The 141,676-nt window shown below is 41.5% G+C and overlaps 3 protein-coding genes across 3 annotated transcripts; 2 read left to right on the forward strand and 1 right to left on the reverse strand.

Moving 5' to 3' along the window:
- The first annotated feature begins 50,608 nt into the window (after positions 1–50,608).
- On the forward strand, positions 50,609–90,689 carry si:ch211-183d21.1. The gene is made up of 12 exons (XM_021316830.2): positions 50,609–50,794; positions 53,044–53,896; positions 58,254–58,434; positions 67,164–67,303; positions 72,586–73,151; positions 75,605–75,878; positions 75,976–76,171; positions 77,075–77,259; positions 79,890–79,985; positions 81,471–81,635; positions 85,284–85,377; positions 87,780–90,689. The coding sequence occupies exons 2-12, from the start codon at positions 53,086–53,088 to the stop codon at positions 87,841–87,843; spliced, it is 2,772 nt and encodes a 923-aa protein (XP_021172505.2). The 5' UTR covers positions 50,609–50,794; positions 53,044–53,085; the 3' UTR covers positions 87,844–90,689.
- A 5,148-nt stretch (positions 90,690–95,837) lies between these two features.
- On the forward strand, positions 95,838–132,123 carry nlrc3 (NLR family, CARD domain containing 3). Its single transcript, XM_036132087.1, has 19 exons — positions 95,838–96,057; positions 101,977–102,124; positions 107,637–107,900; positions 108,094–109,840; positions 109,923–110,009; positions 110,116–110,199; positions 111,430–111,513; positions 111,608–111,691; positions 111,818–111,901; positions 112,027–112,110; positions 112,204–112,287; positions 112,384–112,467; positions 122,678–122,761; positions 124,368–124,451; positions 124,678–124,761; positions 129,227–129,310; positions 130,660–130,743; positions 131,343–131,426; positions 131,505–132,123. Exons 2-19 carry the CDS (start codon positions 102,001–102,003, stop codon positions 131,593–131,595), a joined length of 3,405 nt encoding a protein of 1,134 aa, XP_035987980.1. The 5' UTR covers positions 95,838–96,057; positions 101,977–102,000; the 3' UTR covers positions 131,596–132,123.
- On the reverse strand, positions 113,029–120,858 carry LOC118560727. Its single transcript, XM_036132086.1, has 2 exons — positions 116,622–120,858; positions 113,029–113,588 (listed from the first exon to the last, which is right to left on the reverse strand). The coding sequence occupies exons 1-2, from the start codon at positions 120,177–120,179 to the stop codon at positions 113,490–113,492; spliced, it is 3,657 nt and encodes a 1,218-aa protein (XP_035987979.1). The 5' UTR covers positions 120,180–120,858; the 3' UTR covers positions 113,029–113,489.
- Positions 132,124–141,676: the final 9,553 nt, after the last annotated feature.

The raw sequence follows: 141,676 nt of genomic DNA on the forward strand, positions 1-141,676 counted from the left end.
CTACTTTTTGATTCCAGTTGTTGGAACGTGACAAAAACGTCCTGATTCTCTGTGAGTCTGGACTTTCTTCTTAAATAAAAAGGTCTGGGCTAAAATCTCCAACAATCATGTTGGAGAATCAGTTCTGGACTGAACCAAGCAGTACGGTGTTTTATGAAATGTTTATTTCAGGATCGGGAGAGATCGGCAAACACAAATAAGGACTCAAACACTGTTTCTGTTAGAATATAAGGCCCACATTTATTATTCCCCACAGAACACAGCAACACAAAACAGCAAGCACTTCGCACACAAAAAGTAGCAAGCACTTAAAGCCTGGCAAGCTTTCAAACAGGCGTGTTGTTCCATCTCTTACCATGGTTAGGACTGGGAAGTCGGTCAGTCCGGTTAGAGAGCAATCCACACGGCCGGGCGTCCACACAACCCACGACTGATTTCAACGACTTAGGGCGGTCCCCTCCTTTTTATACCAATAAACAAAGTATCAGATGGGAGCGAGAGTGGCCACTTCTCCCTCCCATCTGAGCTGTTCGTCCCGTTTCCAAAACAAAACTGTTCCCAGCATCTCAGCAGTGTGTGAAGCAAAATAATATTGCAAACTCAGATAATAGCGCAAATATAAGCAAAATAAGGAATACAGAATCAGTCTTTCCCACAACACATTGTCATAGGTTCCCACCACAAGTTAAAACAAGTTATAACAAAATAACACATGTGGTTCTTAGTTTTATGTGAGCAACATAACAGACACGAGCATATATGTTGCTCTTAGTTTAAAACTAACCAGTTTTTCCAAAAATACATCGTCAAAGAACAAAAATAATTATTTAATATATCATAAGGTTTGGGCCATAAATACAAAAGAGCACGTTTGGTACAAAAATATTACCAAAATACCTAAATTCCCTCAGTGAACCAGGGCAGCGGCAGCATCATGCTCTGGGTTTGCTTTTATTCAGGTGTCTGCAGAAAGTTGAAAAGGGGGATTTTTAAATATTTTACATTACAGTGAGTCCAAAAATACACCCCTATCAAAAAAAAAAGTGTGATCTCAGCCAGGATCCAGAACTAAATTCAGCAGAAAGTCTGTGGTGAAGACATGTCCCCGCGGTCGGGACGATCTGGAGGACGCCTGCGAGGCAGAGCGGGACTCAGACAGACTCCTGTTACCAGGTTATTTCGGTTTTCCAATAGTTTTTCCTTCTAACGGGTTTGTTTGTTTTCCAGTTGAAGACGGAAATCACATTTTAGGAGAAAAACTGTTGAAATGGTTTATTTTAACAGGGGTCTGTCCACTTGTCAGAACCACCTAATTAATGCTCTCTTGAATAACAGCGGCTGATTTTCTTCATAAATGCCCCATAATTAGTTCTATATGCTGCTGACATTGATTACGGGTCAATTAAATCATGTTTGACTTCTGCTGTTATTCAGTAAAAGTGCAGTTTTGCAAAAGAGTTCAGCAGCAATATTTCCTTTGACAAGTTTAGTAAAAACTTTCCGTGAAATATAAGATTTTTCCCTTTCTGATTGTGTTTTTTTTTTTATTCTGATATAATTAACTTCTTGGCATCTGTGTTTAATTTGCTGTCTGCAGGTTTTTCTTTCTACAGTGTTTTGAAGGTTTTATTAGGGACCTGCAGCCCTGCGGCGTCACGTGTCACTTCTCAGATGGTTCTTTTTGTATTTTCTTATATTTTGGGTGTCTGTATGTGTGAGACATTCTCAGCACTACAAGTACAGCTAAAACAATCAGAATTTCTTGTTGAATTTCTAGATCTTTGTCACTCATTTGAGAGAAACTAAGAAAACTACATAGATTTATTGCACATATAGAGAAATATCACAAACCTTTATATATTCTAATTTTAATAGTTATGGCTTAAATATAATGAAAATTGAGTCTCTGGGAAAATTGGGATATTGTTAAACACTGTATTCTCAGAAAGTTGAATAGAAGGAGAAAAGTGCATCAGAGTTTTAAAAAGGAAGAGAGAATCTATGAAGAATTGTCCTGAGGAAGATGAGAGACACCAGAACCAACGGTCGAGATGACCCAAAGAACGCCATCAAAGCAACCTGGACTTCCTGAACACCTCAGCAGAACCACAGGCTGAATTCTATGGGGTAAGATAACTGTCAATAAAAACAAATGCGTGGGCATCTGAATTTCTAAATGTAACTCAATAAATGTGAATAAATTTAAGATTTGTATTTATTCATTGTTGTCAAATCATACATCAGATGTTTCACGTTTAGAAGTTAGGAATACAAATAACAGTGTTACAACTTTGCAACAGTGCAAGTGCCAATCATAAATGTACGAGTACAAACCTACAACCTTGTACTCGTATGTATTGTTGCACAGTTGTGATTTGAATTCATAACTTCTAAATTTGCATTCTCACAGAAGAAACACCTGATGAAACTTAAATCTATTCAAATTTATTGTTAAATTCAGACACTTAAGCAAATGTTCGTATTGACAGTTATCTGACAGTTATCATAGATTGCGTCCTTACTGCACTGCATAGATGCAGGAATTCACCAAAAAGGAGCCCAGACCCCGTACTGAGAGCGTAGAAATTAACACAACTTTTCAGAATCCCGACAAGCCAGCTTAACATGTCCTTTTTGTTATTCTGATGTTTTAAGACACTGAATTTTGGGTTTTCCTTCTCCGTAGCCAGAATCATCAGAATTATAAAACAGGGGTTGAATTATTTCTCTCTTTGTGTGATGAATTTATAAAACAGATGAGTTTCACCTGAGCAACAAATAAAATTGTTGTTCCTTTATGTTGCCGAAGCATCAGTGGCGATGAACAATTCATTTTTATTTATATAGCGCCGATTCATGAAACATGTCATCTGAAGGTTCTTTCCAAAGTCAGACTCCATCAGATCCTCCAGGTTGGTGAGAAAGTTTCCTCTCTAAGGAAACCCAGCAGGTTGCATCAAGTCTCTCCAAGCAGCATTCACTCCTCCTGAAAGAGCGTAGAGCCACAGTGGACAGTCGTCTGCATTGTTGATGGCTTTGCAGCAATCCCTCATACTGAGCATGCATGAAGCGACAGTGGAGAGGAAAACTCCCCTTTAACAGGGAGGAGAACCTCCAGCAGAACCAGAACCAGGCTCAGTGTGAACGCTCATCTGCCTCCACCCACTGGGGCTTAGAGAAGACAGAGCAGAGACACAGAAAGCACAGAAGCTCACATTGACCCAGGAGTACTTTCTATGTTAGATGGTAATAGAGGATGATCTGCCTCCCCTGATGATGTCACAGCTAACAGAACCCCAGACCAGGTGTACCTAGAATCAAAGGTCAGCAACCTTTACAACCCGAAGAGCTTTGCTTTGGTCAAGCTAAACATGTTCTGTTTAGAGCCACAACAACAACATGGTTCCTTGAAACAAAGTGGCTTGTTTTTACATTACCCACTGTAAGAAATGTGTTTAGATTTTTAAATTAAAATAATTAAAAGTTGCTGGTTTAACGCCGCAGGTTGTGCACAGAAGAGCAGAACGTGGCGAGTTTCTCCCAGACTTAGCCGAACGGAGCAGAGGCGGTGAAGGACTCGGACTCGGATGCGTCTGGAAATAAAGATGAGGTGAAAACATTCAGACGTTCGTCGGTACGTGCTTGGTGTAGAGACCCAGGCTCTGCTCCCCGCCATGAATGAAATGAGGAACCACAGCCTCCATTGTCACCTCTTCTTCTGTGAAACGGAGAGAAAGTTTCTCGGTGGCGGCGGCGGCGGCACACGGCGCCGGCTTGTGTCGTCGCAGTGATTAAAAACAAGCTCCGTGCCGTCTGAAGAGCTTGTTTTTGCATCTGGTGTAAACACGCACGCTCCTGTTGCCAGGGTAATCTCAATTAAACAGCATGGCTGGTGACAGGATATGACTGGATGCGTGATGTTTGTCGTTAAAAGATGGCTGAGCGGAGAAAGACGCTTTCAGGAAGCGAGCACGAGGCCTGCTGGGAGAGCTTCCACTCGCTGTCAAAGATGATGCATCATGAAAAAAGATGAGATGCTCTGGAAACCCAGCAGCTCAGAGGAGTCTGTTCATGTGGCTAAATGTGCCAATCTGAGCGCTTTGTGTTTGTAACGGCAGAGGAAATGAAGTGACGACTTATTTTTTTGTCAAAGATGCACAGAAAACAAGAATATTTCGCTCATTTGATTGTATTAAAACCTAAAATACAGACGGGTGCATTATTCATGTGTGTGAGCAGAATTCAGCTCGGCGCAGTTCCTCAGTTTCTAAGCATTACCAAAGCAAACCGACACTCCGCTGGTTTTCCTTTTATACCATAGGTGGACTGATGAGGACTGACGCATTTCACTTTGATTAGGACAAAGAGCATTTATTATTTATGCCGCAGCAGAAAGGAGGTCTTTGTTCAAAACAATCTCAAAGAAACTTATTTTCAAAGCAAGAAGGCATCTAGTTAATTAGTGCACCTCGTCTGACGGGCTGCGAAGAAGCAGAAGGAGGAAAACTTTCACCGGCGTGAAGCTTTGCCGTTAATTAGGCAGATGCAAACGATGGGTCAAATATGAAGAAGTAATATTAATACATTTTCAGATGATTTGAAGCCTGATTGTTTTTAGAATTTGGATGTTTGCAGTACAGATTTGCTTTTTTTTGTCTAAATGTTTCCGATCATCAAGCTACATTCTATATCAGACAAAGACAAAGATGCTTTCAGTTAAACATTTTATTTATGGAGGGAAAAAGCAACAAAAACTAAGCTGACTCAGGTGTAATCTGAGTAAAAAGTGTAATCAGGAGAGATGAAGAACAGCCGAGACCAACTGTAGCAGATGAGCTGAGGGGAGGAGAGCGATGAACGGGAACTGAAGGGAAACATGGAAGGAATCTAAATGTGCACAGAAGGAAATTCACTCACTAATCCTCAAAAGTATGAACTAAAACAGGAGCAACTAGGAAATATTAACAGGAAACATCAGAAACACACAAAAAACAGAAATGGCCACAGAGAACTGACGTAAGGCGAGAGGTAAATGCCACAAGGAAATGCTGGAAACACGCACCAGTGCAAATCAGTGGAATCCCTTCTCATCTTGGGAAACAAAATTATTTTCCTGAAACACCAAGAAGTTTCTGTAAGCAGGTTCTTAACAGCAGGAGGAGAAAAAGAATCATTTTAACTGATCTGCAGGGTGGTGGCCTCTCTACAGAACCATGGAGCACGGCGAGATGTTCCATCCCATCGCATCGGTGCAGACGACTTATTTACACGACAGCAGGACCAATCAGGTCTTGCTTGGAAAATTGTCCTGAAAGCTTTCATGCCACTTCCCAATTTTCTCAGCGCTCACTTTGTCATAACAGCGGGTTTATTGATGCAATTATCTCAGCGTGACGTTCATTTCCTGAAGCTTTTTTTGATGTAAAAGTGGAGCTGATGGCATCTAAAAGGAGCTGTGTTGTTGGGGAGGGAGGGATGGGTGGATTGTTCATGATGCAGAAGAACCTGCAGGAGAACAGCGTCTTCCTCACCGGCTTCATAGTTTGATCCGTTCGCAGTGCGGCTCGGTTCTGTTGTTCTCCCTGTGAAGGAGTTTGCATGTTGGGGCGGTGCTGTGAAATACATTCATCTCCTTTTGCTTTTTTTGTCACACCTAAATGCTTCAGATCATCAAACCTGGTTTTAAAACCAGTAAAAGATCATATGAATAAATTCAAAGTGCATTTTTTTCAATGATTTCATTTATTAAAGGACCAACTTGGACCAGACAGGTTCTACCTCCCTTGGTTGACGAGTCCTTTACCTCCATGTGGAGGACTTTTAATTTAAGGTCACACCCCTGCAGCTGAGTCAGGTTTATATCTGGACTTTGACTAGGCCACTGCAAACATTTCTTTTTTAAAGCCACTTAAAGGTGCATTCACTGTTTGATTTTTCTGTTCCAAGGTTACTTAAGGTTATGACTTTCTCCTTCAGGATTTTCTGCTAGCTAGCAGGTTCTGATTCTGAAAGGCAGTCAGATTTAAAGGCGCACATATTGTCAGGTGTTGTTAATGGACCATAGTGCAGGTGATTTATTGATAAATAGATGATTGATTTTACAGATCAGGAACACAATTGTGCGAAGACCAGAACGGGGTGTAGCATAACGGAGGACCTGTGGCTAAAGTGGCTCACAGGTGGAGCAATTAGCTCAAGTGAATGTCGTAGAGGTAATTAGGCTGAGGGAGAGACGTCATATTCAGACGTGTCATATTCAGTAAAATGGATCCTCTTCATCAGACTGTCATACAACAACAGGGTTTCTTCAGTCAGAGGCTTCGTCACATTCATTCATTCATAAATACTTTTATTTATCCCAAAGGCAAATTAAATATTTCATTAATTAAATGATTCACTGCAATGCTGACCAAAGCCATTAGCGTCTACAACTCGAGTTAGAACTTTTATTTTCTCTCCATAGAGTACTTTTAAATTTGAGGTAAATTAAAGTGAGCTGAGGCAGTGAGGCCGGCCAAACTTTAGATGATGATCTAAGACCTCCTGGGTGACTTTGATGGATGTCAGTGGATTTGTCTGTGATCTGTTCTGAAACGGCTTCAGATCGGCGCCTGAAGCGTTCCTGTTTAAGATCTTTTAACCTACTTCGTGTCGTCATATGGGTTCCAGGCAGTAATCGGGTCTAATTGCTACTGAAACCTGGCAAAACAAGATCAATAACCATCAATTCATGATTTAACAAGAAGAGAAATACGTTTCCTCACGGGGTCAAGGTGGTTTGGACTTTAAATTTGTTTGTTGACCTGAAACTTTAAAAGAAAAAAAAGAACAAACAACTACGAGTTAATCTCCTTTGTGATAAAGTCCCGTCTGCGTCGTACTCTGCGTTATATCATATTCTGCCGGAGTTTTTCCTTTCCACCTATTGATTGCGTAAGTTCTGCCAGTTACATGAGAGAAGGTTTGGAAGAAGATGCAACTCCACCTACTGCAATCTGTTTAGAGCCGGCTGCACATTCAGAGCCAGAAAAGCCCAACCAGAGAACAGAGAACACAATAAGAATAAAACACACAGCAGCTTCTGTTTAAAGTTAACGTTGGCATCGGACGATTCAGTCACAATATTCCGGCTTTAAGCTCGTTACGCAACACACTCCGGGTTCTGCTCCATCAGATTTCTCAAAGCGTGAGCGTTTTCTAAAAGCCGGCATGCAGCCCGGCGCGGAATCGCAGGCGACAGCAAAGAGTTTAAATTTTAATCATTCTTAAAGCACTTTGGCCTGTTTGCGTGCTCCCCTTTGAGCCTCGCCGCCGCTCCCTCTGCATCCAAACAGGCGGAAGAAAGCAGCTTTTGGCTTCGGGAGCGTGCCGGACCGTAAGGGTTGCTGGTTTGAATCCCTGTAGGACAGACGGAGGAGTCCAGACGGGGGTGAACGAGGTGGCCGCGTGGATCTGCAGCTGGGGTTGCCTGGCAGCAAACCGCCGGCTTCCTCTCCCTTTCTGGAAGAGGCCGACGTGATGAAGGCAATCAGAAGTATTGTCTGCTCTGAGCAGGCTCATTTCTGCCCTGCACAGATTTATTCCACTGACTGCTGTGATAATAACGCTGAGAGCACGGCAGCGCTGACAGCGCACGGCCGATAACTCTCATCATAATTACAGTGCAGCTTTTCACTCTGATAGCATCGCTGAGGACTTTATCAACATTTGTCCTCTAATTGCTACCCTCCCCTCATCCACTCAGAAGGATCCGTGTTTCATACGTGCACCTGGCGGCTGCCAATGAAGACCAGCACGCTAAAAAAAACATTATGTCAGCGTGTCACATTACATATATGTGCTGTGCCTCGCAAAAGTAATCACACCCCTTGAATTGTTGCGTTTTTTGTCACATGATATTAGTATTTTATGGACCAAACTGACCCAAAAAGGTGAAAAGCTGTAAAGTTGGACCATCGGATGACACCTTTGCTCTGGGGGTCTTTGGCTCCTCACAAACACTATCGAGCATTTTTCTCATAGATAAACCTCACAGACACAAGTTCACTCTCTCAAACACCTACAGGTGGATCCAGGTACTTAGAGACTCACTTTTATACAGAAAACCCCTGTTATTATCTTCTGTCATTTTCTACATGTCGTATTAATTAATACTGTATATTCTTCAGTGATGGTATCAAGGTGTTGGTTGGTTGTACCTGTAACACTTTGTCAGCTGGTTCTGCTTTTCTTTTTATATCTCTTTGCAGGTGTAGAAGCAGACTCCTCTATTTTTCACCTTTTCTCCTTTTTAATATTTTGTCTCATCTGTTTCTCTCCTTTTTTCCTCTTCTACCTGTTTCTGTGTCCATTGATCATGAAATATTCCCAGCATAAAATTTAATAAAGCTTCCTGCAGATATAAATCAAGCGGAGCTCTATGGTGAAAGCAGCAAGGCTCCACTGGTGAAAGTAAAATCTGTTGGGCTCTTTTTGGCATTAAAAGGACACACACACACAGAAATAGATTCAAAAAGTCACTAAAGGCTAGAAAGCTGGGGGAGGCTGGAACGCTTGCTGGTAGAAACAAAGACGAACTGTGATGGAAGGAAGGGAACAGATTGATTAAATCCACACAGGAGGAGATTATGAGCAGACATGTTCATTCAGGCTACCTACAGGGAAATCAAAGCTGCCACGTCACACTAACAGGTTTTCCTCCAGGATTGTGCTGATTCAGCTCAATCCGTCCTCCCATCAGCTCCGACCTGCTTCTCTGTCCCACAGCATGACGCTGCCACCACCATGTTTCACACCAAGGACTTGGTGTGGCTTTTTTGTACAAGTGCCCTTTTGCATTTAGGCTACAAAGTTTAAATTTGCTCTTAACTGACCGGAGCCTTCCACCTGAGCCCATTGATCTCTGCAGCTCCTCCAGAGCCACCATGGTCCTCCTGCTTCTCTCCTGGTCCAGCCTGTCAGTCCAGGTGGACGTCCATGTCCTGGTAGGTCTGCAGGTGGTCCATCCTCTCTCCAGGTCCACATGATAATCAGAACTCTGGGAGGTTCTGTAGAACCTGATCTGCTGTAAACTGGACCAGAACTTCCTCCCTGACCCGTCTGCTGGGTTCTTGGTCTCTGTGACTCTCTAACAAACCTTTGAGGCCTGAAACAGAACAGCTGCATTCACACTCAGGTGGACTGTAGTTAACCAGTAGGTGTGTTTTTGAGGAAAATGGGTGCTCTAGATTTTATTTAGGTGCTTTAATTTAGAAAAGTTTATCCATCTTCATAGCTTTGTACTGCTTCATGTTGGTCAGTCACATAAAATCCAGTAACGTTGACGTCTGAGTTTCTAACATGATAAGAAGTAAAGGGGGGGTCCTTTTTGCATGTAAACTGTTCATTCTTGTGTTTTTCTTTTTTCACACGGGTAAATAAATGGTTCCCTAAGAACCTGCTGATGCCACAGGAGAACAGCAAAGCTGCAGGATCACATTAGCATTCTCCGCTCCCCCGTCTTCACAAATGTTTTCTTATCTTCTTTCTTCCCGTGCACGGCGCTTTTAATCCCAGCTGTCAATCTAAAGTTACACAAAGCGTTGTGAGTCGTGTGTGGCGAGCGGCGTGCGTGCTCAAACCCTTTGTCGTTTGCCGCCTCACTGATTAGCCCAGGACAGTTCAGAAAATCTGATAATTGTGTTTTCATGCTGTCTTCATGAGCGTCCTCAGGCTGATGCTGGAGCCCTGCTGCGCCTTTCTGCCAGCACCCCGTCCTCATTATCGGCTAAAATCATTGTGACAGCACTTACACCGAGCAAAATCACACCGAGCGCAACGTGATTTTGATTAAATGTTGCAAATATTCCAGACAGAACTTCCTTTAATGGTTCAGGTAGATGTGCACAAAGGCTTGTTAGGTCTTATTTAGTTCAGGTCAAATAAATCACGTTTATATAACAACAATTCACAACAAATTCAGTCTCAAGGCAGATAAACATCCAATAAATATGCAGCAATATGGTCTGTTTTAGTCCAATTACATATTCAAAGTCAGTTACATGCGATCCTCTAATAATCAAATGTTGCAGTCATGTACAGTTGATTATTTAAATTGGTAAAAATGTTTGCTATATAAGGAAATCCAGCAGATTGCTTTGAGTCACGGCCTGTGCAGCAATCCCTCAGGAGAAGCAATCCTGCAGTGCCGCTAAAAAAGTGCCAGTACTCCCCTTAATGTCACATAAATATGGGACAAAACCATGGTTAGTAGTTTTATGTGTCGATATATGAATCAATAGTTTTTCTGCACAGAAATGAAAAAGAACAAAAGAACAAAGCCAGCAAAAAAAAAAAAAAAATCCACGTGAGGCAAATTCAAATTGTCATGAAGCCACTTTTACTAACTTATAATATAAAATAATGAGATTTTTCAAAGCAAAAAGAAGTGATAGGATTTCAAGAATCTTAATACTATTACGGTTTTTGTCTGTAAAATATTTTTTTTTCTCAGTAGTAGGCCTGACGTCAGCAAACCCATGCCAGCTACGCGCCGTACGCTGGGTTAAAGTCCCGGTATGCCGTGGGGGAAAATTTAATCTAATTTAATTTAAATTAAATTTGCACACCAGTGCGTACCGGCCCAGTTGGGCCCCCGACCCGGAACTGGTTGGCTCCTGTCGCTTTGTTGGGCTCTGCTGGGCATCTCTCCCTCTTGACCCAGAGATGATAATGTAAGATAAGCTTTATTGATCTCACATTGGAGAAATTCACATGTCACATCGGCTCAGTAATCAGTAGTCATAGGAAAGAGGAGTCAAGTAGGACGAGGTGCATCAAATATATACACAGTGTGTCCTCGTTATACCATGGATCAAAAGGAGTAGGTAAGAAAAAAAGGAAAAAAAAGAAAAATACAAAAAGAAATAAGGCAGAGGATGTCTTCTGTACATTCACTGTGACTTATACGTGTGTGTATTGACATATATTCAGGTGTAGTAGCAGCAGAAGTCCCTTCTTTCAGGATTATTGCGATGTAGCCTACCATCGCTTCCTTGGTTCTTCCGAGTTACAGCTGCCACATTGGGTTTAGTGCTAAACGTGAGCACCAACAAAAGCTCCTCACTTTGCATCAAAGTCCTCACTTTACTAGTAAAATGGGCAGAAAATGCTCTCACTCAGTACAAACACACACACATAAAGTGTCCTGCCAACTTTTGCTGCTGGATCCAGTCTGAGTTTACTAAAGTCATTCATGCAACCAGGAAACCGTCTAGAGTTATGTTGCCTGAAATACTGCAAATGTCAATCTGTCCCCTCTCCCACTGCCATCTCTTCATCTGTCTCCTACTGCCATCTCTCTCTTCATGTTCTGATCCTCCCCCCTCCTTCATAATCACAAGTCTCCTGCCTCCAAGATCCCCCCCCCCCCCCAATGATTCTCTCCTGAGGGCTTCACTACCTACTCACATGAACGCATCTGCGTCAGACTTCCCAAGCATCGACGTCAGACCTACTTCAGGATCCCGTGCGGTGGGGTGGGGTGGGGGGGGGGCTCTGAGTTTTTAGGGGGGAAAGTAGCAAAGGAAATTACTGCCAGGAAAAATAAAGGGAAAGTGGGAAAAGGAAATAAGGGCAGAGAGTTTTTCTTAGTTCAGATGGAGATTGCGTCATTAAATTTAGGGATTTATGTTCTGTTCTGTTCTTGGTATCCAACACAGAGAACCTGCAAACACCCATTTTAATAGTCTTTTTATTTTTACACAGCGTTACATTTCTAAAGAATATGGTTCATTTTGACTGCTGACATACATCGACAACACGAACATCTCTTTGGCTCTCTGTTCAAGTCATGACTCCAGCTGCACCAAAGCCAGGACCGAAACAGTTAAAGCTCACTTCCATGTTGCTTTATCGATTAGTAAATCTCTATTTAACTTGAATATTTAATTTTTGTCTGAATATGCTGTATTATGAATAATTGCAAAAAAAAAAAAGGTCTTTTCTTCTTTAAATTTGCTTGTTATTCATTACTAATCTAGTATAACTCTGTCTATGTGATTTTTGCCACCGTCACACCCCAATTTCTCCAATGTGGGACAATGAAGGTATTCCTTATTTTATCTTATCACCAACTTTGGGGGGTGTTCACAGTCCAGGAGAGGTCGGAGGACCCAGGAACCTGATGCTGTCCATGCCTCCAGAGAGGAGGTGTTTAGTCCTCCAGGACCTCCTGTAGTATATTATTACCAATGGAATAAGAGTTTTGCACTTAAAATGAGAGCAAATCATCTCCATTTTATTTCAAGTGCAGAATATCTAATTAAAAATACTAAAAATACTCGTTCAATTGGCGAATGGTCTTAGTTAGCTGTTCAAATGAAGGAAAAATATACTCATTTCAAGAAAATTTTACTTACTTTAAGTTCCCTTTCTGCAGTGCATATGTAAAGATTACTTTTTAATTTTGTAATTTATGTTTACTGCTCATAAAAATCTCAACAGTGGGTGAGGAACAGAAGGAGCCCATCAGATCTACGGCTAATTCAGCTAATCGAGCTGGTTTACTGACATATGGCTGTTTGAATTCGGCAAACTTACATAAAAACTTTCACGTGTTTCTTTTCAGAATGTCTTCAGAGAAATGACGATAATCATGAGTAATTAAGATGACCCTGTTTTTAACACTGTATTACAATAAATATGTCTAACAACTGAACTCTTTGCTTAAACTTAGGCTGTTTGTTCACTAATATTCTCTGAATTTAAATTAAGCTACACACAGGTGGTGGGCTATATTTACTGAGTATGTGACTTGTGGGGCATTTAGTTGGCTTTAAGTTGGGTTGGGTTTCGTTTAGGTGTTATGAGATTCATAAAAAAATATATAAAAAGATCTATAAAACATTGTGTAAACCACGCATCCTTTCCTTTCCACTTTGTGTTGATCCATCGCATGAAATCCCCATAAAACACATTGAAGTCTTTGATAGAAACCTGACAAAGAGGTAAAATTAAAGAAGTAGGAACACCAACATCGGCTGACTAACGGATATTATCGTTTCTCGTTGCATATTCTGACATGTGTTACGCTGAAATAGCTAAAGGCCAAGTACGTTGCTCCAGACGCCGTATGCATGACCGCCTGCCTCACGCAATAAACCCAAATTAAATTGCCTGCCAGATATTACACAATTCCTAGAGGTTGATGACATTAGGACGACATCCCATAAGCAGCGTTGTTGCTGAGGGCGAGCTGAATGACGCGCTGTAATTATGGCTGCGGGACTTACCTCTCATTAATTGCCTCTGTCTTATCTTGAAAGGAAAACAGCAACTCTGCATGAAGAAAGCAGAGGAGACACCGCCTCTGAACGGCGAGCTAATTCAATGTGTCACGGAGGAAAAAAAAAAGGACCTGAAGCTGCGTATTATTAAACCCAAACACGTCCAGTCATTAAACCGGACGTAAATTGAGCTCTTGTGGGCCTTTCACATGCACGATACTGAAGCCTGTCGCTGGGTTTGTGTAAGGCAGAGATGCTGGATCCCTCGCATTCGCAGCCCACTGGGGCCGTTACATCAAGACCAGCGTCAGAGAAGCCCCAGCCTGCCAATAATGGATTTCCTCCTCTAAATCCCCCGTCTATTAAAAGAAAACCTAAAATACTCCGCATTCACTCGCCAGGATGTAAAAACAGGGCCTCGGTAATTCATTTAAGCTCTTATGTCTCTAGGAAGGACTCAGAAAGGAGAGCATCCATCCTGTCCGTCTTACACTGCAAAAAGGGAACTAAAAATAAGTAAAAAATTTCTTGAAATGAGTGTATTTTACCTTGATTTGAGCAGGTAGATAAGACTATTTGCCAATAGAATGAGATTTTTGCACTTAAAACAGGAACAATTCATCTCTAAAATAACATAATTAGACATCCTGCACTTGAAATAAGACAATGGAGATGAATTGTTCCTATTTTAAGTGCAAAAATCTTATTCCATTGGCAAATAGTCTTATTTACCTGCTCTAATCAAGGAAAATTACAATGATTTCAAGAATATTTCACTTACTTTTAGTTCTGTTTTTGCAGTGTAGTTACATAAAACCTCTGAACAATGCGCTGTTTCTTCTGTTTTTCTCTCGGTGTGTTTGGATCCAGGCCCTGTTGGGCTATATGTTCTGCTTCCTGTGTTTTCCCTCGCTGCAGCCTGTGCTTTCTGTCATGCCTGTAACGAAAACGCCGCGACTCGCACAAACAGCCATCTGTCATGAGCAGACTCCTTGGCGTGGAGTCCGATGAGCCGCTATAAATACGAGCGGGACACGCGTGGTGGAAACGTCTGCAGAGTTGTAAACAGGGACGACGCGGCTGAACGGGGGGAACGTCAATATTGACGGCACATTTTAGTCGGTATGCAAATACGGCGCAGGGAAAGTCAAATTAATTAACTTCAGTGGCTGAGCGGGGTGATTATGGAGACATAATCCTCCTGACGGCGGGTTACCAATAATGAATTCTGCTTTGCTGTTAAACTTTAAGCATCCTCGTCCAGCATGCGCACACAGCTCCGGACTGCGCATCAGGTCCTCAGCTGCACTTCAGGGTGCAGGACAGCAGATTTCCCAGGTGTGCCGAGGCCAGGTGTGCCTTTCAGCGGCCCTCTCCATCTTCCCCGGTCCTGTCTGACCCAGTTTCATCAGAACATTAAGGCAACAAAACAGATGTGAACCAGAGTGGATAGATCGGCAATGAGGTAATGGTTCCCCGGAGCTTTACCGATAAACACGCCATGACTGCAGCTCTGTTGTACGTCGTTTAGAAGTGAACTACCGAGAATGAACTGATTAACATCTGATTGTGACAGAGATTTGCTGATATTTCATTCATACCATGAATGATATTTTATTTAATTCAGCCTTCGTTTCTGTTTTCTGTGCGTTTTGATTTATTCTCTTTGCCAAGTTTTAGTCTCTTCCCTCCTGGATGGAGCTCAGTTCTTAGCTCGGTTCCTTTCTGTGTTAATTATTCGCTTTGCCTCAGTTTCGCAGCTCTCATTCCTCCACATCCCCTCTGATCGGCTCACCTGCTCCCCCCCTCATTTTCCACTCCTGCCTCATAATGTCAGCATTGTTCATTGCTGGACTCTTTTCGATGTCCTGTTCTATTTTTGCCTGTCATGCAAGCCCTTATTTATTTATGTTTTCATCAAAATTCTTCACTTCAACTCTCAGCGGTTGTTGCTAATGCTACACAATCTATATTTCACATTAGCCCGTGATGGGATGATACGGTGTGGAAGCATTCGTCTCACCTTGAATGTGCACAAAACAAAGGAGATGATTTTTGGTTTCAGGAGAAACAGGATTAGCTCAAACCCAATTTCCATCATGGGAGAAGAAGTGGAGGTGGTTGAGGAATATAAATACCTCCATGTTTATCTGGACAACAGACTGGACTGGAGACGCAACAGTGAGGCCGTCTACAAGAGAGGACAGAGCAGACTGGACCTTTTTTTTTTTTTTTTTTTAATCATATTTTTATTGTTGTTAAAACAAATGTACAATGCCATTCAGATTATAGTGTTTAGCAGTTGTTACAATTCCTTTGGCCATGTACAATATAACAAGAACCACACAGCATTTCAACATTTTTGTACTTTTGTAAACCCCATCCAACCCCAACTATCCCTGTGCCGGCAAAAAAAAAAAAAATAAAAAATACGGAAATTAAATTAATAAAAATTAAAAATTGGAAGAAAAAAAGAAGAAATTATTATCCCAAAATAAAAACTCTTTACATTGAGACTTGTTTGCTAGTTAGAAGGGAGAGTTGCAAGTTTGTCAAAATAACCCAGTAAAGGGTCCCATATTTTATAAAACTTTTTGGTCGTTCCTTTAAGAAAGTATTTCACTTTTTAAATTTTTAGGGACATCATCATATCGGAAAGCCAGATTGATGCCTTAGGTGGAAATTGGGATTTCCATTCTAGAAGTATTCTCCTTTGAGCGATCAGAGTTGCAAAACCGGTAACATTTTTGTTGCTAGAAATCTCAGCATCAACCCCAAAAATAGCCTTTAAAGGACTTGGTTTTAGATGTAGGCCAAATGCAACATTCAAAATTTTAATCTGAATCACATTAAGACGTACACAAGAAGTAGTCCCATTCACAAGGTTAAGAGATCTAATCCACATCTCTTCTGAAATGACTGTCCCTAATTCTTCTTCCCATTTTGTCTTGATGTTGTCTGTTGATAAGCTACTAAATGACATAATTGAGTTATATAAATTAGAGATTTGGCCCTTTAAAGTTATGGAGGTCTTTAGTATAACATCCAATTTTGAATCCCCAGGTAATTAAGGAAACGATGGGTTATACATTTGAATAAAGTGGCGAATCTGAAGACATCGGAAAAAACTGGATTTAAGAATAGAGTGTTTGTCGGCCAGATCTGTAAAAGTAGAAAATATATTATCTATAAAAAAAAAAATCCCTGCATGTGGTAAGACCCCTAGTGTCCCATTGTGTAAAGGTAACATCAAGATTGGCAGCTGGGAAAAGGTGGTTATTGCATATAGGACTTAGCATAGAGAGGTCAGACAATTTAAATGATTGCCTAAACTGTATCCAAATTCTTAACGTTGAACGCACTACAGGACTTTTTGAGGAAGCTTAGATCCTTCAAGCTGCTGCAGATCTTCTATAAGTCTGGTTTGATGAGAGCGTCGTCTCCTCTGCCCGCATCAGAGCCAGGTACCTAAAAAGGCTCAACAAGCCGATAAAGAAGGCCGGTTCTGTTCTGGGGACGACTGGAACCTCTGGAGACGACCATGCAAAGAAGGATTTTGCATAAAATCAAGAAAATTATGAACAATCCTGAACATCCTCACTGGAAAACAGTCTCTTCAGTCAAAGGCTTCTTCAGATTGGCTGTAAAACGCTACAGGAGAGTTTTCCTGCCCACAGCCATCACCATCTATAATAACTCATTGACAAAGTGAGTTACAACAACAATAATAATTTTCCTTTTGGGATAAATAAAGTATTTTTTTAAAGAATTGAATTGTATTGAACTGAATGAAAGGCAAAAACAAATGAATGAACATGTCGTAGTTTTTGCTGTGAGGGTGAACTGAGTTCACATTATTTAGCGGGTGACCTGCACTTTTCACTAAAACTATGGAAACCTGTGTTTGGGTGACGGCTGCCAGGTTTTAACAACGCTTCCTGGCAGTAAAACTCATAATATATTTGCAAGAGCAGTGCAGCTGAACATCATTTGAATAAAAGTCATAGGAGATAAGATAAGAAGACATTTCTTAATTATTCCACAACTTGGAAATTCAGGCATGCCGGTGGCAAAGACACAGACAGAGTTAGACACAGTTAATAGTAGGGGGAATAAAACAACTTATCTAATCTAAAGTTAGTTCTAAAGCAGCAAAGAATGAGCTTATCAAAAAGGCCAAACTAAAAGTAAAAATAAATACCAGAGTAAGTGCTGCACAATTATTGAAAATAAAAAAAAGATCAAATATTCAGGTTAAACAGAGGAAAAACAGCCGCCTTTAAGGATGTGAGAAAAACACAATATGCATAACAGTACAGCAGCATCTCAGAGTAGCTAAGGCGTGTGTAAGTGTACCTTAGCATGTGGGAGAAATGATTCATGATTGTTAGAAATATGTGAATGTAATCATTTTCTTTTTTATTTAGTTACAGGCATTTAGTCTGTTTTAAAGAGCTGGCTTACAGGAATGTTCTTTTATTTTAACTTCACACAGAGAGAACAGATGCTCCTCCCAGACGAGGAATGTCTTGCTGTAAATGTTAATCCTAAACGTCTCTGTATGCCAAACCCCGTGTTGTAAACCCCCCTTATCCCTTATTTTGTGTTTTAACCCCCATGTTGTGAACTCCTGAATCCCCCCCCCCCCTTTAATGTCCGACAATAAAGGAGAAAGACAAAGGTAGCTCGAGTGCAGATGGGCCAAGACTGAGATGGAACAGGTCACTTCTGGCTCCTCTGCCCTCTTTCTGTGGGAGGAGTCTAAACTTGTGTTTGTGTTGGTTTTCATTCCAGGATAATACCTTTTTTTTTATCATAACCCTATCAATGATCGGATCAGAACCCATGCAACCATCAGCATGATGTACACAGTTGTTGATTCTGTTGTGAGCAGCAGAGATTATAAAGTCTAACAGCAGCAGGGAGGAAGGATCTGCAGAAGCGCTCCTTAGAGCATCTGGGATGCAGCGGTCCGTTACTGAAAGAGTTCTGCAGCTCTGCAGCAGCTCCATGCATGGAGGAGGAGACATTGTCCATCATCGATGTGATTGTCCTTACTGTCCTTCTGTCTCCCACCTCCTGCACTGGTTCCAGGGGACATCTGAGGACAGAGCTGGCTCTCCTGATGAGCTCATCCAGCTGCTTCCTCTCAGCTACAGATCAGCTGCTGCAACAAACCATAGAAGAAGGCTGATGCCACCACTGAGCTGTATAATACACTGGAGCGCTGATTTTGCCGAAAAACTGAAGTCACTGGTCGCCATCTTGCTCCTCCCTACTCTCACAGAATCCCACAGGATTTGGTTGCAACAACAAGCAGTTTTCTGGCTGTGTGAAAACGTTTCACGGGTAATTCTACAGTCAGTGGATGTACTAACACTATCAACTACTAGGAAATTAGGTGCTGAAATATTTTACATGTTATTCATATTAAATATATATATATATATAAGTATGTGTATATATATGTATGTATATGTATACATATATGTACATATATGTTTTTGTAAATATATATTTATAAATGTTACATATATATATTTAAATAAAAAAAGCAAAATATTTCAGCACATGACTTTCTCAGTACTTAATAGTTTTAGAACATAACATAAAAGTATATGGCATTTAACATTTTAAAAGTCTTAAGCCCCCCTGAACATGAGAAAATCCTCGTTATTCGATGCTGTAGCACACATATTTCCTAGTTACTGGAGGAAAATAGGGAGTACCAATATGGCGGCTGGTGGCTTCAAAGCGACTCGTTCTAACAGCGGCTATTAGCACTCCAGTGGATTATATAGCTCAGTGGGTGCCACCACAGAGTTAAAGAAGGTCTTCAGGAGCGCCCCCTGCAGTCCAGAAGACCTCAGCCTCCTCAGCAGGTAGAGTCTGCTCTGACCCTTCCTGTCTAGAGCATCATTATTATGATTCCAGTCCAGTTTATGGTTCAGGAGAACATCCAGGTACTGAGGAGAGTCATCTATCTCCACCTGGATGTTCTCCTGGTCAGTGAGGAGGGTTTGTGTCTGTGACCGTCCACCACCAGCTTCTGTGCTGCTCCTGTGCTGCAGGTCAGCTTGTCAGAACCACATCCCCGGGTCCTCACATACTAGATATTATAAGGCTTAGTATGATTCATTCCAGTGAGTAAATATTAAACACCAGTCAGTTTGGACACGTCTTCTCATTTCATGTTCCGTCTTCTTTTATCTTTTATTTTATTTTTCTGGGAACTTCAACAAGGCTTGTTGGAAAACTATCATGAAGCTCATGGAGAGAAGCCCAAAAGTGTGGAAAGCAGTCAAAATGTAAAAGATGTTACTTCAAAATTTTTAGTTTACCACATAATTCTTTATACTTTTGCACCCTGGTTTAATGTCTCCACTAAGTATCTAGAATGTAGAAAGTAATAAAAAACAAGCCATTGAATGACAAATATGTGCCCAACCTTTGGACTTGTAGTGAATAGAGAAAAAAAACTAAAGTGGGCCCAAGACAGAACCTTGGGGTCTCCCACTTCCTGTATGAAATCAGTTGAATCTGACATGATGCGGTTCAGAAGGACGCTGAAGCTTCTGTTTGCGAGGTGAGATCCAAACACCCCTGAAACACTTCCAGAAACCTCTACTATGACTATGTAACCCAAGGTAAAACCTGCCTTTCTATGCATCAGTGACTTTATATCTCTAGTAATTCCCAGTCACATGCTCTGGCTAAGCTAATGGCATTGCATGAAGGTAAATACAAGCCCAATCAGATGTGAAGGGGCAAAGCAAGCGCCAGAGCTGCTTCAGGTTTGTGCCTCCACATAACTATTTGGTTTTTACCCTTTCATCTCCATATGTTGTGCTTCAAAGCTCCTTTTTGCAAATATTGTTTAGATACCAGCTGTTGATGAGCTTAGAGCCACGCAGACAGAACTGTGAAAGGAATTGGTGAGTAGTGAATGAAATGTATGTTGATGGTATGTTGTTGGCAGCTAATGCTAACATGGCTCAATGTATTTCTCCTCATAACAAGCTGAATGTTAAAATCTAATACTTGTATTTGCTTTACAGCAGACTATTCGGTCTAGGCTGTGTAGTGTTTGGTATCTTGATCTGTTTATACTTCAAAAAGTATATGAAAGTTTTATAATTGTACCTTTCTGATTGTAAATTCTGTAGGTGTTTATCTGCTTAGTTATATTATGATTTATTTATTTATTTATTTACACAAGAAATGATTGTAAAACCTCTAGTTGATATTTAAGGAAGCTAACTAGTCCTGTTTTTCTAACACAGGCCAGGTGACCCTCTTCTGGGTTAAAAGGATGGAGAGCTGCTGAAAATTAAAGAAGAAGCTGCGAAACCTTTTTCTCCCCTCCATGCTCATTACCCTGATTCACACAAACAAACCCTACATTGCTTCTCAGTTATGGACAATTGGAAAACCTTCAACTAAAATGGGCAATATAATGATGGACGGTACTATTGTGTGTTGCAGTTGAGAATGATGCTGATTGGCGGCATCTATCTGACACTATGGCTGCAGCCTTGTACGTATTTGGGGTTAGGGTGTTTATTTTGTTTATTAGTGAACTGACTGGTTTCATATCTAGCCTTGATAATATTTAGCATAGAAACTTGCTATTTCATTGATGTGAGTGTTACACCCACTGAGCTATATAATACACTGGAGTGCTAATCACCGTCTGTTTGAATGAGTCGCTTTGAAGCCACCAGCCGCCATATTGGTACTCCCTATTTCCCCCCAGTGACTAGGGAATATGTGCGCTACAGCATCGAATAACGAGGATTTTCTCATGTTCAGGGGGGGCTTAAAACTTTTAAAATGTCAAATGCCATATACTTTTATTGTTATGTTCTAAAACTATCAAGTACTGAGAAAGTCATGTGCTGAAATATTTTACATTTTATTCATTTAAATATATATGTTTAACAGTTATATAAATAACAATATACAAAAACATATATTTACATATGTGTATACATATATATATATATATACATATATACATATACTTATATATACATATATATATATTTAATATGAATAACATGTAAAATATTTCAGCACCTAATTTCCTAGTAGTTGATAGTGTTAGTACATCCACTGACTGTAGAATTACCTGTGAAACGTTTTCACTCAGCCAGAAAACTGCTTGTTGTTGCAACCAAATCCTGTGGGATTCTGTGAGAGTAGGGAGTAGCAAGATGGCGGCCAGTGACTTCAGTTTTTCGGCAAAATCAGCACTCCAGTGTATTATATAGATCAGTGGTTACACCACGTCTGTTGGTTAGGATACGGAGATCGTCTGTGTCAAATGTTGCTGGAAGGTCTAACAAGACTCAGACGTCCTACATTAGAAGTTAGGATGTGTGACTCCCGGCTTGTTTGGATGGACACCAGGGAATGGAGAAACTCTACAAAAACAAGCTGAAATTCTGAATAAAGCCAAAGATGAATTCGAAAAGCAGAATGGTAGATGGAGAGGCGGCTCAAATCATGGGAATTGGACCGGAGATGAGAACACGCATTCAGGCCTTTCAGAGCAGAGGAGCTTGGGAAGATGCTGCTGCGTCGTGTCAGACACGCGTCACTTAATGACTCTTTTTACCGACAAAGCAGAGAAGACCCGACACTGAAATTGTAGCGACGGTAGTTCCTAAAAAAGAATCTCGCTGCATCACGCTAATGTGCTACTGAGGAACATTACGTTTCATTGGTTGACCCTGCCTTTTGGATCTGATTGGACTTCACACCTCATTTTATCAGCCAAGACATAATGCCTGATATTTTCATCATAGTCCTCGTCAGAGACGGGGTTCACAAATCTCGGCGCAACCAGGCCCGTATTAAGACAATGTGGTGCCCCTGGGCACTATACCTCAAAGCCCCCCCCCCCCCCCTTACCCGTGCTGTCCTCCGGTCAAAAACATCAGACATAATCAAGGGGATTTCTGTAATGTAATTTACTATTTACTAACTTACACAACTACATGTAGGCATATGAGCAGTGAGCAATATTCAAATATCTCATTTTAAAATGTTGAAATCAAAAAGCACAGCTTTTGATGTCTGTTCATTTTGGATTAATTTTCTGTAGTGTTAAAAAAGACGATACATTTGCACGTACTTGTGGACCAGCTCAACTATGACAGATTGGGGAGGGGGAGTGTTAGATCATGTAGCCTAATCTTGATTTATTTATCATTTATTATTATTGTGACATCAGTGTTCACAAAACGAATAATGCATGGTCTTTCAACAATTTCAAGTAAATAATATAACAATTTATGAAAAATATATTTTTAAAGCATGTGTCATGTGGTGCCCCCCCCCATGGTTGGTGCCCCTGGGCACTGGCCCTTATGGATAATCCGGCCCTGGGCGCAACCCTTTCTGTTACTCCAGGTTGCCACTCTAAAACCGGTGGTTAGAAATTAATATAAATGGATTCAGATTTGTCCTTTTTTATTTCATTTTTACCTCCTTCAGATGGTCATTTATAAGCTGGGTTAAGGCTGCTACTGTCACCGCTGTTCTCCTCATCGCTGCCTATCGCATCTCTGCAAAGATCCACACGATGCCCTGCCTGCTGCAGCTACACGCCGAAGCCTCGCTGCCTTGATTGAAGCAAACCAACAGGACAGTTTCATCTCCAGAGAGTCACATATTTATTTCTAACAAATCTAGACCCATAAGAAGCAAAAGTGCAGACACATTCCCCCCCAAAACACAGACAAGCCATGCCCTGAGTGTAAATATCACTGCTGGTCTGATGTTTAAAGGGCATATTTGTCAAAGAATGGACGCCGTTCCTCGCTCTAAAGCGCTCCAGCGGAGAACAAGCCGACATCCGTGTAACTGGCTGCCTTTGCTCTGCTGGGACGGCTGCCGTTTTAGCAGACCTGTAAATAAATAATTGGCAGCGTCACGCAAGCAGAGCGTGTGAAGATGTCCTGGGATGATTTTAATCAAACATGAACAGTGTGAACAGGGAAGACAGCCTTTTTAATGCATGGTGGTGAAATTAGCATGAACGGCTCCTGCATGAACCTAAAATCAGTTAAAAAAAATGCAACCAAGGAGGCAAACTTTTACATCTGGAAGTAAATTGTGAAGCGAGCGTTGAGAGCGAGTCTTCCTCGAGTAGACCCATCTTCATTTCTCCAAACAAGGCACTCGGAGCATCCTTCGGCGTGATTAAACCCGGCACGACTCATTGAGCGCCGCTGATTGAATGTACGCTCCGACACTCGTGAGGCCGTGACCTTACAGAATGGGAACACGTCAGGGCTCAGCGCTCAGGAAAATCAGCGTTCAGTACTTTCAGAACCCGCTGTGATCATTTTCAGAAACAGCCGGCGGCCCAATCCCGGCTGCAGCTGGGAACGATTTCCCTGAGTGGCGGTGACCAATCAGCATTCCTGTCACCGGAGCGGCGGAGCTGGACTTAGCAGCTGACTCGTTTCTGCTGACGGCCCGCAGCTGAAGGAATGCAGGCCAGGTTTCCATGCAGAAACAGAAACTTCTGCAGCTGTGGATGACAGAAGATGCTGAAAAGGAATCCCAGCATTGCAGTCTGTCAGCAATTTTAAAGCCTTAACCACTACCTTTGATGTCATTTATTAAGAATTAACGTAATAAAATAAACCATCACAAAGTAGCACGTAGATGTGAGGTGGAAGAAAAAGCATTATGCATGGTTTTTGATGCGTGTCGCATGCATGTGCATTAAGCCCCCTTTGCTTTGACACCACTAAATAAAATCCAGTCTGGTCATCTGGGTTCAGAAGCTGCATACTTGCTAACACTAATCAGTTAGTGAGCGATTTAATTACAGCGTAACTGCAGCTGTTCTGTTTCTGGCATCTGGGCTTAGGCTACTGGAGGATATCAGGGTCTATTTTTCTCACTCTATAGAGTTCTACTGTTCTCCAGTTTTGCATTGCTTGTCGTCATTTCTGCTTATAACTTTTTGTTCTCTCTCTTTTTTTCTTCATAGAAGGTACACCTGGTCTGGCGTTCTGTTATCTGAAACATCATCAGGGGAGGCAGATCATCCACTATTACCATCTACCATAGAAAGTACTCCTGGGTCAATGTGAGCTTCTGAGCTTTCTGTGTCTCTGCTCTGTCTTCTCTAAGCCCCAGTGGGTGGAGGCAGATGAGCGTTCACACTGAGCCTGGTTCTGGTTCTGCTGGAGGTTCTCCTCCCTGTTAAAGGGGAGTTTTCCTCTCCACTGTCGCTTCATGCATGCTCAGTATGAGGGATTGCTGCAAAGCCATCAACAATGCAGACGACTGTCCACTGTGGCTCTACGCTCTTTCAGGAGGAGTGAATGCTGCTTGGAGAGACTTGATGCAACCTGCTGGGTTTCCTTAGAGAGGAAACTTTCTCACCAACCTGGAGGATCTGATGGAGTCTGACTTTGGAAAGAGCCTTGAGATGATGTGTATCATGAATTGGCGCTATATAAATGAAATTGAATTAAATTGAATTGAATTGAATAATAGCACCAAACCTGTTTGCTTCCGTGCCAAAATGCTTCATGAGGCAGACGATCATCTTGAACGCACACACGGTGCCGGCAGCATCATGCTGTGGAGAGTCGATGGAAAGCTGGATGCAGCAGAAAGGAGCTGAAAGCGTGACTACACATTTTGTAAAAACTTTTTATTCTCACGCCTTGTTTCAGCTCCCAGACGGACACAAGAAACAAGGCTCTATTATGTATTTGTGCAGTCGGTGGATATTTGAGTACTGTCGCGAAGGTCGTCGTATTGTGTTTTAAGCATAATTAAAGCGGGCAGACAGAGAAGGCTCCATGACATTTGACGAAAATACTACAAAGAAAATGTATTCAAATGAGGACTGGGCACGAGTGTGTTTGCCTCATTTATGCACGGAGCACCGCTCTCCAGAGCAACATGGAGGGATCAGGTTGCACTTTCAAGTACGGTGGCATGTCACTGCGACTGCCTCGATCTGCCTGGATGAGAAGGATAACGACTGCGGAGAGAAACAAAGAGACAAGGCGTGGAGGGAGCGTCGCTGAATGGGAGTCGACGTTTCACTGTGAATAATCCACGGGGCGAGTCGACCAGCTCGCCTTCAGCTCGGAACAAAAGCACAAAAGGTTCCCCGCAAAGACGCTTGTCTTCATTTGTTCCTCCAGAGGATGTCGTCATTAAGCAGTCAGAAATAACTCAAATGGCACTGAGAGAAAACATGCCTCTGGGAGAAAGAAGGCATTTTTTAGGGCTAATTGTGGTACCTTCTCATACATACTGTATCAGCATGCACTCTGGATACTTTGTGCCACTCTGGCTGGGCAGCTGGGGGAAGTGAAGGGTGATTAAAAGGAAAGAACCAGAACCCAGCACTGCTTTTACAGGCAGCGAGGACGCAAACGCCCAAATCTAGAGTTAAAATGAATACCTTACACTGTTTGTGGTATTAAATCCTTTGTCAGTTCTTCCTCCCTTTTCATTATGGGTAAAAAAAAACAGCAATAAATGTTAATGAAGCCAGAGAAGTTGTTGCTCTGAACGATTTTGGAAAATAATCTAATTGCGATTCCTTTTTCTTAATATTGCGATTTAATGCAATTTTTTTCCCCCAGTTTAATTTATCATGTCTTTTTAAACATATACAAACAACAAATCAATTTTTTTCCTTCCTGTGCAGATTAGTTGCTAAAAGACTCGCAGCATCTAAACTCAGAGCAGAAATTATTGCGTTCTGCCTACGATATATTTCAACCAAAATTGCAATTTTGACTTTTCTCCACATTAACAACAAGCAACAAAAATGGCCTCTAAATAAAGATGTTTGTAAACAAGGACTATTTAAAACAAGAACTTTTAATGTTTCTATTAATCAGAATACTGTTCAAGAGAACAGCTTTTAATTTAATTAGACATCAATCCTTGTTGAACATAAAGTGCAACCAACAAGCAAGTCTATGTATTAAACTGATTGACCTGTACTTAACGCTATGTATGATTATATAAACTCTAAAACAAGTAATAAAATTAGATTATCTCACTGCTGCAACTGTCTTCCCTTCCATGTGGAGGCAAACCCACTTTAAACATTTTACCAACACCTAATGGACGTGTCTAATTCCCTGATTGTTACATAGCCAAAAATTGCAGACTCTGCGATTTGGAAATTGCGTTTTTTTAAATTGCGATTATATTGAAAATGCGATTAATTGTTCAGCCCTACGGCCTATAATTCCATCTTTAATTATGACGACACGTTCAGGCGGCTGTGCAAAGCCCAGCAGCGCGGGACGGGAAAACAATTCCTGGAAGATGGAGAAATATGACAACAACACCTTCTGCACATCACTCCATCCTAACTCACTTTAACCCGATACGACAGAACCTTTTTCAGCTTAACGACCCGAAGTGAACCCGTGCAGCCACTGTTGGTTTTACATTTAGGAGCAGCACGGTTTGCAGAGTCGCGCCGCTGAACATCATCATCCTCATCCCTACTCCTCACACACATCCTTGGCGAGACGTGATTATGCCAGGACTTTATTTTCATGACCCAATTATCATCCCCACAGCTGGCGTGTATTTGTCCCGGGCGAGATGCACGATGATCACTCTCTCTGCATGAACACAAAAAGGACCCAGGAACATGAGTCATGCATGGCATGTCCAACATGATCTTTATCATCAGGCTCCCCCAAACTACACGTCTCATTTCAATGACCAGCCTTGGCGTCACCTCGGCTGTATGCTTCTTTTCTTCTTTCTTAATTAAGTTATATGTCTTTTATCAATAATCTTATTGACCTGGAGAAATTATCTCATATAAATTATGTAAGAGAGCTAAAGAGCAGATGTCTTTTTGAGTTTCTCTGCTAGTTTCTTCACATGGATTTAGAGGCAAAGAGTCTGCATAAAAAACGCTCACGCTCTGTAATAAGGTCCATATTTCATTAAATCTCTGCGCCACAAACAAACAAAAAGACTCCGCTGTCGACCTTTCCGCTATTTTTCCAAAGTGGTAATTATTAAAGTCAATTTACTGACTCCGAAGCTGTCCTAAAACAGAAATTCAATTCTGATAATTTGGATTTTCCTCCAAGAGAAAGATCTACCCCATTCTCACAGCAACCACACGAGAAAACTCCAGCCAGACCCTGGAGGTGGCTCTGGATGTTGTTTGTGTGCATAAAGTTCCTCACAAAGTGGTGCATCACTGTTTTTATGCCTTTAACTTAATTTTTATCATTAGCCACATTCACCAAATGTTCCTCCTGCTTCTTTGCCAACAACAACGAGCTGCAGGAGGGCGGCGTTATTTTCTCATGTCCAACAAGCTCAGTGAGCGTCCTCAGAATAACGTTCTGACAACTTCATTAATGTAATGCGGTAAAATCCTCATAACTAAAACAGTTATTCGTTATATGTTTAAAAAATGTGGATTTTAACTTCCATTCATTGTCATTAAGATTTTACGGAGCCCGTCTGGTGACATGGACAGAATTTTTTTTTTTCACGATGTTAAGTCGTGGCCACGCGTTGATAATGCGTGGGAACGAGTCGTGGCCACAAGTTATTTGTGAAGGAGCTCCTTTATGGTGGTGTAGCATACACAATGGCGGTTCTAGACCAAATTTACCAGTGGGACCAGTGTTTTTTCACAGCGGCACAGAACAAAAAAATTAAAAAACAATAAAATGGCAATATTTAACTGTGTAATAATATTAAGTGAGCCACTTGTGGCTCTGGAACTGCAGGTTTTAGACCCCTGATCTAGCAGTTGAAAACTTTGCCCCCCGCTCAATACGGCTAAAGCGAAACGTGAAACATCTTAAGTCTTAAATTCTAAGTAAAGTAAAGTAAAGTAAAGTAAAGCTGTATTGGTAAAAAAAAATATTGATCAAAGTGACCAATCAGTTATGGTTTCTTTGCCATTGCAAATAATTATGAGAAGTTTATTTAACATCATGCTTTTAGTACAGGGGCCATAACAGGGGCCAGGGCCATTTCTACAGGGGCATTGGCCCCTGTTGGCCCCTGTCTAGAACCGCCCCTGAGCATACATTCAAGAAACATGGAGAACATAGACTTGAGGTCCTTTTATTTCAACCTTGCTATGAACTATAATGACATCCTGCGATCTCTTGCAATTAAACACCAAGTGGTAATGAGTAGAGCTCTCAACTTTCACACACTGACCGCGTGACGCGCATTTCACTGACTTCACCTGCTCACGCGCAGCAGAGCTCAGCCTAAACCCGCCTTCTGCGGAGCTGTTTCAGCTTCTTTCACAGCTTCTGGCCATCAGTAATTATTCCTGCTGCAGTTCATGTTAACAGAGAAGCAGGAAGAGCGATCAGAGTTTTGACAGTAAGCCGGTACCGTCCGGTACTGCGTACACAGGAGGCAACGGGGAGAGCGGCTGAGGAATCCTTCATTCAGAACCAGTCATGGCTGCACGCTGGATCAGAAAACAGTTCTGCTAACCAGATTTAAAAAGCATCTTATTCTGTTTACAAGTTTCGTTCTAATAAACAGCCGTGCTGCCTTGTGCTTGAATTTAGGTGCGCACATTTAAGGGTCATTTTAAGGAACTTGTAAGAGCTTCAGCTGAAATGACGACATGGAAGAAGTCTAAGCCCCAGTGGGTTGAGGCAGATGAGTGTTCACACTGAGCCTGGTTCTGGTTCTGCTGGAGGTTCTCCTCCCTGTTAAAGGGGAGTTTTCCTCTCCACTGTCGCTTCATGCATGCTCAGTATGAGGGATTGCTGCAAAGCCATCAACAATGCAGACGACTGTCCACTGTGGCTCTACGCTCTTTCAGGAGGAGTGAATGCTGCTTGGAGAGACTTGATGCAACCTGCTGGGTTTCCTTAGAGAGGAAACTTTCTCACCAACCTGGAGGATCTGATGGAGTCTGACTTTGGAAAGAGCCTTGATGAGATGACGTGTGTTATGAATTGGCGCTGTATAAATAACACATTAAAACTTCTAACAAATCCACAGCTTCTGCTTTTGCATAAACTACCAACAGTTTCCACGCGTTCAGAAAGTTCTGTGCCTCGTTATCAACATACCGGTAAATGTGAAAAAGTTGAGCTCTGATTCGGATGAAAGACCTGACCGGATTTTAGCAAAGTCACTCATAATTCAGGTTCACCTCGGTGCTACTTTTCTTTCTTTTCTTTTTTTTTTTTTTGCCCCACTTTTCCTTTTCACTCGGTGGATATTTTAGTCTGGATGAAAAGTAGGCCGTGATCTTCCCACGAGGAGCCTGTACATGCAGACAGGAAGGAGATTTATTACCCAGACCGCCCCGCGGGGAACACTGTCCCCTGCCCTGTCTAGGCAGAATCGATGAAGCTCCGAGGGAAGCGGGGGAGAGGGGAAGCAAGATGAAGATGAAAGCTAATGGCTATTTCGAATCAAAGAGAACTCCAGAGAGGGAGAGCGTCTTCTGAGCGAGATGCAGAGAAAGGGAAAAGAGCCGCATTAGGAACAGAGTTTCAGATCTTTAAAGAAGTAATCTCAGACGTTCTGAAGCTTCTTCCGCTTTTCTCAGGCTCTGCACCCAGAGTTTAGGATGGTTTCAGACAGAGCGTTAGAATAATAGAATATGATGCTGGATGAAATTAAAAAGAAGTTTTCATAGATGGTAGATGTGTTTTTAGTCCAGAAGCTCATGCACTGACATTTTAGCTTTTTTCTTACATTTAATTGAACTGATCAGAACATTATTTTGACATAGTTGTAGCATTAATACTGAAATATAACTCTTTTCTTTTTTTTTCTTGAGCAAGAATAGAACACATTTTTCACAAGGAAAGCAGAAATCTAACTTTGGAACAAAGTTAAACTTTTCTCCCACCTACTTCTGCCCTCCATCCTCCCACACAAATGGACGTGGATAAGGTCCTGGGTTTGAATCCTGGGGGTCTGCATGTTCTCCCGGTGCATGGATGGATTCTCTCTGGGTACTCTGGCTTCTTCCCACAGTCTAAAAACATGACTGTTAGGTTAATTGTGCTCTCTTAATTGGCAAACCTGCCATAGGCACCGGTTTTGCTATTTTTGTCTTTTCTGATCCTGGAAAACAAATAAGTACACAAAACTTTTTCACTTCTGACCCATATAATTATACTATACGAATGTGTTTGTACAAACAGCTGGAGACATGTACACTCATCAGCTACTTTATTAGCCCTTTAATCCTAATTAATTGGTCCAAAAAGGTGTTAAAAACTTAATATTTTTTGCCAATGCTGACCCGACCATCTGAATGCTGAAACCGAGCTTCATCGGATCAGGCCAGGCTTTACCAGTTTTCTGTTAACTGTAGCCTCAGTATTAAACATTCAGTTTAGCTGCACTTACAGCAGAAATGGCTCTTAGAATTTAAAGCATTGCAGATCTCTGGGTTAGAAACATTAACATTATGTATGCATGCAACTTTAACTCATGCCACATGCTTTTAATAGGACTTTATGTACAATGCGTATATTGGAATGAGGGGTGTAAAATGTACAGTTTGCCACTGTGTAATGACAGAGTACGCAGGTTATGTTTGCTGTTTTTTTCATGCTTAATGATCAGTGGGCCGAGGCAGATGTTCGTTCACACTGAGCCTGGCTCTGCTGGAAGTTTCCTCTCCACTGTCGCTACATGCATGCTCGCTATGAGGGATTGCTGCAAAGACAACAACTTGATGCAATCTGCTGGCTTTCCTTAGAAAATGTTAAATCTGATTTGATAGAATTGACTTTATAAATGGCCTTGAACACTGCAAAAAGGGAACTCAAAGCAAGTAACATTTTCTTGAAATTAGTATATTTTTACTTAATTTGAGCAGCTAAATAAGACTATTTGCCAATGGAATGAGTATTTCTTACCTGTAAAATAAGATAATTAGATATCATGCACTTGAAATAAGATGATGGAGATGAATTGTTCTTATTTTAAGTGCAAAAATCTTATTCCATTGGCAAATAGTCTCATTTAGTTGCTCAAATCAAGGAAAAATACAAAACCTTCAAGAAAAAGTTTCTTACTTTGAGTTCTCTTTTTGCAGTGAAATGACATCTGTTGTGAACTGCCGGTAATATAAACTGACTAACATTCAGATAAATATTGTAGTAGTGAAGTTTATGAGGTGTATATATCGTGTCTCTGAGTTGGACACACATGCCAAAGATTTCCTTGCCACATGTAGAAAATTCCATGGCAGCCTGATTCAGCTGCAGATTACATTACGCATTCCAGTTTTAGGTGCAGAGAAAGGCAATGCTGGCATGTTATTAACATAAAGTACATAATCTTTGTAAGCTATTTTATACTCAGCATGAAAAGGAATAAAAAAAAAAAACGAAAAGCAATAAAAGCAATGAGATATTTTCCTGCAGGTTGGACAACTGGATCACAGCTTTGGCATGCGATTTCCCGTTCCATGTTTTCCATTTATAGCCACAGCTGGGGGTGCATTTTTAGCAAAGATAACTCCCACCTGCTTATGCAGGAGACTCTCCTCTGTGCACCCAAGATGATGCATTTCATGCTGTGCTAATGGCATGAAATGGTTCGGACTTCCTGCCATGTAATGTGCACAGCTGAGACGCTGTGAAATTGTTCACAGTAAACTGACATTTCCTGTTTGATTTTATGGGAAAGCAGGCTGAGTAAAGCAGGAATGTTGTAAACTGTGAATTTATATTTTTATTATTTGTATCTATGTCGGTGGGTCGTTTGAGAGTAAGCTGAGAAAGGGACTGAAAACATATGTGTTAGCTTTTATTTATCTCTCTTAAACGCATTAATTTAACATACTGAGTGAATATGTACACATTATTACATTGTGTTCACACTGGAAATGACGCTTAAATGTGCTGCCTTGAATTTCTGAGCTATAAACGAACCAAATATCAGTGAAACTGTTAGGAATCACTGGTTGCTGGTGGCAACAGTTGTCTGGTGATCAGAGGTGGGTAGTAACTAGTTACATTTACTCAGTTACATTTACTTGAATAACATTTTGAGCAAAATATACTTTTAGGAGTAGTTTTACTGCACTGTACTTTTTACTTTTACTTCAGTCATATTATTACTCAGGTATCGCTGCTTTTACTGGAGTAAAACCTCTGGCTAATCTACCTACTGTGAGTAACTTCATGAATAAAGAACAAACAAGTTAACCAAAAATGCACCAGAGAGACAAAAACCTGGACTTTATGTTAAAGTGAGACTTCTTATTTATACACAAGCTTTATTATTTTAATGTTATTTTCTATCTGCTGAGATTATTGAGACGTTTGGAGGTCAGATGGACGTACAGTAAACAGTAGATATTGTTACTGGAAGGACTTTACTCTGTTCTAACTATACTGTATATACATTAACTGCTGTAAGTGTTACTTTCAAGTTTAATGTTGAAAAAAACATTTTGAAAATTGTTTGTTGTCTTTAAAATGGCAGAATTTGCACATCATCTCATATTTTCATCTGTCTGATTACATTATTTTTAAATATTAAATCATCAGCTGTTATGATAAGTTACTTAGTACTTGAGTAGCCTTCTTACTGGATCCTTATTTACTCAAGTAATTTCTTGGATGACAACTTTTTACTTTTGTAAAAATATGTTGAAGTAGTGCTACTCTTACTTGAGTAAAGTTTCTGGCAACTCTTCCACCTCTGCTGGTGTTCAACATCTATTCAGTCCTAAGTGGAGCTGTAACGGTACAGAGAATTTAGGATTCTGTATCCAGGTTTTAAAGAACTTCAATAAAGAAAAAAAAGAAAAAAAAAAGAAAAATATTAGATTTTTTTTATTTCAGTCAGCAATAAACAATGAAACCTTTTTAATTTCTGATAGTAATTTGATTTAATTTGCTTTTAAATAATTAAAAACTTAAAGTTCATAACTGCCTGGAGATTTGATTTGACTTTTTTTCAATCATTAAATGACAATAAGCAGGCCTAGCTGATGCCTTTATATATAGTAGATTATACTACAATATAATATTCTTAAAGGAGACTGCACCTGTATATGAGAATAAAACATCTTTAAATCAAACTGAAGTTATTTTTGATATTTCGACATCCTAGTTTACCAGCTTCCGCCTCCTCCCCTTCACAAAGTTCTCCTTCTCGCTGAGCATTTCCAACCCTCTCCCGCTGTGCAGTGGAAAAAGCTCCTCATTTTGGCTTCAGAAACATCACATCTGTTAACTCACACAGATGGACAAGATACAGTTTCAACCAAATATTTCCAGACGCTCCAGATCACATGTGTCAAACTCAAGGCCTGCAGGCCGAATCTGGCCCGTCAAGGCAATTTATCCGGTCCTCAAGCCCCAAAAAAGACATATCCTGTCGTAAAGTAGAGGCATATATCACTTTATAATTATATAAAGTGGCTAAAACTGTGCCTCCTGTAGTGAATGTTGATTTTTTTTTAATGTGGTAGTAACAGCATCCTGCCACTAGGTGTCCCACAACACATTAAAACAACCCAGAAATGTACAAAAAGAGAAGAAGTGATGCAGAATGACGAGTTTAAAGTGTAACTCACCCCAATATTAACTTTTTGTGCAGATAAACTGTATAAACTGGGCCTAAGGTGCTACTTTTATGTTACTGTGAATTTTTTATATTTCTATGTGAACTGAGCTGAAATTATCAAAATGAAAAGTATCATCTGTACAGGAGCAATCGGCCCTTTTAGTGACTCCCTGGTGCCAAAGTGGCCCCATGTAGAAATTAATTTGACACCCCTGCTCTAGAAGAGGACATTGTTGTCCTCAGTGTCTGACGTTAAAGTAGACTGAGATTTAAAGTGTTTTAAGTCAGATTTACAAGAATTATTTGTAAATGTACTCAAAACTGTGCACACATTATCTCAGTATTTGGTAGAATTACCTTTTAAACTGTGAGACTTCAGTCAAATACCTTGGGTTTTCTTTCCACAAGCTTTCCAACAGTAGTTTACTGGAGTTTTAGCCCATTAATCCTGACAGAACCGCTGTAACTGGGTCAGGTTTCTGGGCCACCTTTTCAGCTCTGCTCACAAATGACCGCTGAGATCTGGGCTTTGTGACGGCTGCTCCAAAACATCGACTTTGTCCTTGGAGTCACTAATCTGGTAAGACAAGGCAAGTTTATTTATAAAGCACTTTTCAGTAATAAAACAATTCACAGTGCAGAATTGGTGCTATGCTGAGGGACACTGTCCATTTGGAAGACACACCTTTTCAAAGCTTTAGCTTCCTGACCGATGCCATGACTCAACAATTATCACATTTTCTCCCTTACTAGTGCAGCAAAGGCCCCTAACATGATGCTGCCACCACCGTGCTTCGAAGTAATCATGGGATTCTCAGGGTTTCAAGCGTCCCCCTTTTTTTTTAATTAAAATGTAATGTGAAGTTTAATTGGGTGTCTGTTGTTGTAATTGCTTTAATTGGCTGTAGAATTCCTCCTTAGAATGAAATAATAGCTTCTTATATAAGTGTATAAGTCACTATAATTATGTTGCCATTGACTGCCATCACGTCATCACATTGTAGCTGTATATAAAAGATTATGCAGCCCTGCCGCTCCAAAAGCTCTTTGGTTATTCTCCTCCCAGGATGCAGAATAACCCGCCTGTGTGTTTGATCATTTGTCCCTGATGATATGTCAACAGATTTAAAATAAAAGCCTTGCATGGTTGCAAACAGAACAGAGTTCCTTGTGTCAGACTGACTTTATTGACATAACTGAAAGCTTTTTGAATCTGCTCAGGACTCTCTGTCTGCTGTTGTAATCGCTGATAGACTGATCGCTGATCCAAGGGGGAAAAAAGGGGTTTTGCAAATTTTTTATTAAAAGATGGTCATCCAGTTTGCAAATATTTTTTTAATAATTTAATTTGACAATAGTAAACTTTACTCTTTTTGGTCTAGCAATATAACAACAGTATTTGGGTCGGTTGTTCTTTGAAAATATTTGGTGTAATTGGCCAATTTTAAGAATTGAATTCAAAGCGGAATTTAATGCACCAAAGTCTGCATTTGAGTAATTAAATATAAGTGGATAGACGTTACTATGAAATTAAAGAGAATGTCAAAAGATGAATGTTTTGTGTTGAAGTTAACATTTACAATTGTAGGTTTTAAACATTTCTTTAATAATTGTTCCCTAATTATAAACTAAAATCTAATCGTTCAAATCTTTCTTGAAATGCAGTTTTATTTTATTTTTTTTTGGGGGGGGGGGGGGGGGGGCACCCAGAATCAGTACAGGGGTCACAAATGGCCCCCAGGCCACACTTTGGACATGCCTGTCTAACACTCTCATCACTGACTTTATGCAGGGCAGATGTTTGTGCTGGATTATATTTAGGGGTATCAGAGCAGACGGGAGCTGAATTTTAATAATTTAATTCAAAGCAGATTTTAATGCACCAAAGTCTGCATTTGAGTGATTAAATATAATTGGATAGACGTTACTATGAAATTAAAGAGAATGTCAAAAGTGTTATTAAAAGATGAATATTTTGTGTTGAACTTAACATTTTCAGTTGTAAGATTTAAAAAATGTCTGTAATAAATAAAAACTAAAATCTTCCATCTGCATCAGAGGGAAGTGGACCAAATCTTTCTTAAAATGCAGTTTCCAGAGTTTGGGCTGAACTTTGGACACGTCTGGTTTAGAAGATAGACGTCCAGCTCTCAGACCTTGTTCCAGCCCAGCCACTGTCTGCTGGTGTCCAGGAACCCAGACGTGGTTCTCCTTCAGAACCAGAACTTTGTCTGGTTCTGACCGACGTCGTCCAGGTCAACTTGCTGAGCTTCTATTTACGTCGGTCCAGCACCATCTGGGGAACGTTGTCCTCCCGACGGCCGCCACACGTTTGTGTACATCCGCCACGTATGTAGGTCAGGCACGCCACCATCACCGGTTGCCATGGGAACTGGGCCACACAGGCTCATTCTCCTCCCGGGCCGAGCTCGCCGCTCTCTCGCACCTCACGGCGGCTGGCCGTTTCAGATTAGATCTGGCAGATCATGTGAGGATGGACACGCCGGCGGAGGCTCCGGCACGTGAGGCCGCCCGGCGTTCTGCTGAAGCTCCACTTTAGATCAATAATCCGGCTCACATCTGGAGCGGGCAGCTGCTGCCACCATTAGCCCAGATGTGGCGAAGGAAGCTAAAGGCTTATCCCGCCGTCTGACCCGGGACATCTGATCAGATGAAGGGATTCTCCGCACCTGTCCCCCATTCAAGATGTGCAGCGTGCATGGTGATTGGATGTAATGAGATGGAGACGCATGTGAAATCCTGATGAGACTGCCTCCTTTTTTTTAGGGGGGGGGGTGTAGAAAGCTTCCTCTGTGCCTGAAGGAGCCAGAGGAAGGAAGGAATAGAGAGCAGAGGAGAGAAAGCAGACTTTCTCACACGATTCATCAATGTCAAACCCTCCCCTCCGTCCTCCTGGCGAGCTCATACATGTGCATGTGTGCGGTTAAGCATTGCCACGCATAGGTGGAAGTAGTTTGTCACGCCATCACATGACCCCCCCCCCCCCTCCCTCCGTGATGAATCGCTGCCCTTTCTGTTCATGTCACTAATTGTCTTGCAGCCTCTGAGAGCCGCAGCGTACCAGCGTTCTCCAACGACGCGGCCTCCGCCTGCATCCATCCCGCCGGCCCATGGATGTGTACACAGGCCTCCTTTGTCCTCACTGCGTCCCAGATTTTACGTCTGCCCGGCCTAATGAGGTGAAAAATTAGCTCGGGGCCCACCAGGGAAGCTTTTAGGGTCAGTAGCATGCAAAGCTATTTATTGTGTGACACAGCTGCAGATTAGATGCTCTGAATTATTCCACAGGACCAAAGCACAGAGTCTGAAAACTGATGTTAAGCTGGAGATGGTCACCTATGTGAGGACATGTCCCCGAAGCGCTGGTCCTGCTTACTTAATTTGTTTCATGTGAGCTTGAATTTATTTGGTGGGTTTCTCTTCTTTGCTCTACTTTTCATTCTTAGCATCTGTTTAATTTCTTGTGTCCTCGGTTCATTTCTCTCGTGTTTTAGCTTCAGTCTTTAAGAATTTGAAGCTCCTTGCAAGAGTGTTTATTTTCCAAAAAAACCCTTTGACATTTCATCAACTTACAGGTTCTTCAGAGAACATCCAGGATCATTGGGACCAGAGAACCCACCAGACGGGTCAGGGAGGAGGTTCTGGTCCAGTTTACAGCAGGGTCAGGTTCTACAGAACCTCCCAGAGTTCTGATCATCATGTGGACCTGGAGAGAGGATGGACCACCTGCAGACCTACCAGGACATGGACGTCCACCTGGACTGACAGGCTGGACCAGGAGAGCATTGATCAGAGAAGCAGGAGGACCATGGTGGCTCTGGAGGAGCTGCAGAGATCCACAGCTCAGGAGGGAAAATCTGTTAACAAACTAAAGAGAAATCTGGCCTTTATCGGAGAACGGCAAAAACAGAAACAGTGAGAGCCATAAGTTTTTTTATGGAGTCAACAAGAAGGTTCTCTGGTCAGACCAGACCAACATTGATGTTTTAGCATATTTTAAAATACCTTGTGTAGCTAAAACACATAGTTCTGTGCAGTGCATCAAACTGAACCCACCTTCTCGACTGTGAAGCACGGTGGTGGCAGCATCATGCTGTGGGAGGATGGATGGAGCTGAATCAGGAGAATCCTGGAGGAGAAACTGTTAGAGGCTGCAGGAGAACCTGAGACTGAGGTGGAGGTTCTCCTTCCAGCAGGAGAACCAGCCTGAACATGCAGCCTGAGATATTATGGGATGGATCAGATCAGAGTAGATCCATGTGTTAGAATGGCCTAGTCAAAGTTCAGAACCACATCCAATATGGCAAATCTTGGAAATGGAAGTAGACACACTCTCCATCAAAGCTGAAAGCCATCTTTCAGAGAAGAATGGGCAAATATTTCCACTTCAAGACACACAAAGCTGGTAGAGACTTTCCTCAAAGACGCTCAGCAATAATTACAGCAGAATAAGAGCATAGAATCAAGGGAACTAATAAAAATGCACGCCACATGGTTTTATTTGCACAAGATGTTCTCCACTATCCTTATCTTGACTCCAGCTTACCATGTCACCACTTGTTTTCTCTTTCTCATTAATTCCCCTCTATTCACTTCACTAATTAGCCCTTCTAGTAATTATATACTCTTTGATTACTTCCTTGTTATTCAGCTGATGTCCTGTTAACTCTTGAGGGCGTCAGTCTAGTTTTCCATCCACGGTCCGTTTAGTGTTTGGGCTCCAACATTTCCCTCCCTGGCTGCTTCTTTACTTCGCCTTCAATAAGTGGTCTGCTCCAGTCGTCTGCGTGTTTCCTGCCTCTTAGTCCTGCGTTTGAGGCCTTATTTGCATTTCAGACATAAAAGAGAAAAAATGGTTGGTGGCAGTCCTCCAGCTCACGCTCCTGAGCACATGTTCTGTTCGGGCCAAGCTACAGCAAACCTTGCAGCTTCGCTCGTTTTGGAGACAGCTCACATTGTTGTCAGATTATTGAGGGATAAGATGCATAATTATGTAATGTGGAGCAGCAGAAAAGTCTATAAGGTTAATGTGAATTAGTGGAGAACTGATGAAGCAGAGGAGAGAAAAGGAGTGGGAAGCAAAATGTTGTGCAGTTACACACTGTTTAAAGTTATTTAATGTTTAATAAATAGCTCCCTGTCTGTTAGGTATTGTCTGGTGAATATCAGCTCAAACAGCTGATATCAGAACAATAGTCGAAAGGAATGATTCGAGCACTGGTGATCTTTTAACACCAAACTGCACATATAGAATACATGAGTGACAACTTCTCTTCAAGTTCAAGAATTTACAAACAGAAATAAAATTAACATCCAGAGTGTAACGTTCTGGTGTGGTTTAGGTTATTTTTTCAGTTAGCCAACTTTTCTGTCTAAGGATTTATTTCTGTTTGTATTGTTTTGGATTTGTGCTTAGTCTGTTTTAAGTTATCTGGTCTTTGTTATTATTTTATGTCAGCTCGTGTTCGCTAGTCTTTGTCTTGCTTTCTTCTTCTTCTTCTTTTCCTTTTATTGGCGGATTGCAAACAACTTATAGGTGCATACCGCCACCTACTGTACATGAGTGTGTAGCTCTATGGTTCCACCTACTATATTCTATTTCTGTCTTGCTTTCTATCCTAGGTTTATTCTTTATTAGTCTGTATGTTCCCTTAATTGCTTTCATCTGTTTTGGTTAATTGGTCCCGCCCTGCTCACCTGTTCCGTCCTCTTTTTTAAGCCTACCTTAGTTGTTTGTCTGGTGCCAGGTCGTCTGTTTGAGTATGGGTGAGTCTCCTCCTGCAAGTTTCTGTTTATTGGTTTGCTTTTGGATTTTTGACCCCTTGTCTGCAGTGATCTGAGCCATCCTGTTTCTGTCTGTTCCTGCCCTGCATGTCCAGCTAGTCTGTTTATTTTTGTGCCGTCTTTTGGTTGTGAGGTCTTTTTGGTTTTTGCCTCAGTATTTGATTTTTGTTAATAAAGAACCTGATCTGAACCTCTGCTGATCTGGCTGAATTCTGGGTCCCCTGCCTCTGAATCATTACACAGAGAACATCACTGTAGAATGCTGCTTATCTGAATTAACACTATATTTCAACAAATCCTCTGTATTAGGCTAGTGAAACTTAACTAAAACTACTAAGCAAAATTATGGTAAAAATAAGCTACAGAACTATTTACACACAAAAGAAACAAGAGACAAAACAAAAAACCCAGTGTCAACCAAGGAGTTAGCTTTTAATTAATTGACCAGGTGTTTCTAGGGTTTCACCAAGATAACATTGAAGAACAATAAAAAAAAAAAAAAAAACTTTTACCATAAACCTTCTTGACAGGTACCCATCATAAAACATTATGGCTTCAAGTGAACCTGCAGACCCCATCCTATGTAGACTCCAGGCCACAAAGTTTACAATAGTAATTAGAACTTAAGTAACTCTTACTGGTTTAAGAAAAATACGTGATTAATACAAAAACTGATTATGTATTTCCATAACATATTGCACTTATAAAACCTGTTATTATGGTTACTATTCATCGTTCTGTGCAGCTCTTAACTGAGCCGTCTCGTTGTGGCTCTGGCTGCTGGTAAGTGAACCTCCATCTCAGTCTTCTGCAGCTTTTCTTCTAGGATTGTCCCCAGAGCATGATGCTGCCACCACCGTGGCTCACAGGATGGCGTGCACAGGACGATGTGCAGCGTTACCTTAACTAGACGACAACGTCAGAAAGCGCTGGTCCTGCAATCTACCTGATGTATGTCTCACTTTGACGCGGACCATCAGCCTAACCAGGAACCCCCATTTTTAAGGGAGCAGTAGTTATTCCCCGTCGCCTGAGGCCTCTCTTAGCAGCTTAATCTACCCTGCTGCAAAGTAGGAATGATTTGATGGCTGGTTGAGTGTTTCACGATCAATAACTTCATAACTAGGAGGCCCCCACCTTATATCCAATAGGACATAAATGATCGGCTGTTTCTGCTCCAAAAAAGGGACCAAACACCCTATTAGAGACATCTTATCTGTGTAAATGATTATTACAGTGCAGATTGATTTTTTATGATTCATGGTTTTCATCTCCAGCTAATCAGCCTGGATCCAAGCAGAAATCGACGTTCTTTCTGTGGTTCTGTTCTGCCAAGTCTGCAGTGGTATTTAATCTGTGCAGAAATCAGCCCAATATCTGCCTCGAGTGAAAACATCCTGCAAAGCGGAGACCTGCAGCTCCTGAAACTCATCTGCTGGCTGAGTCAGAAGTGATGCTGGCTGCCCTGTCTCCCCCCAAAACGACTCAGCGCTCGGCTCCCATCGCTGTCACAGCCCCGACTGCAAACACCAAGGTGACATGACAGCACATCCATCCCACTTCAAACGTGATCCGGTTTGATTTCAATGCCACCAGCTTTGAGGTCTGGCTCGCTCTGACTGACGGCTAATTTATTTAAAGTGCTCCACATTTGGTTTTAAAATGAGTTCAGTTGGGGACGGTGCAGTGACCTCTGAATATAAAAAAGCATTTTTTTTTACCCGCAGACAGGAAGCGGGACCTGAATCTGATGCATCAAGCTGTGAGTCATCAAAATAAGGCAGGCGAAGAATGAGATGAACTCTGTCAACGGACTGACTTTTAAAAACTGACAGGAATGCAATTGAGCTGTTTATGCCGTACGTAAACAAAAATATCCACATCGTTAACATTCCGCTTGACCTTTTCTGTGTCAGAATACACAGAGTGTTGTCAAACAATGCAATGCACACACTGCAGCCATCAGACTGGAATAAAAATCACCTGCAAACTGCCTCCAGAGTCAGGCAGCTCACAGGTTCACTTTAGCCACACATCCAACACACTCCTGTGCCTGGAGCGCCATCTAGTGGTGATGGACGATAGTGGCACTTGAACTACAAACCTGGTAATCCATGTTAAAGAAAACATTTATTTCTGCAATACTGTTATTATTGTAATTGTTTTTATTTATTTATTATTTTTTTATTGTAATTATTATTGTAATAGACAATTGTTATTGTCATTATTATTATCATTATTTGTTAGGGTTTAAGTTTTTCATTTATTTAGATGAAAACACAAAATTATTATCACTTTGTTCTATATTTACACAAATGACTCCTGTTTTAATTAATATTTGTTGTTTGGTTTCCTGCTTTTGTTTGCTATCATTTTATTTTCAAAGTTTCGTATTGCTTTGTCATTTTGTGTTTTATGTGCACATATGATCTGGTCATTATATATAAATAAATGCAATGGTTGAGTATGGTACTCAATTTATTTTTTACTTCATTTGAAGCTGAAAAAGGGTAAACAATAAAAAAAAAAACCCAAATTGTCAATTTTATAATTAATGCTCGGATGTATTTATTTCTTTATGTTACCTGAATCGTAGGAATCGTAGGCTGCACAGTGGCGCACTGTCTTGGGTTGGAGTTGTTGTCCTGAATCTTTCTGCATGGAGTTTGCATGTTCTCCCTGTGCATGTGTGGGTTCTCTCCGGGTACTCTGGCTTCCTCCCACAGTCCAATAACATGATTGTTAGGTTAATTGGTCTCTCTAAATTAGGTGTGAGTGTGTGTGAGAATGGTTGTTTGTCCTCTCTGTCTCTGTGTTGCCCTGCGATAGACTGGCAACCTGTTTAGGGTGTACCCCGCCTCTCACCCATTGATGGGATGCACCAGCAACCCCACAAGAGATAGACGTGTCAGAAAATGGATGGATGTTAACGACGACCTAATTAGACATGGGCAATTTTCACCCATCTATCGTCTTTCCAAAAGAAATGCTGTTTACTATACTGTTTACTGGCCAGGCTTGTTGCTGTTTGTTCTGTATAAATGTATAAATGCAAGGTGGAGGTCTTATGGATCTTCAAGTCTTGTCAGTTCTTTGAAGTATGCCTTGTTTTTGATGTGCTTATGTCCAGAATAGTGCGTGCGTATCGGTATCAGAGGTGTGAGTTATCTGTTCTGCTGCACAGGATTGGTTACATCACTTTTGACATGATGTCAAAGTCTCGTTTTATTTCTTTTCTTTTTCTTTCCCATTTGGGAATTAAATTCTAATGCTCCATGCATGCCACCAAGTGATCAGATAATCATTAAATCACAACGTTTTACCCAAATAAATGAAAATGTGGGTCATGCTGACAGTTTCACTTTCAGTTTCTAGCATCCAACATGCTGAGGTGAGCCACAGGGCTCATGTGGTAGATTTGATGTCCAGAAAAGAAGGAAATCCAGTTGTATCTGTTGGCTAAATTGTGCATGCTATAGTTTCAAATGTATGGTGATTATCTTTCTACACTGTTGTGTCATTGGAGCAAAAGCAAATCTACTTATTTTTTTGTTTTGTTTTAACACAAGGTTTGGTAAAATGTCTCAGACACTTTGAAATATTAAGAGCATTCTTCTAATTCTGAAACTAAAACTGAAGCTAGTGAATGAAAAACTAAGACAGTCAATCCATAATGACAGAAAATGCCTGAAGGCAGTAGAGCAGTATTTGTTGAGCATTACTGCAATAAACTTTGGTCTAATAAATGACCAGAGTTGATAGTTTTCTTTCAGTGAGTGCAAATGTTCCTTCATTTCAGACCCAAAGGCAGACTCTTTTCATTAAATGATATGTTTTTGGATATATGTAAACTCCAATATATGCTTTTAACATTTTTTTATAAACTATAAATCAACTCCAGAGGTTTACGTAGTGTCTTTCCACCTTTAGGCTTGGGTCCCATCTCTGAGGTACAGGAACGCACCATTAGTAGTGATTAATGCTGCCCATCGTTTTACTTGGTATAACAGAAAACATCTAAAATGGAAAGTATAACCAACTTTGGGGAATATATAGATATATATATATATATATATATATATATATATATATATATATATATATATATATATATATATATATATATTTATATATATATATATATATATATATATATATATATATATATATATGGGTTGGACAATGAAACTGAAAAAGCTGGTTTTAGACCACAATAATTTGTTAGTATGGTGTAGGGCCTCCTTTTGCGGCCAATACAGCGTCAATTCGTCTCGGGAATGACATATACAAGTCCTGCACAGTGGTCAGAGGGATTTTAAGCCATTCTTCTTGCAGGATAGTGGCCAGGTCACGACGTGATGCTGGTGGAGGAAAATGTTTCCTGACTCGCTCCTCCAAAACACCCCATAGTGGCTCAATAATATTTAGATGTGGTGACTGTGCAGGCCATGGGAGATGTTCAACTTCACTTTCATGTTCATCAAACCAATCTTTCACCAGTCTTGTTGTGTGTATTGGTGCATTGTCATCCTGATACACGGCGCCTCCTTCAGGATACAATGTTTGAACCATTGGATGCACATGGTCCTCCAGAATGGTTCGGTAGTCCTTGGCAGTGACGCGTCCATCTAGCACAAGTATGGGGCCAAGGGAATGCCATGATATGGCAGCCCAAACCATCACTGATCCACCCCCATGCTTCACTCTGGGCATGCAACAGTCTGGGTGGGACGCTTCTTTGGGGCTTCTCCATACCATAACTCTCCCAGATGTGGGTAAAACAGTAAAGGTGGACTCAGAGAACAATACATGTTTCACATTGTCCATAGCCCAAGATTTGCGCTCCTTGCACCATTGAAACCGACATTTGGCATTGGCACGAGTGACCAAAGGTTTGGCTATAGCAGCCCGGCCGTGGATATTGACCCTGTGGAGCTCCTGACGGACAGTTTTGGTGGAAACAGGAGAGTTGAGGTTTAATTCTGCCGTGATTTGGGGAGCCGTGGTTTTATGCTTTTTGGATACAATCCGGGTTAGCACCCGAACATCCCTTTCAGACAGCTTCCTCTTGCATCCACAGTTAATCATGTTGGATGTGGTTCGTCCTTCTTGGTGGTATGCTGACGTTACCCTGGATACCGTGGCTCTTGATACATCACAAAGACTTGCTGTCTTGGTCAAAGATGCGCCAGCAAGATGTGCACCAACAATTTGTCCTCTTTTGAACTCTGGTATGTCACCCATAATGTTTTGTGCATTGCAATTTTTTGAGCAAAACTGTGCTCTTACCCTGCTAATTGGACCTTCACACTCTGCTCTTATTGGTTCAATGTGCAATTAATGAAGATTGGCCACCAGGCTGGTCCAATTTAGCCATGAAACCTCCCACACTAAAATGAGAGGTGTTTCAGTTTCATTGTCCAACCCCTGTACCCCGCATCTACCCCGTTAACCTCTGGAGATAGGACCCCTCCTTGCACACATTAATGGATATGGTTTTATGAAGCTGGTGATGATTTTTCCTGTGCTTTCGGGTCAGTACTGGTGTAGGCGTCAGACTTCAGGCACTGTTTAGCATGTTCCTCACTTTGCCGCTCAGTCTTCCTGCAGGTATTTAGAAGACAGGGTTTTGACCACTTTCGTCCTCATGAGTCTGGAGAGAGCCGCTGTTGCCGCTGCCTCCCACCAGGTGGCGTAGCCAAAGTTCTGATAAACTGATTTCAAATGCATCTCTGGGTGTCTTCAGGGCTTTTGCTAACTTTTTGCCTAATTTTCTGCGTTGAAACCAATAATTTCTTTTTAAATTTTAGAATAATTCTTTTGATTTAAACATATTTTTAACATGCAATGAAATCATCAACAGTCCAGGAGTTGGGGAGGCTCTGTCTCAATAACGGCTGGAAATAACTGAACTGGTTGCATGTGAGGAATGCAGTTGGTAGCACTGCTGCATGGTTTAACCCACGGGTTTGACCTGGGGTGTTTCTACATGTTCTCCCTGTGCATGGATGGGTTAAAATTATTTTTTTAGGTTAATTGGTTGCTATAAATTGCCCTTAGGTGTGAGTGGGTGTTTGTCTCTGTGTTGCCCTGTGATTGATTGGCGATCTGTCCAGGGAATATCCGCCTATTGACGGCTGGAGATAGGCTCAGGTGACCCTGTATGTAAAATGGATGGACGGGTGAATATGTCTGAGACCACACCCAAATATGCAAAGGTGTGCTCTTTCAAAGAATACTGTTCAAGGAGTTGAATCATTCCGAGACTGTAGGGATCATTAAAAGCAGGATTTAGTATTGAATTTGGATCAAATGCGTACAATATTAGCTTTATTTAACAAACTAAACAAATCTTGTTTAGTTTTGAATTTTGCCAGCGAACCCATTTTGCAGCAGTTGAATTATTTTAGGGGCATATTACCTGTGAAAGCCAAGAAGGCAATGTTCATTGAGTATTTTATACTGCGGTGCCTTCCAGTAGTAGTTCCAGTGCAAATAATATTTTAGTCTTTTTTTAAATAAAACAAGACAGTAAAACTTTTACGTTTTTTCTTTTTCAAGAAAAAGTGTTTTTGACCTAAACGTATTTTTTTCTCTCTTAGAAATAATTAGTTATTAGTAATGTCTTACACCAGGGGTGTCCAAACTTTTCGGTACATGGGCCGAAATTGTCAAGTGAAAGAAACTCAATGGACAAAATTTTTTTTTTTTATTCTTTACCTGCTCTACAAAATATCATTTTAAAAAAATGAAGTAAATTTTTTTTATGGAAGATAAATCATTGTAGATCCAAAATTTAAAAATGGTTTTGCTCATTTGCTGTATTCACCTAGTTTGCAAATTATTTAGAATCATTTATTTTGTCTCTTTAACAATAATAAAGTGAACTTTTTTTGGTCTAGCAATATAAGAACAGTATTTGGGTCGGTAGTTCTTTGAAACACTTGCTGTAATTTGCCAATTTTAAGAATTGAATTCAAAGTGGAATTTAATGCACCAAAGTCTGCATTTGAGTAATTAAGTATCATTGGATAGATGTTACTATTAAATTAAAGAGAATGTCAAAAGATGAATGTTTTGTGTTGAACATTTTCAGTTGTAGAATTAAAACATTTTAATAATTGTTCCCTAATTATAAACTATAATCTTACCTCCCAGATCTTTCTTGAAATGCAGTTTGGGGGTAGCCTCGTGAGACCATCCTGATCTCGCGAGCTTTCAAGGTTTCACTCGCAGATCAGTCTGGCTACCCTCCGTTAAAGAAAATTTGGAGCCGTTCACCAAACGAACGTCCAATCAGCGTTGGCTTTGAGGCGGGTTGAGGTGTGACGCAACGGGAAGCGCGACAGTTCAGTCTAAACAACATGGCGGTTTCAGCCGATGAAACTAGCGTTAGCGCGGCTATCGAGCAAGTTTTATCGGAATTACAGAGTATTTATTTGCTGAGCTAACGAGCCTTTACCTGCAGCAGCAAGAGTAGCTTGGCTTGTGGTTGTGTTTTCGTCCTCGCTTGTAACAGAGCGACGACGAATCTGATTGGTTCATTTGGCCCGTCTATCACCAACATAGGCCAATCAGCTAACCAGTATTTTCGCCCCTTCCCAAAGTTACTTCAACGGAAGGTTTCCAGATGGATATGCGGAGCAAATCTATCTGGCGGAGTCAGGTAAGTTTGGGGGTGGATGGTACCCAGAATCAGTACAGGGGCCACAAATGGCCCCCGGGCCACATTTTGGACATGCCTGTCTAACACTTTCATCACTGACTTTATGCAAGGCAGATGTTTGTGCTGGATTATATTTAGGGGTATGTAATGAAGAGGCCTTCATTACAGGGACTGTTTTTATGAAAAGTAACTGGTATTGCACTTTAGAAATACTTTTGCACTGTAAACTTGTACCTTAATTAGCACTTTGTTTAGCACAGCACTTTAAGCATGACTTTGCACAGAAATAACCATTTGCACACAAAAAGTTTTAACTATTTATTGAATATTTATTGGATATTTTTAATAATTAGCATGTAGCCTTTTGTTCAGGCTCTGCACAGCTGCTCCTCATTGGGAAATGGGGTGGGCTCTGTGAAAAGAAGAATTGTTATTTGGAGCTAAGGTGTACTGTCTGGAGTGTGAGACGAGACAGAGTGTTAGTTTTCTATGTCCTCTCCAGGGTGTTTGGACAAATGCTTCCCCGGGGGTCCAGACACCATTTATAGGTTCCGGGAGAGACCATGGGAAAAGCAGGGGGGAAACTTTTGCACGTTTGTTTTAAGGGGTTTTTAGGTGTGGGTTTAAATGATAAAATATTTATAAAAAATAGGTGGGAATGTGTGTATGTGTATTTGTATTATGTAAATATTGTATTTTATAGGTAAAGTTAGTAGTAAATTGTTTAGTGCAGAATGGTTTAACCCTTAATCAGCAGAGGGTATTTAAGGCAGCGATTGTGTCTGTAAAACAAGTTGGTTGTTAAGTTGGTTGTCAGAGTGAATGCTGCTACCAACAAATAAATGTATTACTGCTTCCACATACTGCCGCTTCGTCATCATTCCTGCTGAAACTCCAGCCTCAAAAGGCCACGAACCGACAGGGTATCAGAGCAGAAGGGAACTGAATTCAGATGAGCATCATAATTTCCAGATTTGTAATTGTTTCAAAAAAAGTCGTGACTCATTTGTCGGCTTTCTTGAACTTAACAACTACACACAACTTAAAAGTAACTTATAGTACCACAGCAGTGGCAATGACTTGGCAGCAACATTGTCTGTCACTTTTTATCCATTCTTTGATGAATATGACCATCATATTTCTAAAATTTGGACTCTTAGAGCTGCAGCTCAGTTTGGTTGATTCATGAGTTGGACTCAGGCATGAACGTCTCTGTTCAGATTTTCCTACTATACACAGGGCTCTGCTTTAGTTCCCCTTTTGTTTATAACTTACATCCCTGATCTCAGTCTGAACGTTTATCGTGTAAGTTTGCTTGTTTATGCTCACAGCTGTTCGGAGTTATCAACCTGTGTCCCGGCCATCGGATCACTGCAGGAAACTTCTGCACCAGTCCAGCAAACTTTAGTTCAGCTAGAGCTGCTCAATGCAGACGAGACTAAAATTATGTTATGCTACGGCTATGCTGCATGTGGTCACTTCAGATGGTAAAGATGTAGAAATATCAGGGTAAACCGATTTTAGTTGAAAATAAAATGGGACGTTTCGATTCAATCTTATTTCTATAGCGGCAATTCATGAAACATGTCATCTCGAGGCTCTTTCCAAAGTCAGCTTCCATCAGATCCTCCAGGTTGGTGAGAAAGTTTCCTCTCTAAGGAAACCCAGCAGGTTGCATCAAGTCTCTCCAAGCAGCATTCACTCCTCCTGAAAGAGCGTAGAGCCACAGTGGACAGTCGTCTGCATTGTTGATGGCTTTGCAGCAATCCCTCATACTGAGCATGCATGAAGCGACAGTGGAGAGGAAAACTCCCCTTTAACAGGGAGGAGAACCTCCAGCAGAACCAGAACCAGGCTCAGTGTGAATGCTCATCTGCCTCCACCCACTGGGGCTTAGAGAAGACAGAGCAGAGACACAGAAAGCACAGAAGCTCACATTGATCCAGGAGTACTTTCTATGTTAGAGAAGACAGAGCAGAGACACAGAAAGCTCAGAAGCTCACATTGACCCAGGAGTACTTTCTATGTTAGAGAAGACAGAGCAGAGACACAGAAAGCTCAGAAGCTCACATTGACCCAGGAGTACTTTCTATGTTAGAGAAGACAGAGCAGAGACACAGAAAGCACAGAAGCTCACATTGACCCAGGAGTACTTTCTATGTTAGAGAAGACAGAACAGAGACACAGAAAGCTCAGAAGCTCACATTGACCCAGGAGTACTTTCTATGTTAGATGGTAATAGAGGATGATCTGCCTCCCCTGATGATGTCACAGCTAACAGAACGCCAGACCAGGTGTACCTTCTATGGAGAGAAAAACGACAGAGAACAAAAAGTTAAAAGATGAAATAACAACAAACAATGCAGATTGGAGAGCAGTAGGAGAACTCAGCAGAGTGAGAGAAATAGACCCTGATGTCCTCCAGCAGCCTAAGCCTATAGCAGCATAACTATAGAGATAGCTAAGTAGCTTTTAATTTCAGAGTAGAAAAGCAAGACTTCCTACCCATCCTGAAATGTTTTGTAAATGAAAATGTCTCCATATTGTGTCCTCTGCTTACCTCACTGAGATCATTTGGCTCACTCTTTTCAATCTGAGGACCATCTGTTGCTTCTTGTTCTATGAGGTGAAAATGATTAAGCTGCTTTTCTTCATTCTGCTTTTTCTTTCTTTCTTTCTTTTTTTTAGAACAAGCAGCAGATTTCCTCCAAAGTGACTCGTCTGATTTCACTGAATTTGTTTCAAAGTACAGTCATCCACTTTTTATCATGTCTGTTTGTTTTTTTGTGTCATCGTTTTATATTTTGTGCTGTCGTCGTGTGTCCCTGTGACTCTGTCAACTGTGGTTTTATGTTGCTTATCTTGGCCACGTCTCCCTCGGGTATTTAAGCTCAGTGGGACAGCCAAATAAAGGTCACCAAAATGAAATAAAATACATTTAAAGCTGCAAAATGTGAGAAAAGGTGGAAAGGTTGCATGGGTGGGGCCGATGGATGCTGTGTGCCGCCATGTGAAGGAGATGAATCAGGCCTCTTCACAGTGGAGATGGGCGGGGCTTGGTCACAAAGTGGGGTCAGGGGCCCCTCCGGGCCTCCTCTGGGGTCCTGGATGAACCCGCAGATATAAAAACAGAAAATGTTTTTACGTCACCGTAAATTTTATCCTCCCTTTTTCCCCCCCTCCGTGGATTTTTTTAGTGTGGGTGAGTGTGTGTGGGGTGGTGGAACAGGAAACGGAACCGCAGGAAAACAAAAAAGATCTCTTGTGAGGGAGGCATCACCCCCCCCCCCCCCCCTCTTTTCTCCTCCTGGTGTCTGTCAGTGACCGCCCACTGCACGGAGCTGAAGAAAGTGTTGCTTTGTGAATGACGGGAGCGCAGAAAACAAACTTCAGCGCTTCATTTCTCCAGCCTGCGTCCATTTTCTCCGCAGCCGCCAAAGTTCGGACGCATGAGAAGCGACGCCGGAGCGACGGGGGCCGCGGAAGGACGGTAAGTTGGCGCGGAGCGGCGCGGCGCGGCGGAGCGGCTCGTCTGCAGGGTTACAGATCAGATTGACATGCAGAGCAGCCTGGCCGTGACTGGAATAAGTGGCAGATCACAGAGCAGCTTCCCAGATGGCAGCGAGCTTCCCGTGTGAAAGAAAAAAACCCCAAAAAACCGACTAAAGTGACATTTCTCCCATTATTGGGTCGCATCTTGTTCACATTGAGCGTGCATGCAAGTTATTTTCCAGGCTCATCACGTCTGAAGCCTTTCCACATTTCAGCCAAAGTTTCCATTTGCTTGTGTTTCGCAACGTTTCATGACTCACGAATAGGACGTGTATTTCCCACTATTACCATGAGCACACAACAACAAAAACCCACAGAAGACTGGTTAAATAAAAGTATTTTAACGGAACGTTTATTTTAGACACGTCCGCTGATTAAAAAAGGATGTGCAGATGCATGTCTTTAAAATTGCATAGAAAGTTGACTTTTATGAACATTAATTCATTTCAAAAAGTGAAACTGAAATTATTTCACAGTGTAGACAATTGCTTAATGAAAACAAAATATGCAATCCACCCAAAAAATGATTGGTAAACATCAGTAAAGCGTATCTTAACTGTTAAATTATGCCAATCAGGAAATACCACTGAAGTTCAGTCACCCAGCAAATACTTGCTCTGTTGCTCTGTGTAAATTATGAGCTGCAACATTTGATTTTTCTTTTGGTATTAATAAAGTATTTTTGAATATGAATTCAAGAAAGGGAAAGCCAGAAGTAGTTATTGTTAAAGAAGTTGACTGTTCACAGAGAGCTGTATCAATGATTTTGATGGAAAGTTGAGTGGAAGGAAAAACTGTGGCAGAGAAACATATTTCTAAATTTATTGGCCACTAGCAGCACTGTTAGATTGCAAGACTCGTTCACCCAGTCACACTCACAAGCTAACATTTATACATTGATACAATGTTTTTTTAGTGAATCAGTGTAACGTTCTAATTATGAGAAACTGAACTATGTCTTTTCATTTGCTTTAAGTCATAAATTTTAACATTAAAGAGAGAAAATATGAGCTACAACAAAATTTTCAATGAAAAAATACTGAGTTTTTACTCTTTTTTTCAATAAAAAAAGCCACAACATTTCGCTTCATGGTGGTGCAGTTTTTAATTGGATTTTGAAAATGCTTTTCCTTTTTTTCAATATAACTTGCATACACATACATATCAAGAAATATGAACATAATGAAAGTATCTGTAGTTTTGTCAGAGTCTAATCAGTAAACGGCCAGGTGTCAGAAACAGGTAATCATTCTGATTTGGATTCTTCTGCAGACAAAACTCACTGAGAACATTTTTCTTTACCACCATAATTTCATTTTTGCTTCGAACGTCTTAACATTTAATAACTGTTGTTTCAGCTGCTCTCTGTCCAACTCTGTTGTACATCTACAGCTGTCTGAGCACAGCACAGGTGACATGAAGCTGCAGCAGCCACTACAGTCTTTCCTTCAATATAAATGTCACAGTGAAAGGTGAAAAACACTTTAGGCAAACTCTTAGATTTGCTCAATTGACAAAATTATGTGAATTACCCATAATTTTTAATTTTCAATGTTTGACTTTCAAAGATGTATCAGTTTGGTATAATTGATCGAAACAGGAATGCTACAAATTCTTTTTTAAGGGATTTAACTTTAAAACTATTGAAATCCCCCCCCCACCCACCCACCCACAATTGAATTAATGTGATCAAATTAAATATTGGATAGTTAAAATTTTTGAGGTATTAATGTTATTGGGTTTCACTACTGTGACAAAAGATTGATGAATATTTAAAGTTTTTTTAAAGTCTTTACCGAGATGACTAAACTCTAAGAGGTCTGAGCTTAATGTGTCTCTGTTTGAAAACTTATTTACCTGATGGTTGCCACATCCATGTTCGGTATCTTTGCACAACTTCACTTATATGATCTGATAGCTTTTTTTTCTCACTTTTGTTAATAACATTTTGGGCCCAAAAAATGCACAGAAACATTACTTTGGAATAAAAAAATATACTATTTAGTTAAATTTAAAAATAAATTTGCTAAATTAATTGCTTAGACTTCGGAAAGTAACTATGACTATATAGGGGTAAAGCTGACCTATAATAAATGTTACATATTTTCCATCAAAAACTACATTTATAGGTACCGTTGCCTTGCAAAGTTGCGCTTTTTGCTGATGAACCTGTGTTGTATCTTTCAGAAGCTGCTGTGCCGTTGAAGTCTTCCATAAAAACGGTAGAAGATGTTTGTTACTGTAGCCGTCTGTTTCCACCTGCTGGCGTGGGTCGGTGCGGACCCCTGCCTCATTATCAGCGAGATCAACGCTGACAACCCCAGACTGGACACGGCTGAGTTTGTGGAGCTGTACCACACCAGTGGACAGCGAGCCTCTCTGGATGGATACACCCTCGTGTTTTATAACGGGAACGGAAACATAGCCTACAAGGTGCTGGACCTCAAGGACCACAGCACGGACGACAGAGGCTTCTTCCTGGTGGGCTCGGTGGACTTGGTGCCGAAGGCCGCCATCCTCCTGCCCCCAAACACGGTCCAGAACGGCCCAGACGCCGTAGTTCTCTACCACAGCTCTGCTGCCCGCTACACGGAAAAGATGAACGTGACGGCGGTGGGGCTGGTGGACGCCGTGGTCTACATGACGCGGCGCTCTGGAGGAGCTGAGTTCCTGGCGGAGATCCTGACCCCCGGGGAGCAGGCCTTTGTGGAAGACGAAGCGGCGCACGAGTCGGACGAGTCGATGGAAAGGTGCCTGCTCTCTGAAGACCAGTGGGGCTTCCAGTTGTCCCTGCCGTCACCGGGTCAGCGGAACAACTGCACGCCGCCCGCCGCCCCGTTGACCAGCCCCTTCATCAACGAGCTGAAGCTGGGTGGAGGACAGGTGGACGGGCTGGTGGAGCTGACGGATGCTTCAGCAGCAGGTCCTATAGTGATGGTGGTGTGGGATGGCAAAACAGACAAAGTTAGTGTCAGCATGGACGTGGACACCTCCAGGAATGGACTCATCTACGTGACCGTACCCAAGAAATACATGAAAGGTTAGTTCTCTGAATAATTAGGGCTGAACAAATAATCGCATTTTCAATATAATCACAATTTAAAAAAACACAATTTCCAAATCGCAGAGTCAGCAATTTTTGGCTATGTAACAATCAGGGAATTAGACACGTCCATTAGGTGTCGGTAAAATGGTTAAAGTGGGTTTGCCTCCACATGGAAGGGAAGACAGTTGCAGCAGTGAGATAATCTAATTTTTTTACTTGTATTAGAGTTTATATAATCATACATAACATTAAGTACAGGTCAATCAGTTTAATACATAGACTTGCTTGTTGGTTGCACTTTATGTTCAACAAGGATTGATGTCCAAATCAACTAAAAGCTGTTCTCTTGAATAATATTCTGATTAATACAAACATTAAAAGTTCTTGTTTTAAATAGTCCTTGTTTACAAACATCTTTATTTAGAGGCCATTTTTGTTGCTTGTGGTTAATGCAGAGAAAAGTCAAAATTGCAATTTTGGTTGAAATATATTGTAGGCAGAACGCAATCATTTCTGCTCTGAGTTTAGATGCTGTGAGTCTTTTAGCACATAATCTGCACAGCGAGGAAACAAAATGATTTGTTGTTTGTATATGTTTAAAAAGACATGATAAATTAAACTGGGGGGAAAAATTGCATTAAATCGCAATATTAAGAAAAAAAAATCGCAATTAGATTATTTTCCAAAATCGTTCAGCCCTATGAATATTGTCATATTTCTGAATTCTAAAGTATATGGTATATAAGCTAAATTGTACAATACGGCATAATTTATTTTATTTAAAACTGGCTTTGCTGTAAAAATAATCTTTAAATATTGATTAGTGCAGTTGCAATGTTAACCGTATCGTTTAGAGCTGATATCAGACATTTACACACATTTCATACAAAGTTTTAATAGATCAGACTGGATTAATGGATGGAATATTGGCAGAGTTTAGATAGCGTATTGTTTCTTATTTTCTTTATATTTATGCATTTATTTTTTAATATGTAACAGCATATATGTAATGTTTAAAAGAAGAAGAAAGAGAGTAAGGAAACATTGAATCAGAATCAGACATACTTTAATGATCCCAGGGGGAAATTACTTTTGTTTCATGCTCCAGAATACACACATTGTTATATATATATTTACAACATTTCACATAAATTTAGACTTTAGACAGCTTTATTTGTCATTTTGTTTGCACAAAGTGCGCACAGAACGAAATTTCGTTTGCATACAGCTTAAAAACTCATAGTAAACTGCACTAATTATCAGAATATAGATGCAGATAATACCATATCACAATAGTCACCATCACTTCACCTTGGGAATCCCAGTGACGTGATGGTGACTTGTGCAAAGAACAGTACGTTTTGTGATGTTTTTACAAAATGGGTATAAATATTCAAAAGGGTGGACAGAATGACAAACTTGCAGCGACCCGGTTCTGATCCATGTACACTTTCAAACTGATCTGTTAGCGTTTACATTAGGAAACATCTTAATAATGTGCAGCAATTAATACATTTCCCTCCTATAGATTTACATATTTAAAAATTATATGATGTACTTACATAAAAGCAACAGTGCTATTACCAATAAACGTTAATAATGACAATAATGCTAGTCATAATAGCAATCATAATAATAATGAAGTATTGTGTATATTATTTATTTATAATCCCTCTTTACTCCCCCGTGATTCGAACTCTTGGTTTCAACCTTGCCTGAGCTCTACATTCAGGGTTTGTTGTTGATTTTAAACGTCTTAACTTCTAAGTTTCTTCTCTATTAAGAGTTTTTAATGTTTATCCTTGAAATTTAATAATTTTGGTTGTATAAACAGTGAGTTAGTGTGTTCTGGGTACCCAGCATTGTTAATGATTTTTATATACAGTATGATTAATGACTGTTGCAGTTTTGTTATCGTTTCCCCAGATCTCTGCACAGGAACTGAAATGGGATAAATATCAGGAACAGGACAGAATGTGCAGCGCTTTATGATTTAATACACGTTTGTCTTTGGGCGACACAGAGAAGCTTTTTCACAGTTTTTTTGTTTTGAACATATTTGACATGAGGTTTCCTGTTTAGTTTATCATCAATAATGACACCAGTAGTTTTTTTATAGTAATAAAACACTTTATTACTCTAAAACCATAATCTTAATTTATTCATTCTTTGTTACATTCTTTAACAGTTGTTCTAAGTCTTTTCTAACATAATTTTTTTTTCTGCCATAGGCAAATAATACAAAACAATTTAGTTCAGATACTTTGCATTTGGCAAAGTACCTAAGCAGTGTCCAGACAATCAGATCCCATCACTTTGCAGTTTTGCAATTTTGGATGTCATAAACACACCAGCCTTAATTAGGATATTTTTTAAATCTCTAAAAACCTCTGTCATTATTATTCTAATACTTAACAAATAGCAATTCATTTGGCTAATCCTAACTGGGCTAAAACAGGAAAGATTTTGTCTGATTTGAAGTTAGTAACTGATAAAAAAAAGGTTGTGTGACTTTTTATGAAGCATATCTAAATATCTGGTTTCAGCTGTAGTTACTTTTATGCATAGACTAAGGTAAAAGTATATGATTAAAAACCTGCTGATTTAGTTTTAAATGCTTATTGCACAGAATAAAACTCCTGCTCTAGATCCAGCATCGCAGGTACAACAAGCTGACACCTGCTAGCTTAGCAAACCGCAGACTGGAGCAGCTAGCTGCAGATATGCTGCTCGTAGCCGTGCAGCTGAAAGTTAAAGCACCTTGACTGGAAATATTTCCACACATCTTCTCTGTCTTTTAAGTGAACAAAAATGGGCAGCAACAGGTTGGGAAGGGGTCAGAAAAGCTCTGATAACCCAGGTCACTTCAGTTTCTCTGGCATTTTATTTAAAGGTTTATTGTGCAAAGTTTGAAGTTATTTGTTTTCTTTCCTATACATTTCCTTACAATTGCCCGCCATGTAAAAAGGGGAATCCTCTATTTTCCTCAGTTATCTCTATAGGCTGGACATGCAGTTCATGAGAGAGCGATCCGGGCCGAATCCTCTGGGTGTGACGCGCTGCACGCTCTCTTTCACCTGGCTACTTTATTGATTCTCCGTCTTAATCAATGCATTAGCGGGAGAACACGGGCTGACGTCGATATTTATAACTTTCTGACCCAGAAGACATCACGCCTTTTAAAGAAAAGACCTGTGCAGTCGCAGCGGCAGATGCTTTTCCTCTTCTCCTATCCAGGTGCAAAACACTGGCAAGGCAAGGCAAGGCAAATTTATTTATATAGCACAATTCAGTACAGAGACAATGCAAAGTGCTTTACATGATTAAAATATAGGAAAATAAAACAGGTGTCATTTCAACTTGTCGCCAGAGGGGGCAGACGTGTGCATGAATCCTGGAACTTGCACAATGTTCCTTTAAATCACAGAAACGGTGTGACAGAATATTTTAGCATATCTCAAACTCTAACTTTAAAACAATCCTGACGTTTCTTGATACTAGAAAGCGACTCATGCACAAGAGTTCAGCCGTGCATCTTTGACTTTCTGAGTCAGACCCCGAAGCAGAAGAAGTGGAACCTGTTAGTAGTCTGCTGTTAGCGTTAGCTTGCTCTGAACGACAAATCAAACATTCCTGCTACCGCCTACGTTCCTTCCTCGTTAAGCCAACTGGGATACAACAAGGACACCACCAGCTAAACATATAAAAACAAAATCACCTCTGGTTTCTGTTCATGCAGAAGTGAATTTTTCCAACTATTGTGGTAATTCATACCTTAAGTCTGAACATCTTTGTTAGAATTGGGAACAAATGTTTCAAACATGATGCAGATTTTAATAAACTGGTGTAAACTTGTTACAAAGACAGTGAAGCATTTTTCTGTTGATTCATTCACTCTATTGGTTTTCCTATAAATCAGTAGAGTGAGGGAATGAGTGAATTACCTGGACGTCCCCAACGTCCAGGTAAAAAAAAAGATTATTTCCATCTTCAGAGACTTGGACTTGGCCCTCATTGACCAGAGAATCCACTTCGACTTGGAAGAATAAAACTGCTTTTGGGTCCACTAGGTTTTCACAGTCTCATAAAATCCCAATATACTATATTAAATACAAACATACAGGCTGAGGATGTGGAGAAATCTGTGATGCTGTGGGCCTGCTTCTCTGGAAACACCCTGGAAACCTTGTCAGGGTGCATGGCATAACCTTTGCAATGTCAGGACATTTTAAATAAAAAAAAAAAAAGCGACTCATGTTTGCTTTGTTATTTTGTTTTTTTGCCCAATTTTCTGTCATTTGTTGATTAATTTAATTGTAAAATCTTTGTTCCTGTTACTGCTTCTCCTCAGGAGACGAGTCTGGTGCCGTGGCCGTTTACAGCGGCAGAGCTGCAGACTTTCCGGTGGGGAGTCCGCTGAGCCAGACGCAGCCTCTCGATGCATTCGTATTCGCCGGTCCTGGAGACGTGCCAAGCTCCAACCTCACAGAGACGCTCATCCCAGGCAGGCTGGCATTCACGCTCAGTAACAGGCAAGAGCCTCTTCAAATAAAACCACTCCAATTCATTTAGGCGTATTTCTGATTGCCTCTTTGTTAAATGTGTTTCTGCTGTTCTGCGGTTTGTTGCGATCGATGTCTTGAGCAACGCATGAAGGGGTCATCGTGTGACTGTAGTTCCTCTTTGCTTTGCGGTGTCAGCAGTGGATAGAAAACAGCTTTTTGCTCAGTGAAACCCACTTAAAATAAATTTACAGCAAATTTACACCTTTAACAAAAAAAGAAGTCATCACACATGTGCTTTCAGCACACACTTCATGCTGAAATGTGTGACAAACTATTTAAGACTCAGTTTTGCTCAATTCGGACAGGATTTCCTGTACCTTTAGTGCTCCCACCACCACAGTTGTATGTTTGCATTTTACTGTCATAACTTCAGACTTTAATGTATTTTATTGAGATTTTATATCATAGATCCGGTTCTATACAACTAAATTACTTGGGGGGCCACAGGTACTGAAGGTCAACAGCTCAGGGGCCGGACATCCAGCAATTAAATCTAATGTGCAAAAAAAGTATCACAATGATCTGTTGCGTTTTTATATATATATATATATATATATATATATATATATATATATATATATATATATATATATATATATATATATATATATATATATATATATATATATATATTACTGCATCAAAAATAACCCAAATGTGTAACTCAACGAAAGATGTCAAGTCTTGAAAATGCTTTAATTTTTTTGAAATGCATAACTGAAAAACAAACATGAGAAAATATATCAGAATTTTTGGAAACTTTAGATGTTCAAAATTTAAAGGAAAATGCACAAAGAATCACGTCTTTTCTGCTAAAACATGCCAGTTTCACTTTTTACTGTTCACACAGACAATAACAGAAACCTAAAAGGCTGTTTCTATTTCAATCAGTAACCTTAGATTAAAAGCTAGTAGATAGCAAAGTTGCAAATGAACAAAAAACATTACAGCTGATATGATAAGGTCTAATATTTCTCATCAAAACAATGTTGCAACGCCGTAATGTAGCGTAGTGACCCAAAAGGCGCTCCTGATGGACACTGTAGTGTTATTAGGGCTTCCATGGGACTGTTAATTTGTTCACTATTTTTAATTTTAACCTTTTTCTATGTGTTCATTGGTGTGGGGGTTCTGGAGGGGCAGTTAGACAGTTCTTGGACACTTGTTTCTACCACATCTTTTCCTTCGTCTCTATTAATGTGCTTAGACTCAGTGCTCTGTGAACAACCAGCCTCTTCAGCAATTACCTTTTTTCTCGTTCTACTTGTCAAAGTGTCAACGGTCGTCTTCTGGACAACCGTCCAGTCAGCAGTCTTCTCCATGATTGTCGCCTACAGAACTAGACTGAGAGACCATTTAAAGGCCTTTGCAGGTGTTAATTAGTTAATTAGCTGATCAGAGGGTGGCACCAGGTGTCTTCAGTTTTGGAGCTTTTTACAATATTAAAATTTTCTGATACTGGATTTGAGGTTTTTATTAGTTGTCAGTTATAATAATCATTATTAAAAGAAATAAACATTTGAAATGTATCAGTCTGTGTGTAATGCATGAATATAATGACCAAATTTCACTTTTTGAATGGAATTACTGAAACAAAATGTACTTTTTCCTGGTATTGTAATTATATGACCAGCATCTGTACTCCATTAGAACTGAGCATTTGGTTCTTATTGCTGGGATGGCAAAAATCAGCTGCCTGAGTTTAACCCTAACCACTCTACACGTCACAGTGTTTTTAAACTTGTAGAAATTTGACAGCCAACACCAGAATGGCAGATACGGCAGGAAGAGAGGAGGGAAAAAAATAGTGTTGAACCTAATTTGATCGACTGCAAACACCAGGAGTGTGTGGTGCTACAGGGGTGGGACATAAATAAATATTCTGCCAAAGTCTAATAATATCGCATCAAAAATTAACACGTTCTCATTGCATTGAGATAGTAGTTTATAAATACTGTATATAGGTGGCGGTGGAACCACTGGGAGGCGCCATGTTGCGTCCCTATTTGCACATTTGTTTTAAAGTAGTACGCACAGTTTTACTTTTGAAATCATACATCCTGTTATTTTTATCATTTAAGTTTAGGAAAAAGACCTTTTGTAAATGAATTGGCAATAGTCTCTTTCTGGCTTTAAACATAACTAATAACATTTTTAAATTAACCAACTCATTTAGTTTTAAGATATTTGATTGATTGAATAAACAATTTATTTGTATGATCTCTAACATTCACGTTGTATAAAAATTATCATAGATTTAATACTAGTAATAGTAATTAATTAATAATAATAAATTGTTCAGGAGGTGAAGAGACATTACTTTTTATTCTGTTTTATTGGAGTTTAATTCTGCAAACTAAATATCTGCTTCAGTGTCTAGCAAGAAAAGACCAATAAATAAAAAAATATATATACACGGTGTCATGGTTTTCAGGTGACGAGTCCACATGCAGATACGATCGGGAGGCAAAACACAGTTTTAAGATGTTTATTATAAGAAACAGGCAGATCTAAGGACGGGACTACGGGTGAGTCGGCTGGATCAGAACGTCAAGGCTGGCGAGTCTGTAAGAGAGAGGAAGTCAGAAACTCTGAAAGTTGAACCAGGGGAATTGCTAGAAGTGCGCTGCTTACCATTTAGCCGGGCGGACCTAACCGGGAAGAAGTAGCGTCGGGGAAACTCTATGATTCTACTCAGCTGGAGGTAGGCGGCTGGTGGCTGAGGACGGCTGATGTAACTGGCGAGGGATCCTGAGCGAACCTCGTCGGCAACGGTTGACAGATGGATTGACCAGAGTGAAATGCAGAACCAGCAGGAACCGGGAGAGGGGAACTCAGGCCTCGCTGGGTAACATCCAGGATGTATGAGGGGAGCGCCAGAGCAAAATCTGAGCAGGCGGTTCTGCTGGTCTGTTTCTTCGGAACGAGACGTCAAGACGGGTGAGTGCATCCAAGCACAAAAATCTGAGGCAAACAGAGATCCAAAAATTAGTCAAAAACGAAGAGCAAAAAACTCACAAGCTGGTGTCCGAGCGTAGGGACAGAGGCCACGTCGTACCACGACTGGTTAAGGCTCTGGCGTCTTCCATCTGTCAGCGCTCTGCTTAAGAAGCCAGAGGAAGCCGCCTGCAACGAGCTGCAGGTGTGGGCCACGCCTCCTCAGCCAACCAGACACACCTGTGGAATAGAGTTAGAGTAGAGCAGCACAGAGAATCCTGACACTACCCCCCCCTCAACGGCCGCCTCCTGGCGGCCCAGACGAAGAGGTGCTGGGCTGAGTAGCCCAAAAATCTGCAATCAAGTCCTTATCCAAAATAGTAGCTGCGGAAACCCACGAGCGCTCCTCAGAGCTACGACCCTCCCAGTCGACGAGGTATTGGTGACCCCTACCTCGCCGACGGGCATCCACAACCCTGAGAACCCGAGGGTTCTGACTGTCCTGGGAGGGTGGAGGGGGTCCGGAAGGAGGGCACAAGTTGCTGTCCAAAACGGGCTTGATCTGGGACACATGAAAAGTAGGGTGTACTCGGGAGTGAGGGGGCAAACGTAAACGGACAGTGCTCGGGTTAATCACTGTCTCTATCTCATAGGGACCAGTGAACCGGGGAGCAAGCTTCTTAGCGGATGGATTGGACAAAACGTCTCTGGAAGATAACCAAACCTTCTGACCGGGGCGATACTGAGGAGCTGGTCGGCGGTGCTGGTCGGCAAACCTCTTGCTCCGCTCTGCGGTGCGAGTGAGGGCAGTGATGGTTGATCTCCAGATGTCCTGGCAGCGAGCAATGTAGTCGTTTACAGATGTGAAGGGAATCCTGAGTTCCTCTGTGGGTAGAAGTGGAGGCTGATATCCCAAAGCAACCTCAAAAGGTGAACGTCCAGTAGCTGAGGTGATGTGTGAATTAAGGGCATACTCCACCCAGGGCAAAAACTTGTTCCAGTCGGAGGGTGAAGATGACGTAAGGCAGCGGAGAGTAGTCTCTAGTTGCTGGTTCATGCGTTCAGTTTGGCCATTAGTCTGAGGATGATATCCAGAGGTGAGTGTATAACGGGCACCCAGAGCAGAGCAAAAGTGCCGCCAGACCTGGGAGATAAACTGAGGACCCCGGTCAGAGAGGATATCAACAGGGATGCCGTGAAGCCTGAACACATGTCTGATAAGAAGCTGAGCTGTCTGGAGTGCGTTGGGTAATTTGCGGATGGGAATAAGATGACAGGACTTAGAAAACCGATCAACTACCGTCAAAATAGTTGACATACCTTGGGACAAGGGGAGACCGGTAACGAAATCAATCGCTATGTGGGACCATGGACGTCTGGGGATGGGAAGAGGATTTAACAAACCGGAAGGTGGCTGTGTAGAAGACTTATTCTGGGCGCAAACGGGGCAGGCGAGAACATATTCTCGAACATCCTTCGTCCATGAAGGCCACCAGAATCGCCGGGAGACCTGGGACTGGGTTCTAAAAATGCCCGGATGGGCGGAAAACTTCGTGTCATGACTCCAACGTAGAACCTCAGGACGAACAGACTGGGGAACGTACTTAAGCCCAGGTGGCCCTGTACCTGGGTCCGGGTCTGAGAGTTGGGCCTGTCTGATTCTGTCCTCCAGATCCCAATGCAGCGCTCCAACCGTACAGGTGGGAGGAAGAATCGGTTCCGGCTCCCTCTCTTGTTCAGAAGATGTAAACAGACGGGACAGTGCATCAGGCTTGACATTTCTGGAGCCGGGTCTGTAGGTGATGGTGAGGTTGAATCGAGAGAAAAACAAAGACCAACGGGCCTGTCTAGAGTTGAGTCGACGGGCTGACTGCAGATAGGAGAGGTTCTTGTGATCTGTCCATATTATGATGGGCTGCTCGGATCCCTCTAACCAGTGCCGCCACTCCTCCAACGCTAGTTTAATAGCTAGTAGCTCACGATCACCTACATCATAGTTCTGCTCTGCTGGTGATAACCGACGGGAGAAGAACGCACAAGGGTGCAACTTACAGTCTACCTCCGACTGTTGGGACAAAACCGCTCCCACCCCGGTATTAGAGGCATCAATCTCTAAGATAAACTGTTTAGCTGGGTCGGGGTGAACTAGTATGGGAGCCTGGGAAAAACGGGCCTTAAGTTTACTGAAAGCCTCCTCGGCCTCTGGACTCCAGACATAAGGTACTTTGGGGGAAGTGAGAGCATGTAAAGGAGATGCTACCTGACTATAGTTCCTGATAAAGCGCCGATAGAAGTTAGCGAAACCAAGAAAGCGTTGGAGCTGTTTGCGCGACTCAGGAACAGGCCATTCCACCACTGCCCTTATCTTTTCTGGATCAGACTTCACCTGTCCGCCCTCTAAAATCAGACCAAGAAAGGAAACAGAAGACTGGTGAAAATCACACTTCTCGGCCTTAACAAATAAGCGATTCTCTAATAATCGCTGGAGAACAAGACGGACGTGTTGTTTATGTTGTTCTAGGTCACGAGAGTAAATCAGGATATCGTCAAGATAAACGAAAACAAAAACATTCAGAAAATCCCGAAGGACATCGTTCACTAATGCTTGAAAAACTGCCGGGGCATTGCACAAACCAAAAGGCATGACTAAATATTCAAAGTGACCTAGCGGGGTCTTAAAGGCCGTCTTCCACTCATCCCCCTGTCTCACCCGAACCAAATGATAAGCGTTGCGCAGATCAAGTTTAGTGAAGATCTTAGCATTCTGGACTGGTTCGAGGGCTGAGGATAATAGAGGGAGCGGGTACTTGTTCTTAACGGTTATTTGGTTAAGCCCTCGATAATCGATACAGGGTCGAAGGGTACCATCCTTCTTACCAACAAAAAAAAACCCCGCACCCAATGGGGAGGATGAAGGACGGATTAACCCCGTAGCTAGAGACTCCCCTATATACTTCTCGAGCGCTTGACGTTCTGACCTGGAGATGTTGTAGAGCCGACTCACCGGTAGTGGAGCCCCAGGCAAAAGGTCAATAGCGCAATCGTAAGGGCGATGTGGGGGAAGGGAACAAGCCTGAGTCTTACTGAATACTCTTTGAAGATCGTGGTATTCCTCCGGAACTAGCGATAGGTCAAGAACGTCCCCAGACTCTGTCTCAGGGGAAGGGGTATCAGATACAGGGCGAGCGGACTGTAAGCAACGAGAATGACAAGCTGGAGACCAAGATTCTAATCGGGACTCGGCCCAGTTAAACTGCGGGCTATGGACACTTAACCAGGCTAAACCCAAAACAACGGGTGAACGCTTTACAGGGAACACAAAAAACGAAAGTTGTTCCCGGTGGTTACCCGAAACTATCACTACTAGAGGTCGAGTGCGATGGGTGATTAAGGTTAAACTCTGCCCATCCAAGGACGACACCCGGAGAGGCTCGGGTAAAGGTTCGACCGGCACCCGAAGCTGATCCACTACGGTTTGGTCAATTAGGTTGAAGTCCGAACCGGAATCAACTAGAGCCGAGACATCGAAAGTATCCTGATCGAACATTAACGTCACGGGTAAATGTAAGCGAGAAAGAGATGGCGCTTTAGTTACTACTCGGGGGCTAGAACTCTTAACGTCCACCGTTCTCCCCGTTACGAACGGTGGACTGGATCTTTTGGCCGAACCGGACAATCCTTAAGGAAATGACCTTCCCCCCCACAGTATAGACATAAGTTGCCCGCGAAACGCTGTTGACGCTCCTTATTGGTTAAACCAACCTGGCCCAACTGCATAGGTTCAGGAGGTGATGGAGCGGACCGCGGTTCCCTATGGGTGAGCGTGGAAGGGGTGGATGATCGCATGACTTGGTTCGGTCTAACTCGGCTCCGACTACGTAGCCGGGTATCCAACCGGATGGCTAGCGCCACAAAATCTTCAAAATCCCCGGGTTCCTCCACCCGGGCTAATTCATCCTTAAGGGACTCATCAAGAGCCTGAAAAAATACTGCCTTTAACGGTCTGGGTTGCCAATCCGCCGCTGCGGCAACCGTACGAAACTCCACTGAGAAGTCAGATACGCGTCGACCGCGCTGTTTTAACGTAAGGAGATGACGAGACTGATGAGCCGAATCTAACTCGGGCGAAAAAATAGTCTTAAACTCGGTAACGAATTCCTGAAAAGTAACCCCGAATGACTGACAATCAGGGAATCGAGCCTCAGCCCAACTAAGTGCTTTACCTGTTAGGAGTCGTAGTACATAAGATATCTTAACCTCATCTGAGGCGAAAGTCTGGGGGGATCGGTTAAACACCAGTTTACACTGGAAAAGGAAACCTCCGCAACTCCCATGGTCACCAGAGAACTTCTCCGGACTAGGTGACGCGCTCTCAAGTGGCGGAGCCCAAAGCTGATTCTCAGCGCTCGGAGCGACGGGAGGCGGGGTGCTAGTGTTTTGAGTGACAGGCGACGTCATCGCGGAAGTAACAGTGTCCATGAGCTGACTAAACTGAGCGGCTAATCTATGAAGCTGCTCCTGTGTTGAATTTACGGCTAAACCTAGCGACTGCATCTGTTCTTGCTGTGCGGCTAACTGCCGCCCGAACGTATCCGCTGGACTTTGGTGGCCAGAGCCTTCTTCTGTCATGGTTTTCAGGTGACGAGTCCACATGCAGATACGATCGGGAGGCAAAACACAGTTTTAAGATGTTTATTATAAGAAACAGGCAGATCTAAGGACGGGACTACGGGTGAGTCGGCTGGATCAGAACGTCAAGGCTGGCGAGTCTGTAAGAGAGAGGAAGTCAGAAACTCTGAAAGTTGAACCAGGGGAATTGCTAGAAGTGCGCTGCTTACCATTTAGCCGGGCGGACCTAACCGGGAAGAAGTAGCGTCGGGGAAACTCTATGATTCTACTCAGCTGGAGGTAGGCGGCTGGTGGCTGAGGACGGCTGATGTAACTGGCGAGGGATCCTGAGCGAACCTCGTCGGCAACGGTTGACAGATGGATTGACCAGAGTGAAATGCAGAACCAGCAGGAACCGGGAGAGGGGAACTCAGGCCTCGCTGGGTAACATCCAGGATGTATGAGGGGAGCGCCAGAGCAAAATCTGAGCAGGCGGTTCTGCTGGTCTGTTTCTTCGGAACGAGACGTCAAGACGGGTGAGTGCATCCAAGCACAAAAATCTGAGGCAAACAGAGATCCAAAAATTAGTCAAAAACGAAGAGCAAAAAACTCACAAGCTGGTGTCCGAGCGTAGGGACAGAGGCCACGTCGTACCACGACTGGTTAAGGCTCTGGCGTCTTCCATCTGTCAGCGCTCTGCTTAAGAAGCCAGAGGAAGCCGCCTGCAACGAGCTGCAGGTGTGGGCCACGCCTCCTCAGCCAACCAGACACACCTGTGGAATAGAGTTAGAGTAGAGCAGCACAGAGAATCCTGACACACGGAGGAAATAACTAAAATGCATGATTGTAATTGAATAGTACACACAAAGGTCCAAACATACACAAATGCATGCACAGAAATTAAAAAGAAACATTGTAAAAGTAAACCATTATTTCAACTTTTCCTCATTTAAAAACAGTTACAGTCAAAGGAATCAGTGTTATGTTTTTCTAATGTAGTGTTTTGTCAGACGGGAACCGCTGGAGAAAGAAGTGAAGAATGTGACAGAAGTCATGACAGACTTGATCTACATAAATGCGTTTATGTGAATGTTAATATTACATGTTGCCTCAGTCTGGGTCGTCATGGCTGTTTCCCTTTGTGTTTGCAGTTTGCGAGAGGGAGGCTTCTATCTCAGCCGTTGTGGTGTGGCCACCTGGGCCAGAGATCCTGGTGTTTTCTGGGAGGCCCCACAAACTCCTGGGTTGCCCAACAAGTGCCCCTGGCCAAAAATCTGCCCTCACACCATTTGTAAGTCTTTTAATGTCTCTCCCTCTGGTTATATTTAGGTTTGCTGTAGCATACATTCTGGTCACACATGTTTCAGCTGATCAGAGAATAATATCAGACAGAGATACCATGAGTACCGTATTTTCGACTATAAGGTGCATTTAAAATCCCTTAAAATCTTCTTTATAATCCAGTGCGCATTATATATGATCACCGTTGTGCTTACTGACTGATTTTATGTGGTACAATGCGCTCAAAAATCTGTTAAAATGGATGTATATTCGGAGCATTACGGTACACTGTGTCACTCACTGAGCTATATAATACACTGGAGTGCTAATCGCCGCTGTTAGAACGAGTCGCTGTGAAGCCACCAGCCGCCATATTGGTACTCCCTATTTCCCTCCAGTAACTAGGGAATATGTGCGCTACAGCATCGAATAACAAGGATTTTCTCATGTTCGGGGGGGGCTTAAGACTTTTAAAATGTCAAATGCCATATAGTTTTATGTTATGTTCTAAAAATATCAAGTACTGAGAAAGTCATGTGCTGAAATATTTTGCATTTTATTCATTTAAATATATATGTTTAACATTTATAAATATATAAATAACAATATACAAAAACATATGTTTACATATATATACATATACACATACTTATATATACATATATATATATTTAATATGAATAACATGTAAAATATTTCAGCACCTAATTTCCTAGTAGTTGATAGTGTTAGTACATCCACTGACTGTAGAATTACCTGTGAAACGTTTTCACTCAGCCAGAAAACTGCTTGTTGTTGCAACCAAATCCTGTGGGATTCTGTGAGAGTAGGGAGTAGCAAGATGGCGGCCAGTGACTTCAGTTTTTCGGCAAAATCAGCACTCCAGTGTATTATATAGCTCAGTGGTGTCACTACCTGATAGGACCCCTGAGGTGTCTACAAGACTGCCTGACTGTAATGTCTAAACTAGAAGTGCATTCATGTAAGGCAGCCCGTGCCCGGAAGTATGCGCTAGCGACAATAAAAGCTATTAGTTGAATAACTTAGTTGAATAGAATAACTTCCGAGTCGCCGAAAAATAATGTAATTACGGTACTGAAAATACTTATTACTATACTTAAATCATTAAATAATGCTAAACTATATCGTAAATAAAATATTGAAGACTTTTCTGAAATAAATTTATAAGTTTTACATTCTCTCCATTGTATTGCTTGAGGTCATCATTGGATATGCTCAGAAGTCCGGGAAGATGTCATTGCGCAACGTTTATCTGTATTGTCTGAATGCACTCTTTTAGTTTTATTGCTTGTTCAAACAGGACTGGAAAAAAATATTTCATCCTTAATTATACGGGGAATTTCGTTATACAAATAATCTTGTTCTAAACATTTATTTTATTAGAAAGTTAAAATTATCGATTGAGATTTTAGCGCCCTCTGGTGTACACATCATAAACTTTTCTTTTTTTTTACAAAAACGAACAGGGAATAGAAAAAAGAACACACACACACAAAGCGAAGGCATACATTATTAAAAAAACATTTATTAAGCACAAAATACATACATATGCAAATCAAATAAATTATTTAAATTTTATTTTTTTTAATTCAAAATAAAATACGTTTCTGTACTCCTATATGTGTTTATAGCTGGGGGTTTAAGTACTTTAAGAAATGGTTTATAAATTTTTATTTTCCTAACCACAACTGGGAAACATTTTTGCTATTAAAAAAAACAAAAAAACAATGTTTTTTTTAATGTATTTCTGTTGTTTAATTTTTAGTATATGCAATATTGCCGCAAATACAAAGATATACAAAACGAAACCCCTGCTTTGAAAAAATACAAAATGATAAAAAAGTAAGAAAAACGAAATATTTCCTACCGGAAGTTATTCTGTTCGCGCACGCACAAATGAGCTGATGGTACGCATCGTGCTACCGGTACGGGTCGGGTAGTGACAGCTGCATTAGCAGCTAGCAGTTAGCCAGCTGCGGCGCTTTCACTGTGCTTACAAACTGTTTATATCTTTCTTTTGACTTTGTAGCCAAAATTTTGGCATGCTAAAACAAAGTGATGGCGGCTTCTTCAACGCTAATGTAACCGAGCGTCGTCAGCTAGTTCAGGCTTTATTAGCCGACTCCGTCATACGACCAGATGACGACTCAGAGCTACATCCTGTCTTATTTCAGAAAAGGCTCTGAAATGAAGACACAGGCTGTCGAGCTTAAAAGACTTTGCATAGTAAAAACTTGGACTAAAGCAGCAATTTGATTGCAGAATTGTTTTTTTTAACCACATAGACATATTCTTTGCTGTTTCTTACTGGGGTATCAACTGAAAAGTTACAGGCAACTGGAAGAAACACATTTTTTAAATAATGTTTTGAAATTATATCCTTTAATGTTCCTAGTTTTTGGTGTAAATGTGCAAAAAAACAATGTTTGATTTAGGTTTTAGAGTTTTCTTAGTTTCTAAACAGAAAATCCTATTTTTATTAGTCCTCTTTATAATTTATTTATTTGAATCTTTGTACCGTCTCTCCTTTGCTCTTATTTATGTCAGCTAGTTCAGGCTTTATTAGCCGACTCCGTCATACAACCAGATGACGACTCAAGAGCTACATCCTGTCTTATTTCAGAAAAGGGTCTGAAATGAAGCCACAGCTTAAAAGACTTTGCGTAGTAAAAACTCGGACTAAAGCAGCAATTTGATTGCAGAATTGGGGCTTTTTAACAACATAGACATATTCTTTGCTGTTTCTCACTGGGATATCAACTGAAAAGTCACAGGCAACTGGAAGAAACACATTTTTTAAATAATGTTTTGAAATTATATCCTTTAATGTTCCTAGTTTTTGGTGTAAATGTGCAAAAAACAATGTTTGATTTAGGTTTTAGAGTTTTCTAAACAGAATATCCTATTTTTTTAAACCACCTTATTAGTCCTCTTTATAATTATTATTTTTTTAATCTTTGTACCGTCTCTCCTTTGCTCTTATTTTAGCTGTAATATTTATAGTTCTGGAGTTTCACAAATACGTTACATGTGTAGTGAGTTGCTTCGTAGGTAAACCTTTTTTCTGAGGTGGATGGGGTGAACACCTCCAGCTTGAGAATTATCCACCATTTTTACCTTGTATAGTTAAATCTGTAACGGCTGTGATGCACCAGCTGGTTTACCTCATGAGCTTTTTATGCCTTTGGACTCGGACCCTGAAATGTAATGATAGCGAGTGAAACTACAGGGAAAACTCTGCAGTCTGTCTAACATGGTCTGATGTATCTGTGCTGATCTCATACTGGTGCTGGTAGCCGAAGCAAGAGAGAGCCGCCCCAGGCCATGTTCTCATTGAGCACCCAGATAGCCTGGGGATGGGGGGGGGGGAAGGGGGGGGCTTCCTCATCCTCATCCTCACCATGTTGCTTTTCAGGCTGGAGTTTTTCTTCTCGATGGAAACGGAGCCAACGGGCCGTGATCTGCTTGATTCAGGCCGCCGGCTTTCTGCCGGGTGTGTTTATGTCCTTCAGGGCAAACAGGACCGAACTGGTTGTCTTATATAACAGCCTGTTGGTTGTGCTTTTTTTTTTCCGCAACATTGGAAATAAAAAAAAGAAACATAATGATTCTCCAGCTCTGTTAGGTACTGTTAATCAGAGTTTTCTTGTCAGCATGTTTGAACTGACTTGCCTAAATGTGTTTTTTCAGTTGTAAGAGGTCATGTTTGCTAAAACCGTTTCCCTGCTCCTGGTGCATAAATCTATTTTAATAACTCAGGATGGGAAAACCATTGATTCCACGACAACACAACGCTACCCTCCCCCACCTGTTGCTAAGAGCTGCCAGTCAGCCGTGTAAGGCAAGGCAAGGCAAGGCAAGGCAAATTTATTTATATAGCACAATTCAGTACAAGGACAATGCAAAGTGCTTTACATGATTAAAATATAGGAATAAAAGCAAGTAGGGATAGAATGTAGAAACAAAAAAAAGAACATTTAAAAACAGTAAAACAGTTTAACTTGAACATTCAAAGGCAATTTTAAACAAATGTGTTTTTAATCTTGATTTAAAGGAACTCAGGCTTTCAGCACTTTTACAGTTTTCTGGAAGTTTGTTCCAGATCAGTGGAGCATAGGAACTAAATGCTGCTTCTCCATGTCTGGTTCTGGTTCTGGTTCTGGTTCTGGTTCTGCAGAGCAGGCTGGAGCCAGAAGACCTGAGTGGTCTGGAGGGTTGATGCCCTGATAACAAGTCTGTGATGGATTTAGGTGCTAATTCAGGGATTTATAGACTAACAGAAGGATTTTAAAGTCTACTATGACTGTAGATTGAAGCAGAGAGCGAACGGGTGTGACTTTGTGGCAGACGCTAATGTTGTTTTATATCAAAGAATTGCAACAAGTTACAACAAGTTACAGCAGTTATATCTGATTTAGTTACTCAGGTACTCCACCTGATGCTAACTTTTTAATCTCTCTCTATATTTGTGCATGAATTAGGAGCATTTCAGCTTTCTGCTTTGAAATATCTACAGCTAACTCTGATCAGCACATTCACCTGCGTTCTCAGGCTTTCTCTGCACAATCAAAATAATACCTTTTATCCCTAGCAACACTCTAAATCAGTTTATGTTCATGTTGGGGCCTCTAAAGGTTGCCTTAACAGTTTCCAACCCCTGTGACTGAGGAGAAACATTAAAATGTGGTGCAGCAGGATCAAGTCACAGCCTCTTGGCGCTGCCCTCTTTGTTCACTGCAAAAACGGATTTAAAAATAAGTAAAACGTTGTTAAAATTAGTGTTTTTGTCCTAGATTTGAGCAGGTAAATAAGAATATCTGCCAATGGAATGAGTATTTTGACCCCTAGAATAAGATAATTAGATCTACTGCACTTGAAATAAGATGATGGAGATGAATTGTTCCTATTTTAAGAGCAAAAATCTTATTCTATTGGCAGATCATCTTATTTACCTGCTCAAATCAAGGAAAGATACACTCATTTTAAGAACATTTTACTCATTTTTAGTTCCGTTTTTGCAGTGTTATTTATGTCTTTTGTGTTGTGCATACAAATATTCCTTGAAAAGGGCATTGTAATATTTAAGATTGATATTTTTACAGGCTGATACATTTTTCTAGTTCATAATTAGCAGAGAAATCCAATTAATTATGTTTTGATGCACAGATTTAGGTGTTGTGTAATGTTTTTGCATTTGTTTTCTATTTCCTAGAAGACAATTTTATTAGTAATATTTTTTTAGGATCAATATGCTTATTTATTGCACTTTAGTGATTCCTGGAGGTACGGACTCACCGCCTCACCTCCCACCTGGGAGCAGCGGAGACTTCCTGATCAACGAGCTGAACACCGACACGCCCGGTGCAGCCGAGGACGGCGAGTACATCGAGCTCTGGCACCCGTCGGGCCTCAGGTCCTCCTTACAGGGCGTCTGGATTCTGCTCTTCAGCGCCCACAACAACAAGCCGTACCGGGAGATCAGCCTGAGCGGGCACTTCACCACCTCCAAAGGTTATTTCCTGCTGGGCAGCGACAGGCTGGTGCCGGCGCCGTCTCTCCGCCTTCCTCCCAACACCATCCAGAACGGACCGGACGCCGTGGCGCTCTACCGCAGCCCGTACGGCCCGCCGTCGGCCACGCAGCGGGGGATCCCAACGAAGGGGCTGCTGGATGCGGTGGTCTACCGGCAGAGGGGGTCCGATAAGGAGGCACAGGAGCTGAGTAAGGCTCTGACCCCAGGGCAGCTGCCGTTGTTGGAGGATCCAGACTTTCTGCCCGGGGATGAAGCCCTCAGCCGCTGCGGAGGCCTTTACCCGCTGGACCTTTCTGCTTTCTCGGTGAGAACAGTACATAAAAAGGGCACATCAGTGACAATCAGCACTTATTTGACATATTTGCTGATCTTAAAGAGCTCGATATGAAATGTGATCCAATCCAGACGTGATTTTTATTTATTTATTTTTTTAAATAGGTAAACACGTGATACATTTAGTGTGTAGCTCTCCTCTGTTTTTGTTTCTTACATTTATATATTTAAGATCATCAACCATGTTTTAATAACAAAGTCAAACTTAGGGGTGGGCAAAATAATCGTCATGACAATGCATCGCAATTCTAATTTTCGCGATCTACTGCATCGATTCTTGACGCCAAGTATAGATTATTAATTTAAAAATATTAATAAATACAATTGCATGAATGGTTGGCAAACATCAGCCAAAAACAAGTGGAATACATAATCATTGGTTTAAAGGACCAGTGAGGCCATGTAAACGGCACTGATTATCCTTATTTTGTTCCATTAAAAAAGTAAAAAACAAAGCAACTGGACTTGTTTTCCGTAGTTGAAGACGTCCTTATTTTGTTATTTTAAGTTTTATAAATCCTAAGCACTTTTTGTCAGTGTGTCCAGTCCAATAATAATAATAATATTTGTGTCCAGTAACAGTAATATGTGTTTTCATGGCAATACCTCCAAAAGTCAGTTCAATAAATACAGCTATAGATGAATTCAGTTGCTTTCAGTTATGTATCAATTGAAGACACTATCCATACACAGCCAGTCAGCCTCTGCTAATGGCTGTAATTTTTTCTAACAGTGTTCAGTGAAAATATCGCAATGCATCGCGATACATCGCAATAATTCAAGTATCGTGATGCATCGTGATTCGAATCGAATCGTGACTTCTTTTGCAAACGGAGTAAATGCAAAAACAGTTTCTAAGTGTTGCTTTTATCAAGCTTATCCATAACAACCCGACACTCCCCTGAAAAGATGAATTAATTAACTACATTTAACCACAAGAGCTGAGTTCAGTTTCGGTAGCTGCACCTAAACCTGATAACACCGAGATCGACTGAATAAAGAACCCAGTTAAATAGAATCTGTCTGACGGCACGAAGTAGGCCGATATATGTCATCTATGAGCCTGAGAGCCACAGAACCAGAGTGAAAACGCAGGAAACAGGAAACACGGTGGTGGTCATGTGATCGTCTGGGCTCGCTTTGTCTTTTCTGGATTAGCCTGGTGGTCTTAATGGAACCGTGATTTCTGGAGATTGCCTCAGTTGGGTTCTGCAGCAGGAAAATTACCCCCCCCCCCCTCCCCAAAAAAAAAAAAAAAACCCAGCAAGTCTACCTCTGAACGACTCCTAATAAAATAAATTAACATGTTGGAGTGTCCTAGTCAAAGTCTAGCCGTAAGCGGGATTCAGACCTTAAACACCACCATTCATCATCAAGAACCCTCTAATGTGACAAAATTAAAACAAGATTGGACCAAAATTCCTCCACAGTGACATAAAATCTGGATTATTATCACAAACAATTCATGGAGGTTGTTGTGACAGAACCAGTTATCAATTTAGGGGGTGATAGCTTCAGGCGTGTTTAACTCAGGACTTCTTTCATTTTAAAACGTGTTTGATGATCTGATTTAATCGTGCCATTAAAAAAAAAAAAAACAGGAATAAGGAGGCAAATACATGTTCACAGCACTGCATACTATTTTTTTTTACTATTAGGCATGTTTATGTATCATCATAAACTCAGGAAAGCAGCACCTTCCGCTAGGGCTGAACAATTAATCGCATTTTCAATATAATCGCAATTTAAAGAAACACAATTTCCAAATCGCAGAGTCTGAAATTTTTGGCTATGTAACAATTAGGGAATTAGACGCGTCCTTTAGGTGTCAGTAAAATGTTTAAAGTGGGTTTGCCTCCACATGGAAGGGAAGACAGTTGCAGCAGTGAGATAATCTAATTTTATTACTTGTTTTAGAGTTTATATAATCATACATAGCATTAAGTACAGGTCAATCAGTTTAATACATAGACTAGCTTGTTGGTTGCACTTTATGTTCAACAAGGATTGATGTCCAAATCAACTAAAAGCTGTTCTCTTGAACAATATTCTGATTAATAGAAACATTAAAAGTTCTTGTTTAAAATAGTCCTTGTTTACAAACATCTTTATTTAGACGCCATTTTTGTTGCTTGTGGTTAATGCAGAGAAAAGTCAAAATTGCAATTTTGGTTGAAATATATCGTAGGCAGAACGCAATCATTTCTGCTCTGAGTTTAGATGCTGTGGGTCTTTTAGCAACTAATCTGCACAGCGAGGAAACAAATTGAGTTGTTTGTATATGATTAAAAAGACATGATAAATTAAACTGGGAAAAAAAATTGCATTAAATCGCAATATTAAGAAAAAAAATTGCAATTAGATTATTTTCCTAATTGGTTCAGCCCTACCTTCGCTTCTAAAGACTCCCATTAATCACTGCAGGTGGCTCCACCCACACCTCTGCGGGAAAACCACTGCCCCCGCCCTCCTCCGGCACCTGAAGGCGTTGTCATCAGCGAGGTGGCCAGTGGGCGCTGGAGCAATCACAGCCAGCAGGCGGCCTTTGTGGAGCTGCGCGGACCGCCCATGACCCAGCTGAGAGGCCTGGTGCTGTCGGTGTTTGACCAGGACCGCAGCGGGACCGTCATCGCTCTGCCTCTGAAAGGAGCTATTGACCAGGATGGGTTTTACGTCGTTGGAAACGTCACAGAAGCAGGTGAGAGGCGATGGGGGGACCTCCAGTTTAGAAGGACGCCGCCTGTCGATATCAACCCTGCTTACGCGCTCCTTGGCTTTGCCTCTCTGTTGCGTAGATCAGGTGTTTCCTGACGGCACCACGGTGCCGGCGCGAGGAGCGGTGGTCCTGTGCTACGACCTGTTCAGTGTCTGCAGAGCCGGCACTGCTCTCACCAACTCCAGCCTCCGGGACGTGTTAGTGTTCAGTGAGAACCAGCGGCTGCTGTCCTCTCTGTCCACCACCAGGGGGAGACAAGTGACGCCTGCGCTAAGGTGAAAACACCTGTCACAATTCACTGGCAGCTAATTTGTCTTTTTAACTTCACCATTAAAGGTCGAGTTTAGTCAGATGAGGAAGTATTTACCCAATTAAGCATCAATTAGCAATGTTGTTATAAAAAAAAATATAATTTCCTGGCTAAAGCCAATTCCTGGCTTCCTGTCAGTTCAAATCTGCTAATTCCTGTTTCTCCAGTTCCCCCCCCTAAAGAATGCAACACAGAAAGTGGAAAAAAGATGCAGGTCTTTTCATAAAGGTCTTAATTTTCCAATCCACACAAAACTGAAGGAATTACAAGCTCGTCCTCATTCATGCATTAAATTAAATGTCTCTAGAATCAGATATTGTGTTTATTTAAACTGGGAAAAGGGCATCAAAGTGCATGATGCTGATTGATCTTATTTCTTATTAGACATAATTAAATATGAAAAAGGGAAAAGAAAAGTCAATTTTTTAACCTTCTCACCTGCTGATTGGATCAAGGGAAAATTGTCTGACTGATCTCTGGCCGATCGGTCGGTGTATCTCTGATAATAAGTAACTGAATAACGGAAAAAATAAAGATCAGTTTAATCATAAGCTTGCACCTCCTGTAACCCATGATGCAATGAAATTATGGTCCCAAAGAATAACATAAAAATACTATATATTATATAATATTATCATATTTATAACTTAAATAGTTATTTCACGTGGCTGAGGGCTGTATTTATATCAGCCTTGTGTCGAAATCTGTTGATTCACATTTATCTGATGAACTCATTCAAAATGGTCACAATGGAAGAGATTGAATGAAAACTGCTATAAAAATCATTCTCTGTCTTAGCAATCTTATCCAGCCAGTCACTTTTCTGAACAACGCGTCTGATGATGTTCCTGCATGGCCGTTTGTGCAGGTCCGTGAGGAACGGTCCCATCTCCATCAGCCGCTGCTCCTGCTGTGAGGTCCGCAGCCCGTCCTCGTGGTCCAGTTCGTCGCCCACGCCTCACCGCAACAACCTCTGTCCAAGCTCCGCCTACTCGAGTCAAATCGATCTCTGCCTTGGGCCCCTGGCCGACGACTGGCAAGAGCAGCCGGGGGGTAAGCACACGTTAAAAAAGAGACATTTACACAAATAAGGTGGAAAAGATGGGAGAATCGAGAGTATGTGAGGAAAGATGAGGGGCACGCGTTGCTTTGTTATAAATCTTCTGTGCGTGTAGTCTGCAGATTCTCACTCATCAGTTAGAAAAAAAGAAGAGAAAATTTGCCTCCATTTGGTTGATCATCTCGGTGCCTCTTTCAGAGTAAATGGTCTCCAAGCTGAGTGCTGAAATGTGCTTTAAAACCAAAAATAAGCCCACTTTCCTTCCCTTCAGGCTCCCAGAAGCAATATGCAAAGAGTGAATGTGCATAAACAAAACCTTCTGATTTTTATGTATTTATATACAAGGAGCACACCACTCCATCGCTCCTTTCTCAGAGGTCAGGTTGACAAAAGGAAAGCAGCAGAAAAACTTAAAAAAAAAAATTGAAGCCTCTTTTCAGTTTGAAACTAATATTTCCTTATAGCAGCAACAGGGTGTGCCTTCAGTGCATTTCCTGCATTCACTGCATTCAGTACCTTCACTGCATTCATTGCATTTGCCTACATTCAGTGCATTTTCTGCATTCAGTGCATTTGCGGCATTCAGTGCATTCACTGCATTTGCTGCATTCAGTGCATTCAGTGCATTTGCTGCATTCAGTGCATTTGCTGCATTCTAGTGATGGTCCGGCAACACCGATGCGTCGGCGCATGTGTCAAGCTCATAGAGCAAAACCTGTGTCGATCCGTGTATCGACACGGGAAAGTCACGTGACCGATACATGAACTGTTTCGAACTGACTGACGCGCCAAACTGTTTCTGTTCCCTCTAAGCTGCACGCATGTGCATTCGCGCACAGCAGAGCTATGCTGCGCAGTAAATAAAATCCAAGCTGAACTGTAAACAAAATAACGGTTAATAATGGTTCATTTTTAACCATTTTGCGACTCTGGTGTGATGGTGTACCACAGTCTACTCTGTGAGCGACAGGTGCTGAACGGAGCGCACCACTGATGGATGGGTTGGGCAGACGGCTTTATGGTTGGGCGGGTTGCGCTGTGCGTCTTTGTTCTGAGCGTCGTTTCAGAAAAAAACGGCTGATCTACACTGAGTAGAAAGCTGCTACTCTGAGTAGTTCTTCCTCCCTTTGTCATACTCAGCATGTCCGATTTCAGAACAGATGATATCAGTCAGGTAACTAAACACAGCGCCCGATCAACCATTGAACATGAGCATGAGCATGAAAAAAAGCCCGATCACTGGAACAAAAATAACGTGATTCACCATGGCAATGACAGGAAATGAGGTTGGAAGTACGCATGTCCTACGAGTAGAATTAGAAATATTTAAAGAAGGCATATGGACAATATTAAACCATTAAGAAACAACGCCGTGGGTGTTGAAAACCGCAAGAGAGAATTGTTGAAAAAGTCAACGCGATATGAAAGTTATGTGATGGAGAATTAAAGCTGTGTGTGTGTGGGGGGGGGGGGGGGGGGGGGGGGCGGCATTGAAAGGACATGGCAGCAAAAAATTTGTAAAAAAATAAAAATAAAAAAGCCAATCCACAAGCATCCTCGTTCACATTATTTATTGACTGTATCTAAAAAAAATAAAAAATAAAATATATGTTTAATTCAAATGAAAATATTAAATAATACAATGGAACATACAATGATTTAAATTGTATTGTGTATACTTGGTCATCAAATCAGTGTCAGTTAACTGTGTCAACTAGGTTGCCTGTAGCGATTTTTTAAGGTCCAGCAGGTGACACAGTATCGGCACAGTATCAATACAGTTTGGCAATGTTTCGAAACGCTTAATGACGCCTCATCGACCCATCACTACTCCATTCAGTACATTCAGTGCATTTGCTGCATTCAGTGCATTTGCTGCATTCAGTGCATTTGCCTACATTCAGTGCATTCGCTGCATGCAGTGCAGGTAAAGCAGGAGGCAGTGAGGTGTGTCAAGCTGCCCTGGCTCTTGAGTCATCAAGGCCTGCAAGGACATGAGATGAGGATTATAATTAATGATGAAACAACACGACCCGGTTCTGTTCTGTGTTCAGCTTAAACTCAGAAGTTCTCCTCAGTTGAGTTTTTGTTTAACCGTCCACTTAGTCCCAGCCTGAGGAGGAGCGAGTTTAGGGGGGAAGGTGTCTAAGGAGAGTTTTTAGAGGCACATTTCCACCAATCAGGTACAAGAAGGAAGAGCTAAAACAGAAAACAGGCAGAATTATCACCCTCCTCCTTTTATTCTTCTCATACTTTTTTCCTTCTCTACTTTCTCCTTATTTTTCATCTTCTTCTTGTCTTCCTCCTATTTTTGTCCATTCTTTCTTCGTCTTGAACTTTTTTCTTCTCATTCCGCTTCTTTTATGACTAAAGAAGAAGATAAAGTCACATTTCATTGTATTTTTAACTCAGATGTTTCCGACCCAAACGGTTTAAATGCTGACATGCCGATAAAACCTTGGCTTTCACCCTCTTGATGGCGCGCTTACTGTTTGAATTAGAAATTAGTATCCTTCACCCATTTTCCACTAGTGAACAGATTAGTCTTTTTTTTTTTTTTAGAACATTTGAAATATTTCGCCCTAAAAAATAAGTTAAAATTGTTCAACTTATTTGTAACCAGACTGCGGTGGCCTGAGTCACGGTAAGAAGACGGCTGAGGTGGCGGACTACCTGGAGCAGAGGTGTCACTGTGGGATATCTGCGCTCCACCTGCAAGGTGAGGCTCCTTCACTTCATGCAAACTACAGGACTGCTGACATAATTGACAGATGCAGGTTGTGTGTTTTCAGCTGCTTTCATCAAGGGCATTTAGTCTGGAAGAGATTAGAAGCTTTTTAACTAAATCAGGTATCCCATCATCGGTCTACCCTCTAAACCAGGGGTGTCAAACATACGGCCCGCGGGCCGGATCCGGCCCGCCGAACAATTTAGTCCAGCCCTGTGGCTAAATGCATTATCATTATAAAAAGAAAAAAAATAAATAAATTTTTTTTTTTCTTTTTCCAGTGTCCTGTCTGGCAATGTGGCAATAAGATGCCACAAAGAGCTCATCAGATTTGACTTTCACAAGTGGACAAGATAAAAGGAAGAGAATGATAAAACAATTATTGAAAAAAAAACATTTATTTTGTTTAATTGAAAATATGCAGTTCCTATATTGTCCACGAGGGGCGCTGTATTTTAATTAGCAGATTAAGCTTTAGGTGTGGAAAAATTTTAATAATTTCTTAATTTTTATCTGTTTGATGTATTTTGTCATGCAGGACAGTGTTTTTAAGTTCCAAAAATGTGAATAAATGTTTTTCAACATTATTGTGATCAGTTCTTATGCATAATGCACTTAAGTAAATGTTTAACTGAGTAAAAGTATTGTTGAAATTGCACATACTTTTCTTAAAAACGCTGAGGTTATTCATAATATATAGTGTAAAAGTGATATTAATTTAATATAAAAATCAACAACAAGTCCACATTTATTAGTTCTATTTAATCTTACAATGAGTTTACTCGTGTGGCCCTCTTGAGATCAGATTAAGCTGAATGTGGCCCCTAAACCAAAATGAGTTTGACACCCCTGCTCTAAACGTTCCTATAGCAGAAATGTAACTCCTAGTATTTCCATTTTTTTAGTTGATAAAAGTGTCTGGGAAGTTTTAAAATAATTATCTTGACTTCGTATGATGCAGGACAGATGCCTGTTATTTTACACAATGGGAAAGACACGAGAACATGCAGTTCATGTGACGCAGGTTTTCTGCTTTAGCCAAAAAAAAGGTTGTGATCTGCAGAAGGCTTGAGAAACTGACGCCTTTTTTTCTTCTGCTGCTTATGATTGGATCCGTTGCTTTCTTTATCTGCGGTGTGTTTAGCGACGCCCTTTTGGATGAATGTTAAAAAAAAAACATCTGTTTAATTACACTGTTTTTATTTCCCCCACTGAATACATTTATTTAGATTATTTAACTGCAGTAAAAGCCACAAAATCTGTGAAGACTTGATTTTTTTTACCTTCAGAAACTCATCCTCACAGAAAGTGTTTATAGTAAACGTACTAGACTTGCACTTTAGCCGCTTATTGGAGACATGTCCCAATAAATAAGCCATCAGCCAATTAACTGTTAACATCGTTTGACAGAATGTCACGACTAAACGCTACAAATCTCATGTTTAAACTGCTTTTGTGCCTCTGCCTGTGTTGAAGGAGCCAACTTTTCCTGTGTGTCCGGATGGCTGCGGGTGTGGGGGGACATCCAGGCGCTGTCAGACCACCAGAGGGCGCTCATCATCCAGACTTCCAGCATGAACTCCTCTCCTGCTCAGGCCGAGGCTTGTTCTTCTCCCACCACAGACCGTTTCACAGGAGCGGGTCAGAACACCTCTCACGTGTATCTGTGTCTTGATTAAAATGCAGCGTTGCCGTTTGTTCATATTTAAAGAGCAACATGCTGCTAATTGGGACAAATTAACGGTTTAACAGTCTGCGCTCTGCTACGGAGATCCGCCTTTAGCGTCATCTGCCCTCAATCTAGGCTGTGAACCCACAGATACAACTGATTTCACAATCTAAAGTATTCACCCCCCCCCCTTAGCATTTACCCACGTCTTAGGTAAAGTTTTTAGGTTCCTCTGTTGTCAGACACACAGTTGGTTAGAAACATGGCTGACGTGTTTCGACTGTCTGTCCCGGCTGATGGAAAGCGGAGGCTCTGTGGTTTTCTGCAGGTCAGTCGTCGTCGCGTGTCGCTGACATGTGCCTCGGCTCTGCTGCAGCAGAACGTGTGGTTGTTTTTAACACTGAGCAGAAACTGCAGATTCCACAGGGAAATTACTGTTTAGCTCACATTCTACTGAAAAATAATAACCTGTTATCCATCCATCCATTTTCTGACCCGCTTAGTCCCTCGTGGGGTCGTGGGGGTTGCTGGTGCCTATCTCCAGCGTTCGCTGGGCGAGAGGCGGGGAATAACCTGTTATGTACAAGTTAAATATAGTTTTCTCACATATTTTCTGACTTGTTCAGCTTCTGATACATTTTTGCTCCCAGCTTCATCGCAGTGGCGAACTGGGATGCAACCAGATGAAATTTTAGGATCAGGTTTTTGTGTGTTCGGTGTTAGTGTCATACAACCTGAGTTTCTAAAGCAGGGGTGTCCAGAGTGTCCTGGGGCCATTTGTGGCCCCTAGACTAGTTTTTTTGTGGCCCCCCAAACTGCACACTGCAAAAAGGGAACTAAAAGTAGGTAAAATCCTCTTGAAATTTGTGTATTTTTCATTGATTTGAGCTGGTAAATGAAACTATTTGCCAAATGGAATAAGATTTTTGCACTTAAAATGAGAACAGTTCATCTCCATCATCTGATTTCAAGTGCAGGATGTATAATAATCTTATTTTAGAGGTAGAAATTCTCATTCCATTGGCAAATAGTCTTATGTAGCTGCTCAAATCAAGGAAAAAATATACATATTTTAAGAAAATGTTACTTACTTTAAGTTCTGTTTTTGCAGTGCATTTTGTCAAATGATTTGGCTCCAGCAGCACCGGTTTTTAATTAGAGAAAAAATATTACAGACAAGTTAAAATCTTCTTTCAACTGAACATATAAATGAAATCTTCTTTCAACTGAAAATATAAATGAAAGTGTTTATCTTTTAATTACTGCACTTTTTAAATTATCTTTAATTTCATAGCAAATGGGATCACAACTATCCAAGGATTAAATGCAGACTTTTGTGCACAAACTCTGCTTTCATTTGTTTATTAAAATTGGTAGAATACAGCAAGTGTTTTCAAAGAAAGACTGACCCAAATCCTGTTCTTATTGCTGAGAATAGACAAAAAATAAATAAATAAATAAAAAGGCAATCGATTCCAAGAGATTTGGATGGCCAAAATTTAATTTGGCAAATGTGCAAAATTATTTTTAAGTTTTGGATCTATTTGCATATTCTCTTTCCAACAGAAAATCAGACTAAATTAATAAAATATGTCATGCACATATTTTGTGGAGCAGGTTATAAAAATATCACAATAGAACTTTTTTTGTTCTGGAGAGAATGAAGAGGAAAAAAATATCTATAAGTCCTACCAGTCGCAGGAATTGGCCAAACTATAAAAAAGTGTGATTTATAGTCCGAAAAATGTGGTATATATATTTTGTGTCCCTCGTGTACTTTTGACTTGAAGGAAAGTTTGGACACCCCTGTTCTAAAGGCTTTCCATGCCTCTTCAAGGTACATAGCCACAATATATGCTTAAAAAAAAGACCAAAAATCGTTTGATCATGATAAAATATGGTTATATACACTAAGTATCCACCCTGATAATATTTTAATGGTCCTTTTTGCGGATATAAAGCCCCAGCACCGGGTGTGATTAGCAGATATAAACAGACGTGGCGCCATCTAGTGACAGTATCACAGAACTATCATAATGCTGGTTTGCTTAATTAATTAATCAAAATTAAATAATTGCGGACCAAGCCTGACCCTCTGCAACGCCTCGCAGTAAAGCAGCAGCTCGCTGTGATCGAAGACCAACCCTTATTAATTAAATAAGCCGATCTACAGCAACTTTTAGAGCCTCATATCAGAACATTTACTCACGTCGGTCAACTCTGCGTCACATCTGAGCCTCGGCAGGTTTAGCGTCCGCTTCAGTGATCACCAACGTTCAGACTGGATTCCCAGAGACATTCCAGGCTTTTTCCTCCAGGAATCATAGATTTGTTTTGGCATTTTTTTCCCCACTGGATCTTGGACCTTTCGTCATTGTTTCACTTGGAGATGCTAATAGCCGTTAGCCGCTTCCTTGTTTTATCCCCTGTGCAGTATGCGCAGCACGTACTTCCGTTAAAATCATAAATAAACACGAAAGGCTTTGTTTACTAACAAATTGAGCAAACTCAAAGCATGAAACACTAAAATAATAACTAATACGCCAGCAGGACGTGATAATCGTTCATAAAAACTTTGTATACAGCCAGAGTGAACTACTGACGTATAAATAAATAATAATAAAAAAAGAGTCAAATAATGTGGCTATGCACCCCTACACCCCTTTGTCCCCTACATGGCTTGTGGAAAGATTCAATTATCATGGCTTTCCTTTTGCCACTTATCCAAAGAGCAGATTTGTAGAGTGCAAAACCAGTGGTTGTCAAGAGGTATTCCTACATGAGCTGTGGGTCTCTGCAGCTCCTCCAGAGCTGTCTTGGCTCTCCTGGCTGCTTCTCCATTAATTTTCCATTAATATCCCAGAATGCATCTTTATATGAGCAGCCATCTTTCTGTCTCTCTTTTCATAGTTCTGTCTATATCGTTTAAATTTATACATGGTTATATTCTGAAGGCTACCTGCCTCTCTTCCTTCCTAGAGTTTAGAATAATTTTGAGCGTAACTTTATATAATTTTGTTACATTTGGGATCTGTTTCTGATCCACTCATTGAGTCTATCTAGCAACAAAAATGCATTTTCTAAGAATAAAGCAGCCATCTTATTTGATTCATGGACTCAGGAAGGAGGATTTTTGTTTCCAATGGACTTTTGGTGATTTGCGACAATAAAAGCAAACAGTGTTTCTGTAGGACATCTGAAAACGACCAGAGAGCCGTTTACTTGTTGAGAAGGTGCTGCACTGAGCGTTATTTTTTTATAATAATCGAGTTTAAACAGACATCATCATCCTCATATTTGTATCAGGCAAACATTGTCAGTATATTGAAGTAATCATGTGCGGCACCACATGAAATAAATAAATGTGTCGTTTTCTGTTGTAACACACAACAGAAAAGGATGAATGCCCACAATATACCACAAAATATATCTAAATGTATAAAGAACATTGTGAATTGAGGCTCGTTATTTGCTGCAGCATGTTGCAAGAAGAGTACAAAGAAACCAGATGAGGCTCTGGGCCTTAATTAAAATATATATTTTAGTTTATGCAGTTTGTTTTAAAGTTTCCTGTCTGTGTTGCTGGTATGCTGAAATCATTTTGTTTATCTCCCTCCCAGCATCGGCCCTGGGGTTGCAGATTGGACTGATCATAGCGGTGCTCCTGCTGCTCGGACTTGGAGCTGCTTTGTTCACGTATCTCTACAGGAGGAGGTGGGGACCTGTAATTATTCTGCTTTTATCCTGATAAATTATCTCTAGCCACTTTAGCACATTAGCAGAGCATTTCACTCCTTTCGGCTCTAAATCTTAATGAAATCTTTAGTTTGCAGAGCTTCTAATGATCTTAAAATCCTTTAAGTTGGGCTTTTTTGGCACTAGTAGCAGAAGATTAGCTTGTATATACTGGGTAACTGGAAGCACTCTTGCTTAAATATTGATTTAGCTCCAAAGAGCGCAATCATTTCTTACCCTCGTCATTTCTTTCTGTGATAAAGCCACATGCAGCCCTGCTCCACGTGTCCAAGAAGACACCAAGATACTTAAATATAGGGTTATATTGGATGTGTAGCATACAAAGTCGATTATAGTTTAATTAAGTGACTAATGGTGTCCTATCGATGTAAAACCATAGAAAATGAGGTTTTTCATGGTGATGTTCCAAAACGGCTGCTGTTCACATTAATCCTAGAGGTGATGTGCAGAAAACAGCCTCCCCAGAACCCCAATCAGATGGAAAATCTCAACCAGGAATGCAAACAGATTGGTACCTGGTGGTTCTGGAGAGCTTAATTCTCCTGAGTGTAACAATCCACAGCAGGACCCATTATGGCCCGGAGATCATCCAGCTGTAGCTGAAGCAAGTAGCTTCCTCTTTTTCTCTGTAGCCCAGTTTTACTCCTCAGGGGAAACAATTGATTAAAATACTTAAAAAATCCCAAATAAAATCAGTGAAAGTTCATCAACTCCCAGTGTTTTACTGAAGCCATCTATGTTGCAGCATTTATCTTTGCATATCCAAACTTCCAACTGTGATTGCCATTAGTCAGATAAATAAAATGCAAAATATTAGTGTTAGTTAAATGTGTACACTATTAAAATGTAGCTTTGCTAGATATTGATTTGCTTGGATGATTATTAGGTTTAGCTGACAGGGGTCCTTTAATTAATGCTCCAATCGATGCACACACGCCTGTTTTTGCTATAAACAACCAAGGTGCTGAACTGCAGAGTGAGAAACGCTGATCCACTAAATCAGGCTTCTGCAACCTGCAGCTCCAGCACCGTAAGGACGAATTAATTACTTAATTACTTTGACCTAATATGATAAATAATGCTTTTAAATTATAAATGCAATTAGAAACACATTTTGTTTCTTTCTTTGGAATTGCTGAACAGACAGAAAGACAATAAAAGATGTGCGTAAATACTGTTAAAGTGAAGCGTTCAGTGTGGTGCGTTAACTTTGCTCAGTGCAGTTTGGCTTTTAAATTAGGTAAATAAAATAATATGACAGGAATAAACTACAACAACTACAACCACGAGGAGTGAGAAAAAAAGCTTCCTCAATTAAAGTAAAACTAGTAAAGATAATGATAATTGTTGAAGGTTAGAGAAATATATGCAGGTTTTAATCCAGGAGACACGAGCAGATCTCTTCCCTGTTGCTGCTGTTGTGTCCGAGATACAAATGAATTCATACAATCTGGATTATATAGTTTTTTTCCTTTTAGTAGTTAGTTTTTATGAAGTCATCCAATCATTTAGGTGATTCCAGTAAATTATTAACCAAGTTTGTTTTGGATTAATAATGGATTAAAGTTGAAAACAGTTTTCTTTTTTTTTTCATGGAGTAACTGCATTAAATTCCCACAACAGAAAGACACTAAAAGTACCAGTAATATCCTTTAAGACATATTTTTTTTGACATTAGGTTGGAAACTGGGGGCTTTTATTCAGAATATTTTCACAAATATCACAAATATCAAACTATTTTATTAAAACCTCATTTTATTGCAAAACTTTTATGTTTATTTAATTTATTTTATAGCATATACATAGAAATGAAATGGTGGTTAATTAAAAAGAAAAATATTATGGTAGATGTTTATCAAAATCTAGAAGTTGTCTTTTTTTTTTTAGAAGGTTGTGTAACATTAGCGGCTTTAACGGAGTTAAATTTAGCTGGACAGAGGATAAAAACGACGCTTTGGACTGAAATGGTTGCAGAGTGCGTCCATTTTTTTCTATAAAGACTCTTGTCTTTAAATGTCTCAGTGGAATTGAGGAAAAAATGCCATTCGTATGTCGCAGGTCAGCACCTAAGGACATTTAAATGCAGCTAATCCCATTCATCTGACTGGAACCATGAAGGGTGAATTATAGATATTTGGTTAACTCTCCTGGAAATTACGAGGCTTTTCCAGAGAACAAGAACGTGCTGTAATCCTGGAAAATATTTAAAATCTTGCCCCATTTTATTAAGGAAAAATTACAATAAATGCCCAAAATCAAAGCAAAAAGGGCTTTTTATAGTGGAATGTTTGCCAGCTCAGAGGTAAAGGCGGCAGAGCTGCTTTCTGTGAGGTTTTTAACGCTGTGTTGGGTTTTCTCAGGCGTCCTCTGGACTATTACACCATGGAGCTGAGCGAACACGCAGAGGGACTCTCGGACCAATAATCAAAGCTGCATGTGGACGAGCCGGCGTGCGAGGGACGACTTCATGAAGGCGAGCGGCGGAGGAGGAAAATCAGAGGCTTGTTTCAGGCGTATGGAAGCTGCGGCGCTGCAGGTGACGCTCTGTGCGGCGGCAGAGGAATGGCCGAGGGAAATGACTGTAAATGTTGGTGAGCGGTGGATTTGGATGCCGTTCGCACCATTTTCTGGCTTCAGTGACATCAAATCAGCCAAGGCCAGATACTTACATATTTTTCTAAAGACTAATGTGCGACCTTTGCCTTTGAACACCACTGGTTACTGTTTGAAAGGGAAATTAAGAAAGAAGAGAGCTGCTTTCCTCGTTTTATCCTAAATACTCATTTTGTTGTTGTCTTTGTTCCACTTTAGTTAAACCTTTGAAATTAGGACCTTGGAAAAAACTGCACTTGGGGTCATTTTTACAGGAAGCTCCTAAATAATACTTGTTCTGGTGACATTTGTTGTTAAAAACAGCCCAGCTTATTTTCCTGTCACTTTAAATGATCGTAATCAGAGGTTTTGACTGTCCCTTAAATGTGAACGGCTTTTAATGTCAAATGTACCTGGAACCACTTTTATGTGCTTGCTCAAAGCAAATTGTTTACACTTTCCTAATTGAGAATTAGAAGAAAAATGTAAAAAGTTGGTAAAGATTTTTTTTTAATTTGGAAAGAAGGTTGTTTTGTATTCAGAACCGAGACCCTGATGTTTCACATGTAGGGATGCACCGATTGCTCGGCTGCTTATTGAAATCGGACCATTTTCCAGCTTGGAAAAACATCCAGTGACCATCAGAACCAGCATTAAAAATTAGATTTTTTTTTTATATATCCCCGGTCAATGAACACAGCATAATAATTACTTTTGTCAATTAACTGAAAGAATTTTAGTAAATATCTAGAGATGAACCTGGTTTGGAGAACAGTAGAGGAAGGACAGAGAAAACACTAACAGCAACAGTCAGAAGTTTACATACACTCATACTCACTTCCAGTCATTTTGAATTTTTTAAGTTTCATCGGGGTGGAATAATTATGCAACATTCATCTTCAGTAGTTTTTAGTTTTGAACAATTTCAACAATTTGACGAACAAGTGTCAATGTTTCTTCTTTTCCATCCACACAGGTGTGCAATAAACACAAGGGATGTAAACAACACTGAGATTTAAACTAGAGATTGACCGATACAGGTGGCCGATACCGATTATTCTGACACCAGACTAACCGATACCGATATGTGCTGCTGATTTTTTTTTGTTGTTTTTTTGGGACAATTCTTGAGGCCGATATTGCTTTTTCTTCCTCTATTTACATGATAAAATAACAATGATAGCAAATGTTACACAAGTAATAAAATTTGCGTTTAAACAAGCTAATATTAACAATCAGTTTCAGACTGCAGGTTGAAAGCTACACAGAATAAACATAAATCACTCTTATGGCAGCGCTTTGCTCGCACTTAATGAACATGTCCCAGCGAGAAAAGAGCTTTTTTCAATCCAATGGAGAGAAGGACTTCACCGCTGCAGTGTATGGACACTATTTTATGTAAAGTTTGATGCTGTATGCGTAGTGATTGGTAATTATTTTTATGTGGATACATAATTTTTCCATGGGAACAAACACACACGGCATTAGCAGCTCGCCAGCTGGAGATCAGACGTAGGTTTTTAGATACAGAAACACTGTTTCTTCTCACTCACGGTGAGAAAGATACAGACTTTCAAAGGCCGAATCAGCTAAATTAGACAATTAAAAGGCACTCTTGTTGTTGGCATCCAGTTTTACAACATTACCAGCCGCTCTCTGCCAGGGATGGAGCAGCAATGTATGCGCTTCATGTGACATCAAGGCATGGCTGCTGAATATGCTAATGAATCGGTATCGGCCGATACTGATGCAGGAAGAAAACGCAAATATCGGCCTGCCGATATATATCGGTCGATCTCTAATTTAAATTCTACCCCACTAATATTTGGTTACATGCACCTTTTTGTTGCTATCAACGAGAATCTGGATTTTTGACCAATTATTTCTGTCAGGATTTGTAGTTCATTCATTGGTTTTGTGAATTCTAAGCAGCTTCAACAAATTTACGGTTCCGTTTAGATCAGGGTTTTCCACAAGCTTAATGTTAACCAGCCTCATCAAATCAGCTTTAATGTGTGTTTTGGGTCATTTTTTCCATTTAGAGCCTGTCATGTCCTGCTTTCAGCCAACTAAATCATGTGTGTGGGCCCCATACGGGGTTTTCTCAGACCCAGTTAGGCTGACTAAAAGTAAACCATGTCTGCTAAACCATCTGGTATTAGAAAATCTGTTCAAATTATGCAACGCACATGGGTCCCAATTTCTGTCCAGAGTTAAGATAAAATCTGTGTGGGTAATCACCACAGGACTTTGATGACGATCAGTTTTCAGTCGAGCAACAAGGTGTTTATTTTTTTCTATTCTCCACCGTCTCAGTCGTCATGCAACAGGGAGAGCGTCCCTGGTGGGCCTAAACCTGCTTCCTGGGTTAGTCCTGGTCCTGCTGAGGGGTCAGTCTGGGTGGAATGGTTGAAACCTGGACACAAGGGGTTGTTCAATCGCGACCATGAAGCTTTCTTTTTATCGATCAAATTTAATTGGATTAAAAAATTTGAATTGATTCAGAAAAGAAAAATCAGATTCTGAATCAAACTTTATTTCGCCAAGTTCAGAGGGTAGAAACAAGGAATTTTGAATGGTGTGAAAACAGGCAGAACAGCAACTACAGGACTGTCTCAGAAAATTAGAATATTGTAATAAAGTTCTTTATTTTCTGTAATGCAATTAAAAAACATGAAATGTCATACATTCTGGATTCATTACAAATCAACTGAAATATCGCAAGCCTTTTATTGTTTTAATATCGCTTATTATGGCGTACAGCTGAAGAAACTTAAATATCCTATCTCAAAATATTAGAATATGGTGAAAAAGTATACTAGTAGGCTATTCAACTAATCACTTGAATCGTCTAATTAACTGGAAACACTGCAGGGTTTCCTGAGCCTTGAAAAACACTCAGCTTGGTTCAGTAAACTAAATCACAAGTATGGTAGTGGTTAAGAGACGACATCAGATTCTCACAGTAACTGGTGTACTGACCATGGCATTACTGTCCTTGATTGGCCTGCCAATTCCCCTGACCTGAACCCCATAGAGAATTTGTGGGCTATTGTGAAGAAGAAGCTGAAAGACACCAGAGCCAACAATGCAAATGAGCTAAAGGCCGCTATTGAAGCATCCTGGGCATCCATAACACCTCAGCAATGCCACAGGCTGATTGCCTCCATGCCACGCCGCATTCATGCACTAATCTCTGCAACCAAGTACTGAGTGCATTAATGGACATTTTCAGATGTTTGATTTTGTTTTGCTGTTATACTTTTTTTTTTTTTTTACTTGGTCTGAGGAAATATTCTAATGTTTTGAGATAGGATATTTGAGTTTTCTTCAGCTGTACGTCATAATCAGCAATATTAAAACAATAAAAGGCTTGCGATATTTCAGTTGATTTGTAATGAATCCAGAATGTATGACATTTCATGTTTTTTAATTGCATTACAGAAAATAAAGATCTTTATCACAATATTCTAATTTTCTGAGACAGTCCTGTACAGTCTAAACGGAAAAGACAATTTTTTGTTGTTTTTTTTTACCCTCAGCAGAGTAGCTGGCTGCCCTGGCTGTAACGTTTTCATCAGGGACACAGCCTGGGGGTAGAAACCGGCTCAGTCTTTGGCAGCTTTAGCTCCAGGTGGTTCTGGCCTATGACAGTGGCATCATCTGCAAACTTCAGGAGTTTAACAGAAGATGGAGAAGGGAGACCCCCCCCCCATCATCCCTCGTGCCTTTGGGTTTTATTGCATCAGCTGATCACCCACTTACTTGCATGTGCACTACAGCTCAATCTTCTTGCCTTTCTCATCCAGTGAGGTCCTCAGAAATGTCAGCGTTTGCCTGAATAACCTAAACCAGTTTTCTTCTCTCTGCATTTGTTTTATTTCTACGGAAATCTAATCTGAATGTCTCTAGCAGCCTTAACCCGGTGACTTCTGCTGTTCCTCACCTGAGAAGTGATAGCAGACCCCAGCTACTTGCAACTATTTTTTGCTTTGATTTAGTTTTTTTTTTTTATTATTGTGCGTCTGACAATTGAATATTTCACAGCAAATTTCTATATTGGGTTTTCATGTAAGAACGCTGATGTAAATTACGCAACATGATACTTTAATTTCTTTTTAAAATGTCCCATTTTACAGATTGTCTGCAGATTGATCTGAATTTCATTTCATTTTATCTTTTTTTTGTACTGCAGTTGTTTTTTCTTTTTTTTTTAAAGAGCTTAAAGAATAATTATAAGCTGTTGCTCTTCAGACATTAAAAACTGACTCCCTGCAGCAGAGAACGTCTCCATTGAACAGCATGTCACTGAAAACACTGGAAAACGGCATCACGTTATCAACAAACATTGAGAACTAAGTGTCCATTTTCTCTCTGGTGTTTCACACATATTAAAATAAAATATCTTCCCTGTTGTGTCAGGTGTCGTTTCTACTTGCTGCTTGTTTGGACTTTTTTTTTTCCTGATCTGCAGTTTCATCTCAAATTATTAGAATATATATTATCCAAATGTTTATTTTGTTTCAGTAATTCAGTTTATAAAGTGAAACTCACAGGTCATTACACATGGTGGAGATTAATTGATGTATTTAAGTGTTTCTTAATGTTAATTTTGAGGACTCTGCCTTACAGCTAATAAACAAATTTAAATCAGTTTCTCAGAAAAATGCAATATTATTAAAAAAAAGTATTTTTAATACATAAACGTCATCTTCCTGACCAGTATCTGCCCTCGGTACCTGGTCTGGGTTCCTTTGCTGCATCGAGGCGGGGAGGAGAGCTTCCTGTGGTTCTGGTGAGACGTTCAGGAAGCCCTGGTTCTTTGATAGCAGCCTTCGGGTCATTTGCACGAATCCTGCTGTAGAATGAAATCCTTTCCATAAAGCTTGTCAGCAGAAGGAAGCATGACGCGCTCTAAAATATTCTGGTGAATGACCAGAACCAGCAGAGGGCTTGGCTTTTCAAATCATAACTAACTGGGAACTTTACTCTGGACCTCTGGCAGCGTGGATTCTGTTCCTCTGCTCCTCCTCCGGTCTCTGGGACCTTGAAGTCCAGATGAAATGCAAACTTTAACCTGAAAACAGGACTATTGACCCCTTAGCAATGGTCCGGTTCTTCTGTCGGCTCAGTACAGGGGTCAGCAACCTTCACGACCCCCGGTCCAGCTTAGCTAAAATAGTTTATATTGACTAACACAACGAGACACTTTGAAATTAAATGGCTTGTCTTTATGCCTAATGTAGGAAATTAGTTAATTTTTTTAAATAATTTTATTTTTGTTTTTAGGTTTAAAAAGGACGTGTCTTTTATTTTTTTTTAATCCTTCCTTTTCCCATTAAAATCATTCAGTTGTGGTCTATATAAAGTGGAACTCTTGACGCTTTGTTCTGAATTCCTTGTTAATTTACCGCCATGTTCCCCCTTTTTTTACCCATGTTCTGAGGTGCGTCTGAGAAAGACTAGTTTTGGTGCCGTCCCTTTAAATCTAAAGGAGGCACTTCACGCCCCGCCCTCCATCCAGGTCCAACAGCATTCCGCTCCACCCACTGAGCTATATAATACACTGGAGTGCTGATTTTGCCGAAAAACTGAAGTCACTGGCCGCCATCTTGCTACTCCCTACTCTCACAGAATCCCACAGGATTTGGTTGCAACAACAAGCAGTTTTCTGGCTTAGTGAAAACGTTTCACAGGTAATTCTACAGTCAGTGGATGTACTAACACTATCAGCTACTAGGATATTAGGTGCTGAAATATTTTACATGTTTACATTCATATTAAATATATATATATGTATATCTAAGTATGTGTATATGTATATATGCATATATATGTATACATATATGTAAATATATGTTTTTTATATTATTTATATATTTATAAATGTTATATATATATTTAAATAAATAAAATGCAAAATATTTCAGCACATGACTTTCTCAGTACTTGATAGTTTTAGAACATAACATAAAACTTAGGGCTGGGCAACGATTAAAATATTTAATCACGATTAATCGCCCTGATTAATCGCGATTAATCGCATTGTATTTACAAACTCCAAGAATGAATTCAAAAGTAGTGTAAAGAGCACTTTTATTTTAATGTTCTGCTGCCATATGAACAAAAGTGTTGTAACATTTGTAGCATTTATCAGTAACACATATTTAGTGTAAAGCTCAACTTAAACATGTAAAACAAAAAATAGCAATAATAATAAATTAAAGCTTATTGCCACTGACAGGGAATTCTCTTTATGGGGAAAAAATCTACCAAAAACAGGCAATTTCTGAGGTAACAGCAGGGAGCAGCATTACCATTTTATGTTCAATACCAAAGTTTAACTTGGCAGTGGTTACAACTAACTTGTTTCTGTCATATTCCATGGTGGAAGAACTTTAAACTGAAATTCTTGCTAACTCGATATGCTTGCGTTGCTTGCGTTTATTTGACGTTGACACGCGGTTTTTTGTTGTTGTGCATATAATGAATGGCAGGGAAAAACAGGCAAAAACACATGGATACTTTGAAACGAGAAGCAACTTCACCGACGGCGTCGAAGCAGACCCCCCCCGCTCCGCTCCGCACAAAACTTGTTCCGGCCTGACCTTCACAAAATAAAAGCATGTGAGCAACATGCGTTAACGTGCGTTAAAGAAAATATCGCCGTTTATAGTCTAATGAGTTAACGCGAAATTAACGCGTTAACTTGCCCAGCCCTAATAAAACTATATGGCATTTGACATTTTAAAAGTCTTAAGCCCCCCCCCCCCCCCCCCCTGAACATGAGAAAATCCTCGTTATTCGATACTGTAGCGCACATATTCCCTAGTTACTGGGGGAAAATAGGGAGTACCAATATGGCGGCTGGTGGCTTCAAAGTGACTCGTTCTAACAGACGGTGATTAGCACTCCAGTGTATAATATAGCTCTGTGGCTCCACCCTGTTCGGCCATCTTTGTAGTCCTCTGTGATGAACTTTGGGGCGTTTAACATTCCCTACGACTGAACATTTTCACTGATCCACTTGTATACACAGCAAAAAGGGAACTAAAAGTAAGTGGAATTGTCTTGAAATCAGTGTATTTTTCCTTGATTTGAGGAGCTAAATAAGACTATTTGCCAATGGAATAAGATTTTTTCACTTAAAATGGGAACAGTTCATCTCCATCTTGTTTCAAGTGCAGGATGTCTAACTATCTTATTTTAGGGGTGAAGATACTCATTCCATTGGCAAATAGGGTTGTTTAGCTGCTTAAATCAATAAAAAATATACTAATTTCAAGACATTTTTACTTACTTTTAGTTCCCTTTTTGCAGTGGTCATCCTTCAGCTCAGACAAAAAAATAACATCAACATTTTTTATTTTATTTTTTAAATGGTGGATTTGCAACATTGGTTAGCAGGAAGTCTGTGACCTTGTTCAGCAGTTTTGCACCAATTAACATGACATTATAGTTGAAAGAAGCTTAACAAAGAACATTGAACGGCTTTAACAAAAAAAAAAAAAATACGACCCAAACAGAATATAAAGATAACCACGCAGCTCCTGGGCAGACTAAAAAATAAAAAAAAGTGCCGCAGGTCCTCTGGAGGATAATAGATATTCTTGAACTCAAACCATGTGTCATGTTGGCTTGAAGCTGCGGTTTAGCACCGGCTGCAGAGGCAAGAACTTGTTCAACATCTAAAGCGTGGTTTAGCCCTCTGGTTTGGGATATGTCACGAGGCCTGCACAACTACAAAGCATGCTCTTCTCTCTCTCTCTCTCTCTTATTTCACGGTTGAACCTGCTCTCACCGCAGCACAGGAAGCCAGATAGACAGGAAGATGCTGCAGCATGAAACCGTATCTCCACTAACAGAGCGGCTGACTTCATTCTGACTGCTGCTGCTGCTGCATCCTCTGGACTGTTTCAAACTCGCTCAAATAGATTTTGGAGTTTCTCCACATATTTCTGTCTTTTGAGCACTTTTAACCAGGTTTTAATGGAGTGTCTGTATAAGACATCTGTGGGGTGAGCATTCTTCCTTCCCACACTCATGGTGAGTTGCACACTTTTTTTTTTTGGCCTTGCAGATTTTGCCCTAACACACTTTTCCTGTGCAGGTTCTGTGTGTTTCTATTTCTGCAGCTGCAACAACTGCTATATGCATGCTGCAGTGGTTGTTATCACTTCTTACTGTATCTTCCTGTCTCGTCAAGCTCTTTTGTATATTTTCTGAATTTCTTTTTTTGGTAATGTTACATTGCAAACTAGCGTTATTTATTTAGGCTGAAAAGCTAAAGGTGGCACGCTGTTTCCTGCTCGTCTAAAAGGCTCAGATTCTTTCATTGGTTTTCTTTTGCGTGACGTTTCGTGATGAGCAGTGAGCCACAGAGGAAGGTCTCTTCTCAGTAAAACCTCAAACATAATGACAAACAGCCCCGTTTTGATCCACTTTGACTGTTGTGTTATGAATGTGCGGTTTAGCAACAAGCTACATTTTGCACATCAGCATGATGAATGGCAGACATGCATGTTCTGCTCCTCTGCAGTGTGTGCATGGCCTCGTCTTTTTCAGATCCACACAGGAATCAGCAGAAATCCTCCGTCCCAGCTGTTAGTGTTAGCTTCACTGATGCTGCAGACCGATGATGGACTTCTGTTTAATTAAAAGTTCTTGTCAGATATTCAGCCTTAAATGACCTTTTGGAGTCTGTCCACGCTGCTTCTTTCTGCAGAGGTCAACAAGGTTCTGGCATATTTCTAGCTGGATATGTGACCTCGTTCCTGGTAGAATTGGTTGGTTTTCCGCCACAGGCTCCGCTGTTGAGCGTAGTACTTAAATTTTCTTTGGTATTTAGATCGAAGCCATTCCAGAAGCGTGACATTGGCCAGCTTTGTCCTTTCCAGAACAAGTTTTGAGATGTTTGGGGCGATTAGGCAGGATAGAGTAGCCAGAAACTTTACTGCAGTAAGAGCAGCACTGCATCAACATGTTTTTACTCAAGCAAAAGTAAAAAGTTGTCAGCCAAGAAATTACTCAGGTAAGAGTAAAAAAGTACTCAAGTACTGAGTAACTAATCATAACAGCTGATGATTTAATATTTAAAATGATGTAATCGGACAGACAGAAATATAAGGTTATGTGCAAATCCTGCCATTTTAAAGAAAAAAATTAAAAATACACAAAAAATAACATAATTTTGAAATGACAAATTCAGACAGAAGAAACTTTTCTACATATTTTTTTTAACATTAACATGAAAGCAACACTTACAGCAGTTAATGTATATCCAGTATAGTTAGAACAGTGCAAAGTACTTCCAATAACAATATCTACAGTTTACTAAACGTTCATCTGACCTCCACATGTCTCAATAATCTCAGCAGATAGAAAATAACATTAAAATAATAAAGCTTGTGTACAAATAAGAAATCTCACTTTAACATAAACTCCAAATTTTTGTCTCTCTGCTGCATTTTTGATTAAAACTAGTTTGTTCTTTATTCATGAAGTTACTCACAGCAGGTACAGCAGCCAGAGGTTTTACTCAAGTAAGAGTAGCGATACTTGAGTAATAATATGACTCAAGTAAAAGTAAAAAGTACAGTGCAGTAAAACTACTTCTAAAAGTACATTTTGCTCAAAAAGTATCTAGTATATGTAACTGAGTAAATGTAACTAGTTACTGCCCACCTCCGTGGATGGCCCAGTCATGTACCTGTTTATACCTTCCAGCTATTGATTTAAAGAAAGAAAAAAGAAAGAAAAAGAATAAGAAAGTGGGTAACATTTCCAACAACTAAAGGGAAAGTAAAATAAAATAAAACCCACAGCATGATGCTACCACCGCCTTGCCTGTCAGTGGATAAAGTCTCACTCTATCTCCTCCGGACGGCGCCATCTTTGTCTCCTCTGAGGATAAAACTTTCCTCCAGAGATAATTTAGCTGTTCTGTGGTTAAACATGTTGACACAGGAGCGGTTGGATGTTTGTCAAATACTTCAATTTTATAAAACATAAATGAGCTTCCATCTATGATTTTGTCCTTGCAGGGATCAGAGAAATGCTGCCATAAGTTCAAACATGTGCTGCTGGTTCTTAGTTTTGTAATAATTTCACACAGAAAAACAGAATCAGCTTTAAAACCTTTATGTTCATGGTGATTTATGTCCCCTCTCTCATGGTTGAACATTGCTATTGAAGTTCAGGAAAAAGTCAGTTTAATGCAGAACTGACTGTAAGTGGCTGCGACAGACATTGTGAAAAAGTTGCAAAACCACAAATAAAGAGCTGCTGGGGAATAAAAGCAGCACAGAGAGCATCTGAACAGTGGTGGAAAATCTGCTGGCTGGTAAAAAAGGATGACGCTCGACAAATATTAACCTGTAAGAAAATAGTTTATTGCCTTAATGCTTGCATTTATTTCATATCTGTTAATGCGTCTTGTAACTGTGAAACTGGAGAGTTAATATATTTTTTTGTCTAACTCCTGGGATTTATCCTCAATAAAAGCACATCTAAATTGAAGAAATTTATGAATTTTGAACAAAAACAAAAAAAAAGCAGTCCAACTTCATAATGTAAGTAAAAACAGAAGCTGCAGTCGAGTGTTGCTAATGTATTTCTCAACGGATCGTACAACAAGTGTGAAAGTCTCGCAAAGCAGAAGTTTAAGACTTTTAATGAAAAGTGAAAGACGAGACTTCTACAATTGAGTTATCTAATGATGTGCAGAAGTGTTTGGAAAGTTGTGACATCTTAGTTTCGGATACATTTGGACGGGACTCTTCACTCTGATACCCCTAAATAAAATCCAGCCCAACTAAAACCCTTCAGAAGTCACCTGATAAGTGAATATAGTTCACCTGCGTCCAGTTTCACCTGAGTATAAATTCAGCTGTTCTGAGGAACATCAGAGAACAATCAGTATCATGAAGACCAAGGTACTGGTTCTGGTCCAGTTTAACAACAGTATCCCATGCTCCTAAGAGAGGATAACAAAAGTTAGGCTCAGGAAGGTGATGGAGGAGCTGCAGAGATCCACAGCTCAGAGTGAAGAACATGTTCACAGGGCACGACAAGAAGAAACCCACTAAAGGTCCGGTTTAGTTCCTTCACTGCACAAGGTGCAGATGAGAAAGAAAACTTATTGGCTGACATGCAAAATACTGGAAAACAGATGCTGCACATCACTCAGAACACATCATTCCCACCCTGAAGCACGGTGGAGGCAGCATCATGCTGTGGGAAGCAGGTCGGAGCTGATGGGAAGATGGATGGAGATGAATCAGGACCATCCTGCAGGAGAACCATAGACTGAGGTGGAGGTTCTCCTTCCAGCAGGAGAACCAGCCTGAACCTGCAGCCAGAGATATTATGGGATGGTTTAGATCAGAGCAACTTCATGTCTTAGAATGGCCTTGTCAAAGTTTGGACCTAAATACAGGTAAACACCTGTAGCAAAGCTTGAAGACTGATGTTGAGACATTTTCCATCCATTCTGAGTGAGCTATTTAGACAGAAACATCAAAGATGGCTCCACAGAGTATTGATTATTTAACGCTATCAATTATTTAAGAAAAATAATCCATTCAATGTCTGTCTCTTAATTAATCAATGTTTGCAGGTGAGATGTAGCAGAATGTGAAAAAGTTCAAGGGGTATAAATACCTCTGCCAGGTACTGTAAATTTAGTTTGCAACTTTTCAGATCAGTAAAGGAGAAGTTAAACGTGTGCAGATTTCCCCTGAAACTTGTGAATTTTTAACAAAACATGGTGGAAAGGCATCCAGAGATGGCGCCTAAAAGGTACGGGCTGGAAGTGGTGAAAGTTCAGCAGTCTACACCACAAAACCAGATTAACTTTGGGCACACTAGACCCGAGAAAAGTAAGACAACACAACCAAACATGCCCCTGGTAGCTATGGAGACGCGCTGCCAGCCACGAGGCGGAGAAACCTCAGCCGTCAACCATTACCCAGAAGACCCCGGGGCGTGTCAGACAGCTGAACCTCGTCTGCAAAACGACAGGAATTAGATCACAGAAGCATTTATACCAGAATGACGTGTTGCAACTTCCTGAACTTCAGCCCTGAGCTGAGCTGAAGTGCTGCGACGCGACGCAGAGAGAGAAGCGATGAAGGCTCAAAACCCTCTGCAAGGTCAGCGAGCGCAAACCAGGAGCAGTCCGAAACAGAGGAGGTCACACAGAACCAGGCCTGAGGCATTTCTGCTGAAGCTGTTCCTTTAATACACTTTTTAATTCCAATGGTTTAATGCAGCTGTGCAGAAAAAATAAAGATCAAATGCTAAACGTAATCAAAGTCCATCTAAAAGCAACAACAGTTAGGACACTCCATAAAATGTTAGGGTCTCCAATTGTTAATTTTGATTTATCTGTTTATATTTGGTAAAGAAAGTGGTTTAAATGCACTAAGCTGTGTTTTACCCATGGCAGAAACGCACGGCGGCGCCTGATGGTTCTGAATGCTTCCAGTAGTTTTACTGATTCAGTGATTCATTACCTGCTGACAAGGTCTGCTTCTGTGGGATGAATTTTAGGCAGATAAATTATGCAACATGACTAGACGTAGGGCGTTTTAATGCTGTTAGAGTCACATCATGGGTTCACTTTGAGGGCAACAGTTTTCTGGTTTACAACTATTATTTCCATTTCCTTGTAAAACGTGAAGTCGGTCAAAGGATTCAGGTCTTTGTCTGAAGCTGAAGTTTTGTCCCTTTTGTCATTCGTGCAAAAAAAAAAAAAACACAGCTGATGCATCAAGAAAGGAGAGGAGAGGTGGACTGAAGCGACAAAAATCTCCCTATTTCAGGACAATAATTCATGCATCAAAGGAAAAAATACACATATTTCTGACATTTAGGGTCTCAAACAGCGGCGGACTATCTGAGCAGAACCAGAGGAGAGATTGACGTAAACAGAACAGATATTTTTCACTGAAATTCCTCGATTTACCGCCTTTTCTTTCCTTTGTGAAACAAATACATGCAAATAAATCTATTAAAAATATATGAATCTATTCAGCTGAAAACCTGCTTTAAAAACGAGAAGTAACCTAAACCCCCGTAAAGGACCGCAGCTTCTTGGACCCCGCCATATCACACCTCCTCGCTGAGCTGGAAACAGGAAAAACACACGTCAGACATTTCTGGCCTGTTGGGTCTTAAATTAATCATAGAGCTCAACGTGTTCGCACATCTTCAGCCTTTATTTTGCTACAATAAAACCACAACCCATTCTGGATCATTTTATGTGACACGCACCTAAACACCAAGTGATGCTTGGTTGTCAAGTGGAGGAAAAGCGATTCAAGGTTTTCTAATTATATTACAAACAGCCTGCTGAGTTATAGCTGCACGTCTTTTGTGGTATTTATAAACCGGGTCGCCACATCAGGGGAGAAACATTTTTTGTCTTTTCTTCTTCACAAAACAGCTCAAGCCTTGTCGTTTTGGGTGGAGAGCATCTGTGAAACGTTTATTTTTTATTCTTACCGGAGATTCCCAAGCCTGGTTGAGGTCTGGACTTTGACTAGACCGTTCTAACGCATGAATCGGCTTTGATCTAAACCATGCCGTCGTATCTCTGGCCTGCTGGAAGGTGAACCTCCACCCCAGCCTCATGTCTTCTGCATCCCCACAGCATCATTCTGCCACCGCCGGGTTTTACGGTGGCACCAGATTTGTTGAGTTGTCATGTCTCCAGATTCTCCCACCCGAGCTGTGGATCTCTGCAGCTCCTCCAGAGTTGCCCCTCCTTGCCGCCTGCCTGATGAATGCTAATCTCAGTGGATTTTATTTAGGGGCATGAGAGTAAAAGGGGTTGAATGATTTGTATATTTATAGAATATTAGAAAACCACAGCCTTCTGTGTCCATATTATTGCTTTTAGACTAAATTATTATCATTTTATTCATTGCTTCTGTTTTATTTAATCATGAATTCGTCACACAGGAGCACTGAGGGCCTCGCGTTGTCATGGACAGGAAGGAGCATTATGATTCTCTCATGGACCGTAGCAAGCGCATCATGTGGCAGGACGACTGCTACATGGACCTGCAGTCTACGTCCTCCTTCGCATCGTCACAGGCAGAAAAGCAAAGTAAGGAATTCTCTGCGTCCTTCTCCCCGTTAATCGTGTGCAAACAAACGAGAGAATGGCAGCATTTCTCAGCCACGTTCTCAATTTCAGATGATTGCATCACTTTGATGTAAAATAATACATTAATTTGATGAAATTAAAAAGCAAAGAGACCAGAGATCAAGGTTTGAATTAGAGTCAAAAACTCTGTGATTATTGACTGGAGGATGACTTTAATTTTAGAATAAAGCTAATAATAGCTTTCACCCTTGGCTTCTTCCAGATGAGTGATTAAAGGTTTGCCTCGTTTTTATTCAGAACCGACATTTACCCCAGTAAATTCTGTGGATAACTAAATTAAACTTTAATGTGGATTAAAAAAACTGCAACAGAGAATGACGTTTTTGCATGATGTCTGTCTGTTGGTTAGAAAAGGGAAAATCCAGGGAGAGTGGGCAGAGTTTACGAATGTTTAAAATATGTTTCTTCATTTCCTGACCAGAGCATACTATAATTACCAGATAATTATTAGTAACCTGTCTTTTGCAAGCATAGGACTCCACTATAATTTACTCATAAATGGCCTAATATTAGAATCAGTAATTTAATGTATTTTAAGATCTGGGAGTTTTTCATTTATGGCTAAAGTCAGATTTAGTCAAGTTAAAAAAAAGCAGCTCTTGTATCTTAAAGAAACGGATGTTTCACTTATTTATTATGTATGCAAATGAGTAAAGAATAAATTTGAACATTGAGGGAATGGAGATGTGAGCAGAAATTTGGTCATTATTGCAAACAAACCTTTTGCTGATGAAGAGAAGTGAGGAGAGAACACGACCCTGAGGAACGCCGGTGCTGATGGTACCTGCTGCTGCCGGCCGGTGATCCACTGACAGGTGGAGGATCACTGAGCTTCTGCTGGAGGTTGTCTGGGCAGATGGTGTCAAAGTCTACATACTAGACTGCGGCGTACGTTCCTGGGTGGTGGCGGTGGTGCCGCCTGAAGGGTAGCCCCAGGATGACTGCATCACCTGCCGACCCGATTGCCCTGAAGGAAACCCATCCGTTCATCAGTGCTAAGCTAACTTTGGTGTGGTACGATTTGTTGATTACTCAGAATGTTATATATGTCAACGAGTTGCTGGTTTAACCGTATGTTGACTAGAAAATGACCTAGAAAGACTTAGAGTTTAGATTTGAACGCTGGTGTTTCAGCGTCTTTCTGCAGAGCTCTCCCCACACTGAGACAAGGTCACCAGACTCAGCAGAAAGGAGCTGAAACAGCCAATACAGTCTCTCTTTCTCTTTAACATCACTTTAACGGGCGAGAAGTGAATGCCAGGAAGAGATCCTAGAGGGAAGTAATTTCCCTCCAGGATTATTATAGTATTTCTGATTCTGATTGTGATTGTGATTCTGATTAGCCTTGATTATTAAGTAACGACTGAGGGGCTGATTGATCAACGATGAGAGCCATCCCAACAAAAATTTGTATGATTTAGTTTATTAGAGGCTGTGAGGAATAGGAAATGATGTTATAAAATTTAACATAATTTTCCTTTCTGTATTTTAGACAAGCGGTGTTGCAAGACACCGCTTGTCTAAAATAGAAAAAAGGATGTTTTGTTCCGGGGAAGAGTTGTGAAATCAGCTTCTTATTCTTTCATTTCATAATGAGTATCTGTAACAGCCAAACTGACTTCTAAAGAAAAGTAAAAATAAAAAATAAACTTTTATTGCACACTAAATGTGACTATAAAGGAAGAAATGTCATTGAATAAAACTGGAGCTACTTCTATAAATGTGGTGAAGTCACTGAATGTGAAACTGGGCAGAACTGATGACCTAAATCTGACCTCAGCAGCATGTTGTCTTCAGATGTTTTAGCAACTGCTACAATCAGCAATCAGCGATTTTTCCTTCACTATGACACTCAAACCCCCTGATGAGCGTTCCCACTGAGCCTGGTTCTGGTTCTGCTGGAGGTTCTCCTCCCTGTTAAAGGGGAGTTTTCCTCTCCACTGTCGCTTCATGCATGCTCAGTATGAGGGATTGCTGCAAAGCCATCAACAATGCAGACGACTGTCCACTGTGGCTCTACGCTCTTTCAGGAGGAGTGAATGCTGCTTGGAGAGACTTGATGCAACCTGCTGGGTTTCCTTAGAGAGGAAACTTTCTCACCAACCTGGAGGATCTGATGGAGTCTGACTTTGGAAAGAGCCTTGAGATGAGATGTAACATGAATTGGTGCGAATTCATAATCTGCCTCGACCTTAGAGAAGACAAAGCAGAGACACAGAAAGCACAGAAGTTCACATTGACCCAGGAGTACTTTCTATGTTAGATGGTAATAGATGATGATCTGCCTCCCCTGATGATGTCACAGCTAACAGAACGCCAGACCAGGTGTACCTTCTATGAAGAGAAAAATGACAGAGAACAAAAAGTTAAAAGCTGAAATAACAACAAACAATGCAGATTGGAGAGCAGTAGGAGAACTCAGCAGAGTGAGAGAAATAGACCCTGATGTCCTCCAGCAGCCTAAGCCTATAGCAGCATAACTATAGAGGTAGCTCAGGGTAACATGAGCCACTCTGACTAGAAGCTTTGTCAAAAAGGAAAGTTTTAAGATTAGTCTTGAAAGTAGACGGGGTGTCTGCCTCACGGACCAAAACTGGGAGTTGGTTCCACAGGAGAGGAGCCTGATAGCTAAAGGATCTGCCTCCCATTCTACTTTTAGAGACTCTAGGAACCACCAGCAGACCTGCAGTCTGAGAGCGAAGTGCTCTGTTAGGAACATACGGGGTAATCAGAGCTCTGATATATGATGGAGCTTGATTATTAAGGGCTTTATACGTTTCCCCATGATAACTATTGTTGCAGGCATAGTGTGTGCTCCACTGAGCTGACTGTAGATTGGATGGTGATTTTAAGCTTCTGTTGCTGTAATGCACCGAAACTGAGGCTCCAACATTCAACCAAATAGATAGGTGACGTTTTATTAAAAGGACAGGTAATGGGTCGGAACCGGAGTGACAGACAGGCAGAATGATGTAAGGGAATAAACGGAGTTCGTAATCCAGTCCAAAGACAAACCGGGTAATCAGAAGTGCAGGGTAGTCCAGAGCAGAGTCAGGGAGTAGATCCAGGTCCGGTAAATTAGATAATCAGACAGAACAGGTCAGGCAACAGGCAGGTAATCAGGTCCCTAGGGATCAGGCTGGCTCTGATAATCAGAAGACAAAATCGGGTCAGAAACACAGAGAACGCTGGATTAGACTCACCGAGTGGCTCGTAATAATCTGGCCCCGAAGAGTGGACTGAGGCAGGTATAAATAGAGGACCATGACAGTTGGATTATTTTAAGATTTTTGCGCTGCAAACAGAAGCGACCAATCAAAACAACGTGCACTTTGGTACACTTGTGAAGACGTGCAAAGGCACAGCAGGAGTTGCATTGCTCAGCAAAACTAATCACACCCTCTTAATTGCTCCACCTGTCAGGTTGCACTCATAGCATATTAGTGTATTGTAGAGATTATAAACAAACAGAAATAACACCTAATTGTGAAGGGAAAGAAAATTGTGCAAATACTTTTACAATAAAAAAAGTGTTATATTCAGTAACTTTTACTCCGGCAGCCCAATTAAAATTCAGAAACTTCAAAAAACATCTAAGTGATAAATAGATTCCACCTCACAGCATCATGAAAACCAGGGAACCCAGCAGACGGGTCAGGGAGGAAGTTCTGGTCCAGTTTCCAGCAGGTCAGGTTCTACAGAACCTCCCAGAGTTCTGATCATCATGTGGACCTGGAGAGAGGATGGACCTCCTGCAGACCTACCAGGACATGGACGTCCACCTGGACTGACAGGCTGGACCAGGAGAGCATTGATCAGAGAAGCAGGAGGACCATGGTGGCTCTGGAGGAGCTGCAGAAACCCACAGCTCAGGTGGGAGAGTCTGGTCTTTATGGAAGAGTGTTGACTGACACGTGAAACACTTTGTAGAGCAGAAGACTAACAAGGCTCATCAACCTGATCTAAGATACATGGTGGTGGCAGCGTCATGCTGCGGGAATGCTGTTTAGGACCATCCTGGAGGAGAACCTGAGACTGAGGTGGAGGTTCACCTTTCAGCAGGAGAACCAGCCTGAACATGCAGCCTGAGATATTATGGGATGGTTCAGATCAAAAGAAATGGTCTAGTCAAAGTCCAGACCTAAATATAGCCGAGAATCCGTGACAAGACTTGAAAATTCCTGTTCACAGATGCTCTCCATTAAATCTGACTAAGCTTGAACCCTTCTGCGATGACAAAAGTGCAAAAATGTTACGTATCCAGATGTGGAAAGTTGGTGGAGACAGAAGACTGTTCTAACTGTGGGGTTGGGGGGGGGGGGGGGGGGTACTATATAGTATTTACTCAGATGGGGTTTAAACACAAATGTACAGGAGCTCAAAAAAGTCATCTTACATCTTTACATGGGTAACACTTACAGCGGTTAAACAGGACCGGCTGCTCTAAGAAAACACCTTGCCATAGACGACCAAAGACACTTTAGACGTTTGTGGCTGTGCACCGAATTATTTTATATGTGCGCTGTTATCCAAGTTGGACACTGATTAGTTTATTTTATATCAACGTCTCACATCTTGAATGTTGTCCCATGAAAAGGTCTAATAATGTATTTACAAAAATCTGAGGGGTGTACTCTCTTCTGTCAGATACTTTAATTAACATGTTCTAAATTTGATATGTGAAAAATTATAACTTGTGTACTTGTACATTGAAGGCTGCGGTTGCAACTAGAGACGCACCGATCCGATACCTGGATCGGATATCGGCTCCGATATTGACTAGTTAGCTAGATGACGCCGATCCAGCATTACGATCCCGTCATTTAATTTTTTTTATTAAATCATACCCAGCAATACAGTAACAGCGATCTATTCATTTTAATCCTGTGTTTGCAGCGCAGAGCACACACAGCGGCTAGCGGTGAGCTAACCGCTGTGTGGTTAGCTCACCGCTAGCTTGCCACATGATAGCTAATAGCTATCATGTGGCAAGCATTTAACATTTCAAACTTCATAATCCGACTGCAACATGCAACGTCTGCAATGTAAAAATCATGATTCAACACTACAAACTTAAAAAAGCGGCTCTTAAAGCATCGTGCTAAAGAACAAGCGGACCTTTTTTGTGATAACGTTTATGTCAAGGCTGATGCCTTCAGTCACATGGTAAGGAACACGGTTCTTTCATTCAACAGCATCGGATCGGTATCAGGTATCGGCCGATAAGCTCAGTCCAGGTATCGGTATCGTATCGGACTGGAAAAAACTGGATCGGTGCATCTCTAGTTGTAACAACACAAAATGTGTCCAAAAGGTCCAAGAGGTTTGAATAATTGTGTCAGACTATACGACTCTTACGTTTTAAGGGTACATCAAAAGTAACGTTTCATCTGTTTGCCATTCTTATTGACCAACTTTACGGTAAACTAAGCCAGTTCTGGTTTTGCTTCAGATCTACTTTGGATCCAAAAGCACAAAGATGGGCTGCAGAGCTTTGTTTCACACTCCTTCCTGGAGGAAATAGTAAGACACCTGAGAAATGTGGATGTTCTGAGCTCCGCTGAAGAGACCGGCATCAAGGAAGCGGGCCAGTTACAGGACCAGATTAATATGCTCACCACTATCATCAGCGGCAAGGACAGCCAGAGCTCGGACGCCCTGCAGGCGTTCATAGAGAGCTCAGATTCAGAGATTTCCCAGCTTATTTTAAACTACGGTAAGATGCATGAAGAGGAATATTATTTCAAAAATGGTCATTTTTTTAAATGTTACAATACTAAGCAAATACTAAAAGTTCAAAGAGTGTGAAAACAAAGAAACCTGCTCTCAAATGAAAAATGCCCGATCTTGGAGTATGAGGGGAAACTTCCCCCACATCATTGACCCTGATTCTTTTTTCGCCCCCATAGATCTCATAGTGAAGAAGCACAAAGAGGTGCTATTACAGCAACACGAGAAGCTCAGAGACAGAGATTCAGCCAGCTGCCCCAAACTCAACATCTCCTCCAGAACCTTGCTGCTGGTGGACGGACTTTCTGACTTCCAGCAGAAGGAACACGACCTGATGCAGGTTGGAGTGACCCGAGGAGGGAGGAGAAACCATCTGAGGCAGCTGGGGCTGTCAAAGCTCTTTGAGCCTCTCACCAAAGTCAGCCTGCCTCCCAGAGTCACGCTCACAGTCGGGGTGGCTGGTATCGGCAAGACCACCTGGGTGCGACACTTCGTCCGGCAATGGTGCCAAGGCACCATCTGTCCGGACGTGCACTTCGTCTTGCCTTTGACGTTCTGCGAGCTCAACTCACTGGAGAAACTCTCCGCAGAGCGACTTCTGAAAATGACTTTCCCTCATCTGCCGGACGCCGGCTTGGTCCTGAGCAGCGCCTGCAGGACGCTGCTCATCCTCGACGGTTTGGACGAGTTCCGCACCTCTCTGAACTTCTCCGACGCGGCGCCTTGCAACGACCCAAAGAGGGAGGTCTCCGTCGACGACCTGGTCACCAACATCATCCGGGGAAATCTGCTCCCGGACGTGGCGGTGTGGGTGACCTCCAGACCAGGAGTGGCGTCCCAGATCCCGGGGGGGCTGGTCGACCGGGTCACGGAGATCCCGGGGTTCAGCCCGACGGACATCCAGATCTTTCTGCACCACCACTTCGCTGAGAAGGATTTTGCGGGCAGAATATGGGCACATTTGGAGTCCCACAAGGTGCTGATGGTGATGTGCTACATTCCATGCATTTGCTGGATGCTAGCGGAGACGCTGGTCTACATCCTGCAGAGCGGGACGCAGGAGAGCCTGCCTAAGACCTGCACTGAGCTGTGTGTCCATTTCTGCTCCATGATTGCAGAAGTGGGTGAACCCAGAGGCAGGGAGCCGGTCAAATCTGAGCAGCTTCATGCCACCAATCGTAAACTGCTGGGCAACCTCGGACGGCTGGCCTTTTATAGCCTCCTGAAGCACAAATACACATTCAGCGAGCAGGACCTCAGGGCCTACGGGATAGATTTACTGCTAACGCAAAGCAGCCTTGGCGCTGGAGTTCTCATTCGATGGGAGTCCACCATACACTCCACCTACAGGTTCACACACCTGACTCTGCAGGAGTTCCTTGCAGCTACTTTCTACCACGTCTCCTCCAAGCGGGCCATCTTTGACCTGTTCTCAGAGAGCACAATGTCCTGGCCCAAGATCGGCTTCCAAAACCACTTCAGGAGTGCCTTCCAGCACTCCCAGCAAGCCGAAGACGGCCACCTGGATCTGTTTGTGCGCTTCCTGACGGGCCTGCTGTGCCCGACGACGATAAAGCCTCTGGCCGGGCTCTTGGCCCTCGGGAAAGACGACGGAAGCCAGAAGGTTTGGGCGGCAGGGTTTCTGCAGGGCCTGCTGTCCAGCGTGGGTTCGGTGGTGTCCCTCCGAGCCGTCAACCTGGCGTACTGCCTGCAGGAGCTGCAGCACACGGAGCTGCTGCGGAGCGTGGAGGAGGACCTGCGGCAGGGCAGCCTGGCCGGGAAGCTGACGCGGCCCCACTGTGTGGTGCTGGGCTACCTGCTGCACGTTTCTCCAGAGTGCAGCGAACAGATCAACCTGACGGGCTGTCTGAACTACCCCACGGTGAAAAGCTTACTCCCACAGCTGCTGTACTGCACCCACCTGAGGTCAGTCCTTTGAGTCTCTGTCCCTCAGAGCGCCGACGCTCAGAGCCGGAAGCGCTGAAGCTGTGTGCTTTCCGTTGAACAGGCTGGAGAGTAATAACTTCAAGGACGACGTGATGGAGCTGCTCGGGAGCCTCCTGAGTGCCAAGGACTGCCACATCCACAAAATAAGGTTGGAACTTATTTCTTGATTGCTCAGGTTAATTTAGGAATAGCGTGTTTTTGCTGCAGGAGACACTGGTGTGCCGTAGGACTGATGCAACCTGTTCTCCCTTCAGTTTGGCGGACAACCTTATCAGCAACAAAGGAGCCAAAGCCCTGAGTCGAGCCCTCCTGGTGAACCGAACACTAACGTCTATCAAGTGAGATACATTTTTTTATGTGCTTAACGAGAAGAATGGGTAGCAGAGGATCCGATTATTTTTGAAAGGTCATTCTGGTGGTTATGTAGTTCATCCAAACCTGTAATTTAAGATATTTTCAAACGTTATTTGCTATTATTTATTGTGTCTTGACTGATGAAACTCCGATTAGCGCACATATTTACAGTCAATATTCATTAAAGGACTTTTCGTTTAAAATTTGCCACAAAGAAACAGCAAACATTAGTATATTTTATTAGGATTTTGCAGTTAAGCCTAGAATTATTCATATCACTTGCATACCTAAGTAAGAAGTTTTATTTTTAACATTTTTCTTCATACTGGAGGTAAAATCAGCACCGGATTGAATAGTGAATCTGTGGGAGGAGCTAAAGATTAGGGTGATGGCAAAGAGACCTTCCAACCTAAAAGACTTGAAGCTCATCTCCAAAAATAAATACTCAAAACAAATGAGGAAGCCTGAAAAAAGCCAAGTCTATTTATATAGACAGATATAAATAGGCAAGTTTATTTATATAGAAGGGTTTGATTACAGTCGAACAATAAAAGATGTGTCCATTGATTACTGAGAACGGGTTAAATAACTTCTAAAATATGCTGTGTTTTACTAGGATTTAAATAAAACATCGACACTGCTTTACATTGAGAGGGTTGTCCTCTATCCAATCAGAAACAAACATCTTTGTTGAATGAAAGAAGTTCAGAATCTAAATCTATGAGGAGTATGAGTTATAATTTTGGCCTTAATTGTATGTAGCACATAACTGTGAAGTGATGAGAGAAGGATTTATAGTTTCCAGTTTGTTTTACAAATGAAAACTGGATAAAGTCTACATTTCTATTCAGACCCCTTTATTCAGATAACCTTAAATTAAATCTAGTGCAGGAAATTGCTTTCAGAATGGCAAAGACAAAAGAACATCTGTATGATTTGATTGAATCTGACTTTATAAAGTGCCTTGAGGTGACACGTATTGTGAATTTATGCAGTATAAATAAAACACATTTAATTGAACGTGCCATTTAAGTGCGGAAGATGTTAAGCGATCTTCAAAGGTTACAAGAAAATAGCTACTTTCAAAAAAACGTCCTTGTTTTGGATGAAGATCCCGTTTTATCTTTCATTTTAATTTATTCAAAGGCTATAGTTGTTATATTTACCTGGGGTCCCATAGACATATAAAGTTTAACCTCCTATTTCAACTGCAGCTTAAAGAACAACAACATTGGATCCAAAGGAGCAAAGTTCCTGGCAGAGGCTCTGAAAATGAACCAGGCCTTGGTATCAATCAAGTAAGCATAATTATCATAAACATTTCTTCTTCATTTAAATCTCCAAATTACACGAGACAGTCGATACATTTGCAGCTTTATTCCCCGTCTGCAGCTTACAGAACAACTCCATTGAGGAAGAAGGAGCTCAGGCCGTTGCAGAGGTCCTGCAGAGCAACCGCAAACTGGTGTCTCTAAAGTGAGTTTTGTCCTTCTTGCAGTCTGTTCACCAAATGTTTCCCCATGCATAGACGGGTTTTTATGTTTTTTTTATATGTGAAATGTGCAACATGTACTCCCATCCTGCATGTGTTCCTTCCTGCAGCATGAGGAAGAATACAGTCGGAGCAGGCGGAGCCAAGAGGATTGCAGAAGCTCTGAAGACAAACCGAACTCTTACAAAGTTGATGTAATCAGTTGAAATATCTTCTTTTCACTCATTTTAATGAGAAATAATTTATTTCTTTACCCTGGGGAAGGACGGTTACACACAGGCAGGGTCTGAGTGGTTTATTTGTTCCTTCTGATGTGCAGACTTTGCAGCAACCAGCTTGGGGACAAAGGAACGGCGGCTCTGGCCGAAGCTCTGACGTTCAACCACACTCTGCTGTCACTTCAGTCAGTGCCCTCCTAACGGGGGTTTCATTTCCATAACCTTGGAAAAATGCTGTGTTTATGGTTTTATTTAACCTTTTTTTTTTTCCTGCATAGGCTTCAGAGCAACTCCATTAGCAACAAAGGAATGACCGCCCTGACCAAAGCGCTGAGACTCAACCGGGGCCTTGTCTCTTTGAAGTGAGCGACTGATTTAAATCTTATTGTCTGGATGCTACGGCGACGCCATCCTGACAACATTTCCATGAATGCATGTTTTTTTTCTTCTACACGCAGTTTGAGGGAGAACTCGATTGGGGTGGAGGGAGCCAAGAACATGGCCCACGCCCTGCAGGAGAACAACTCTTTGCAGAACCTTGAGTGAGTCGTTGCACTAACATCATTTTCACAGATTGCTGCGTTTTATAAAAGATGGATAAATATGCTATGATTACAAACATATTTGCTCGCTCGCCTTGATTCACTCACGAACTCAAGCGACATCCCATTCTTAATAATTAATTATCTAATCATTAATACACTAAATAATCCATAGTTAAAGTCAAAGTTCTTTATAAATCCCATGTTAAAAACAACAAGTCCTGAACTTTAAGGTAACGATTGAAGAAATGTTTAATATGATGTTGATCCACCCTCCGCAGCTATAACAGCTTCAACTCTTCTGGGAAGGCGGTCCAAAAGGTTCTGGAGCGTTTTGACCGTCCTTCCAGGACCTCATTGCTGAGGTCAGACGCTGATGCTGGACCAGAACACCCGGCTCTCAGTCTGCGCTCTAAGGCTGTGTTCACACTGCAGGCCTTAATGCTCAATTCAGATTTTTTTTGGTGAAATCTGATTTTTTTTGCGTGGTCGTTCACATTTCTAAATACATGCGACTTGTATGTGATTTCCTGTGTGAACCGAATTCATACAACTGTAGCCCTTTTTATACCGCAATGAAGTAGGTAAGAGCCCCTGAGTTCATTAAACCCATTAACTTATAAATAATAACACTTCCGTGTTTAAACCTTTGTTTAAGTTTCACTTTAGAATAATAATGCTCCAGTACTTTCCTATTCTCGTCACTCAATAATATAGCTTTGACCAAAATAATATACTCCAAATACTATTCTACAATAAATCAAACACACACCTGTATGAAATGTTGAACATATATTGAGCACAATAATAAGTTCACAACAAAAAAAAACTAGATGTTTCAATCTTTTGGTTTCAAAACCTGTTTTCAATGTGGGCCCACACTTAAATGTTCTCCTAAGCCGGCAATAATTAACTGAGATATAGTCCCAAAAAAAAAAAATAAACCCGTTGCAGGCCTGATGTGGTGATGAAGCGTGGATTTTGGTACCTTACTCCAGAGAAACCCCGAACCTTCTTGAAATTTAACTCGACCTTAGTCCAGTTGGCAAGATGTCTTCAGCTCCTTCACAGGATTCAGGAAACGGCAAGAAAAATCCAGCGCAGACACAGTCCTCCAGCACAGAATTCAGGAAACAGCCAAAAAAAATCCAACGTAGACACAGTCCTCCAGCACAGGATTCAGGAAACAGCCAGAAAATCCAACGTAGACACAGTCCTCCAGCACAGGATTCAGGCTCAGTGCAAACTCATCTCTTAACACTAGACTCAATTCTGTAACGCTCCCACAACGGAAACCTTAGCTAAGTCTTCTGTTCACTGAGTTAGCTCACAGTACTCAATGTCCATTCACTGTGCTAATGAATGCTAAATGCTAATGCGTTAGCGAGCATTGCATATTACTTTCACCTACTGTACAGCGAATTCCGGTTTGGAATGATCACAGCAGCTACAAACAAAAGTGCAGAGTCGATATCAATACACAGACTGTCGAGTTGAAAACCTGAATATCTACAAAGCACTTATTTCTCATCAACTCCGCCACGTTTTCCAGCGCAGTTTTCTTTTCTTTTTTTTCTCTCCTGACCCTCCGCCGACCATGGACCAATCAAGTTGCTTTTTTTTTCTACGCCACTTCCTCTTACAAACATAAGCCCTTCAAAATAAAATATGGTGAAGATTACTTTCCTATAAACGATTTTAAATACATTTCTTTTTTTTTTGCTAACATGTATTTATAACAATTTTAACATATTTAAGCAAACATGCTTAACACATTCTAACTTATTATTCCTTCCATGAACTTAACTCAATACAAAATACTCTTATTTTGGACTGGGTTACACCTTCCCCCCTCTAAATGTCTGGTGTCCCCAACAGACTTTATGAACATTTGGATAACTCAACAATGGGAAGGACAGTTTTAACCACTTTTAGCTCTGTATTTTTATGACAACACCCCTATGAACGATAGTGAGGGGTTGATCACTAGCTTTGCCAGGTTCATCATAAGTAAGTCTCACTACTGGTTTAATGGTGCGTTTTGGTCTTGAATGTGCATGACTCATTCTGCTGTTAGAACTACTTGGACATGGCCGGTCATCTTCACTAGAGACAGGTTCAGGTTCTGACTCCAATTCCGACTCTGACTCGTGAACAGTAGGCTCTTGTGGTGCACGTCTATTGTTGTGTTCCTGGAGTATTCCCTCCAGATAAGTCCGGTATGGTCGGTGTGGTAACTCCCACTCAAAGTCAGATGACTCCGTTGATTCTTCAGGTGCCACCTGTACTGAATGATCGTTGTTGTGTCTCTTATATTTAGTTCGTCTTTGTGCTCTTGTTGGTAAGTTTGGATGAACTTCTGGAAGATTATCCACCATGGGCATACGCACATAGTCTCCTATGGACAAGAGGTTGTCTCTGTGCATAGTTTTGAACTTCCCTTTTCCATTCTGTGGTTTCACTCTATACACAGGCAGATTTGGCATCTTCTCCACAACAACATAGGGAATATCACACCAGCGGTTCTCAAGCTTATGTTTCCCTTTTAATCCAAGATTTTTCATCAAAACTTTGTCACCAGGTTCCAAATGATGAAACCCAAGTCTTCTGTCATATGCTTTTTTGTTACGCAGATGCAGTTTGTTGGCTGCTTCAGTTGCCATCTCATAAGCTCTTTGCAGGTTATCTTTTAACTTTGCAACATAAGAGGAATGCCGACGGCCTTCCTCTTCATCCAGAGGTGTCCCAAAGCACACATCCACTGGGAGCTTTGCTTCTCGCCCAAACATGAGAAAATATGGAGAAAATCCAGTTGCATCACATTTGGTGCTGTTATAAGCGTGCACCAAGTGAACAACATACTGGCTCCATTGTCTTTTCTTTTCTTGATTCAACGTTCCCAGCATGGATAGCAAAGTCCTATTAAATCTCTCTGGCTGCGGATCACCTTGTGGGTGATATGGGGTTGTCCGAGATTTTTTAATGCCCAATAACGTCAACAGTTCTTTGATTAGTCGAGACTCAAAGTCCCTCCCTTGATCGGAGTGAATACGTGTGGGAAGTCCATAATGCACAAAGTATTTCTCCACTAAAATCTTAGCAACCGTGAGAGCCTTTTGATTTTTAGCAGGAAAAGCTTGAGCATATCTGGTGAAATGATCTGTGACGACTAACACATTGCTGATGCCTTTGGAATCTGGTTCCATGGAAAGGAAATCGATACAAACCAGATCCAATGGCCCGGTACTAACCATTTGGTTCAAGGGTGCTACTTTTGAACATGGAGTTTTCCTTAAAATGCACTCTCCACAGTTTTTAATGTACTGCTCAACATCAGAGGACATCTTAGGCCAGAAGAATCTACTTCGGATCATATCAGTAGTTCGTTCAACTCCTAGATGACCTAAATCATCATGAAGAGATTTCAGCACAGTTGCTCTCAACCGGGCAGGCAGGACCAGTTGATGAGTGTTGTGTGATGATTGAGTTTTGCTCACTCGATGCAACAGTCCATTTTTCATGTTTAACTTTCTAATCTCTCTCTTCATAGCCACCATCTCTGGATTAGCTTTGATGTCATCCGGCCATTTTCCATCGCTCAGTGCTTGGATGGTTGGTCCTATGAGAGAGTCTTCACTTTGAGCTGTAATAAGTTCTTGTCTTGACATTTGTTCCAGTGAGTTGGGTTGCAAACGCGTAGGGTAAGCATATACATCAGGGATACACTCAGGAGAGATTCCAAGCTGTTCTGCATAATTAGGAGAATCTGCAGGAGAACCATTGGTGCCAACTTTCTGACATATTGACTTTACTCCCGCTTGTGATATACTTTGCCACCCAGAATCTTCCCCTCCAGTTTCCCTCCGTGACAATAAATCCGCATCAATGTTGTTTTTTCCCCGTCTGTATATTATGTCAAAATCATAGACTGATAAGTCTGACAGCCAACGATGCCCAGTAGCATTAAGCTTTGCTGAGGTGAGGACATAAGTTAGGGGATTGTTGTCCGTTCGTACAGTGAAGCGTGCTCCATAGAGATAATCGTGGAATTTCTCCACGACCGCCCACTTGAGAGACAAAAACTCCAATTGATGAATGGCATAATTCCTTTCTGATGAGCTTAGTTTGCGGCTGGCAAAGGCCACTGGTCGCAGTCCCTCTGGATACTCTTGATAAAGGACAGCGCCTAGTCCGTTCAGACTGGCGTCTACATGCAAGACGTAAGCTTTGCTGGGGTCAGCGAAAGCCAGGACTGGGGCATTGGTAAGGCAGTGTTTCACTTCCTCAAATGCATCAGTGCATGATTGATCCCACCTCTCTCGGAATGGCTCCCGCTCATCCAGATAAACTTTAGCTCCATCCTTTTTGGGTTTTCTCCCACGCTGCGTGGGTCCATATCCTTTAGTTAGGTCAGTCAATGGGCGAACTATGGAGGAATAATTCTGGATAAACCTCCGGTAGTACCCACAAAATCCTAAGAATGACCGCAAGGTCTTCAGATTAGTAGGCATTGGCCATGTGGTAACAGCTTCAATTTTTGTTGGATCAGCTGAGACACCTTCTGCAGACACTATGTGACCTACATATTTCACTCTTGTCTGACAGAACTGACATTTATCCAGAGAAATCTTGAGCCCTACTTCTTGAAGTCTGTCAAGAACCTTTAGGAGTCTCTCCTCATGTTCTTCCAGAGTCTTTCCAAAGATAATAAGGTCATCAAGGTACACAAGTACTTGGAGGAGGTTCATGTCACCTACTGCTTTTTCCATCAAGCGTTGGAAAGTTGCAGGAGCTCCTGTGATGCCCTGTGGCATCCTCTCAAACTGATAAAATCCTAGAGGGCAAATAAAAGCTGTTTTTTCTTTGTCCTCCTCCTTCATAGCTATCTGATAATAGCCACTCCTCAAGTCTAAAACTGAAAACCACTGACTACCGGAGAGGCAATCAAGAGCTTCATCTATACGGGGCGTGGTGTATTGATCGGGCACAGTTCGACTGTTAAGTGTCCGATAATCAACACACATCCTTACATCTCCATTCTTTTTCCTCACAATTACAATGGGAGATGCATATGGACTTTTGGACTCTTTAATGATGCCTACAGCTAGTAGTTTCTGTATATGACAACGTACATCATTAATATCTGCAGGAGCGATGCGTCTGGAGCGCTCTCGAAATGGGCGAGGATCTGACAGTCTAATTGTATGCTCCACCTCTTTAGCGAGTCCCACATCCAGCTCATCCAGAGAGAAGACAGATGCTCGTTCAGATAGTTTCTGACAAAGTCTTTGCTTCCACTGTTCTGGAACGGGCGAGTCTCCAAAATTTATCAGACCTGCATCGAATCCTGAATTTACAGTGTTTTGTTTGGAAACTGTTGTGACAACATCAGCAACACACAGACATCCCACAACAGTGCCAGCTGGAACTGTTATGTCTCTCAAAGATTCATTCTGGAACAATAAGGTCAGCTGGTTCACATCCACAGCATTACTTGGAATAACCATGGCTTGTAGCAGCACACCAGCAGGAAGGGGATTTATGATTGAAGATTCCACTACCAAGATGTCATCAGTGAGAGTCTTCTCCACATCCACTCTGCAAGATGCTTTACATTTACTCCCAGCAGGAAATGTCAGGTCTCCAGGACCCTCCCACTTTATACACCCGATCTCTTCATTCTCTTCTTTTGAACCCAAATGTCTTCCTGCATCTCCAAGCAGAAGACTGTGTATTCCTAATGTCTGAACATGCATCTCAGATGTTTCCTCACACAGCTGAGCCAAGCGTTTTGGAAGATTGGCTTTTGCATTGGTCCCAATGATGACCGGGGTTTGGTCTGGACCTGGTGGATCTGGACAAATCAGAGCTAGGACTGACAAAGCAGCTGGAGCTCCAGTCACTGTCTTGGGAAACTCCATATCTACTATCACATAGCCGAGATATGGGTAGCTGGAATCACTCAAACCCCATATGTCTAGTTTACTGACAGGGTGAATGGGTGTGTCAGACATGTGCTTCCTGTACCAGGATTCAAAAATAATGCTAACCCGGGAACCGCTGTCTAATAGGGCATCACAGAGCTGTCCATTAATTTTTAAGGGTTCCAAGGACGGGGGCCCTATTAGCCCTTCTGGCAGCCCAACAGGTTGTAGATTACCCACTGCACTCTTTCTCACTGTAGCACTCTGCTCAACGCTTTCATCAGTAGAAGACTGTGCATTTGGGGTTTTAGCTTTTTTGAGTGCTTGAATAAGCCTCTGAATAACTTTATTTTGATTTTCTGGCCTCCTGCATTTACTAGCCATATGTCCGCTTTCACCACAGCGGTAACAAAAACGTTCATCCGCTTCAGGACGTCTACTTGGAGTGTACACGGCCATGACAGCTGGTGGTGTTTCAACCTGATGTGACACTCTGGACTTGACTTTTTGCTGCAGCTGTTTAACTTGTTTCCTTAAAGCCACGACTTCAACATCCAGACTTGGTTCTTTAAGTCTCTCTCTGTCAGTTGAACATTTGTCATGTTTATCAGCAGTATCTTGAAGGGATTGTGAAGAAAGTGCAGCGAACATTGACTTTACCTCTTTTATCTCAGCCCTCAGACTCTGAATTTCAGAATGATTTTGGTCTATCTGAGGTTTGGGGTAGACTGCACGTACTGATGGAGTTAACTTAGCTCTAGATGCTTCATACTCCTCTTCAGCACGAATTTCACGCAATAGTTCAAGAAAGGTTGGGGGGTTCCCTTTTCTCTCCCTCAACCTGAGCTGAATTAGCATTAAGTCTGAACCCACTGCGCCCTTAAGCAACTGTTCAATCCGAGCTTTGTTCATGCTTGAGGCAGGAAGGCCATTTCTTTGAACGACTTTTGACAAACTGCGCTCTAGTCTTCGTAGAAAGTCTGACAACTTTTCCCCAGACTGTTGTTGCATCAGTCTAAAAGCGAAATATAAATCATCTCCTGACTCTGCCATCCCAAATGCACTATCAAGAGCTTCTAGACACTCTTCAGGACTGACATTTGGATCAGAAAGGCGAACTGCTTTGATGACTTCTAATGCAGGACCCTTTAGGCCCTCCATTATTCTCCGTCGTTTTTCTTTTGCCGAACATTCACTCACCTCTACCATCATGTAAGCTTGCTCCAACCAATGATCAAATTGTTCTTCACCTGCAGGAGTGGGCACTATGCCGGAGAAAGTGCGCAGGCGGCGAAATCCTCCAGTTTCTGTGGCAGGTTTAACTGCTTTGTCCAGTAGATCACTCACAGCACGAATGAGGGACTCTGTGGATGAGGGAATGGGTTCTGAACCAGCTAGAAGAGCATGCACTTCCTCTGCAGTCTTCCCTTCTGCTTGTAACAGGGTATTTAGTTTTGCACTAAAATCTTCATCTGCACTTGAAGATTCTGCAGTAATGAATATAGGCCATACTGTAGACTCATCTAGAGTCAGCACCTCTTTTGGTATATCTGCATTTCTAAGTTTCTCCCTGCACTCACAAAGCACTAATATTTGATCAGTTGATTCATCCAACATTCTTCCCCTCACACGCACACGCCCAAGACACTTTATAGTCTGCAATGTCTCTTCTACTTGTGCAACTTCTGTATTTTGGGGAACTTTTGTCAACAATGCATGGCTCTCATTTATGCCTTCCCCTCGACACCAGCTCCTAAGTTTATTCACCATAACCTCGGTTTGCTGCATTTTGTCTCACTTTTACCTTAACAATAATGATCAGAAAATACTTGGAACTAATACATCAAAACTCAAACAAAAGATCCCAGCGGTGCCTCCATTTATGTAGCCCTTTTTATACCGCAATGAAGTAGGTAAGAGCCCCTGAGTTCATTAAACCCATTAACTTATAAATAATAACACTTCCGTGTTTAAACCTTTGTTTAAGTTTCACTTTAGAATAATAATGCTCCAGTACTTTCCTATTCTCGTCACTCAATAATATAGCTTTGACCAAAATAATATACTCCAAATACTATTCTACAATAAATCAAACACACACCTGTATGAAATGTTGAACATATATTGAGCACAATAATAAGTTCACAACAAAAAAAAACTAGATGTTTCAATCTTTTGGTTTCAAAACCTGTTTTCAATGTGGGCCCACACTTAAATGTTCTCCTAAGCCGGCAATAATTAACTGAGATATAGTCCCAAAAAAAAAAAATAAACCCGTTGCAGGCCTGATGTGGTGATGAAGCGTGGATTTTGGTACCTTACTCCAGAGAAACCCCGAACCTTCTTGAAATTTAACTCGACCTTAGTCCAGTTGGCAAGATGTCTTCAGCTCCTTCACAGGATTCAGGAAACGGCAAGAAAAATCCAGCGCAGACACAGTCCTCCAGCACAGAATTCAGGAAACAGCCAAAAAAAATCCAACGTAGACACAGTCCTCCAGCACAGGATTCAGGAAACAGCCAGAAAATCCAACGTAGACACAGTCCTCCAGCACAGGATTCAGGCTCAGTGCAAACTCATCTCTTAACACTAGACTCAATTCTGTAACGCTCCCACAACGGAAACCTTAGCTAAGTCTTCTGTTCACTGAGTTAGCTCACAGTACTCAATGTCCATTCACTGTGCTAATGAATGCTAAATGCTAATGCGTTAGCGAGCATTGCATATTACTTTCACCTACTGTACAGCGAATTCCGGTTTGGAATGATCACAGCAGCTACAAACAAAAGTGCAGAGTCGATATCAATACACAGACTGTCGAGTTGAAAACCTGAATATCTACAAAGCACTTATTTCTCATCAACTCCGCCACGTTTTCCAGCGCAGTTTTCTTTTCTTTTTTTTCTCTCCTGACCCTCCGCCGACCATGGACCAATCAAGTTGCTTTTTTTTTCTACGCCACTTCCTCTTACAAACATAAGCCCTTCAAAATAAAATATGGTGAAGATTACTTTCCTATAAACGATTTTAAATACATTTCTTTTTTTTTTGCTAACATGTATTTATAACAATTTTAACATATTTAAGCAAACATGCTTAACACATTCTAACTTATTATTCCTTCCATGAACTTAACTCAATACAAAATACTCTTATTTTGGACTGGGTTACACAACTTACAGTAACTGTCCCGCATGCGCAGCTGAGGACGCGATGATGTCATCTAAATTGGGAGAAACCATTATTCGGGAGATATTAAATGCAAGATAGAAAATACAACACTATTTACATTAGACAAAGAACAAAAAACACAATCCATTTGCAAACTAATGCAAACTGAAAATATCTTAAACCAATTCCAATCATTACTTGAAAATCTATAACAACACAAAAAATCTCCTCTGGCCAGTGTCACCCCTCTAAATCTGCCTCTTAGTTTGAGCCATACTGCAGTCTGCACACCTGAGTGTGATACAACAGGACGAGGTCCCTCCACTGCAGGTGAAACCACGCCCAGAAAAACAAACAGGTTCAATCCAAACAGTTGGCATACTGTTTAACTGTTTACCACTACTTTATTTCTAAAAACAATATTCAATTTAACATGTAACGTTGGCTCATCGTTACAGCGCATTTTGCCATCTTTAATTTCTTTTCTAACCGGAGCTTTCTCTCCATTGACTGCTCTCCTCATTGTTGTCGTTTTTCTTCCCGCTTCTGCATAGCAGGACACAGAATAGTGACGTTTGTCGAGTATCGGTGACGTACAGGTCGGATAAATGCGACCCAGCCGTACAGACACAGGTCACATTTGAAAAGATCAGATCTGTGTTGTTCACACTGTCATGAAAAGATCAAATCCAGGTCGCATGTAGGCAAAAAAATCAGAATTGGGTCTCTTCAGGCTGCAGTGTGAACACAGCCTAATTCATCCCAAAGTGGTTCTGTTGGGTCGAGGTCAGGACTCTGCAGGCCTGGTGATGATTTTATTCACCTGTGGCCATTAAAGTGACCAGAAAACCTGATTTAAATTATTTGGAAGTTTGCAACAAATTACTGTGACATCTAATGCAACCCTCACATTCATTTACCAGTCAGCCTCTAATAATCAGCACTTTTATCTAATTAAGGTCAACTTCATGCTGCAGAACAACATTACAAAGCATGAAAAAAGAGAATAAAACCGATAAATCTTCTGCTCTCTGTACCATAACGCCTGCAAGACGAGGACGTCTCTGTCTTACTTTGTGCTCGTTGTGTCAATGATGCCTCTCTCTGTTTCTCAGTCTCACAGCAAACCTGCTGCACGACGACGGGGTCCGAGCAATCGCTGGAGCGATCAAGTTTAACCGAGGACTCACGTCTCTGCAGTAAGGCCACTTCGTAAAACGTGCAACATCTATATTTAGTTAAAACAGGCTTGCAATCACTCGTTTAAATTTTATATTAATAGTCACACTTCTCTGAGAAATTAACCTTCAAAGTTACACAATTACAGAAAGCGTCTCTGATACCAGGTGTGATAAAAGTATTCACCCACATTAAAACTGGATTATACTTTAGCGTTATTACAGCCCAACACACACGGCCTCCTGATTTTGAGGTGGAAGGAAAATAAAACATGTTTTTTAACCTCAGATTAAACAAGTTAAAAAGGTGTAGTGTGTATTTGGATCTAGCACCCAGGGTTGAACCTTGCAGCCACCTGCTGCTGCATGTTTTTGGGATAAGTCTCATCTAGAGACTCATTATCTTGACTGTTCTTCTTCAGAAAACCGTTCAAGCTCTGTCAGACTGGATGAAGAGAGTTTCTGAACAGCAGTTTCCATATCTTACCACAGATTCTCAGCTGTACTTAGATCTGGACTTTGACTAGGCCACTGTAACATGTGAATCTGCTCTGATCTAACCCGTAATATCTCAGGCTGGTTCTTCTGCTGGAAGGTGAACCTCCACCCCAGACTCAGGTCTCCTGCAGCCTCTAACAGGTTTTTTTTTACATAACTGTCCTAAATTTAGCTCCATCTACCCGTCAGCTCTGACCAGCTTCCCTGTCCCTGCTGAAGGAAAGCATCTCCACATCATGATGCTGCCACCACCGTGTTTCTCCATTGAGATGCTGTGTTACCCTTCAATTTTGGACTTCTCTAACCAGATCACCTCCTTCTACAAGTTTGCATTGTCCTGTTTGAGGCAAACTGCAAATGCGTCTCCTTATGACTTTGTCTGTCGCTGACGTCTTCTGCATTACTGGTTGAGTGACAGTTTTCCTGTCAACTCTCCCACCCGAGCTGTGGGTCTCTGCAGCTCCTCCAGATGTACATCTCTGATTAAGGCTGTCCTTTCCCACTGGATGCTCATGTCTCGGTGGCTCAGCATATTACAACATTACCCAGCGCCCGTATTCACAAGGATCCTCAAAGAGCTCCTATCAGCCTAAGAATTCATACCTAGGAATTTTAACTTCAGCGTGATTCAGTTAAAAACTAGATTACTTATGAAGGCAGTTCACTTCCTTGGATTTTACTTCAGGGTATCAGAAGGAAAACACATTTTTATGTATCATTTTCCTTCCACTTCACAATTATGTGCTACTTTGTGTTGCTCCATACAATAATTTGATCTTTGTGGCTCTAATGTTGCAAAAAAGACAGAAATGTTCAAAGGGTGTGCAGAGGCACCGTAGGCAGACACACCTGGATTTACCTTTAAACTGTAAGCCAGTCTGGATCTGACAGCCGGACGCCTCAGGTCTCACCGTAGAGCTTCAGCTATATCCATGTCCTCTAAATGACAAATACTATTTTGGGTCAAACGTTTCAAATTGTAGAACGATAAGTTCTGTTCCCTAAAGTTATGTTTTAAATAGAAATTTCCAAAAACGAGCTGAAATACCAAAGTGCTGCAGAATCAAATCCCAACTGTGCAAAAGTCTGTCATTGTTGACCCAAGGTGTCCATTTCTCTCCTTCTTCAGCCTCCAGTGGAACTTCATCAAGTCAACGGCCACTAAAGCTCTGGCCCAGGCCCTCCTCTCCAACACCACCATCCAACTCCTGGAGTAAGACCGCTTTTATAGAAAAATCCCCCGTCAGCGCTCAGCTCTATCCCTCACAGCTCTGTTCTCTGGCTTTACTCTGATTTGCTGTGAACTGCCTGATGTAGCAACAGCGGTGTGAGCAGCAGGCCTTCTGCTGGTCCATCATTGCTTAATGTGAAACGCCGCAGGCGGTGCTGGAAGGTTTCTAACTACAGACCTTCTCTTGTGTCTTCATCTCTTGCTGCAGTCTACAAGAAAACACCATCGGGAACGAAGGTGTGATTTCCCTCGCCGAAGCTCTGAAGGTCAACACGTCTCTGCGCACCTTATGGTCGGTGTAACTTCTAACAGCTCGATCCTTTAGGCCAGAGCTTCTCAAATAATGGGGAGCGCCCCCTAGGGGACGCGTGGAGATATTACATGGGGTGCAAGGACAGCCTTGCCCTTTATTGTCCAGAAAATACAGGTCTTCTAAATCAGTATAAATGTGACAACAGCGCCCCCTGCTGTTTGGTCTGAACCTGCAGTCAGTAGAAAGATGAATACTATTAATAAACTCCTAAAAAAGTGTAAAACTTAAAGGAGCTATAAGGAAGAAATTTACAGCAAAATCTACCCAAATTATTTTACTTTCTCTCCAAGGATGGAAGTAACATTCCCTGTAATCAATCCTCTCCATCAACAGTATCTTAGTCACGTTTTTCTCCTTTTGAACCTAGAGATACGGTGTGGTTCAGAGTGTAGCCCGTGTTTACTTCCTGGTTCCTGAGCCAATCATATGAGAGGTCCCGTAATTCTCAAAACAGAGCGCAGCATTTGGTATTTTATTTTGGCAAAATAGCAGCAGCCTGCAAACATGGAAGCCAGGAAGAAAAGCAGACCAGAACTAGAACAGAATACAACATTATATCCTGTGGAATAAACCCCTCCACCACCTTATCGTGGTGGAGGGGTTTGAGTGTCCCAGTGATCCTAGGAGCTATGCTGTCAGGGGCTTTAAGCCCCTAGCAGGGTCACCCAAGGCAGACAGGTCCTAGGTGAGGGACCAGACAAAGCGCAGCCCAAAATTCCCCTTATGATGAGTACGATTGTTGGACCTCGTGTTCCCTCGCCCGGACGCGGGTCACCGGGGCCCCACTCTGGAGCCAGGCCTGGAGGTGGGGCACGTTGGCGAGCGTCTGGTGGCCGGGCTTTTGCCCATGGAGCCCGGCCGGGCTCAGCCCGAAGAGGCGACATGGGTCCCCCTTCCGATGGGCTCACCACCTGTCGGAGGGGCCAAAGGGGTCGGGTGCAATGTGTAACGGGTAGCAGTGGAGGGCGGGGACCTTGGCGTTCCGATCCTCGGCTGCAGAAGCTGGCTCTTGGGACGTGGAATGTCACCTCTCTGGTGGGGAAGGAGCCTGAGCTTGTGCGCGAGGTTGAGAGGTTCCGACTAGAGATAGTCGGACTCACCTCGACGCACCGCTCTGGCTCCGGAACCAGTCTCCTTGAGAGGGGCTGGACATTCTTCCACTCTGGAGTTGCCCATGGTGAGAGGCGCCGAGCTGGGGTTGGCATACTTGTTGCCCCCCATCTCGGTGCCTGCACGTTGGGGTTTTCCCCGGTGAACGAGAGGGTGGCCTCCCTCCGCATCCGTGTGGGGGGACGGGTTCTGACTGTTGTTTGCGCTTATGCGCCAAACAGCAGTTCAGATTACCCACCCTTTTTGGAGTCCTTGGAAGGGGTACTGGAGAGTGCCCCTCCTGGGGACTCCCTCGTTTTGCTGGGGGACTTCAACGCTCACGTGGGCAATGACAGTGGGACCTGGAGGGGCGTGGTTGGGAGGAATGGCCCACCTGATCTGAACTCGAGTGGTGTTTTGTTGTTGGACTTCTGTGCTCGTCATGGATTGTCCATCACAAACACCATGTTCAAGCATAAGGGTGTCCATATGTGCTCTTGGCACCAGGACACCCTAGGTCGCAGTTCAATGATCGACTTTGTTGTCGTTTCATCTGACCTACGGCCGCATGTCTTGGACACTCGGGTGAAGAGAGGGGCGGAGCTCTCCACCGACCACTACCTGGTGGTGAGTTGGCTCCGATGGCGGGGGAGGAAGCCGGTCCGACCGGGCAGGCCCAAACGTACTGTGAGGGTTTGCTGGGAACGTCTGGCGGAGTCCCCTGTGAGGCGGAGCTTTAACTCCCACCTCCGGGAGAACTTTAAACACGTCCCGAGGGAGGCGGGGGACATTGAGTCTGAATGGACCATGTTCCACGCCTCTATTGCTGAGGCGGCTAGTCGGAGCTGTGGCCGCAAGGTTGTCGGTGCATGTCGTTGCGGCAACCCTCGAACCCGCTGGTGGACACCAGCGGTGAGGGAAGCCGTCAAGCTGAAGAAGGAGTCCTATCGGGCTTTTTTGGCCTGTGGGACTCCGGAAGCAGCTGATGTGTACCGGCAGTCGAAGCGGCAGGCGGCTCGGCTGGTCGCCGAGGCAAAAACTCGGGCGTGGGAAGAGTTCGGAGAGGCCATGGAGAAAGACTTCCGTACGGCTTCGAAGCGATTCTGGTCCACCATCCGGCGTCTCAGGAGGGGGAAGCAGTGCAGTACCAACACTGTTTACAGTGGGGGTGGTGTGCTGCTGACCTCGACTCGGGACGTCGTGCGTCGGTGGGCGGAATACTTCGAAGACCTCCTTAATCCCACCAACACGTCTTCCATTGAGGAAGCAGAGCCTGAGGACTCTGGGTCGGGTTCTCCCATCTCTGGTGCTGAGGTTGCCGAGGTTGTTAAAAAGCTCCTCGGTGGCAAGGCTCCGGGGGTGGATGAGATTCGCCCTGAGTACCTTAAGGCTCTGGATGTTGTGGGGCTGTTTTGGTTAACGCGGCTCTGCAACATTGCGTGGACATCGGGGGCAGTTCCCCTGGATTGGCAGACTGGGGTGGTGGTCCCCCTATTTAAAAAGGGGGACCGGAGGGTGTGTTCCAACTACAGAGGAATCACACTCTTAAGCCTCCCTGGTAAGGTCTATTCAGGGGTTCTGGAAAGGAGGGTCCGTCGGATAGTCGAATCTCGGATTCAGGAAGAGCAGTGTGGTTTTCGTCCTGGCCGTGGAACACTGGACCAGCTCTATACCCTCAGCAGGATTCTTGAGGGGGCATGGGAGTTTGCCCAACCAGTCTACATGTGCTTTGTGGATCTGGAGAAGGCATTCGACCGTGTCCCCCGGGGGATCCTGTGGGGGGTACTCCGGGAGTATGGAGTACCGGACCCTTTAATAAGGGCTGTCAGGTCTCTGTACGACCGGTGTCAGAGTCTGGTCCGCATTGCCGGCAGTAAGTCGGACTCGTTTCCGGTGAGAGTTTGACTCCGCCAAGGCTGCCCTTTGTCACCGATTCTGTTCATAACTTTTATGGACAGAATTTCTAGGCGCAGCCAAGGTGTTGAGGGGATCCGCTTTGGTGGCCTTAGGATTGCGTCTCTGCTATTCGCGGATGACGTGGTCCTATTGGCTTCATCAGGGCGTGATCTACAGCTCTCACTGGAGCAGTTCGCAGCCGAGTGCGAAGCGGCCGGGATGAAAATCAGTGCCTCCAAATCCGAGACCATGGTCTTGAACCGGAAAAGGGTAGAGTGCCTTCTCCGGGTTGGGGAGGATGTCCTGCCCCTAGTGGAGGAGTTCAAGTATCTTGGGGTCTTGTTCACAAATGAGGGGAAGATGGAGCGGGAGATCGACAGGCGGATTGGTGCAGCGTCTGCTGTGAAGCGGGCGCTGTACCGATCCGTTGTGGTGAAGAGAGAGCTGAGCCAAAAGGCGAAGCTCTCGATTTACCGGTCGATCTACGTTCCTACCCTCATCTATGGTCACGAGCTTTGGGTCGTGACCGAAAGAACGAGATCCCGGATACAAGCGGCTGAAATGAGTTTTCTCCGTAGTGTGTCTGGGCTCTCCCTTAGAGATAGGGTGAGGAGCTCAGTCATCCGGGGAGGACTCAGAGTAGAGCCGCTGCTCCTCCACGTCGAGAGGAGCCAGTTGAGGTGGCTCGGGCATCTGGTCAGGATGCCTCCTGGACGCCTCCCTGGAGAGGTGTTCCGGGCACGTCCCACCGGGAGGAGACCCAGAGGAAGACCCAGGACACGCTGGAGGGACTATGTCTCCCGGCTGGCCTGGGAACGCCTTGGGATTCCTCCTGAGGAGCTGGCCCAAGTGGCTGGGGAGAGGGACGTCTGGGCCTCCCTACTGAAGCTGCTACCCCCGCGACCCGACCCCGGATAAGCGGAAGACAACGGACGGACGGACGGACGGAATAAAAATTCAGGGGAGTTTCACAGCAGCAAGGGGCCGTTGAGTAAATGGTTGGTCTCCGCGAACGGCATTTTGTATGTGCTATTCAGATTTTAACCTCTAAGTGTCTTTATTATTAATGGCTTGATATTACTTTTGCCCTATGAGGTTCATAGCTAGTTAAAAATTGACTGCAGGTATGAGTCAGATTACAAACCAAAAAAGTGTGGCCATGTTGAAACATTCTAGTTGTTAGAAACCCTTGTTATGTGTTATAAATGAACCCACATATATTATAAATCGTAAAAAGGCATTCTGGGTAATCTTCAGGACGACAGCTTTATTGCATTAAAACAGTAAAAAAGTTTAATTTTTTATGCATTTCTTTGGGGTGGGTGGACTAAAAAATTTTTCCTTCTTCAAATGGGGAGCAACATTTGAGAACCACTGCTTTAAGCAAACCTAGAAGTGGGCATAATTAGCAATAAAACGTTTCAGCATGTTTGATGCAGACTTGCATGTTTTGCTTCAGCCTCCAGGGCGTCTCGGCAGGGACCAGCGGCGCTGTTGCGATGGCAGAAGCGCTGACCTCCAACCAGACTCTGCAAACGTTAGAGTGAGTCCAAGTTTTTTGTCATTTCATGCCCGTCGCTGCCATTATCAGGTCAATATTTATTTATTATAGTGTGGATAAGCACAACAAACTGTTGTTCATTTGGTTGCAAAAATTAGCTCCCTTGTTCCTAGAACAAATGTCTTTTTTTTATTAGTCTGCAGATTACATTGGTTTTTTTTTATTTGTTGTTCAGCCTTTATGCAGTAAAATTTCTGCGTAAACTGAAACTTTCTGAATTTAATTTGATTTCCATGTGGATGATAGATTATCAACGCTGAATTGTTTCATCACTTATTGCCTTCTTTCACCCAATTTTTTCTTCTCAAGTTTCAGAGTTCGTATTTGACAGATAATTTAAATTACTGTCATTCAGAAATAAATAGAAGGCAGAAAATGAGTCAGTTTTGTGATCTTAGAGCTACATTAACTCACTCTACCTGACTGATGTGAAGTTAATCTATTGCTCTGCATAACAGCCTATCTCACTCCTGGGATTTCCTGTAGAAATGTTGCTCTGCTCAGACTTTTATGGCTGGTCTCTAGTTTTGGCAAGGCTGTGATTTTAGCTGAATCAAATTCTGCTCTATAGGCTATGATACAGGAACATATAGGGAATGCATTTAACATTTTTACCCTTTCTAGAACTGGTTACAGTTTAAAACAAACATTTCTTTCTATGCATCACTAAAACAGAAGTTTCTGTGGAGATGAACCTTAACTTTGAGATTTTCAAAGGTCTGCCAAAATTTCCAGTGTCAAAATCCTGTGAAAGATGGTTGAAAGTTAAAAATTATAAAATGCAGTGTCTTTTTATTCATCCAGCCTTCCTGTTATTAGCCAAAAGTCTTGAGTATAAGCCAAGTAAAGATAACAAACTTTAAGTACATCACTGATGAGTACATTACAAGTAACCCGAGAGTATACACTCTTATGTTTTGTTTAAAATTAATATACATTGAGTACCCTTGAGTTTAGACAGAGCTGCTGCTTGTTAAGATGCGGTTTTAATGTTGGAGAACTCCCGATCAGAGCTTCTGCTCTTTCTGTCTCTCTGCTCTGCCTTCTCAAACCCCCCAGTCAGGCGTAGTGGATCTCACTGAACCTGGTTCTGGTTCTGGTTCTGCTGGAGGTTTCCTCATGTTAAAGGGGAGTTTTCCTCCCCACTGTCACCACATGCATGCTCGGTATGAGGGATTGCTGCAAAGCCAATGACACAATTCCAGCAACTGATTCTCCTTAGAGAGAAAACTTTGTCTTGAGATGGCGTGGTGCTAAGCAAGATAAAGACGTCATGCTGAATCGTTGATATGTTCTGTCCTTTCAGCGAATTTTCTGCTGTTTGTTTTCAGTCTGCGAGGGAATGCGGTGGGAATGGAGGGAGCTAAAGCCTTGGCCAATTCTCTGAAATGCAACAGAAGCCTTAAATCTTTAAAGTAAGTCCAAGCTGTTGTTGTTTATCGTGTTGAAAATGGTCCCAAAACTTGTGACATCTTTTTCTATTTAAAATCAGACGTAACCCACCATTTTATTTCATCCTTTTAACCATTTTAATGGTTTGTAATCAGTTATTTATGTTTTTTAACCCTATAAACGGTTGGTTTCTGAAACTGAAATAAGAAAATACATCCAAAAAAGATTTAAAGATAAGCCTTTAATTTAAAGCAAATGTGTCACATTGACCCTTTTCCAGCAAACTGTCTGCAGAGGGCGACAGTTATCCGTCACTCCTTTTATTCTGGGGCTGAAAAATTGTCATTTGTAGTAAAAAAAAAAAAAAAAAAGGTTCTTTAAAAAAGATTTTTGCTTTTTAGAAACAAAAAAATGGCCCTGATACCCTAATGATACACAAAAGAAAATTCAGCTTCTTTAATGGAAGAAAATTCTCAATATTTTGCATTGTATTTTGCAATGTGTGGAAATCTCACATTCCTGGAAAGCAGCAGGTAGATTGTTATTATTTTCAATTTACCATTCAGGTGTAACAAAGAAACAGTTTGGGCTTGTGATAAAATAAAATAAAACTTCTTCTCAGTCTGCAGGAGAACTCCTTGGGTATGGATGGAGCCATATTTATTGCTACAGCTTTGAAGGGAAACCATCAGCTAGCGTATATCAAGTGAGTTTTCTCTTCTAGGTAATGGCTTATGTGATTGCTCGTTAATCAGAAAACATTTAGCTTTTTTTTCTCCTGTAGCTTGCAGGGAAATGGCATCGGAGAATCAGGAGCAAAAGTAATCTCTGATGCCATAAGAGCCAGCGCTCCCAGCTGCGTGGTGGATATCTAAAGAAGAACAGAAGAGTGAAGACGTTCAATACGACATCTCCTTGTTGGAGATAACTCTTTGGAGATGGTTTTAGATTTGGACAGTCTCCTTCTGATCTCCATATACTCAGATGTCGCCTGGGTTTGTAGAAAATGCAACAGACATAGAGCTCAGCATATAAAACACGTGTTTGCACGAATGGATGTTTTTATAGCACTTTGTAATTGAACATTTGTACAAAGGTTTTTTTATTCAGATTTTTCTATATTCTCCACTTTTTATACATGCTGTATGTTCTGTGTATTGTAGGCACAAACTGCCACATTCAGTAAGCTATTGATTGAAAAGAGGAAACAATGCAAATATATTTATGTTCAGACGATTCAATAATTTGTGCTTCTTCAGGTGTAGAGACATAAAATGTATCAAACAGACAAAACTATCTTTTATTTATATCCGTTTAAGCAAAAGCAATGAATTCATGAAACATGAATCTGTGGTGTTGTTGGATTCAGATTGTAATAAATGCAGAGTTTATGATTTTATAAAGTCTTGTTTTCCAATGTGAGCTTCTTGTTCTACTAACGTGTACGACGAGATGAAATCAGTTGAGTGATCTGCTTTGTAGCAACTTATTCCATCCATATCTGCCAGCATACCAGTCTCCTCAATTATAATTTATAAAGCACTCATGTGGAGATGTGAAAAGAGGTTTTAGGTTGCCCTCACAAGCAAATGCATTTAAAGCAAGAGGGCATGTGTCATTATTATTATATAAATCCCTTTTAACCGTAAAGCAGTATAGAGTGAGTTCCAGGATTTCTGCAGACGTCTGCCCCCTGCAGCATCTGCCAGATGAATGACAGCGCGCAGCACTTCGTACCGACGCCTGGATTATTTGGCCCAAATCATTCTCTCCTGAACTGACTAATCCAGTCTATAGAGTTACAATGTCTTTGGACTATAAGGCGCACTTAAAATCCTTAAATCTTCTCCAAAATTGATGGTGTTCCTTATATATGATTACCGTTGTGATTACTGACAACGGTACAAAAATCTGTTAAAATGTGTAAATATGACTTTGGTTAGCAACAAAGTCGCTCCTCTCAATGGATATTAGGAGCATTACGGTACACTGTGTCACTACCTGAAAAGACCCCTGAGCTGTCTACCAGACTGCCTGACTGTAATGTCTAAAATAGAAGTGCATTCATGTACGTTTATAAACGTTTATTTTGGCCTTATGTTAGAAACAGGGCAGTGTAGTCCAGCTACTCTGTCCTCCCACAGAGACGGATAGAGAGCTGTGGACGTGGAGGAGAGATATTACACACTAGGGAAGAATATTTAATGCACCTTATAATCCGATGCGCCTTATGGTCCGAATATACGGTAACTGTGGTAGATAGAGGAAAACAAATTTTACACATTGGGGAATTGTAAGAGCATGTATGAGAAAGAAAATAAATATTATTCAACTTCAAAACTTGCACTATGCACCATTAAAACTGCAGCTAAATCTAAAAATGTCCTAATGTTATGAATTGGTCAAATTGTTAATCAGAACTCAGGCACCGATCTTATTTAAGGGTCTGATAATGCTAATCAGGATGTTCAAATATGCAAAATTGTTCTTTCAGACTGCCAACAAAAACAGATGTGACCATTTGAATGTTGGCGCTCTACGCAGAGTCTGTAAATGAGTCAAAACGGTCCCGGGCGGGGAGACTTGTTCCTGGTTTTCCTGGAATTCATTACAGCTAAATGTGCAGCCTGGATCGCATCGTTCTCACCTGCAAATAAATATGCAAAGTACCATTATAAATACCCGGAAGGTTCCCACCACGTGTCCAAATAACCAAAGCAACGGTGACGGTCGCTAAAGCAGAGTGTGAAATAGAGGTGGTGTTGACGTAAAACCTTATTTGGCAGTCACTCCTCTGGAATCAGTAATAAAATAAAAATAAAAATGGAGCGGCTGAAGGTGCAAATGCCATAAATGGAGCAGGAGTAGAAGGAAGATCAGTGGCCACCAAAAAAACCAACAAGCAGTGGTCTGGTCCTACATCAAGGTGGATGTCATAAGAGAGTCGCTGACTTGTTAGGACTTAATATGCTCCTCTGCAGCGGTTTTTAGTGAGAACGAAAGGACCAGTAAGACGATTGAGAAGCATTTTATGCTCCTCTGTGCACAGACAGAGGAATGTTTCCATCTACACGACAAACACGGAGGATTATTTAGAGTTTACATCGGATGGAGAGTCTCTTCATCATTTTTGGAGGTGTGTGACGTTAATGAATTGGCATCAAACGGGTTTAAGCCATAAAAGCTCTAACTAAAAAAAATTAATTCAATGAAACTGAACTGAGTTACATTTGTTTATCCGGGTGAGTTTCAGCCCCTTGTGGTTTGTAATTGACGATCGGAAAGGTTTGCGTGGCTGCTGCACACTTTCACGTGACGTTCACTTTTGCACGTCAGCTAACAGGCTTAAATCGGAGGCAACCGGACTTTCTCATTTTTTCAGTCTTTGCCAGTTCTGGCAGCGCCGCACAGTTGAGCAACCTGCAGTTGGAGCGCTGCTGTTTTTAAGCACATGGAGGCCCATCCTCCTAGACAAATGTTTCTACATTTATAGTCTGTACCAAAGTCAGATTCTTTGTTTTTGGCCAATAATTATAATTCAGAGTCAGATAAAAAAAAGAAACAATAACCTAAACAGTGGATGTCCACTTAAACTTTTAGATGCATCCCTGCTTCAAAGTATCAGCTCATAAGCAGAGCTCTGCAGAGCTTCCTGCCACACAGGCAGTTTAGCCGTTTGATTCAGGTCTGTGGACCTAGGCTGATGATTCAGGTGAGCATTATTCAGAGAACCGGCCAAAAGGCCAGTCGTAACTCTGGAGTTGCTGCAGAGACCTCCTGCTCATGTGGGAGCGTCCATCCACAGGACAAGTATCACCTGGGCACGCTACAAATTTGACTTTTATAGAAATGTCACAAGAAGAAAGGCAACAATGAAAGAAAAGAAAAATGAGCGAGACAGTGTTGAGCAGTTTTACCAGTTTAGCAGCATCTTCTGATACGTTTTCTGCAACAAATATTGAACAACACTGAAAAATAAGATGTGGAGACATTGAGCAGTGCTGAAAAGCTCGTGCAGACGGAAGGTCCTAAGTCAAGTAACTGAAGCGTTCAAACAATTCAGTTCAATTAAGTTTTATTTTTATAGCACCAATCCACTGCACATGTCCTCTCCAGGCTCTTTCCAAAGTCAAATTCAATTAGATTATACACTGAAGGGTCAAACATTGCACAAAGATTCAGGTGTTTTTTCTGTTATTTTACCAGAAGTCCAGCCTTTCTAAGGGCAAAAACACTGGGCTCGAACCATTAACAGCTGCATTCATGATAAGTTTTCAGGATAAGTGTCAGCGCTGGTGAAACCCAGTGCTGTATATGAAGAAACTCTAATGCTGTGGGGATATATTTAATTTTTTTAGCCAGACAGGAAGGCTGGGTAGGAACTAAACCGGTAAATTCTGCAGGTCAACAGATACAGCCAGAGCTACAAGGGAAGGATGCAAGTCAAAGTCTATTCATGTGTTAGGACGGCCTAGTCAAAGTCCAGATGTAAAAATGTCCACAACTGTCTATATATTTTTTTCTTAACTTCACAATTTATCTCTACTTTGTGTTGTTTTATCACATGAAACCCCGTTAAAACGCTCTGAGGGTTGTGTTTCTAACATTTAGGGGGTTTCAATACGCTTCTAAAACACTGTATTCATCATTTCTTCCTGTACCTTCTGCATTTGTGAATTTTCTTTCAGTTGAACTTTAATGGAAGATTTATCCAACAGAGGAAAGGGTTTGTACGTGTCCCACAGACATCCCTGAGGATGAGAAACAATGTGACCTGCTGTGGGAGAAGTTTCCTCCATGGAGATGATTTATTTAGTGATGCAGGAAATATGAAAGTAGAGTGTTTGAAGCAGCTGAGCAGTTTTATGTAAACTTACTATTATTGTGGCTTCTTTTTTTCCTGATTGATCGCTTTAGAAGATCTCAGTCTGTCAGCATCGTTACATTTACTCTTTGCAATCAGGCTCCCAGTAGACCTGATATTAAAACATACAGAAGGAGCAAAGACTGATGGAAAGATTTACTCAGATCTCAGCTCTTCAGCCCGCAGGTCGAAGAATAGAAAAGAAAAGAAAGATGTCTCCACGCCGTGCTTACCGTCACGGTTGCTATAGCAGCTTTACATTTTGAAAATGCTGACTTTGTATGAGCGACGGCGGTGATGAAGATCCGACCCAGTACTTGGATCAGAACCATTGAGCTGCTCTGTCGTCTTCTCTCCCTGATTTTGCGTGACAGTTAATCTTTTATTGTTTATTTTTTACATGTCACAGAGGAGACTTCAGAGCCTGAAGGACAACAAAAAAATCTAGTTTAAATTTCCAACACAGGCTTTTGTCCAGTCCTCAACTTTGTCTTTAAATAACCTCTCTTAAAAAACACTAATTAGCCAAATGGTCTGGTCAGTGCATAACGGCACTGAGCAGAAATATTACTCATATTGCGCCGTTTCTTCACATGTTGAGTCATACTTTATTGTATTATCTGTCACAACGGAACAAAAACGCTTCTTTAAGCTCTCCTTTGTGACGTCGACTTTGTTCCCTTTTTCCTCTTATTTTCATTTCTATTTCTGACATTTATTACTGAACATTTACAAAGAAAAAGCACAAAAAAAAAATAATACATGAAGCTTTCAGGTTTAAAAGGCTCCAGGAGCCACAAAGGCTTCACTCGGACAACATTTTGAAGGATTTGGAGCCGTATTAGTTAAAATATAGTGGTTACTCGTATTCCAGAAGCTCTGGTGATGCCCAAAAAGTCAACACCAGAACATCTGCAGATGAAGGGAGAAGTCTCGCAGGTCCATCCATCCATCCATCCATCCATCCATCCATCCATCCATCCATCCATCTATCTATCCATCTGTCCATCCATTCATCCATCCATCCATCCATCCTGCATGTCCTCAGATTCTTGTCTTAAGATGTCCTAAGACGTCTTGATTCTTCTTATTCAGACATCTTGAGACGTTTTGAGACACTGTAATGGCTGGGTATGCAGTTAAAGGTCATGATTTCTATTTCACCGTTATTATGTTACTATTGTGGTGCCTAAGTATCCAGGCTGGTACCGTCAGTACCACAACAAGTTTGTTATTGTTTAATGACCTGGAGCAGTTCGCCTTATCAGTGAGAGACTTTTGTCTGGCAGACAGAGCAGAGGCGAGTAGTCGTTGTAATTGTTCTGTCCTCTTTTTATTTAATTGATAACTCAGCGATCAGTAATTATTATGTCCGACAATACCGAAAAGATTTAATAACAGGGGTTGCACATGTTTCCAAAGAGCCACTGCGTGATCCAAACCACATGACAGCTTGAACAAATAATATTTTAACCCGAATAACAATGAAAATAATGACAAACAAATCAAATGAATCAGTTCCTTTGATTTCATGTCAGGACCCCTTAGTTCTGACCAACCTATGTCCACATTTATGTTTCATGCACCTTTAAACTGAATATTACCATGTGTGACTCTGCGAGGTTCTTTGTTTTCTGCCCGGTCCTGGTGGGTCTGGACTCAGCCAGAGGGCATTAGAGGAACCGATCAGAACGGTAGCAGAACAAAACCTCTTATGTGCTTCTAGCCGTGGAGGGTGAGTGGGTGCAATAGTTACCTTTTTATGTGCAATAGTTACCTTTTTATGTGCAATAATTACCTTTCTATGTGCAATAATTACCTTTTTATGAACGCTAGAGACCAGCAGCTGTAGCTGCCAGCTGTTAACATGAAGTTCTAAGTGTAAAGTCAGAGTATTGTACATTTATTCAACACCTGCTGACCGAATTATGTTGCATGGACAGAACGCCACGATTACGTCTCCAGACCAGAACATTGTTCTCTCAGATCTCCAGTGTGGAACATTGTTCCCTTGCATGGAAAAGCATTTCCCCTCACACATTTCTTTCTCTCTGATTTTCTATGATTGCACTTAAATGCTTAAATGTTAATATCTTGCAAAGCGAATGTGAGTAAAATATTAAAAAGCAGTTTGCAAATGATAATTTTATTTAATATTGGGTGGAAAGCTTTCTCAGATAATCTGGAAAAAGTAGTTTCCCCTTTAATCAAAGACGAATTACGAGGAAAACCACCAGTGTGACCATGAACAGACTCAGGGAGTTAGGAAATACTTTAAAAGGACCCGAAAGACAACATGAAGTAGGCTAAGAGATCTTAAAAAGCACCAATCTAAAGAAATTAATGAACAAATGAGGAATATAGCGTTGTACATTTATCAGGTATTTTCTTTATTAAAAGAAATCCTCAACTGAAAACTACATGTTGTGTTATTTTTGATTGAATGCCACTTAGATGTTTTAACATTTTCTGATATTAAAACTTATTTTATGATCTGAAACATTTGAAAAAAGAAAGAAACAGTCATGGGAAATATAGTTTCACAGCACACTGCATCTAAAAGCTCAGGAGATTTAATTTCTGCAAAGACAATTTGCTTCCAATGTTAACTTCCAACATGAGCGTAATTATATGACGTGGTTATTTCTCATGGAGCGTATTTAAGCTGATGATCGCAGCAGAAACATAACCTGGTCACCACACGTTTTACCGGATTTGAGCCTCTTATCAGCTCAAATGCATCCCCCGTGGCAAGAACGCATCAGGCAAAATAAAAACAGGATTAATGCCCCCTGCGGGATCGGTGGAAGAGATGTAAGCACAAATGTGGGATTCAACCTTACTTAGGGGAGGTCTCCATGCTTTTGTTCATGCTGACTCTCTGGACAGCTCACCCAGTCTGACCTCAGAGATTAATGACATTTTCCCTGAAACAGGAAACTGGAAAAAGGTCTTAGTACTTACAGATTCACTTCTTTACAGAAAACCTGTTATTATCTTCAGCTGTCACTTTCTACATGTCGTATTAATTCTGTATATTCTTCAGTGATGGTATTAAGGCGTTAGTTATTTGTACCTGTAATACTTTGTCAGCTGGTTCTGCTGTTCTTTTCATATCTCTCTTTGCAGGTGTAGAAGCAGACTCAGAGGATGTTATGTTGCTCTCTCCCTTTCCTCTCTTCTTTCTCTTTCACCTTTTCTCCTTTTTAGCATTTTGTCTGTTTCTCTCCATTTTTCCTCCTCTACCTGTTTCTGTGTCTATTGAACATGAACTAGTCCCAGCATAAAACCTAATAAAGCTTCTTGCATATATAAATCAAACGGAAAGCAGTAAGGCTCCACTGGTGAAAGTAAAATCTGTTGGACTCTTTTTGGCATTAAGACAACAATTATTAATGCTACACTGCCACACAGGACACACAAAAATGGTATTTCTAACTATTTTTCATATACAAACGAATGCTTTAGCGTTATAGTTCCTGCCTAAAGTGTTTCTACCTCTGTTTCTACATTTTATACAACCTCAAACATGCATTTTATAACTGCGCTTTAATGGGATTCCATATAATAAACCAGCTCAAAGTAGTGTTCCAATGTCACATGGAGTATAAAGAATGCAAGACTTTCATATTAATTGTGAGATCAATAAAGTTCAATTTATTTAATGTATTTTTACAGATTATATTGTAACATACATATGTATTCAATCCATTTATCTGATGTCACCAAATAAAATGCCCCTAAACTAAATTAATTAGAAAGTCAAAGAATTTATTAAAAATGTGTGCAACTTAATCTCAGTAATAATCCAGCACGACGGCCTGAAAGGTTCTTCAAAGAAGCTCAACAAGCAGTGGCGTAATTACGAAACCGCTCTAAACTTCCTAAGAACACGACGTCCGCCTGAACTAATGAGCCAGAAAAGGCGAGCAATAACAGAGCAGCAGCCATCAGGGCATTGGTATCTCTGGAGGAGCTGCTGAGATCCACTGCTCAGGTGGGAGCGGTCTGTTGATAGGACAAAAAGCCTTAAAGAAGCTGGTCAGAGCTGATGGGAAGATGGATGGAGTTAAATTAGGACAATCCTGGAAGAAAAGAGACCCGAGACTGGGACTTCTAAAGTAAATCTGTCAAAACTTTAAATTTATGTTGGAAAAAAATATATTTAACACCTAATGTAATCAGATTCATAGCCCTAGATTAGTTGGATCGATGGTGCACCAGAATTATAACATGAAACATTTCCAATAATCAGTGTTTGATGGTTTATTGCTTTTCTTTAATAAATTCAGGGATGTGCCACAGAAACAAAATGCCTCTAACTTATTTTCTGAAGACACGTTAATGCAGCTGAGAATAAATCCATGTCAGCCCCTCTGCTCCCACTTGTCCTTTATTGATCCAGCTTGTTTCCTCCCTGCTGCATCAAAAAACATGGAAGAAATCAGGAAAAAAAAAAAGCTGAGCATTATTGAATGCTGAGAGATGTGTGCACAGACTACGCTCAGGCTTGTTTATCTCCAAAGGTCCAGGCACTGACCATTTAATAAAGACGCAATTGTGGAAAAGAAGCCTCTAACTTATAAACCCATCCCTGGTTTTATTTCATAAATTACATGTAATTGCTTCGTCACATAGCTCCGTACGTGTGAGTGCATGGCTACGGAAACTAGAAAAACCGTTAACACAAAAGGGAAATTAATAATAATGTCATGTTGGTGGTTGTCGAGGAACAACAGTGCAGCGAAGGTGACGTAGAGCTATCACAAAGATAATTAACTTTAATAAACAGAACACGCACGGTAGTAGACCAGATAAACCAACATGTTAACAAAGATTAACTAAGGATGCAGAGAAAACTGAACAGAAACCAGGAACTTAAAGATGCTGGGCAAATAATCATCTGGATAATGTTGAGGAAAATAAATATATAAGTTGGGGGTGCTGAGGAATGCAGAGGTGTTGACTGTCTCTCCCTGTTGCTGGGTAGAATAACACATGAGTTTATGGCAGGGGGAGTAGGTCAGAAAAGAAGAGTTTCTTTGTTCGAACAGATCCCCCCTCCTCCTGAGGAGATGGGAGGGGAGACACTCTTTTTTAAAAATGTGTTCAGCATTGTGAAAAAGCAGACAGAATCTTTGCATCGCCACGAAACAAGATGCCAGCTTGTAATGAATACTACAGAATGGTAATATAAACTCTGTCTCCATTCGGAATTCCTAATGAATTAAATATGCATATTACAATGTTTAACCTCTGATCAATGCTTTTCTCATTTATTGTCAAATCCTAAACTGGGGTAAAAATGGGCCTTCAGAGTGAAGCAGGATTAGGCCAGCACTACTAATTAACAATAAACAACAGGTGTGAGAAAATCAGCAGGAATACACGCAGCGGGGAAGGCAACCAGGGAGGGAAACTAGAGATGCATGAAACACAGGTAACTTAAACACAAACCAAACCTAAATGAAAGATGCACAATCCAAGGAACCTAAAAACTGATTAATAACCAGACACCCTAGGAATGTGACAGATAAAATGTTCTAAAGATAAATCATTGCCTTTTCAACTGTCACAGAGCAGGAGCCTGTGTTGTACCGTACTGAATAAATCCGCTTGGTTGTCCAAAAAGCCTCCGTGTTGCAGGGTGGGAGCTGTATGCTCATCTATAACAATCCCCAATAATAATAAATTAAATATCCTCATGAGGTCCACCCCCGGTTTCTCTGTCTGTGCAGATGTACTCCGCCTCACGCTGAAGCGTCCGACCACAGCAGAGTCAACAGAAGACCTCCAGGCATGGCAGATCTTTATTTGCATCGTTAATCCAGCTGTATGAAGGATTTCAGCACCAAAAGCATGTATATAATTCCTCAGGAAAGCTGTTAGAACGACCAAAAAGCAGACAGAGCGGAGGCACGGGTTATTGAACAGGTAGCATTTACTCTGTTTTATGGTGACCGTTTGAGCCCAGGATGCCACTCTTTGCCACTTTACAGATTTTTTCATCTCCCTCATCCTCTTGTGACAAGACTCCTCACCCTCTGGTTCTAAATCATCATCTTGATTTGATCTTTCCCCGTCCAACTGAT

Source organism: Fundulus heteroclitus, unplaced genomic scaffold (assembly GCF_011125445.2).
Source record: "Fundulus heteroclitus isolate FHET01 unplaced genomic scaffold, MU-UCD_Fhet_4.1 scaffold_47, whole genome shotgun sequence".
NCBI lineage: Eukaryota > Metazoa > Chordata > Actinopteri > Cyprinodontiformes > Fundulidae > Fundulus > Fundulus heteroclitus.

Bases quoted from the DNA above. Each gene is read 5' to 3' on its own strand.
- LOC118560727 (XM_036132086.1), bottom strand. From the start codon at position 120,179: ATGCAGCAAACCGAGGTTATGGTGAATAAACTTAGGAGCTGGTGTCGA. The intron at 113,589-116,621 runs CTGCGACCAGTG...TTCCTGAATTCT, and splicing joins ATCAAGAGTATCCAGAGGGA to GTGCTGGAGGACTGTGTCTG.
- si:ch211-183d21.1 (XM_021316830.2), top strand. From the start codon at position 53,086: ATGTTTGTTACTGTAGCCGTCTGTTTCCACCTGCTGGCGTGGGTCGGT. The intron at 58,435-67,163 runs GCAAGAGCCTCT...TTGTGTTTGCAG, and splicing joins GCATTCACGCTCAGTAACAG to TTTGCGAGAGGGAGGCTTCT. The intron at 79,986-81,470 runs GTGAGGCTCCTT...CCTGTGTTGAAG, and splicing joins ATCTGCGCTCCACCTGCAAG to GAGCCAACTTTTCCTGTGTG.
- nlrc3 (XM_036132087.1), top strand. From the start codon at position 102,001: ATGGACAGGAAGGAGCATTATGATTCTCTCATGGACCGTAGCAAGCGC. The intron at 110,010-110,115 runs GTTGGAACTTAT...TTCTCCCTTCAG, and splicing joins TGCCACATCCACAAAATAAG to TTTGGCGGACAACCTTATCA. The intron at 124,452-124,677 runs GTAAGACCGCTT...CTCTTGCTGCAG, and splicing joins ACCACCATCCAACTCCTGGA to TCTACAAGAAAACACCATCG.